The 142,070-nt window shown below is 46.3% G+C and overlaps 5 protein-coding genes across 7 annotated transcripts; 3 read left to right on the forward strand and 2 right to left on the reverse strand.

Moving 5' to 3' along the window:
- Nucleotides 1-15,526: 15,526 nt before the first annotated feature.
- PHF19 (PHD finger protein 19) lies at nt 15,527-32,617 on the forward strand. 2 transcript variants are annotated; one of them, XM_056138638.1, is made up of 15 exons: nt 15,527-15,769; nt 18,293-18,493; nt 18,921-19,002; nt 21,933-22,028; nt 22,348-22,448; nt 23,143-23,291; nt 24,708-24,803; nt 25,420-25,488; nt 25,634-25,754; nt 27,771-27,838; nt 28,801-28,965; nt 29,432-29,516; nt 30,054-30,139; nt 30,958-31,053; nt 32,224-32,614. In XM_056138638.1, exons 2-15 carry the CDS (start codon nt 18,308-18,310, stop codon nt 32,564-32,566), a joined length of 1,743 nt encoding a protein of 580 aa, XP_055994613.1. In that variant the 5' UTR covers nt 15,527-15,769; nt 18,293-18,307; the 3' UTR covers nt 32,567-32,614. The 2 variants fall into 2 exon arrangements, with proteins under 2 accessions (XP_055994613.1, XP_055994614.1); XM_056138639.1 differs by lacking the exons at nt 15,527-15,769; nt 21,933-22,028; nt 22,348-22,448 and having other exon boundaries at nt 18,459-18,493; nt 32,224-32,617.
- Nucleotides 32,618-41,159: 8,542 nt separating this feature from the next.
- Nucleotides 41,160-53,521, reverse strand: LOC130045844 (protein CutA homolog). The gene is made up of 6 exons (XM_056138727.1): nt 53,425-53,521; nt 48,373-48,521; nt 45,232-45,291; nt 43,337-43,382; nt 42,831-42,880; nt 41,160-41,273 (listed from the first exon to the last, which is right to left on the reverse strand). Exons 1-6 carry the CDS (start codon nt 53,491-53,493, stop codon nt 41,171-41,173), a joined length of 477 nt encoding a protein of 158 aa, XP_055994702.1. The 5' UTR covers nt 53,494-53,521; the 3' UTR covers nt 41,160-41,170.
- A 6,064-nt stretch (nt 53,522-59,585) lies between these two features.
- PSMD5 (proteasome 26S subunit, non-ATPase 5) lies at nt 59,586-82,177 on the forward strand. Its single transcript, XM_056138640.1, has 10 exons — nt 59,586-59,807; nt 65,049-65,193; nt 66,846-66,959; nt 67,886-68,014; nt 71,586-71,695; nt 73,658-73,800; nt 77,597-77,788; nt 79,103-79,212; nt 79,933-80,073; nt 81,682-82,177. The coding sequence occupies exons 1-10, from the start codon at nt 59,635-59,637 to the stop codon at nt 81,937-81,939; spliced, it is 1,515 nt and encodes a 504-aa protein (XP_055994615.1). The 5' UTR covers nt 59,586-59,634; the 3' UTR covers nt 81,940-82,177.
- Nucleotides 82,178-85,563: 3,386 nt separating this feature from the next.
- B3GALT9 (beta-1,3-galactosyltransferase 9) lies at nt 85,564-88,824 on the reverse strand. Its single transcript, XM_056138588.1, has 2 exons — nt 88,819-88,824; nt 85,564-86,864 (listed from the first exon to the last, which is right to left on the reverse strand). The coding sequence occupies exons 1-2, from the start codon at nt 88,822-88,824 to the stop codon at nt 85,761-85,763; spliced, it is 1,110 nt and encodes a 369-aa protein (XP_055994563.1). The 3' UTR covers nt 85,564-85,760.
- Nucleotides 88,825-91,713: 2,889 nt separating this feature from the next.
- Nucleotides 91,714-121,715, forward strand: FBXW2 (F-box and WD repeat domain containing 2). 2 transcript variants are annotated; one of them, XM_056138656.1, is made up of 8 exons: nt 91,714-91,839; nt 91,940-92,048; nt 97,445-97,954; nt 103,617-103,811; nt 106,127-106,260; nt 110,959-111,045; nt 114,875-115,044; nt 120,543-121,715. In XM_056138656.1, exons 3-8 carry the CDS (start codon nt 97,465-97,467, stop codon nt 120,829-120,831), a joined length of 1,365 nt encoding a protein of 454 aa, XP_055994631.1. In that variant the 5' UTR covers nt 91,714-91,839; nt 91,940-92,048; nt 97,445-97,464; the 3' UTR covers nt 120,832-121,715. The 2 variants fall into 2 exon arrangements, with proteins under 2 accessions (XP_055994631.1, XP_055994632.1); XM_056138657.1 differs by lacking the exon at nt 91,714-91,839 and having other exon boundaries at nt 91,846-92,048.
- The last annotated feature ends 20,355 nt before the right edge of the window (nt 121,716-142,070 follow it).

Here is a 142,070-nt window from a genome sequence, read left to right on the forward strand (position 1 = left end):
GAGGCATTGAGTGGCAATCATGTTCGGTCCATGGTCTACTTTCAACATGCATCTCCCATCCTGGGAGGATCCTCCCAACACCCTTTATTTGGTGCTCCCTTCTCTATCTGAGCTGCCCTTTCCCCTGGAATGCCCGGCTGGCCTCTAAACCATGGAGTAATCCTCCTGGTACTGATCTCGGCTATTCTTGGGTATTAATCTCATACTTTGTTACTTTATATCCCCCAGATGAAAGCAATCTTTCTATGTCTATCCCTCTCTTTCTGACTCATTTTGCTTAGCATGATACTTTCCATGTAGTACCATTTGTATGTAAATTTTATGACTTCATCTTTTCTAACAGCAGAGCGCATTTTCCACCACCAATGTCCACCCCAGTATCTCTCCCGCCACTCCCACCCCATCCCACCCCCTGCCTCGGTGGCAGGCACCTTTTTTCTTACTCTCTCTTGACTTTGGGCATCATGGTTTGCAATACAGATACGGAGAGGTCATCACGTTTGGTCCTTAGTCTACTTTCAGCACACATCTCCCATCCCGAACAATCCCTCCAACCATCATTGACTTAGTGGTCCCTTCTCCATTCCAAATGCCTTCTCCCCCAGCACATGAGGCAGCCTTCCAAACATGGAACCATCCTCCTGGCCCTGTCTCTACTGTCCAAGTCTCCTCCCACCAGTTAAATAAGAATCTCTAAAGATGAAAGAATAGGTGGCAGTGTTTTAAAGCTTGCACATGGGGCTAGGAGAGGACTCACAGGGCTGGAGAGCATTCCTGGCTTGATCACGGTCCTGGGCATGATTGACAGTGCACGTGGTCCCCGGAACATTGACGGGGTCTCCATAGTGACCACCACTGGTCACTATGTAAGCACCACTGGACCTGAGCAGCACTGCATTGCTCTAGTGCACTCAGCTGAAGCAGGCCAAGTATTACAGGGAGTGGGCCCTGAGCGTTGAGGGAAGGGAGGATGGGAGGGAGGGAGGGAGGGAGGGAGGGAGGGAGGGAGGAGGAGGGAGGAAAGAAGGAGCCAGGAAAACAGGTCCAAGGGCTACAGCACACGCTTCGCATGTGGGAACCCTGGTCATAACCTCAGCACCACATGGTCCCCCACCACTGAGTCAGGAGCAGCCTCTGAGAACCAATGGATGTAGCTCCCAACAAAAATAAGTAAGTGCTCATTATTTAAAAAAAAGAAATTCATCTCTGTGGGTGTTCCCAGTGGAGCTCCCCCGCGCCCCACCCCCCCAACGAGCGAGAAGCAAGGAGCGAGAAGAGCAAGGCATCAAGGGGAGCCCTTTCTCGGGTCTGGTGGTGAGTGCAGAGCAGCAGAAGGGAGCAAAACTCCTAGGAGAGAGGAAGAAAGGAGGCTAGTGCAGGAACCATAGGGTGAGAACTCTGAGGAGACCCTCCCTCCTGGGGATGCCTAGCCCCGCCCAGGGACACAGAATGCTCAGTCTGTCCATCCACAACCCGAAGACAGCAACAGCGGCTGGGTTTGAGGAATAAATACCAGCCCCGTGAAGAAGGGAAAGGAGTCCCAGCCGAGGCCAGGGCCCGGCCAAGACTCTGAGGCTGCAGAGCGGGGAGGGATGCTGAATGGAGGCTGGAGGAGGGAAGAAGAGGCCACAGAGGCAGGAAGGGGCCAAAACACAGCAGACCCCCCAGGGCCAGCCACACGGGACCTCAGACTCTGACGCTAGAGGGAACCACTGCGGGTTTCAGACTGAGGAATCCCTTGTGGGCAGGAGTTACCCAAGACGACTTCCTGGAGGAGGGCAGAAAGGATTAAGAGTCAAAAACAGGCAGGGAGAGGAAGGACTTTCCAATCTGAAACTCCTTCCCACGCCACCTACTCCCCAAACCCTTTGAATCATAGGCTGCCTGGGTTCAAGATGTGTCTGTTATTTGAAAGCTGCGGTTTCTCTTGAGCTGGTTTGGGGGAGTGGGGGGGCCCCTCCTCTGACAGAGAACCAGGAGGGAACGAAGAACATATCCTCTCGCCCCGAGGGCGAATCACCGAGGCCCAGGGGCCCCACAGGCTTTACAGCGGCTCTGATCTCTCTCCTCTGACACCTCCTCATCTTTCTTAGGTCCAAATTCTCAGGGCGTTTTTATGAGCTGCACCAAAGCCAGCTGGAAGCTCTTTTTCCATCAACTCTCCCTGAGACAAGTAGCCAGGTTTCACGTATTAAAATGAAAACGTCAGAAACGCTGTTGGGGAAAAAGAAAGAAAGAAATGAAAATATGCTGGCTCACTTGTTAGGCCTCAGATAACAAAATCCACGGCAGAGTCCCAGAGCCAGTGAGGGCCTCTTGTTTCTGCAAAGCAGGAGTGGGGGAGGGGGAGGAACGCTAGGGGAGGGGGAGCAGGTTAGCAGGGTGAAGTCATCCCTCGCTCTTGCTGGTTTACCTCTTCACTGAAGGAACACTGGGCATGGACTGGAGGCCAGGCCCCGAGGCCTCAGCATGAAGATACCCAGCTGGAAACTCATGACTGAGAACGGAACCTGGTGTCGTGTGGGCACCGACTTCAGAGCCTGGTTTATCTCCTCTCCCTTGCTCTTCGACAGGACTCGGTTTTTGTTGGACAGAAATTTCAAGAGGGTTTGTGACCTCTTATAATCTGTTCTATGCCCCAGTGGTACCCCGAAGCCTTCCTTTTGGGTACGGGGGATTCCCTCACTGGAGAGAGACGCATACCGCCATCACCAGTCACAAAGTCAGCCTGGGCTGTCTTCACTGGGGCACCTCAGACGGGAGTGGGTTGAGTTTCCCTCCCTTGCCCCAAGCAGAGCCCTGGCAGCCGAAACCCAACCACCGCCATGTGCAAGGCCACTCTCCACACACTCAGACAATCCTCACCCAAGAGGGGACAAGCCTCACCCAAGACGGGATGAACCTCACCAGAAAGCAGACCGGCAAGAAAACTCAAGTATGCAGGAACCTGTGACTGACATCTCCAAGCCTGCTTGGATCAGGACTGGTCCTCCTCCCCCCATGTCCCCAGTTTTCCAGAAGCTTGGCAGTCACACCCACAAACTGCCCCTGGCGCCATGTAATCTCATCAATGGCCAAGACCCAGAGACTATAAACTAAAGCTCCCAGAAGAGAATGACACAGAATTTTCTGGACATTATATTCTATCCATAACAAGCAATAGCAAAGAAATCGTCTAGCATTGCCTTTTCAGTAGGCTTGAGTGGTGGTGAGATTGGTATCGAAATATTGAATATAACTAAAGTAGAGAGAGAGTATGGGGGAAATTGTTGGAATGGGGGTGAGCAGGGGGAGGGGATGGAATACTGGGAATTTCGGTGGAGGCAAATGTGCACTGGTGAAGGGATGGGTGTTTGATGATTGTATGACCGAAGCTCAAACGTGAAATCTTTGTAACTGTATCTCATGGTGAATAAAAAAAGGGGGGAGATAGAAATAATAATAAAATATCACTGTCTCACTGTCCTCACATTGTTCATCGATTTTCTCAAGCGGGCCCAGTAACATCTCCATTGTGAGACTTTGTTGTTACTGTGTTTGGCATATTGAATACGTCACGGTAGCTTGCCGGGCTCTCCGAGAGGGGCGAAGGAATCGAACTCTGGTCGGCCATGTTGGCTGCGTGCAAGGCAAATGCCCTACCCCTGTGCTACCGCTCCAGCCCAATAATAAAATGATAAAATAAAATTAATATTCAGAAAAGAATTTTTTAAAAAGTAATGTGGAGTACATGCCCAATTCAATCAGCTTAATCAATGGCCGAATAAATAGCAGCACTCCTACATTATTAAAAAAAAAAAAAGCCAGTCTGGGGTAGCCACATCTCTGCCAGCCCCGACAGTGAACATGCCAGACCAACCCGGGGCCAGCCACTTATTCCTGGGGCTGATTCTGGAGAAGAGAGGGTTGTCCACAGGCCAAAGCACTCAGACCAAAGTTTCTCAACCTTTCTCTATCCTAAGATTCTTCTGACCTTGTTTCCTTATGGTTCCCCTGCCCCCATCCTACTCATTGACGCCCTCTATTGCCATGTTGTGGTCCCTCCCCCCAATTTTCACCTGTGGCCTTTTTGGAACATTCTGGAGGCCAACAGGGAACCTTATGGGCCCCGGTTGAGAGATGTTGGAATAGAAAATCCTAGATCAGACTGTACCTGCAGCTCTTCCCTTGCCTTGAGTTTCTTTAGCTCCCTGGACTCTGCCCTATGTCCAATTCGGTTGCCCAGGCTCTTGGCTAGCTTATAAGCCATCACATCTGCCTTGATCACAATGACCAAAGATGATTCTGGTTCCTGGGAATTAAAAATCATCACAGACACTGAGGGTCTCCACCCCAGTTTATGGAGAGAGCAGGAAGTGTGCCCCCCACCCCCATGGGACTCTGGGCACCAGCCACAGAGACTGACCAGTGATGCAGATGAAGCATCTCTGTTCCTTAGCAATTCCCAGGTTCTTCAGTATTTTCCAGACTAAAAATATTGAACGATAAAGATGCTCAGGCTAGAGTAGGAAAGTATAAAAGTTTATTGGAAAGTAGAAGAGAAAAGAAAAGAAGTTCCCCAAGTGGGTGTTAAGGGGCCACAAGCCCAAGCTCAGCCGCGACTGAGACACACAGAGACAGGACAGATAATTCAAGGTCTGATTCACACACCAAAACACACTCATGCAAGGGACTCAGTGCTGACAGCACTCATCAAAGGGATTGAGCACTGAGAGTTTGCAAGCTGGGACCCCAATCGCCTGCAGGGAGAGGTTTTTAAGCCCTATTCCCTCCTGCCTGCATGCCTGCGTGCCCCCTGCCAGGTGCATTCTCCCCGCCTTGAGCATGCAAGCGGAGGTACAGAAGCCAGCAGAGCCTCTGACACATCTTGTTACATTTACTTGAATCCTCCTTGTTATCTGGGGCCAGGTGTCTGGGCTGGGCATTAAGTAGCCCTTGGGGTCTGGCGTATTTTTTTTACTAGGCTGAGAAAACTCATGACCCTGAGGCACAAAATGGAGTCTGGATTTCTGTCTCACTAGCAAAGGAAAATTGAGGCTTCCTCTTTCACCAGGAACACACTTTTTTGCATACGTGTGTGTGTGTGTGTGTGTGTGTGTATGTGAGAGAGATAGATAGACAGACAGAGTGAGAGTGTGTGTGAGAGAGATATGTATATATATATATAGAGAGAGAGTAAGTCTGTGTGTGTGTGAGAGAGAGAGAGAGAGAGAGAGAGAGAGAGAAGAGAGAAAGAGAGCAGGGATCCTGCCACAGAGGCAGGGTGAGATGGGGGGATGGGGGGTGGGAGGAATACTGGGACCCGTGGTGGTGGAAAATGGGTACTGGTGGAGAGATGGGTGTTTGATCACTGTACAATTGAAACCCAAGCACAAAAATTTGTAAGTCTACAAACTGTACCTCATGGTGTTTCACTAACAAAAATTTTTTAAAAATGTAAATGATGGAGAATGGGCACTGGTGGAGGGATGGGTACTGGATCATTGTATAATTGAAACCCAAGCACAAAATTTTGTAAGTCTACAACTGTACCTCATGTGTTTCACTAATAAAAATTTCATTCATTCATTCATCATCCTGTTATTCGTCGATTGCCTCGAGCAGGCCCCAGTAACGTCTCTTTCATCCTAGCCCTGAGATTATATTCAAGGCTCTTTAGGAGAATGAGACCCATCATTGTTACTGGTATTTGGCATATTTGGTACGCCACGGGGAGTTTGCCTGCCCCTGCGCCTGGCTGTTCCTCACCGGAGTCCCTTGGAGGGGAGCGGGTTGAGCTTTCCTCCCCGCCCCGACCAGGGGTCCGGCAGCGGAAGACCTCCAGGACCAGCCACCACCATGCTGAGACCAATAAAAACTTAAAAAAAAAAAAGAGCAGGGATCAAAAACAGAGCCTCACGCATTCCAGGTGAGAGTTTTAGCACTGAAATACATCCTGAAAGGAAAAAAACCTTTTTTTGTTTGGTTGGTTTTGGTTTTAGAGAAGTCATGCCCCACAGTGCTTCGGGGTTTATCCCTGACTCTGCACTCAAGGATCACTCCTGACAGTGCTCAGGGAGAAGTTACAGGTGCAAGGGATCAAACCAGTCCAACAGAGTGTGAGGCAAGGGCTTTAAATGCTGTACTATCTCTCTAGCCACCAAAACCACTCGGGGAAGCTGTGAAAACGTTAGCACAGTTTCTCATGCTAAGGCCTGAGATAGGTTGCAGCAGACCCGGTGTCCTGACAGCTCCCAGCACCCTGAAAAGCCAGACAAACCCCCTGTTTTCATACCCCCTGCTGGGCTCCAGAGCTGTGAACTGTGCAAGCAGTCACCATGACCCACCTCAAGCGATTCGCTTCCCTTCCCTTCCCAGCTCTGCCAGTCTCTGAGTGTGAGAAGCCGTTGGGACTCAAACTCGTGTATGAACTCTTCCTGAAGGAGGAAGAGCTGGATCCTGGAGCTACAGCAGTAGGAGAGCATGGAAGGAGGGACTGAATCAATGTCCGCCGACGCTCAGCGGGGAGCCACAAGGGATGAGTCAGGTGCATTGCTCAAAAATCCTCCAGAGAACAAAGCCCACTTGGGTAGATCAGATGCAGCAGGCCTCTGAACAAGAGGGATTGAATTATGCTCAGACGAAGACGTTTTTCAATATGTCATCAGGGCACACACAGAAAGAGAAATGCCTTTTTCACGTCACCTTCCCATTGCTGAGGTTTCATGCCCATGGACATACAACAGTCCAAGTGCTTTGGTTTCTAATAGACAGTACTGAGGCAGGTGCTGAGACGAAGACCCCTCATCTTACAAACAGTTGACGCAAACTCACCCCATCGACAGAGTCTAAGGCGTCCCGGGGGCCACTCACAGTGGTTCTCAGTCTAGTCCAAAAAGTTCAATGGTGGGGCCTGAGAGATAGGACAGTGGGTAAAGTGCCTCGCATGCTGCTGACCCAAGTTCGATCCCCAGCACCCCATTTGGGCCTCACTAGACCGCCAGGAAAGATCCCTGAGCACAGAGCCAGGAGTAAGACCTGAGCACAGATGGGTGTGCGCTCCGCACGTCCCCCCCCCCAATCCAAAATAAATAAATCACTGGGTCTGAGAGTCCAACCACATTGACGCATAAACTAAACCATCACAGAAGGGTCATCCCCAAGGGGTGTCTATGCTTAGTGTCAGAGAGGGTGACTGCAGGCTGGGCAGAGGGCCCTGGGTCATCTCCCAGGGAAGAAGGGGGCAAGGGTGGAGTTCCTGGGGTACAAGCTTGCACATGGGGGGAGGAGAGGCGGTTTCAGGAAGGGCCTGGCAATGCGGGAGTTTCCCTTGCTCGGAAGCTAGTGCCCACCTCTCCCTTCTCCCAGTGATGACCTCCAGCAGCCTTAGAAATGCTTGGTGATGGCTTGAAGCCAATGCAAACTCTTCAGGGTCTCCTCCTGAAGGCTATTGGCTCTGGATTCCTTCTTACAGGGGCCGGGAAACAGTCACCCCATCCCCATTCCCACACCCCTGCCCATCCCCAGGCCAGTCACTTCCTCACAGGTGGGCTCTGGGAACCCCAGGGGACTGAGCCCCATCTGGAATGAATGAAGAACTTCTCATAGATCCCACCCAAGCGTCTCCCTGCCAGCTGGGCTCATTCTGTGCAGCCCTGCCCAGATGTCGCCTCAGCTTATGGACCCAGAATTGACATCTTGGAAGGAGCAGCTGAAGGGCATGAACATGCAGAGTCCCGAGCCAAGCTTTGGGATCTGCTACCCATTCGGCCCACCCACTCCCCAATCAGGCCCAAAGATAAAGGTGCAGAATAGACAGGAGAGAGAAAGCAGGCTTAAGAATTTCTTTTCATAAAATCGCGTGGCCGCCCACCTACGAGATAGTCAGACTTCTTCGTCAAGACCCTGAACAATCAGTTTGAGGCTCTTCGTGTTCCTAGAACAAGCAGATGCCATTGGGCTACACTAGCATGCGACAGGGGTGAATGGAGACATTACTGGCGCCCGCTCAAGCAAATCAACGAGTAACGGGATGTCAAGTGATCAAAATAATATAATATGAGACTTGACACCCGAGGACAGGAGACACAAGGGCCAGGAATATTGCCCCATTGGTGGAAGCCTGTCTCATGAGCTGGGGGAGAAGGCAGCTGGAATAGAGAAAGGATCACTAAGTCATTGACGGTTGGAGGAACCGCTCAAGATGGGAGATGTGTGCTGAAAGTAGATAAAGGACCAAACATGATATTGTATTGCAAACCATAATGCCCAAAAGTAGGGAAAGAGTATGGGGGAAATTATCTGCCACAGAGGCAGGGGGAGGGTTAGAAAGGGTGGGGAAGTACTGGGAACATTGGTGGTGGAGAATGTGTACTGGTGGAGGGATGAGTGTTCCATCATTGTATGACTGAAACTCAAACATGAAAGCTTTGTAACTGTGTCTCATGGTGTAGCACTGTAGCACTGTCCTCCCTAGGTTCATCGATTGTGAGACTTGTTACTGTGTTTGGCATATAGAATACATCACGGGTAGCTTGCCAGGCTCTGCCATGCGGGAGAGATACTCATGATTCAATGAAAAAAATAAAAGATCTTAAAAAAAAAAGAATTTCTTTTCAAGTGAGCAGCACTAGGAAGAAGATCCGCTTTTTTTATTATTAGAAAAACACTATGAGGTACAGTTGTAGACTTACAAACTTTCATGCTTGGGTTTCAGTTATACAATGATCGAGTACCCATCCCTTCACCAGTGCCCGTTCTCCACCACCAATGAACCCAGTAGCCCTCCCACCCCACCCCCACCCCATCCCCTCTCACCCCGCCCTGCCTCTGTGGCAGGGCATTCCCTTTTGCTCTCTCTTTCCTTTAGGGTGTCGTGGGTTTGCAATAGAGGTATTGAGTAGCCATCCTGTTCGGTCTATAGTCTTTCAGCACATCTCACATCCCGAGCGAATCCTCCAAACACCCTTTACTTGATGTTCCCTTCTCTATCTAAGCTGCCTTTTCCCCCAGCATCTGCTGCCGGCTAGGGGAGGATTCACTTTAAATAGCCCTGGAACTGGGTGGCAGGATGCCAATCCTCTCCCAGCCTCCAGAGGTCTAGAAGGTCACGTAGACACAGGGACTCCAGCTGCATTTCTCGAGCATGTGGCTTATCACCAGGCACACAACCAGGAGGGTTTGAAAATAAATCTTGACAGAAACCCTCAAAGAGGCCTGCGGAAGATCTGCCCAGAGCAACAGGACAAAGATCTCCGCGTGGAGGCAGCAATCTTGATCAGATTAATGAATCCCTGTGCTTTACCACTTTACCTTGAGCAGGTGTTTCCTGGGTGACACTGAGCACGCAGGGCCTTGCTTCCCAGATTCCATTTCTCTATCTGAATGACATTAGGATTGTGTTCATTCCGGGGGTCAAACTCAGGGCCGGCCAAGTGGGAGGCACTTGCTGTCCCACGGAATCTCCTTCTTAGCTCCAGTTTCTCAATCTGAAATCCAGGACTTGGAAGCTCACTCCAGTGCATAGTGACCCTCTTCTAGGGTCGGACCTTACACTCCCAATTTTACCTGTTTCCTCCTCTACAAAGTGGGGCACGGAATGAGCCACATACAAGGACTTCTTTCAAGTCCAAGGAGCTGTTCCTCTAGTTAGCACTGTCAGATGATATAGTGTATAAAGATCCCGGTGGGTCTGGAGCTGTCTTAGGATATGCTTTAGGCGGGTCTTGGATACAGAAGCAGCAGTATTGGGGGTGGTTGAAGGATACGGGACTTAAAGGGATGATATTGCACTTACAAAACCAAGGCTCCTGCCTAGTCTCTTGGGGTGCTCTCTTTGCATACTAGCCATGATCATGATTATCCCCCGATCACAGACCCAGGGAGATGGAGAGGGGGCTGGTATGGGCACCGGCTTTTGGATATTCCCAACCTAACTGGGTGGCGCCATCTGTTTGCCATTCCTAGCTGTCTATAACAGGGGATCATGTTTGAAAAATCCACTCTCTTCTTGGGGACACCTTTCTTTTCATTTCTCGCACAGTTATAGTTCATCTCTTCCATGACAAGCTTGGTCAGGGGCCTGTTTCTCAGGAATCAGCTCGCTCCCATATGCCCCGCTTGAGACTGGTTGCTCAGGGACTGTGGGTGAATGATTGATTCATTTATTGCTAGACCATAGAAGCCTCTAAGGCCTGCTAAGAAAGAGACTCATCAATGAAGTTACTACTATGGGGATATATATCTATATATATGTACACACATATAGAGATATATGTACATATAGATTTGTATAGATACATATCTAAAACAACATATGTAGCCTTAAGAAACCAAAAAATTATTTAATATAAAGAGTAGATCAGAGAAATGATTTATTCAGGCTAGCCATATGTGTGTATGTATATATATATATATATATATATATATATATCACGACTATCCTATTATTCATCAATTGCCTTGAGCAGGCCTCAGTAACGTCTCCTTGTCCTAGCCCTGAGATTTTTTAAAAAGTGCCATATTCAAGGCTCTTTCAGGGTTAGGAGAATGAGACCCATCATTGTTACTGGTATTTGGCATATTGGGTATGCCATGGGGAGTTTGCCAGACTGCCAGACTCTGCCTTGTGGGCAGGTTACATTCGGTAGCCTGCCAGTTTGTCCAAATACATATATATATAATATATATATATATATACACACACATGTAAGTGTATGTATGTATGTGTATATATATATATATATATATATATATATATAGTGTCAGGGCTCAAATCCATATCAGCTGCATACAAGGCAAACAAATTACCCACAGTATAGCCCTCAATTCCTATGGATACTTTTTTTTTTTTTTCATTTTTTTGGGTCACACCCGGTGATTCACAGGGATTACTCCTGGCTCTGCACTCGGGAATTATTTCTGGCGGTGCTCAGGTTACCATATGGGATGCTGGGGATTGAACCCCGGTTGGCCATACAAAGCCGTACAAGGCAAACACCCTACCCACTGTACTATAGCTCCAGTCCCTCCTATGAATATTTTAATGAAGAGATAACTTGTAAGACATTTTCAATAAAATCTTAAAATATCTACTCTAGGGTAAGGAAGATAAGGAGTTTGCCCTGCACCCAGCCGACTTGGGCTCATTCCCCGACATTGCATAAGGTCCTCTGAGCACAGCCAGGAGTGATCCCCGCATACAGAGCCAGGAGTAAGTCCTGAGCATTTCCAGCTGTGGCCTAAAAAACAACAACAACAAAAATTATTTGATATATAGTCTAGATCCAATAAATGGTTTATTCACGCTACCCAGAGAGAAAGGTGGGGGGCAGGTGGGGGGGGGCGAGGAAATACTTAAGATTTAGACTAAGACTGATAGTACAGTGGGTAAGGCTCTTGACGGCTCTTGCCTTGCACATAGCCAATCCTGCTTGATCCCTGGCATCACGTATGACGCCCCCAGTCCTGTCAGGAGTGACCCCTGAGTACTGAGTCAGGAGTAAGCCCTGAGCTCAGCCAGGTGGGCCGCCCTCTCCAAATAGTGAATTTTATTCACTAAGTGAATAAAATCAAGCAGTTCGGCAGTGGAAGAAATCTTAGGGACCCCTGCTGTTGATTTAGAGCTGTTGTCTGGGTTCCATGCCAGGACACCCATTGCTACTCCCTCACTTATGCCTTGTCTGGGTCACCTACCCACTCCCCCCCGCCCCCCAAATCCTATAGGCCAGGCCTAGAACTGGGAAATCCTCAGCTCAGAAGTGGTGTCTCCTGGCCACTGATTCTTTTTCCCAAAGGACAGCTGAATGTGGAAAGTGTGAATAAAGCACTTTGCTGTTGTTGCTCTTGGGATAAAACTGTGGGTCTTACTCCTGCAAAGTTTGTACTCTATCCCTGAGCTATATTACATCCCTGGCCAAGCACGGTTCATTGATCACTAACTCAGGTTTCAGAGATGGGACACATTCATGATTTCACAGCAAGTTGGGGATTGGAGCTGGGCCAAGGAGGGCCTATGCGGTTGGAGTAAAATCTCTCTTCCTTGCCCCTGCACTCCCAGGCTCACTGCTCCTTTTCCCACAAAAGCCACAGGTAGAGGTAGCTCTGGCTTGGCAATTTAACCAAGATGCCAAAGCACTTCAGCAGCCTGATCCTGTCATCTGTTTTTTGTTTAGCTTTCTGTATTTTAAGTTTTTACGTGGTGTTAACAACTATGATTTCTACTGTAATTTGAAAACCTTCAGCACCTTCCTGCTGGGGGTTTTCTAAACTGATACCCACTCACTGGCAATTAAATGCAGGCCCCAGGAGCCAGTCACCATGTTTCAAAGGCAAAAGAACCCTTAGCATAATTATTTCCAAAAACTGCATTACAGTAATAATTATTCTTAATTTGTGAACAGCCTTTTCTTTTTTACAAAGCTATATACTTTATATACAGAAGATTCTTTTTTCCCTCTTCTTCTTCATTTACTTATTTTTTGACTCTTTTGGGCCACACCTGGCAATTATCAGGGGTTATTCCTGGTCTGGCAATCAGGAATCACTTCTGGCAGTGCTTGGGGGACCAAAATGAATGTTTGTAAGAGCATTTCTATTTCTTTCTTTCTTTCTTTCTTTCTCTTTCTTTCTCTCTCGTTCCTTCTTTCTTTTTCTTTTGAGCCTTTTCTTTATAAAGCTATATACACATGCACTATCTTGTCTGGCACTAAAACAAATATTGCTGAAACAAAATTACAACCTTTCAAAATCAGTGCTGATGTTAAAAGAGGTGGATTTATAGATTCTTCAATAAACCTCCATTGTCCCTTGATTGAAAGAAAAAAGAGAAAAGGGAGGGCGCAGTGGTCAGGTAGACGTGGGGAAGCCTGCCACAAAGCAGAAATCACCGGGTCTCCCTCCACCTTGAACCTTGGGGATCAGGGCACTTTAAGGCACATTCCCCTCCCCCAGGCAGACCTGCGGCAGCAGCGGATACCTGCAGTTACAGCTGCTCTAAGTCTCAGGAACAAACTTGTTACTGGCAGCTGTGCACGCTAAGGCCGGATCTGCCTGCCAGGTAGTGTAATTAACCAGGTAGCGTAATTAACAAACTTTAGCTCCTCCTTAGTGCAACATCTGCGCTTCTGCAATTATTTCCGAAGTAGGAGGAGGAGAGATATATTCCATTAGGGAACCAAACGATCTATGCAGACAACTAAGAATCAGCCCTCCAGCTTTGTAGCTTTTTCAAATCTATTTTTCAGTGGGGGGAGCCCACAACTGGCGATGCTCAGGGTTTACTCCTGGCTCAGCATTCAGGAATTCCTCCTGGGGCTCTCGGGGGACCTTATGGGATGCCCGGGATTAAACGGGTGGCGTGTGCGAGGCAAACGAGGCAAACGCCCTACGGGCTATTCTATCCCTCGGGCCTCCTCTTTTTAAAAACTTGATACACTCTGGGAGTTCCCTTGTGAGAAATGAAACACTGTGATACACTTAAACCCCTCGGGTGCTTCTTTTACATTCAACTCCAGTCCCACTTACCAAAAAACACATACATAGGATGACTTTGAGTGCTGAAAAATAAATCTTTGAGGCCAGGGAGATAGCTTAAGGGGTCGAACATACGCTTTGTATGTAGAGCAGTCCCGGTCCCGGGAGAATTGCCAGGCTTGATCCTCAGGCACCCCTGGGCGTGACCCCTGCCTGTGGGTCACAAAATTTAAATAAATAAAAATAACTAAAACAAACCTTTGGGACTAGGGAAATTGCCCAGAGGGCTAAAGCTTTTATTTTGCGTTTTCAAGCTCTGGTTTCAATCCACGGGCCCTCCTCCCATTTTGAGACTGTCTAAATGACTCACTGGGCCTTTCATTTGCATCTACCCGGGACCAGGGAGGTTCAACTTCTTTTCCTATTTTTGGCTACTTATGGTTTCTCTTTTGTGAATTGTTTGTGGCTACCCTTAACCTGTTTGCGTTTCAAATTGGAATGCTCATCTTTCTCTAGGTCTCTCCTGGCTTGCAACCTCCCACGGTCTGCTCCCCAAGAAACCTCAATTCCCTGCTCTTCTCTGCTTCTGCGCTCCCTCCCCCCGCCCCCAGCGCTTCCCCCAAACCCCAGCTCTGACCTTGCCAGTGCCCCTGACTCGACTGCAGGCTGAAACTCAAATCCAGCGTCTTGAACTCTGCACCACCTCGCTTTCAAAGTTACCTCCTACAGTTTCCGGTACCTGGAACATGACCCCCAGCCTTGCCCGTGGTGACCCTAGCCCTTTCCAGTGGCAGTTAGAGCGTCCTCGGTTTGTAGTGTTGTAACAACTTTGCATTCATCTTTTTTTAGTTACAAATGCACCTGCTTCACGATGCTATTTTCACATCCCTCCGCCTGATATTAACCTGTGCTACAAGTGTCCCCTTTGACTAGTGCAGCAGGAGTCCAGGCTGCCCGGAACTTGAACTCCGGATTCCCACAGCAAAGCGCCCTGTTCGTGAGCTCTCCGTGCAGGGGTTAACATCTGCCTCTCTATCCCGCCCCAGCTACTCTAATCCCACCCTGGGCTCAATCTGAATGTCACTCCTGGGCAGAGTTCAACCAAGTACGCTTCTCCTCCCTATGCCTGAACCGTCCCAAGAATGCTATTTAGACCAGATTCAAGAGTTACTGGGATACAAACTTGGGGTCTCCAACCTATAACAACAGCTAACACCTAGACTGACCTAACGGTAGGTCCAGCCGGCTGGACAGACAGGGTGGGGATATGGGGACAGTGGTCCCCTGGCCACACTCACTCCTCCCAGCCTCCTGGGAATATCTGCAAAGGGGATAGGAGGGATAAGGGACCGGGGTTGTTGGCATATGTTCTCCAATCACCCCACTTGCTCCACTGGTAACAGTGACTCTCAACTCGGACGCGGCTGCTTTTTTTTCCCTGGACAGATGCCAGAGACCTGCAGCCGCGCCCACCGCCTGGCTAAGCTCTTCCCAGGACTCTCCGCAGATGGTCTTTCGCTGAGTGCCACTTACTACTAAATTTTAGGGGCGGGTGGCGTGTATTTGTGATCGAGTCTGTGTGCCGAGCTTCCGCGCACTCTGCGTGCCCCTCGCCGTCGCTGCGCGGGTTCTTGTGGCGCCACTCGGGGGGTCGTCGTCCGCGCGGACTGTGGGGTGCCCGCTCCCACTGGGGGGGGGTCTCTCCCGCGCAGCTGTCACTGGACCATCTGTTCTGGAGCATCCCATCTCCGCTTGCGGGGCAGACGGGGGATGGGGTGGAGTGGGGACAAGGGGGTCTCCGCGCCACCAGTGCGCTGTGCACACACTCCGGGTCGTGCCCGCGCCGGGCGCCCGCTGGGTTGGGTGCCGCAAGGCCCAGCGCACCCCATCCGGGGTGCTCCCGGGTCCGCGCGGGGCGGCGGGCGCTGCGCGGCGGCGGGGGCGGCGCGGCCGGCGGCGGCGGCGGCGGCGCGGGGGCGGGCGCGGCGCGGGGCTCCGCGGCCGCGGGCTCCAATGGCAAGGCCGGCGCGGCCCCGGCTTAATTACATAAGCGGGACGTCAATAATTCGCGGGAAAACGTGAAAAAGATGGCGCCCCGCGCCCCGGGGGCCCCTTCCTGAGCGCCCCGGCCCCTCCCTCCGCCTCCCCCCTCCTCCCCGCGGCGCCCCCGCCCCGCCCCGCCCGCGCCGAGACCCCGACCCCGGCCCCACGGGCGGACACTCGGCCGGGCAGCCGCGGGCCGAGCTCAGCCGCCTCCGCCGCCCCATGCGCCCGGTGGCCAGACTCCCGGGGGGACCGGCCGGCGCGCAGCCTCGCGGTAAGTGGCCGGGCCTCGGGGGGCCTCCCCCGCACCGAGCTCTCCGCACCCTGAGCACTCCCACCTTTTCTTTCCCGAAGTGCCCCCTCCCCGAATTTTGGCGGCGCCTGCGGGCGGGGAGGGGGCTGGAGCCCCGGGGAGTCGCGCGCCTGGGGGTCTGCAGGGAGAACGGGGTCCGCGGGGCTCTCGGAGCCCTGCCTGGGGCCCCGGGCCGGTGAGGGATGGGGGTGACAGGTCGTCGTTCTCCTTGCCGCAAGTCTCCACTTTCTCTCTTCGGGGGGCGCGTGGGGACCCCCGACGCGGCGTTGGGGATTGCGCTCACGTCCGAAGACGGGCTGCGGCCCGGAATGAGACAGAGGTGGGGTGGGGGGGGCGCGTTTGGCGTTGGAGTCCGCAGGGGATTGCTTCTGCCAGGATTTATTATTTTTTTTATTCCCCTCCTCTCCTTGAACACCCGTTTTTTAAAAAAAAAACCAACGGCCGCCGCGGGAGCGGAGAGGCCCCCGCGCATGAATCATCCTCGCTTCCTGCCCCCGCCCGGCCCCGCGCCTCTTCGAGTGCCGCGGATTTGAACTGGACGCCGACGGGAACCCGCAAACAGGCATTTCTTTGCAGATGGGTTTGAATCAGCCAATCACAGCCCGCGGGGGCCCGCTCCGGGATGATGGAGACGCGGGTGGGGAGGAGGGGGTGACCGCCCCCCGCAGGTCCCCGCCCGCCCGAGTGGGGTGTGCAGTGGGGGAGCGGGGAGAGCCGCGCGCTCCGGCGCTGCGGGGGAGGAAGTGTCAGTTTGTGAACCTGCTGCAGCAGGGGCCCCAGGGCTCGGCGGGCAGGGGCTTGGCAGCGCCGCCCCGGGAGGGGGCTGGGGGGGAGGCCAGGTGGCAGGGAGAAGAAGGCCTGACTTGGCACTGCCTACCGTGTCCCGTGTCTGTGCGCCCTGCCCGGGAGAAAGGAGAGGAAGGGGCGGGGAGCGCGGCCCTGCCAAGTCCCCAGCGCCGCTCCGCCTGCCCCTGGCCCCTGACATGCACACACACGTATTTCCTTTCCCTGCCCGCCGACACGCCGCTGTGAGATCCGTCCAACACCCGCTGCCCCAGCGCGCACGCACTCGCGCTCGCCCTGACCGCACATGCTCAGGAGCGCCAGGTGCCCGGCCGCTGGGCAGAGGAGCGGACCCGCGGCGGGGCAAGGGCAATAGAACCAGTTGTTGGAGAGTGGATGGAGGGACATGGAGCCAGGGGAGCCCCGTGAGGGGAGGGAGTCGCCCTCGGAGGCTGCCACATGCCAGGGAAAAGGAGTTTTCAGAAGGTGTCGATTGGCCCCATAGGAGAATCTGGAAGGAGGCTAGAAGGCAGGGAGTGGGCGCAGGTGAGACCGTTGCCCGCCCCCGGGTGCCTAGCATTGGTGAATACTCAGGAAACAGATGTTGAATGAAGGGCACAGACCTCACATTTGAACTCATCTGAACCCAGAAGGGTTTGTAGAACGTGAAGAAGAGTACTGGTAGCTGAAAGTCTGCTTAAGGCTGGCCAGCTGTGGCAAATTCCTGGTGGGAGAAGTGTGAGGTGGTGGTGGTGGTGGTGGGGATGTGTCCAAGGGAACCCCCAGTCGTGGCCTGGGAAGAGAGGAAGAGACCCTTGCACTTTATAGGCTAGCCACAGACCTAGGCTTGGGGATGACTTAGGTGCTAGAGAGAATTCGCATCTCTGTCAAAGCATGAGCAAGTTTAAATGTCCCAGAAATGGTTTCCATTAAATCGTCCCTTAATTGAGAACAGAAAGGGGGATTACAGAAGAAACAGATTGCCAAGTTTATACCAGTTCACAAGCTATTCGGGAGATTTCCTGTGTAGGTGAGTTTTCTCTGGGCTCACCTTAGGGCAGTGGGGACAGAGGGTGTTAAAAAACAAGGCAAAACCCACGTTTGGGGCTGGATTGATAGTAGAGTGGGTAGGGTGTTTGCCTTGAACACAGCTGACGTGGGTTCGATTCCCAGCACCCATATAGTCCCCGAGAACCACCAGGAGTAATTCCTGAGTGCGAGCCAGGAGTCACTCCTGTGCATCGCCTGGTGTGACCGAAAAAGGGAAAAAAAACCCACACATTTAGCAGCTTTGCTGGAGAATAGCTTAATTTACAGAATCGGGAACGGGGGGACTTATGTTTGCTTATGGAATAAAAGCCTTGGGCTTCTTAGTTCAGGCCGCCTGGGCTGGAGTGTGGTTGGTGGAGAAATTGACTCTGTAGAATGCTGTATGGTAGAAGGAGCCGGAGACTGGAGACCGGAGTCAGCTCACTTGATTAGCAACTTTGACCCACCCCCTGTGCACTTCCCCTGGCCTGGTTTCCCTTCTGTAAAATGGGAACAACAAAGCCAGCCTCCCTCCTCCTCCGAGTGGTTGTGTGGATTTAGAAACAGGACATGTGACACACTAGCGCTGGATGCAGAAAGGACACCTCTTTCCCTGGCTGGCCTTGGCCAGCGGGGTGCTCTGAGTAAAATCCTGCTCCTTTTCGTCTCCAGCATCTGTGGAAGCCAATGGAGAATCGAGCTCTGGACCCAGGGAGTCGGGATTCCTATGGTGCTGCCAACCATCTCCCAAACAAGGGCACCTTGGCCAAAGCCAAGAACAACTTCAAAGACCTAATGTCCAAGCTGACGGAGGGCCAGTATGTGCTGTGCCGGTGGACGGATGGCTTGTATTACCTTGGGAAGATTAAGAGGGTAAACCGTCCGCCCGCCCCCCCCATCCCCTTCTTGTACCCAGGTCCTGCCATTCTGCTTCCTCTCTGGCCAGTTGTGGAGGAAGGGGCATTTCTGGGGCAGTCCCTTGTCCTGAACGCTCAGACGCTGAACAAGGCAGAAGCTAGAGCCTCTCTGTCAGCTGCCTCAGGCCCAGTGTCCTCTAACCAGTTCTTCTTACAAAAAAAACGCTTTGCAAACCTACGAGACAGAACTAAATCAGGCTGGAGAAGCTCTACGTAGCTGCTGGCCACTTCTGTCCCCGGCATTCCCCAATGTCATATCCTAGCCCCTGAAGTCAGTCACTGGGTGCTTTGGGGTGGGGGTGGGGGAGAGAAATAGGTCCTCTCTGCAGCCTTCTCTCAAGCGGGTTCCTCCCCCCACCCCCCCGCTCCTCTCTGTACTTTAGGTCAGCAGTTCTAAGCAGAGCTGCCTTGTGACTTTTGAAGATAATTCCAAATATTGGGTCCTGTGGAAGGACATACAGCATGGTGAGTATCCCGAAGATTTCAGTCCCCAAACCCATAGCCCCCAACCTGCAGGGCCTCTCTCTTCTCTTAGCTCCATTTTTTACCCCTTTTTCTATTCTTATTCCTGGCTCCTAACCTTACCCAGAGAACCCCAAGCCTGCCAGAGCTGATGATCAGCTGCCCAGCTGAGCTCTGGAGTTACGGGAGGCAGTTTCTCCCGGTAGATTTTTGGGTTTGTTTTTTAGGGACCACATCTGACTGTGCATATAGTTTCATATGGGGTGCCAGAGATTGAACCTGGGTCTGCTGCGTGTAAGGCAAATGCCTGCCCTGCTGTACTATCTCTCCAGACCCAAATCGCTCCAGATTATGGAGAAATTTCTCCCCGTAGGAGATTGTTAAAAGTCCCGATGTGGAGAGAGCACAGAATCCACCACTTAATAAAAATTTCCAGATTATCCCTTCCCTTTCTTTCTTGCCTTCCTGTTTCCTTTCCTCTCTTCCCTCCCTGTTATTGAGCTAACCTTGGTTCAAAATGCTGCATATGATTCAATAATACAATTCACATGTATGTTACCAGGTCAGTTTCCACCCAAGTGCCCACGTCCCTCCAGTAGGATCAGTTTGCATCCCTTCCTCCCATCCCATCCATCATAATCTCCGTTATGTGGTCAGGATCCAAGGATTTGTTTTGGGTTTGTCAGTTCTCTTGTGTCTTTTTTTTTTTTTTGGCTTTTTGGGTCACACCTGGCGATGCACAGGGGTTACTCCTGGCTTTGCAGGAATTACTCAGGAATTACTCCTGGCAATGCTCAGAGGACCCTATGGGATGCTGGGGGATCAAACCTGGGTCAGCCTTGTGTATTGGCCGCAAGGCAAACGCACTACCCGCTGTACTATTGCTCCAACCCACTTTCTTTCTTTTTTATCCCACACCTGAGTGAGCACACCTAGTATCCCACTTTTTTTCTGCCTTTATTTGCTTACACTCCCCCTGCACCCCTTTTTATCCCTGGCTTTCCTCAAAAGCAACATCTTATAAGAACCAAGAGTTCAGAGGTCCCAGGCTGTGACAGCTCCTGCAGACAGATCGACTTGGCTTGGTTGGGGTCTAAATTGGTTGGGGATCCAAAGCCACCCCTCTCCTAGGTTTCTTCCCCTGTGACTGAGGTACTAAAGAGCCAGCTAGGGCCCAAGAGTCCCCTTAGCAGTTGAGCAGAGCCCCTCTGCATGTCAGCCATGAAGGGCCACTGTGCTCCCCTGGGAAGCACCCCACTCCCTGCCACATATCTGCCCTTCACCGGCTCCCCCCAGGAGTCTCTGCAAGTGGCAGCTGGAGTGGCTGTGTAGTCATTGACCAGTCTCGGAAGCCAGAGGGCACCTGCCAGGGGCCATACTCAGGAGTAAGAGTCAGGAGACTGTCTGTCTTGCAAGCTGCAAAAGTCTTCACGATCATGATCACGACCATGACCATCCTGTTATTTGTCGATTGCCTCTAGCAGGCCCCAGTAAAGTCTCCTTCGTCCTAGCCCTGAGGTTTTTTAAAAAGTGCCATATTCAAGGCTCTTTCAGAGTTAGGAGAATGAAACCCATCGTTACTGGTATTTGGCATATTGGGTACACCACGGGGAGTTTGCCAGACTCTGCTTTGTGGGCAGGTTACATTCGGTAGCCTACCAGTTTGTCCAAAGTAGGAATGAGATAATAAGATGTCACGCGGCTTCGCGCTTCCGAGAGCTGGGTTTTATAGTCTCTGGGTCTTGGCCATTGATGGCAAAAGTCTTGGGTTTGTTTTTTATTTTTTTTGGGGGGGGCACATCTGGCTCTGCACTCAGGGATCACTCTAGGCAGTGCTCAAGGGCCTATATGTGGTGCTAGAGATTGAACGTGGGTTGGCGGCATGCATGGCAAAATGCCCTGTTCCCTGTATCATGGCTCCACATACCGATCATGACTTGTATTTCAGACACTCTATGAGATCCTTGGATACACTGATGAGTAGACCTCAGTTTACTCAGGGAAAGAGAAGTACACATAATAAAATATTTATTTACACACACAAACCTTTGACACACATAGGCTTATATATTCTCCCAAGGAAAAAAATGCCAAGAAAAATTAAGAAAATGTGTAGATTAAAAGCAGTTAAAATCTAGTTGTTAGGACTTCTTGGAGGGGGAGTATTTGTACCTGACAGTACTCAGGGACTGAGGGCCTCCATGTATGTGTGTGGGGTCACTTCTGGCACTGCTTAGGGGGTTGTTAGGACATTATTTGAGACAGTTGAGAAGAAACTTTTTTTTTAGGTACAGTGAAGGTAACCCTAGTTCTGTTCCTGAAAGAGAGATCTTGAGTTTTTCAGAATAGCTTTTGAAATAGGAATGGAAAATGAGTGTCTGGGATGGGATTCAAAGTCACACAGGAGGGGGAAGTGAGTGGGAATCTAGTCTGAACAAGACTGCCTGTGAGTTCATAATTGTTGATGAGAACAGGAAAGTCCTAGAGTACATTCTGTATTCCATATTTAAAAAAAAATTTTTTTCTTTTTGGGTCACACCTGGCGATGCATGGGGGTTACTCCTGGTGGTGCTCAGGGGACCATATGGGATGCTGGGAATTGAACCCGGGTTGGCTGCATGCAAGGCAAAGAAATGCCCTACCCGCTGTGCTATCGCTCCAGCCCCTCCCATATTAAAATTTTAAGTTCATTTTTTTAAAACAAGCAGCCACAAACTTAGCTCCCACCTTGGCCTGCCTTGTGGTTGAGCAAGGGACCCCATCCGTCTCTTTGAGCTTCGTTCTGCCTGTCTTTAGAACAGAGCATTGACCATCAGTCGGCACCTCGGAGTGGTTGGAGTTCGCGACTCAAGGCCCAGAGCCAGGTGCCCGGCCTGGAAGGGGACTTGAGAACTCTGCCAGCTGGTCCTGACCCAACGGACACTCTCTTTCAGCTGGTGTTCCAGGCGAAGAGCCCAAGTGTAACATCTGTCTGGGGAAGACCTCAGGGCCCCTGAATGAGATCCTCATCTGTGGGAAGTGTGGCCTGGGTGAGCATGACAAGTCCCACCTGAGGGCCCCCGTGTCCCTGCTGCCCCCTTCCATGACATTGGAGCTCCCAGGAAGGTCATCTGGAGGGAAAGCTGGGACTCCTGGGAAGCCAGGCAAAGTATAGAGTCGGGAGCCCCCCTGGGTGGAGAGGATGGGTGGGACACGGGGCACCTAGGCCAGAAACAGACCTTGGTGTTTGCTGTCTCCTTGACTAGGGCCCAGGCTTGCTTGTCAAGCACAAGGCTCCTGGGATCCCAGCCCTTTCACCTGGGGTCTCTGCCTCCTGGTGGACACTCACCCCCTCCTCCTTCGCCACAGGTTACCACCAGCAGTGCCACATCCCCATAGCCAGCAGTTCTGACAGGCCCCTGCTCACGCCTTGGTTCTGCCGACGCTGCATCTTCGCGCTGGCTGTGCGGGTGAGCCCTCGGCCTTCCGGGCCCTGCGTCTCCCCCTCCAGAAACTCAGCAGGCTCGGGGCTGACCCCATCACAGGAGCCGCTGGTGCCACTGCCCCTTCCCAGCGGTGTGTGTCTTTGGGAAAGTTTCTTGGCCTCCTGGAATCTACACTCTCCATTGTGAAATGGATATGGGTTTGGTGTCAGGAGTCACTGTCACTGTCCTCCTCCCGTTGTTCATCGATTTTGCTTGAGTCGGCCTAGTAACATCTCCATTGTGGCACTTGTTACTGTGTTTGGCATATCGAATAAGTCACGGGTAGCTTGTCAGGCTTTGCTGTGCAGGCGAGATACTTTCGATAGCTCGCCAGCTCTCTGAGAAGAGCGAAGGAATCGAACCTGGGTTGGCCAGGTTGGCCACGTGCAAGGCAAATGCCCTACCTGCTGTGCTATAGAAAACTAATAAATAGCACTTCAAAGGCACAGAAGTGCTCACTCTGATTGCTTATTTACTGCATTGTGCCTTACCTTAGGAGTGGAGAGATCCCTCTGGGGTAGAGAAATGAACCTGGCCTTGAGAAACTCCCGGGGTGTCTCTGCACTGCTTTGAACAGTCTGGGGAGCCCTGCGGGCCTGTCCTTGATGCCCGTGCTAATAGCTGGGGCCCTGCCACTCCCCCTGCACCTCCCCGGTGATTGGGCCTCATCTCCCCGCAGAAAGGAGGCGCGCTGAAGAAGGGTGCCATCGCCAGAACGCTGCAGGCTGTGAAGATGGTGCTGTCCTACCAGCCCGAGGAGCTCGAGTGGGATTCGCCCCACCGCACCAACCAGCAGCAATGCTACTGCTACTGCGGCGGGCCCGGAGAGTAAGGCGGGGGGGCGGGGCCTGCTGGGGGCGGGGCCAGGAGAGGACAATTAGCGCATTGGGTTGGGCGGTGCTCTGCGGTCCTCTGGGGCGGGGCTTCGGGGAAGCGTGTCCGCTGCTGGTGCTATGTAAATAGGACTTGATCGCCCGCTGGGATGAAGCCCTCCAGCAGTGGGGGCTTTAGAATAGGAATTTTTGTTTGTAGGGTTTGGTTTGGTCAGAGCCGGCTGCGCTCAGAGCTCACTCCAGTCGCTCCAGGCAGGGCCACCTGGGAGGCAGTGGCCTGCTGTACCATCTCTCCAGGCAACCCTGGGATGTTTTATGGGGGTCCTACAACTCTGTGGTCCCTGAACCACAGTCATAGTTGCCCGGTGGATAGGGATTGTGAGCAGAGCCTGGATTTGCATGAAAGTTCCCACTGTGCCTGGTACCTAGAAGTGCTCTGATGTGAGCTGTTACTGATGTGCTCAGTAGTGCATGGGGGTTAGGAGGCAGGTTGTCCTTTTCTAGATGTGCATGCTCAGGCTGGAGTGGGGCTGTGGAGGTAATCCTTGGGCTGGCTGTGGGACAGGAGTCAGCTTGCTTCTCTCTGGGCTTGGCCCCTGTATGGCCCTGAGGGATGGAATCTGCCCTTGAGATAATGGCAAGGCCTCCAGAGGGAAAGCCCAGTCAGCAAGGTACCTTGACATTATGAATCTCAGCTCTGCGTTCGTTCTGTTGACAAGAGCTGGAGGTGTGGAAGCTGAACTTTCATCATGGCTCCGTGACTTGGGCAAGTCATATTACCTACTTCATCTCTTCAGTGGGGTTAATGCCTCCACCCCATAAAACAGTTTACTGCCCAAAAAGATGAAGGCTTTCTGGAGCTAGCCCACAAACCCACACTTGAATCTGTGCCTTCTCTGGGCACCAACCCTGATAATGCATCCAGAGTTAACAGATTTCCTTAACAGAGGCAAAGAGACACCTTTTTTTCTTCCTCGCGTTCAGTGAAAGGGTCTGAAATAGCTGCAGTAAACCCAGGAGTGTAGTGCTCCCCGCAGTTGGGTGGGTTTCCAGTCCCATGAATTCTCCCAGGGAAGTGGGCCCCAGCAGTGTCATTAGAGAAGTGGTCAGGCCAGAGCTGGGCACCTCAGGGTGGCATGGTAGAAGACTGTAGACTAATACCAACCAGCCAGGGCAGGATTTGAATCACCATCCACTACTGCTGCCTCCTGTGTGACCTGGAGCAAGCCTTTTAACCCTTTGATTAACCTGTAAAATGGGAAACCCAACCTGTCTTGAACCAGATGGGGAGATTCCCATGAGGCAGCCTAGTTCTCTAGTCCCCTGACCCCAGCGCTACCCCCAGGCCCCTGTGCTCTGTGATGGACAAGTCTGTTGGTTCCGGCTGACCCTGCTTCCTCTGGCTCTCCAGGTGGTACCTGCGGATGCTACAGTGTCACCACTGCAGACAGTGGTTCCATGAAGCCTGCACCCAGTGCCTCAATGAGCCCATGATGTTTGGAGATCGGTAGGTGCCCCTCTGGGCTGGCTCAGCCTTAGGGGTGGGTCAAGGGCACTGGGGCCTGTGTGGGAGGCATCTCCTTCTGATGGCCAGTCCTGGAGGGTCTCATGATGGGTACCTGTCAGTGGGGGTGAGGGAGTGGCTCAGGGTGGGGAAGCTGGGCACTTCCTTAGTTGCCACTGACTTGTGGGGAGGACCTTAGACAAAACGCTTTCCTTTCCTGAGCCCCCATCTGGGCAGGGAGAGCGGGGGGGGGGGGAGGGAGGAGGAGTGACAGGCTGGTCCTACCCCTTTCTGGGACTTCCGGGACTGTCATGGAGCCATTGGAAATGAATGACATGATCCAGCTTCTAATCAGTGGAGTGAATCTTGGTGGAAGGATTGTGTGAGGGTGACCATAGCAGTTGCCCCTAAACTCAGCCATAAGCCAAGCAGTGACAGTTAAGGCAGAGAGAGTGAGCCTAGGGGTTTGGGGAAGAAGGTCTAGTAGTTCTTGGTCCCTGGATCAGGAGCCCCCTAAGGAACCAGTACTGAATCTGGAAAGGAAGATGTGGAATGAGGGGTGGGGTGGGGTGCACACCGAGCCCCTCCCACCACAGGTGCCCTCTCTACCCTCCCCCAGGTTCTACCTGTTCTTCTGCTCCGTGTGTATCCAGGGCCCAGAGTACATCGAGAGGCTGCCGCTGCGCTGGTGAGAGCCTGGGCTTGGTTCCCCCTCTGGATCCCCCATAACTCCCCCTCCCGCGCTCTGGGAAGAGTTCCGTCTCTGGGCCCTGGGGGGCGGGCTGCCACCTCACCTGGGCCCCACCCCTTGCCCCCTTACCCCCCTTGCCCAGGGTGGATGTGGTTCACCTGGCCCTCTACAACCTGGGGGTGCAGAGCAAGAAGAAGTACTTTGACTTTGAGGAGATCCTGGCCTTTGTCAACCACCACTGGGAGCTCCTGCAGCTTGGCAAGGTATGCAGGGCCACGGGCACTGGAGGGCCGAGCCCTCGCACAGCAGGAATAAGGGCCAGAGAGGGGGGCAGCTGAGGGTCGCACCATGTAGGGCTGGGGTTCATCAGAGAATTCGTTCTCCATGGCACCAGGCTGTCCGTGAGTGCTGCTAGCAGGGAACGAAACGTCCGAGGCCTTTGAGCACCTGTGTCAGAGTCTGTCTTACGTGAGACTTCCTGTCCTGTCCGTGGACTCAGCTACAGGCTGGGATCTAGTCTGTGCAGATGTTTGACCTCACCCCAGCAGATTACCTGACTCCAGGGAAAGGGAGGTGGGGCCTGCCCTCTGCTGTTCAGACTCTGAATAGCAGAAGTGGGTTCTGGGGCCCGGGAGTCACGTGGGAACAGCCCCTCCACCTCAGAGATGGAGGATGATTTGCAGCTGGTGGGCTCACCCTGGGACCAGAATCTGGCCTGGAGCGAGGATCTCTGACTCCTTTCACGGTGGGCTGTATCCCTTTGTTCTTAATAATACCCCAAGAATCTTCTACCACATGCATAGTGATTTTCTCCACTGACTGCCCCCTGTCTTTCTTAGAGGAGAATAGGAACTTGAAAGAGAGGTAACCTTTGTGCTTTGCAAAAGTTTTCACATAATTTGATGACTTGTAAAAGACACATGCAAGCCTAGAACATATAATGCTAGCATTTTTTTTTTTGAGTTTTCTTACAGTTCTGGAGGCGCAAAGTACTAAGACCCAGTTTGGTTTTTTGTTTGTTTGTTTGTTTTATTTATTTTTTTGAGGGGGGGCACACCTGGCTCTGCACTCGGAAATCACTCCTGAGCCCAGAGTAATAGCACAGCAGGTAGAGTGTTTGCCCTGCACATGGTCAAGTCAGGTTTGATTCCCAGCCTCTCGTATGGTCCCCAGTAATCATTTCTGAATGCAGAACCAGGAGTCACCCCTGAGCATTGCCAAGGGTAATGCCATCCTCTCCCCTACCCCCAAAATAAACCATTCCTAGTGTACCCCAGGGACCATATGGGGTGCTAGGGATTGAATCTGGGATGTCTGTGAGTGCTGTAACTAATACTATAACACTGTCCTCCCGTTGTTCATCAGTTTGCTTGAGCGGGCACCAGTAATGTCTCCATTGTGAGACTTGTTAATGTTTTTGGCATATCAAATACGCCACAGGGAACTTGCCAGCCTCTGCCGTGCGGGCGGGATACTCTTGGTAGCTTGCCGGGCCCTCCAAGAGGAACAGAGGAATCAAACCCAGGTCGGCCACATGCAAGGCAAACACCCTACCCACTGTGCTATCACTCCACCCTTTTTCTGCCTTTCAAAATTAAATAGATCATATATATTACATATATTTTACATACATTTTAAAGTTTAAAGCACTAAGAAATCTTAGAGAGCCTTTGAAAATCGCCCCTTCTCCCGCATTACAGATGCGTTTCCTCCAGCCCTCCCTTGTTGATACTTTCCCCACGTGGCTAGATGAGACTGTAGCTATGACTTAAAATCATCCCTCCATACCTATTTTTTAAGGAGTTTCCAGTAAGTAACTTGGTCGTGGTGGGGGACAACAGGCTGGGCTAGGGGACCCCGGGTCTCACACACCCCTGGCCCGCCTCCCCTATCCAAGCACCTCCCCGCCCCTCCCCAACATTCGTCAGGGGCTGCTGTGCGCCCTGCCATCCTGTCCTTACTGGCTGTCCCTTTCTCACGTCTCCCCGTTCAGCCATCTCTAGGATCAGGGCTGTAGTGGACATTGTTTTACCACCCAGCTGTGTTGAAGCTTCCTGTTCTGTCCACAGGATGGGTGACTTGCTGGGTCAAAGGCCCAGGCTTCACCCAGCCCTGGGACAGTTACTCTCCCTCCCTACATGTGGGGAGATGCGCTCAGATGGGTGAAGTCTTGTCTCAAGTTGGGGAATGATTTGGCAGCATCAGGGTGGGAGGAGGGGAGCTGAAGCCCCCGGGCACCTGGTGCCCAGCTCTGATTGCTTCTGGTCTGCCCCCCCCAGCTCACCAGCACCCCTATGACGGACCGAGGACCGCATCTCCTCAACGCTCTGAACAGTTACAAGAGCCGGTGCGTGCGTGCGTGCGTTCGTGCATGGGGAACCGAGGGCCCCGACCCCCACACGTGTTGGCTGCGTCCTGTCCAGAGGCTCATGCTAAGGTCCCCTGTCCATCTTTTGGCTGATTCTACACCCAAGCCCATCTGTCGAGATCCTGAGCACCTGCCCCGCTCACAGCAGCCTTGACTTGCTCGGGTACCGGGCTCAGCTCTCCTGGGGGCTACACTGCATCCCTGATCTCTGAGGGCCCTGGTGCTCTAACCAGGCACTAAGAGAGCTTCCTGTGTCTTCCCACCCAAAATCTCTGAGTTTTCCTCAGTCCAGGGCACCAAGAAGGGCCCTCACCGGCCGCCCAGGGAATGATTTCAAGTCTCCCTCCCTGACTCTGCTCACATCTGCCCCCTTTGATTCCTTGTTTTGGGGGTCACCCTGCTGAGCCCTGGATATCCTGCTCCCCCCTTTCCATCAACCACTACCCTGTGCCAGTCTGGGAGGTCTCAGAGACTGTGGGGAGGGATCAGACTTGTCCCTGATTTCTTGAAACTGCTTCACATCACACACACAACATTCCACTCTCCGCAACCACCTTTGGGCTTGGGAGCCAGCCCCAGCGTACACAGTTGTCCAGCACAGGAAAAACTGTCCTACGCCAGGACTTTCCCCTGGGGAAGGGTTATGCCCCAGTCACATCTGCAGTAGAAGTACCTGGAGGTATTTTCCGCTTCGGAGGAGAGAGCAGAGCATAAAGTGTGTAGATGGGTCTTGTAGGTGTCCCCTGAGTGCTGGAGGCAACTTCCTACAGGAAGGTGGTTGGGACAGAGAAGGGAGAGGAACAGCAGGGAGTGGGAGCCCCTGGGGTGCTGGGCCATCCTGGGACCCCTGATCCTGTAGGCATGAAGGGCTCTGGGTCCAGCGCTGGTGTCAGGGCTCCACTCCCCTGCCCTCAAGCTTTTCCCTCCCGCCCGGTCCCCAGGTTCCTCTGCGGCAAAGAGATCAAGAAGAAGAAATGCATCTTCCGCCTGCGTATCCGTGTGCCCCCCAACCCTCCGGGGAAGCTGCTGCCTGACAAGGGCCTGCTGCCCCCTGACAGCCGTGCCGCCGCCTCGGAGCTGAGGAAGAGAGGAAAGAGCAAGCCTGGGTCAGTGCTCAGGGACTCGGCACCCGGCCCTAGCCTGGGGTTGAGCGAGCCAGGATGAGCCACACAGCTAGCTGCATCTGGGGCGCCCTGTGAGCCATTGGGGCTCAGGGGGACTGGAGCCCGCACCCCGGATTCCTCCCAGCACAGCCCCTTGCTGCCTTGTGGAGAAAAAAGTCGTATCAAGTGACCTGCTTTGGCTGAGTTAGGGCTCAGGCGAAGAAAGAAGTCACTGTGGAAGGCCCCCCCCCCCATCCCTAGCCATCCTGGCTGAGCTGAGCCCCCCCCCCCCAACCCACCCCAGGTGTCTCTAGTTGGATATTCCCAGGTGGACACTGTCTCTACCCACCATGCTTCCCTCCCTTTCCCCCCCGCCCCCCACCCCACTGCTGAAACTTCAGCCTACACCCCTTCCCCAGGCCTTCAGTCTCCGACTGGGCCCCCCTCTCTCCCTTTTCTGTCTCCACAGTTTGTTGCTTCAGGAATTCCCGCAGCAGAAAAGGCGAGTCTATAGAAGAAGATCAAAGTTCTTGCTGGAAGATGCTATTCCCAGTGTTAGTTTCTTGTTTTCTTTCTCTGTGCAATCACACCAGGGTCAGTCCCCCCCAGCCCAGGGTCGCCCCCACGGCCCTGAAAGGGGAAGTTAGGAAAAGCCAGACACTGCAAGGCCACTTCTTTATCACTCCAAGTTCTCCCAAGACCCCTCAAGAGGGAGGAGGGCCAGGTTAGGTGATAACCTCCCCAACCCCTCAACGGGTAGGGAAACTGGATCAGAGAGGGCAAGGTCACGCCTGAGACTGCAGGGTCCTGAGTGCACGCTCCTGACCCCACTCCATTCCCAGACCCTGGTCGCCACTGCCCAAGAGGTGCTCAGAGGCTTTTGTCCATGTTCTGCCGTGGAGGCAGTGGAGGATGGAAGTGGGAGGGTTCGACAGAGACTTTAAGGCAGGAACTCTGCTCATGGTCAGGACTGGGAGGGGACAGAGATGTGATGGGCCTGTCCCTGGAAAAGAAAAGCTAGAAAAGAGTGAGGGGGCTTGTGGCTTTGATGCTCCCTGAACCCCCATCTCTGCTCCTTCCTGTGTCCACAGAGTGACTTTACCTCAGCCTGGAGCACCAACCACCATCTGGCCAGCATTTTTGACTTCACGCTGGATGAAATCCAGAGTTTAAAGAGGTAGCTGTGTGGGACCGGAGCGATAGTACAGCGGGTAGGGCGTTTACCTTGCATGCGACTGACCCGGGTTCAATCCCCGGCATCCCATAGGGTCCCCCCCAAGCACCACCAGGAGAAATTCCTGAGTGCAGAGCCAGGAGTGATCCCTGAGCATCGCTGGGTGTAACCCAAAAAAGAAAATTTTAAAAAATGAAGAGGGAGCTGTGGGGTGCCAGGAGAGACCCTTAATGCTCGGAGGCCAGGGTGGAGCCCAGCAGGTGAGGCGATAGGTGGAGGGCATGGCTGATACCCACCTCAGGATCATCCCAATGTGGGGGACCCATCCTGGATTCCTCTGCCTATCTCTACCCCACGCCTGACACCAGTTGGTTGGCAGTGGTTATCCCTAAGCCCCATTCCTGCCAGCGTCCTGACTCATTCTCCCTGGAATTTCTGTAACTAAGAAAATAAGAGACCTTTCCTGCCTTTCTGGGGTATAGAGAGAGGAACAAGGGCTTCCAGTGGCATCTAGCATCAGCCCCCAGGCGGGTCTTTGGCTGATTATTTTTGGGCTGTGCTCGGGGGACCCTGTGGTGCCAGGATGCAATCCAAAGCTGCCCCCCACTAACCATGTGCTCGGCCTGAGGGGTGCTCTCTGGCCAGGGAGGTTCTGGCTCCTGGGACTTTGAAGGCTGGATGGGAAGAAAATGGGCAGGTGCAGGGACAGGAAGCCAAGCAGCGGGAAGGTCGGTCTCTGCTTGGATGAGGGATGTGCGTGAGGGACGAGATGCCATGGGGGTTCTAAGGGACAGCGGCAGGCTCACCCTGTCCTCCCTCAGTGCCAGCTCAGGCCAGACCTTCTTCTCCGACGTGGACTCCACGGATGCAGCCAGCACCTCCGGCTCCGCCTCCACCAGCCTCTCCTACGATTCCAGGTGAGATCTCCAGCATGATGGATGCTCTGAATCGGCCCCACGGCCCCACCCCCTTCCATGGCTGGGACCAGCAACTCATTCTGTGCCCCAGGTCTTGGGCTCATAGGCCTGGCATGCAGTTGTGATTTGGGGGACCTTGACCGTCTCGCCTTGAGTTGGTGGCTGGGCACAGGGATTCCTCTCACTCCTTTCGCCAGTTCCAGAGCCAACGTGCCTGAGCATGCTAGCTTTCCCATGTCTGTGCCCCTCAGACTGTGAGCCCCCCTTCCCTGGGTTCTGGGCTCTCTGAACCTGGTGCCTACCAGACCTCCAAGGAAAAGAAAGCAGTCATTTGGAAAGCCCATGGAAGGAGACTGCAGGGAGAGGGCCTCGCAATCCTGGGATCTGTCTCACTGCTGGTAGCTGGTCCTACAAAAGTGAAGTTGAAAGTCTTGGACTATTCCTCTCCAGACAACTGTTAGTGCTATCATGTTTCCATTTCCTTTTCATTTTTTGTGGGTTTTTTTCCTTTTTTTTTTCCTTGCTCCTTCATTTAAAAAATATTTATTATCCTTTTCATTTTTTTGGTTCTTGGTTCCTATTTCTAAACTTCTGTGAATGAATGGCTGCCTCTTCTGTGCTTCTAATTCTACCATTGCTGCTGCCATCTTTCGTCCGTTTGTGTGCATGTGTGCTGTCTGTCTGTGTAGGGGTACAAGACACTGTGTCAGATTTATAGCTGCACGTGAGTTCCGGTGATGACTGGGCATGACAACCAAGGTCTCCATTGCACCACCTGGAGGCAGAGAAGGGAGCCGCAGGGCAATGCAGAACCTGCTGAAATCTGGCTCTGTCCTTTCTCTCTCTCTCTCTCTCTCTCTCTCTCTTTTTTTTTTTTTTTTTTTTTTTTTTTGCTTTTTGGGTCACACCCGGCAATGCAGAGGGTTACACCTGCTCCTGGCTCTGCACTCAGGAATTACTCCTGGTGGTGCTCATATGGCCATATGGGATGCTGGGAATTGAACCCGGGTCGGCCGTGTGTAAGGCAAACGCCCTACCCGCTGTGCTATCGCTCCAGCCCCCCTCTGCCCTTTCTCGCTGGTGTACTGAGAGAACCTAGGCTGGGCCGGGACAGGCACGGGTTAGGATTATTCCAGCTGATTTCCCCCCGGCTCTTCCCTCCTGATGTAGACGAACCGTGGGCAGCCGAAAAAGGAAGCTGGCGGCCAAAGCGTACGTGCCACTGCGGGCAAAGCGGCGCGCGGCAGAGTTGGGTGGACGCTGCCCCTCGGACAGCAGCGCTGAAGGGGCTTCAGGCCCTGAGCGGCCAGATGAAGGCATCGACAGCCACACGTTCGAAAGCATCAGCGAGGATGACTCATCCCTGTCCCACCTCAAGTCGTCTATCACCAACTACTTCGGGGCAGCGGGGCGGTTGGCCTGTGGGGAGAAGTACCAGGTGCTGGCCCGGAGGGTCACCCCGGAGGGCAAGGTCCAGTACCTGGTGGAGTGGGAAGGAACCACCCCTTACTGACTAGCCCCCCCCCAAACCAAAGGAGGGGGAGGGGAGGGGAAGCAAGACTGAGCTACAGATGCCCAAAGGCCCGTCTTGCCTGCCCGCTTGCCCTCCAGGAAGCCAGTGCCTCGCCCTCCCCTCCATCCTTTGTGCCTCCAAGGTTCCAGCCCACACACAGGCTCTTCTTATGTCCCCCACCCAGCCTGTCCCCTTCCATCATTCTCTGCTCCCCTGACTTTCCTGAGACCTGAATCTTGTCTCTGCCCTTGTCCCTCGCCCGGTGCCTCTTTGCTTCTCCCTCTCTGCAGGACGGTTTCTACCCTTCTCTGTGCGTGGCTGGCCTCCCCCAGGGGTCACGTGCACCCGGCCCACGGGCAGCCAGTCATGCCGGGAGCCTTAACCAGTGCTGGTGGAGACAAGGATGCACCCATGAGAGCCCTTCGGGATCTGAGGAGTGAAGGGGCTTCTCTCCCTCCAGCTCAGGGTGAAGGCTTCGGGTACTGGCTTCCAGGGCTGCAGCTTTTCTTTCTAGCTACATGCCCTAGTGGACATGAAACTGAGCTGGCCTTGCAAAGGGGAGGGCAGGGAGAGGAGGTGAGAGGAAAGGAAGCTGTTGGACTAAGCCTGTTTCTTCTGTCTCCCGTCCCCAGACCCGACACAGTGACCCATGCACACTCGGTCACACATAAGCTTCTCTGCATGTGTCCTTCCCTCCAGTGTGCAGTGTGCATCTCCCCCACCTCCCATTCCCCCCTCACATGTGCCTCACATTCTCCCCACTGTGGCTCTTGCTCTTCCCTGGCCCTCCTCTTCCTCGTGCTGCAACTGTGAAAAAAATCCACCTCCCGTCCCCTTCTTGCAGTCCACAGACCAACCTGGACCCGCCAGAGAGGAGCGGTGGGCTCCAACCCTCTTTCTAATCCCCGACCCTGTCCTCAAGTTGACGATTTTTTCTTTTGCAATAGGGTGGCATCATTTTCTCATTCTGCCCCCTCAAAGGGAAGCCTTTATCCCTGGTAGTAGGGATAGAACTTCTTGAACTGACTGGTACTCAACGCATGTACCCATCTGAAAGGAAACCAAAAATGGGAGGGGGGGCGCACCCTCATTTTGCTGCTTCCAGAGAGGCAGGGATGTTAGAGACTGCCTCACTTGATTGGACAGGGGAAGAAGTGCCTTAGCTGCAGGCGGTGAGCCACTACAGCACCCAGGGACCAGTCTTGTCAACTGCTGCTCTGGCCTCTTGCTTTGCTGGTTGTGCAAGCTGCCAGCCACCAGCCGAGGTGCCAATGCAGAGGGGGTGACAACAGCAGGCCTGAGGAGCTGGGTTTTGTAGGACTAGGTTGGCTCCCCCCTCCACCTGAAAGCACACAGGGTCTCTGGGGTAATCCAGGCACCCCACTTGCCTCCGATCTCATTTCCCACAGTGCCTTTCCAATGGGACCTTCACCTGTTTGCAGCCCACCCATTGCCTCTGCTTCCTGGCAGGGACTGGCTGGGACTGGGCTCGGTTTACTCCTGTACCCTCTTCCCCCATTCTCAGCCCCTAGCTGCTGCCACTTCAGAGACCCCAACCGGGGTTAGTGGGAAAGGGAACTGAGAAGCTGGCCCCCAGCCCAGCAGAGGGGTCCCATCTGGCTTCCAGCCCGCGAGCATCACAGTGGCTGGGAGAGTTGGTCACAGCCGGGCTCTGTAGGGGCTCTGTACTTGGGAAGGAAGCCTAAGGCCTGGCAAGGTCAACCAGACTTTGCACCCTGGCATTTCATTCGTACCAGATCATAGCTGTATTACTGCCAACTGACCTTATAACCTTGTGCACCTTCAAAAAGATTTATGGTTTTGAATTGCTGCTTTTAATAACATTTGTTATATTAAAGTTATAATTAATATGTGTCCATTTTAGAAGTATGTGGGGAAAGCCACCAGTTTTATTTCCATAAGCTGCTTATTTCCATAGCAGCCATCAGCTGTTGGGTGACAAAAAGGGATTGGCTCTGGTTTCGCGTCATGGTCTTCTGGAGGCAGAGGGTGATTGGTTATTCTTCCACTGCCTGCAACCCCCTCAGCGGTATCCTCACTCTCATTATCAAAAGGATGGACAGTGCCTTTCTTCTACTGGGAGTATCTGACTAAGGAGGGCCAAGAATATTAGCTGAGGACCATAAAGAAGTCAAAGATGGGAGGTGAACTCAGACTCACTGCATTAAAAATCCCTAAGTTTAGGGGCCAGAGCAATAGTACAGCTGGTATAGGGCACTTGCCTTACACACAGCTGACTCAGGCTTGATCCCCAGTACCCCATATGGTCCCCTGAGCCTGCTAGAAGTGAGTCCTGAGTGCAGTCAGGTATGGACCCCAAGCAAAACGCATAAGTTTAGGGACTATAAATATGCAAGTTCACAATCCTAGATATCTAAACTGAGGTTCAGGCCTGACTGACTTGGGTAGTTCTGACCTGCCTCACTTGGGTGGAGGAACCCTTGCTTCAGTTTGTCAGAAAAGCCCTGGTGTTGGCGGGAAACCCTTAATGTGTCAGCGTGAAACATCGCTACAGGTGAGAGTTCTCCTAAGTTTTTAGGGCAGTTTGGAGGAGAACAAAAAGTGAACCGATAGGGGAAAGTTAACCGAGAGGTCAGGGACATGTGGGTAGGGCACTTGCTTTGCATGCAGCTGAGCCCAGCACCCCATGTGATACCTTAAATCCTGCCATGAGTGATCCCCGAGCACCACAGAGCGTGGCCCAAAGTCCAAAATAAAATAAGGTAGCAATAAGGAAGTGACCCACGGACTTAATCCTGTTATTCCGGGGGTGGGGGGGGGGGAGTATAGCCTGTAATTACCAAGTGTTTGGTGATAAACATCCTTGCTGACTGGGAATGGAGCTCCACGCTCTGCACTTTCAGGCCCTAGGTGTGGGGGAGGGGGGGGTCTCTCACACATACTTATATACTCCTCACTATCTTGGCTCTCACCTTACTTGGCCACTTCTGCCAGAAATTTTTTTTTTTAATTTTTATTAGTGAAACACCATGAGGTACAGTTGTAAGACTTACAAATTTTTGTGCTTGGGTTTCAGTTATACAATGATTGAGTACCCATCCCTCCACCGGTGCCCATTCCCCACTTCCAATGTTCCCAGGATCCCTCCCATCCCCCATACCCCCCATCCCACCCCACTCCTGTGGCAGGGCATTCCCTTTTGTTCTCTCTCTTCTTTTGGGTGCTGTGGTTTGCAAAAGAGGCATTGAGCAGCTATCATGTTCGGTCTCCAACACCCTTTACTTGGTGCTCCCCTCTCTATCTGAGCTGCCTTCTCCCTCAGCAGCTGGCCTCCAAGCCATGGAGTGAACCTCCTGGTACTTATCTCAGCTTTTCTTGGGTGTTAGTCTCCCAATTTGTTCCTTTATATTCCCCAGATGAATGCAATCTTTCTATGTCTGTCCCTCTCTTTCTGACTCATTTCGCTTAGCATGATACTTTCCATGTAGTACCACTTGTATGTAAATTTCATGACTTCATCTTTTCTAACAGCTGCATAGTACTCCATTGTGTAGATGTACCAAAGTTTCTTTAACCAGTCATCTGTTCTCGGGCACTCGGGTTTTTTCCAGATTTTGGCTATTGTAAAGAGTGCTGCAATGAACAAACAAGTGCAGATGTTACTCTGACTATACTTTTTTGCCTCGCCGGGATATATTCCCGGGAGTGGTGTTGCTGAGTCAAGTGGGAGCTCAATTTCTAATTTTTGGAGACTCATCCATACTGTTTTCCAAAAGGGCTGAACCAGTCGGCATTCCCACCAGTCAGCAGTCCCTTTATCGCCACATCCATGCCAACACCAGTTGCTTTTGTTCTTTTGGATGTGGGCCAGTCAGAACTTTTAAATATCATTGTTTGATTGTATTTGGAGAAAGGTGGGGAATTGGGGCCACACCTGGTGGTCCTCAGTGTGAGGGGTGGGTGTGGGCATATGCAGTGCTAGGTATCAAGCCAGGGTTGGCAAGGTGAAAAGCAAGTACTTTAACCCTGTACTCTCTCTGCCCCTTCCCACTGGAACGCGTAGACTTGATTATTGTCTGGGATGGCATCTATGGGATGAAAAGTGAGTGACCCCAGATATCAAAAGACCTGAGTTCCAGTCCCAATTCTACAATTAGCTATAATGGCCCTCCTCCATACAGGAGGGCCCAGTTCTTTGTCAACTAGGGAGATTTAAAAATTCATAATAAATATTTACCTTCAGAATTTTGGACCAAGAAACTTTCTATCTCAGAAATTTCTTGTGATAAATTATTTCTTGTCATAAAAACTTCAAATTTTCTTCAAACGCCTTCCTCATTATTAAAGATAGCTGGAAATGTCTAGACAAACAGAATATTAAAACTTCATGGCCTTGACAAAGAGCTGTAGCTTACCAGGAATATTTAAACATAGGAAAAGACCAGAGAACATTACTTGATAGGATTCAGATAGCCAATCAAGGCTAAAATTATACCACCATGTGTCAAAGTTGCCAATTAAAATTTTGCTTCCAAAACTTCTTTCAACAGACTTGCGGGATTTAACGTATCTAATTTTTATTTCTAAGAATGACTCGAGTTTGCCTCAGCCAGGCAATGCACTTACGGTCTGGCCACGGTTACAGGCAAGACAGAGCTGGTAACCACTTCTATCCTCCATGCTCCTGTCCCATGTCCCTTAATTCTGCGTATTGGTGTTTCTCGCTCATTTTCTATTTCATAAAAATGGAAAACCAGTGACTCCAAGTTACTGCTTTTAAGCTTTATCATTGACAAAGGCAGTGCTTTTTCTCATTTCCTCAGATTATTTTTCCAAGAATCCTAATTTTTTTTTAAAACAAGAGCGATCTATTTATTAAGAAGTCTTTGGGGAAGGAGTTTCCGCATCCTCGGGGGGGCGGGGTCTTCCTCTGAGCCCCTGCAGCATCATTCTGGGATGGACAATGTTCTGGGAGGACAGTGGGGCACAGGAGCCCAATCATGGATCCAAAATCCATGGCCTTAAGGTCAAAATCCTGACCTTAAAAATAATTTCCCTCATCTATAGAATGAAGATAGTTTTGCTAACCTACAGATGTGTGGGGAGAAGTAAATATTACACAGTACAAGGCATCTGAGCGCTGGACCTACTTTTAGGACAGAGATCGCCTCTTTGAAAGAGGCAATAACATTAAACTTGGATTCAGAGCCAACTCTGTCACCTACTGTCCTACGCTCTTTGATCTCAGGTTTCATCTGCAAAATGAGTACAGAACTAAGAAGAATAAATATTTAGACAGAATAAAGCTAGAATAGCACCTGGCAGGAAGAACAGGCATTTGGTCCCTCTTTCTTCCAATTTGTGACATTGAGGCAAAAAAGGTCACCAAGAAACAGTTTTCAGTGCAACAATCAGCACCAAAAATTACTCAGTGAAGGCTACAAATGGAAAGGGGAAAAAATCTGGATTTCATCCCCATTAAGAAAGTCATAGGAAAAGTTTAATGAGTCAGGATTTTATTTTAAAAGCAAAGGACAGGGGGCTGGAGCAATAGCACAGTGGGTAGGATGTTTGCCTTGCACTTGGCCAACCTGGGTTCAATTCCCAGCATCCCATATGGTCCCCTGAGCACTGCCAGGGGTAATTAAAAAAAAAAAGTAAAGGACAGGGAAACATTAATATCTACTTAGGAGAGGTAGAATTTTGGGTAGAACTTAAAAAAATTTCAAATGTCAACACATAAATGAATAAAAGAGCACAGGCTCATTAAAAGAAAGTTTAAGAAAAAGCTGGGGAGATGGTACAGGGATTAAGGCGCTTGCCTTGCACTCTAGATCTAGCCCTGGTACTGCATATGCCCTGGATGCTGCCAAGAGTGTCCGGAGCACTGCTGGGTGTGGCCTCCAAATCCCCTTACCCCCCAAAGCAAACTTAAGGTAAAACTATTGGGTTTTGCCAACTCCATAACTTAGGAAGTACCTTGAGAACTGTAGACTCTATAGAGAGCTTCAGTTATTCAAATCCTTGAAACATCAATTGGGAAATACATGGGGAAACCCTAGAAGAAATGAAACAGGTGCAGAGGAGGCCTGGCCTTGAGAACTTACCATCTACAATGGAGGCTGGCGTGAGGCACAAGGGTAGTGGACACCAGCAAGGGGGAGTCCTTCCAAGGGAGACAGCCAGCCTGGCAAAGAACAGCTGGGTTTCACAAGCATTCATGCACTGGAGGACGTCAGGCAGAGAGCCGGCATAAACGAAGGATTAACGTCACACAGCTTCCTGGAACCAGTCACTCGGGAGGGCAGGCAGAAGGTAATGTTGGAAAAGCATGAGACAAGGCAGGGCTGGGAATGAGGCAAGGCATGTGCGAGGCCCTGGGTTCACCTGAGCACTGCTCATGTGTGTGCCCTGGCAGCCCCCGAGCACTGCAGAGTGTGGCCCCTACAATAATGACACAGTTAAAGCTTTACAAAGGGTCTTGAGAGCCAAACCAAGAAATAGAATTCTATCCTAAAAAGTGACAGGGACAGTCCATTTGGCGTCTCCAGTACATGTCAGAAACCCGTATTTCAAAAGAAAGATCACTATTTCTGTTCTTTTTGTTCTCCGCTGGCTGTCAAACACAGATCCCATGAACCATGGAAAGGTCTTTGCCAGGTCTTCAAAGAAGGGTCCTTGAAGATCCTCCCTGGGTTATAGTTAGTAATTTTTTTTTGCATTTTTATTTACTTTATTTATTTATTTATTTATTTATTTTTTATTAGTGAAACACCATGAGGTACAGTTGCAGACTTACAAATTTTTGTGCTTGGGTTTCAGTTATACAAAGCTCAAGTACCCGTCCCTCCACCAGTGCCCACTTATTTTATTTCTTAAAGGTTTTATTATTGAATCACTGTGATATAGACCCTTACAAAGCTGTTCATAACTAGGTTTCAGTCAGTGTCCCAACCCTTGGCAGCCTGCCTCTATGGCTCTCTCTCTCTCTCTCTCTCTCTCTCTCTCTCTCTCTCTTTCTCTCTCTCTCTCTGTGTCTCTCATACTGAAAGTTTATCCAGTAGTTTATATCTAGTATTGACTAATGTCTGAGAACCATGGCAGGTATCAGAAGTAGAGGCTTGACATGACCCCTCCCAGACACCCCTTCCACCGGAAATAAAGACCCAGGCTACCCATCCACAGGACCCCTCCATACTCAACCCTCTTCTCCCTGGTGTGGAGCTCCTTATGACACTCATGGGCCAAGGAGCTGGGGGCACTAGATCAAGTTTCTGTTCCCATTCCACACACCCCGCCTTCCCAGCACTGTTCCACTTGAGTGCCATGGAGGAAAAACGAAGAGCAGGCATGACTGTACTCTTTATAGCATAACCCATCAACCCATTCCCGGACCGCAGAGCAGTTTGAGGTCTATAAAGACCAAGACTACAATCTATAAAAAAGAGACTGGCTTTGATTACTGGTTTATAAATTTTTAAGAAATAATACTTCTTAAAAGTCCTTTAAGGACATGAAGAATGCAATGAAGGCACAGCAGACTAGTTGCAGTGTGGTAGGCGGTGGGGGGGTGGCATATTTTTACCACCATCATGCAAGCAGCCCCAGGGCATCTTTTGTCAGCCTGGAGTTTGGTGGGACAGAGAACATGTGTTCTAGAAATGTTCTAGAAACAGTGAACCTGCAAATCCCTAGGGTTCTGCCTTCTTCAAGGCTCAGGTTCAATGCCCAGTGGAAAGGTTATTGTGTGTGTTCAAAGTCTACATTTCCACCAAGCAAAGTACCAGAACATCTTGATGTCTGTCATATTTGGACGAGAGAAGAGTCAAGACTTAGCCCCAACCCATGAGGCTATATTTAAGCCTTAACATTCCCCTCATCCTTCTCACACTCAGGTGAGTCTATTCCCTGTCTCAACCTCCTTAGGACTCAGGAATTACAAACACTGCTCCTTAGCTAGGTGAAATCGTGCTTGTCACCGAAATTATACCATCAGTTAATCCATTTGGGTAAAGTACTTGCCAGTTCCCCAAAAAGGCAGCATTCACCCTACACATTCATGGGTTAGCAGACCCGATCCTCCTCATGACAAGCAGGAAAAAAAATTACACAGTTGGGGCCAGAGCAATAGTACAGCAGGTAAGGCATTTGCCTTGCATGTGGCCGACCCAGATTTGATTCTCAGCATTCCACATGCTCCCCAGAGCACCGCCAGAAGTAATTCATGAGTGCAGAGCTAGGAGTTACCCCTGAGCATTGCTGGGTGTGACCCAAAAAAAAAAGTTACATTGTTGGTACCAGAGGTAGATGCAGTAACTTCAGCAGAAGATGACAATCCCCATCCTCACTGCCACCTTCCCTTGATCGCTACCTATGTCCATCTTTGCCCTCCCATCCCCAGGCCACCTTTAATCATGAAGCAGAGTCCCATTGGGATCCCAACTGGCCCAAATGGCTCAGTCTCCTCTTTAGGCACCAGGAAGCTTGGCTCTTCATCCCTCGCAAGTTATTTAGGTCCTCTGTACTGACAAAACCCCGCAGTTCTGAGCCATAAGGAAGCACAAAGAGCCTCTCCTTCCCTGGAATGCAGCTGATTAAGGCTGGGGGCAGCCTGCGGGCACGTCAGTCCTTTGCCAAGCCTTCCTCCAGCCACTTTAAATAGCGCTCATCTCCTTGGTCCATGGTAAGACTGAAGACTTCTGGGATTTCAAAAGGATGCACCAACCTTTGGAAAGAACGCAGGATCTTAGGAGTGACTATGATTTGAATCAGTCCAGGCAGTTAAAACTCAACTGGCCAGTCTCAGTTGAGGCCTTCTGCAATCTGCTGTAGCCATCTGCCCAGCCTCCTGGCACACCATCCCCATCAGCCAACAATTGGGGAGTTGGGCCAGATGGCTGAAGGGTCTCACAAACTTGGGGTTTAAGTCTACCTCTTAATATTCTACAACCCTGACCAACTCACTAAATTTCTCCAAAGGCCTACAAAAGAAGAGATAAAAGCCCTCCTACCTGATAAAGTTGTGGATAATTAAAGGAGGCACGGTATATAAAACGGAGTGCATTGACAAATGTTCCTTTCTCTAGAACTATGCTATTTCCATCACTGTGTGTTTCCCCAGACAGCTTCCTTCCTCCGCAGTAACTCTCAGTTCTCACTACCTAGAAAGATCTACCTGCTCCTGGTGTTGAAAATCCAAAGCCAATATGAACCTCGAGGCCCAGCTCAATCACTGAACTTGTCCAAAGGGCTTTCCTTCCGCGCACTTAGGAATCTCTTCCTTTTCTTCTCTATTCCTTTCACCTGGAGCTCAGCATACAACAGAAGTTATCATCACTTTCTATGCTGAGGAAAGAAATACGAAGCCTTGGGCTCACTTTGCTTTTGTGCTATTGCTCTAGCCCCAAGACAAGCATCTTAACCCCTGTACTATCTCTCGACCCAGAAAACACCATTTTAACTTACAAATCTAAGTAACCACAATTTGTCATTTTTACAAATTATGGTCATGAAAGTTTATTATTAGGGGTATGTGGTTCCTCAAATACAAATAGTGTGTCCCTCACTCAAGATAATTCACGTGATTTGTTACCAATTTAAAACTTATGTTTTTGAGCAAAACATTAAAACTTGACTTTATCACAGCACAAGCTTAAAAGTGTTCCAAAACTTAGAGATAATTTTGAAGATATCTAGTACTTTTATTGAGCCATATTTTGCAAAAACATAAATAACAAAAACCAAAACCAAAAAACCACCATTATCCTCACAATATTTTTTGTAATTTTTGGAAGTTATTATTTATCCTAATACATAATGGCTTTTATTGTTATTTTAAATAAACTGGAATATTAAAAAATTTTAACATACTAAATAGAATGCAATACAATATACTAATGTAACATACAAAAGTTTAATACAGCAAAAAAACCCACAAAGCTCTCTGGGTCCTTAATAATCTTTAAATGTGTTTGTGTGTCTGAGGTACTGGGTTCAGTTCCTAAGCCTACATGCACCACCTACCCCAAAGCACCCCCCTCATCTTCCCTAACCCTGAAGCATCGCAGAATGAAATGCCTATCTCTGGAGCATCACTGGGTGTGGCCCCTGCATACCAGGGCATCAACAAAAGTGTAAAGGGAGCCTGAGTCCAAAATTTTGAGGACTGGCTTAAATGAACTTGCCTCTCGTTCTACAGATAGAGATGAAGGGACAAGGACAGACCCAGGTCTCTTGGTTTCCAAGCTCTCTTAGCTCCCCTCGGGATGGATGCCAGCATTACCTGATGTAGTCGGACAGCGTGTGAACCTTGGAAGTCTTTGTCTTTATTAACTGGAAAAAGAAAATCACTGCTTTAGGAACTCAGCCCCACTTCTACAGATGCTTACTCATCTGGACACTAAGCTGGCATTCCTTCCACATCATCAGCCATGATAAAAACTCATAAATGAACGAAGCACACCTATGTGGGGCAAGAACCTTAATCAGTTGATATTTGTTCATTTTTGGTTTTGTTTTTGTTTATTTGGGGGGGGTGGAGGGCCACACTCAGCAGAGCTCAGGGGCTACTCTTGGCTCTGCACTAAGGGATCACTCCTAATGAAGCTCGAGGAACCATATGTGGTGCTGGGGATCGAAACTGGGTTGGCTGCATGCAAGGCAAGCACCCTACCTACTGTACTATCTCTCCAGTATAATGTTTGCTCATTTTCATTTGGGACTGGAAAAAAAGACTGCTTGGTCTCACTCTCTCCCTATCAAGACCCCCTCCCCCATGCCCTCACTTACCAGCAGATTCTCAGTGGATTCTTCTATCTCTCCATTCCAAAAGTACCTGGTGAAGAGAAAATCAAATTACAATCCCTTCACAAGACAAACCCAGTAAAATGCCAAACCTGGCTCAACTTGGTGACTGTCCTGAGGTAGGAACTAAAACCTTTCTAAGTCAGAGTCCAGAGATGGCCAAGGCCTCACAAGCCATCCATCCAACAACTCTACTGCATGCTAACATTTCTGGAGGTCAGAGGCTCACCATCTCCCAACAGCCACAGGAAGACTCAGCCCCAGGGCAGCCCTGGGGAAATGCCTCGGTCTCCTCTCTTCTGAACTGGGCATCGCCGATTCTTTCATTGCTCGCTGTAAACTTATGGTTTTCAGGCCTTTCCCCATCCTTTCAACTGGTCCTACAGAAACACATGCATTTTTAAAGCACAAGAAGGGCCAAAGAGAGTACATGAAATACTCATGAAATACTTGCCTTGCGTGCAACCCAGGGAACTATAAACCTTGCTCCGATTCTTGGCACCACACGATGCTTTGAGTCCTGCCAGGGGTCAGTCCTCAGCACAGTCAGAAATAGCCCCTGAGCACCACTGGGTGTGTACCCAACAAGTCTACCCTCGCCCCCACTCCCCTCCCCATGACAGGAAAATAAGGACAGGAAGCCTCAGAGAAGAAATGGTTGGCATTAGAAGACATGAAACAGGTACAAAAGATACAAACAAAGCCAGCAGGTAGAGCTCAAAGGGCTAAAGTGCAAGCTTTGTATGTGGAACCATAAATTCAAATCTCTGGTGCCATCTGGTCCTCAAAGTAGTGCTGGAAATGGACCCTGAGCTCGATTATGTATGGATTTCTCCCTCCCCCACAAAAAAAAAAATAGGGGAAAAAAAATCACACAAGTGATTGCTCCTTCACTCTCAAGTAATAAAAGGTGCCGGAGAGATAGCACAGTGGCTAGGGCACTTGCCTAGCAGATCCAGTCCCCAGCATCCCATACGGTCCTTTGAGCACTGCTAGGAGTGATTACTGAGTGCAGAGCCAGGAATGACACCTGAGCATTGCTGGGTGTGGCCCCAAAACCAAAATAAGCAAATAGCACAGCGGTAGGGCGTTCGCCTTACAAGTGGCCAACATGGCCGACCCAAGTTCGATTCCTCCGCCCCTCTCGGAGAGCCCGGCAAGCTACCGAGAGTATCTCGCCCGCACGGCAGAGCCCGGCAAGCTCCCCGTGATGTATTCGATATGCCAAACACAGTAACAACAAAGTCTCCAATGGAGACGTTACTGGGCCCGCTCGAGCAAAGCAAATAATTAAAAAAGAATAAAACAACAAAAATGCAAATCCAGTGATAATACTCAGCAAAGAACATGAATATGAGAACAGTATCATGGGAATGGAAAGAAATTTGGCTTGAGAATATTTATCTACAGTGATCCAGGACTATGGTTAAAAAAAAAATCTATTGTAAGGAAAGATGGACACATAAGTTGAAATTCTATTTTAGTGTCCAAGCACTGGTTCCCAGACTGGCTTCATGGGAGTCACCTATGAAAACTGAAAAATTCAGAGACCCATGAAACTGAACCCGCCCAGGGACTGAAGAGATTGAGAATGGAGCTCAGGCATCCAATGCACTGTTAGACTGGGGAGCCACAGCTACAGACCATGTGAAGTCATTGAGGGAATGACAGCATGGGTGGAGGGGAGGAAGCGTTCATCTACAGCACTTGGATGTTTTGAACTCTAGAGTCGAACTTATTGACTTTCTTTAAATATAAGTCAACAATGAACAGTTGATTCAGTAAAGGCCATTGAGATGTTCACAATTGCACATGAGCTCACCGTTCTTTCTTAGTGCTAGACCGGCCCCAGTACTCTTACTTTAGCATGTAAAACTCACAGTGAGGCTGTCTTGGGCAGGATGTTCACAGAGGTAGCCAGCTTCTTATCCAGGACAGCCCTAAGGTGGAGAGAGAGTAATAATCACGGAGGCCAGTATTTTGGCTCTAAAGAGAAGGGACAGAGAGCAGGGGCTCCTCAGGAGTTACCAGAAAATATCTGAGTTCAAGTAGATAACCATTAGAGTACTCATCCCCTACTTAACCCAATATATCCCAAAACATTCATCCAGTGAGAAGGTTAAGACAGAACTTTTTCTGGGCAAAAATGAAGACCTGAATCCCTCTCCCAGTCTTACAGAATGGTAGAGTAACTGTATGTGAGTTTTTTTCATTGCTGAGTAATTGTTTAAGCATCTCTCTAGGAGAGGCATAGCACTACCCTCTCTCAGCCTGACTGGTCTTCTATACAAAAGAGGGCTTGTTGAATCAGTGATTTTCAACCCCTTTTACCTTTTATTACACCACTTTTTCCTGCTTTTTGTTGTTATTGTTCTTTTGGGGGTGGAGGGCACACCCGGTGGTGCTCAGGGCTTACTCATAGCTCTGCACTCAGGGATCATTCCTGGCAGTACTATGGGATGCCAGGAATTGAACCCAGGTTGGCCATGTGTATGGTTTGTTACACATTGTATTATAACTCTAGCCTCCAACTTTCTCCTGCTTTTATGATTCAACTATATATATCTGATTATCAGTACTTCTGATCTCCAGATAGCTACCCACAGAACTGATAGTTCTGACCACAGAACTGATCTAATGCAAGTAAAAAAAATAATAAATATATAAACAGCAACATACCCTGTGTTTGTCTTTGGCAAATATAGAATCATTCACCCTTTATTTCCATAAAGATTTCTAATCAGGCCCTAGAGCAAAATGATTAGATTTGCAGGGCTAGGAACTTTTATGACATACCACTGGCTGGATTTCCTACACTGTCACTGATTTCTTATGCAGTACACTGATGAACACAAATTACCTTTTACCTTTTAGTATAAGTGTCACAGAAACAAAAGTACCAAGCCATAGATGCAAAAAATGTATTCCAAAGCATCAAACTGGAAGCCCTCAGCATCATGCAGACAAACCTTTTCCAGGTCTCAGACAGTCAAAGCAGCCACGCTCTATTCTTTGAAGTGCTTGAACCTGCCAAATGAAGTCCTGCTCCTGGACCCTCCCGACCTCAACTGCTGCCAAGAGGACTGACCTACTTTCCCTCCCCTTAAGTCCCAAGCTGAACAGAGCCCTATTTAAGGCTCCACATTAATGTGGCATTACCACCACCCTCATTCCTTTGGAAAATTCCAGGAGCAAAACAAATCCCTGATTGTAAGAAGGAGCACATGGCACAAATTTGTTTAAACAACTGCTACTAATTTTGCTCATTTAATCACCCACTGAGAAATCACATTTTCTGATTCTGAAGGTGAATACAAACATATGGAATGAATTAGACTCTAGGAAAAACATGATCCCAAGGGCGAGGAATATGGTGTGAGTGGTAGAGCACATGCCTTCGAAATGCTCAGCCCTAGGTTCATCCCCCAGCTCCACATGGCCCACCCATCACCACCCACAATAGAAAATGATAGAAATTCCATGGCCTCGGGAGGACTGGTCAGTGGTTGGAAGCTTGCCACAAGTGTTGGGGGGCAATGGGCAATGAGGATAGAAAAGTGACCAGTATGACAAATAACAGTTATAAATGATCACTCTGGACAAGGCCTGGGTGCTTAAAGTAGGTAAAGGAATATATATGATAACCTTTCAGTATCTGTATTGCATACCATAATGCCCAAAAGGGGCAAGGGAGAGGGAGAGAGGGGAGAGAAAGGGGGAGAGAAAAAAGAGGGAGAGAGGGAGGGGGGCAAGAGAGAGAGATTTGTTTTTCTGGCCACATATCTGGTGGTGCTCAGAGGCCAGACCTGGCAGACCATGCTTAAGGCTGAAGCAATAGTGCAGGGGGTAATGTGCCTTGCCTTCGTTAGATCCTTTGCACTGCAGTTGGTCCCCTGAGAAATATCAGGATGATCCCTGGGCACAGAGCTAGAAGTAAGCCCTGAGCACAGCTGGCTGTGACCTAAAAGTTCAAACACTTCTCCCCTCGCCCCCAAAACAAAAGATACAACCTAGATGGAGGAAGGAAAGAGGGGTCAAATACAGATTACCCTGAAACCAATCATTTGGTGGCCTTGAGCTCGCAGAGGCCAGTTTCAACAAATGTCGGGGGCTGGAGTGATAGCACAACAGGTAGGGCATTTGCCTTGCATGTGGCCAACCCAGGTTCCCAGCATCCCACATGGTCCCCTGAGCACCGCCAGGAGTAATTCCTGAGTGCAGAGCCAGGTGTAACCCATGTGCATCGCCGGGTATGACCCCCCCCAAAAAAAATACTATCAACTAGGATTTCAAAAGTACTGAATTGTAGGGCAAAGGGAGGAAGGAGCTAAGTCCAATTACCCTTTAGTCCCAATAACCTTTTTCAGTGTGGCTTCTATAAAGTGCAGAGGGAAGGGGAAATCCAGGCACATGTATTGAGGACTTATGGTCTGTAACTCATCTACATATGAGTTTCTAAGGTAAATTCATCCTCACAATACTGTAAGGTAGGTAGTATTATCCACTTTCATAGTTCAGAAAACTAATGCTTAAAGAAGAAAAGCAATGTTCCCTGGGTCACACAGTAATTAAATAGCACAGCCAAGATTCTTCCTGGTCTGATCCAAGGCCAAAGTTCTTTCTATCATACTATAGCTTTCCAAAATTTGCCAAACAATGGCTTTAACTTCCTCACTTGTCATAGTGAGTACCTCTAGAACTGAACAAAGGAAGTGGTAGCTGAGTGAGGAATTAGGAGACTTAAATTCTCAACCTACAAGGTTCACCGTAGCACCTTCATGTGCTAAGTCACCTATTTCTCTGTCTCATTTCCTTCCATGCCCCTGATGCATCTTCAACACTTGCAGACCCAGCAGCAGGACCTGTTGGGACTGTCCCATCAACCCCAGCACAGTTGTGTAGTTTATTTCTTAGTGGATCTGGTTGTCAGAAGCAAGAGAGGACCTGCAAGTGGTACCCCCAACCCCCCTGCCATTACCCTTTGAGCCTCCTGGAGGAGCATCTGGGCTCCTTCACCATACCTTGCCATATCTCTAGCAATTTGCTCATTGGGACAGTTGACGAAGACGATGGAGTAAGTGCTGGATATATGGGTGCCAGTGAAAGCTGAATGGAGCTTCAGGCTAAGGGTCCTGAGTATGGGGTATGTCAGGAAAAAAGCTGCCATGATCTAAAAAGTAGAAAAAGAAAAACACAGGTCAGCAGAGATATTTCCAATTCACTTGGCAGACTGGGACAAGACTGGGCATAGTTTTTCCATCCCCAATACCCAACCACAAAACAATTCCTGGGTGTTCTCTCTCTCTCTCTCTCTCTCTCTCTCTCTCTCTCTCTCTCTCTCTCCTCTCTCCCTCTCTCTCTCTTTCTCCTCTCCCTCTCTCTCTCTCTTTCTCCTCTCTCCCTCTCTCTCTCTCCTCTCTCTCCCCCCCCCCGCCCTCTCTCTTAAAGGAAATAAAGAAATGGAAAAAAAAAGAAAAGAATTCCTGGGATCTGTCTGTATTGTGTTTAAATAAAATCTTCATACCTTGCTATTTTCCTCTGCATTTTGCAGATGATTTTTGTTTTAAAGGAGACTAAGAAATAAATTAAGAAACTTATTCAAAATTACATTAGGTTTTAGTCGGAAAAGCCAGGATTAGGTCTGGAGTCTGAATAGCAGAAATTCATTCTTTGTTGTTGGGCCACAGGAGTGGTGCTGGGGGCTATTTCTAGTGCAGTTTCTGGTGCTCAGGGGACCATGTGGTGTTTGGGATAAAATCCTGGGTTCCTACATGCAAAATATGCACTATAGATTTTTGAGCCTTCCCCCAGTCTTTGAAATCCAATATTCCTGTATAAAACCTGCTATACAAGGGCCAGGGATGCAGTTTAGTGTGAGACACTTGCCTTGCATATGTGAAGCACCACAAAACAAAACAAAACAAAAATCCAAAACAAACTGTTATGGGAGGTAGAGCTAATCACTATCCATTGAGCTGTTGAGATCCTGTGGAGATTATTATGGGTGATACACGAATATTTATTAAAGGGTAAGGGAGTATTTTCATGTTCATTCATTTGTATATATGCCATATACAATGGGTACAAGTTTAGGGACAAGTCTCCAAATTCTAAAGCTATTCAACCTGTGCTACTGAAACTAAGAGCTGATGGGGCCATGAGAAGGGCTCAACCAGGGAACAAGAAGGTATAACCTAAACTGGATCTCAACTAATAAGTAGGATACAAGAGTAAAGGCAGGTACTCTAAACAAAGGGTAACCCATACAGATTATGAGGCTGTAAGGACAGACGTGACATTCAGTCTACATAATGATCTTTATGTGCATGGCAACAAGAAAAAAGGAAAAGGAGATGAACTGGGTAGAATCATTAACAAGGGGTGCAGGGACCTGAGTAATGTCTTTATGTCTCCAGCTTCAATTTGACTTGGAGGCCTGTCTGATTTGAGATTCTCTTCCCTCCCACTACCTTCAGCAGTACTTCCGACTCAATATGCTAATCCTCTGAAGTAGACCAGTGCCCATGAAAGAAAAGGAAAGGAAAAAAAGACATATATATCTATATATACACATAGACACATATTTATATACATATATATAAATAACCAGGCTTTCCAATGTGCGTGCATGTGGTTTTGTCACAATTCACTTCTGAAAAAATAAAATCACTATAGAAATTAGGGTTTAAGTCGTGGTGCCAGTCCAACCCCATCAAAAAATGGGGCAACGAAATGAACAGAAAATTTCTCAAAGAAGAAATCCGAATGGCAAAAAAGCACATGAGAAAATGCTCTATATCATTAATCATCAGAGAGATGCAGATCAAAACCACAATGAGATACCATCTCACACCTCAGAGACTGGCCCACATCCAAAAGAACAAACGCAACCGATGCTGGCGCGGATGTGGCGAGAAAGGGACACTCCTTCACTGTTGGTGGGAATGTCGACTGGTTCAGCCCTTCTGGACAACAGTATGGACGATTCTCAAAAAATTAGAAATTGAACTCCCATTTGACCCAGCAATACCACTCCTGGGAATATATCCCAGAGAGGCAAAAATGTATAGTCGAAGTGACATCTGCACTTGTTTGTCACTGCAGCACTCTTTACAATAGCCAGAAACTGGAAGAAACCTGAGTGCCCAAGAACAGATGACTGGTTAAAGAAACTTTGGTACATCTACACAGTAGAGTACTATGTAGCTGTTAGAAAAGATGAAGTCATGAAATTTACATACAAGTGGTACAACATGGAAAGTATCATGCTAAGTGAAATGAGTCAGAAAGAGAGGGATAGACATAGAAAGATTGCATTCATCTGGGGGATATAAAGTAACAAAATATGAGATTAATACCCAAGAATAGCTGAGATCAGCACCAGGAGGATTACTCCATAGCTTAGAGGCCAGCCGGGCATTCTAGGGGAAAGGGCAGCTCAGATAGAGAAGGGAGCACCAAATAAAGGGTGTTTGGAGGATCCTCCCAGGAGGGGAGATGCATGTTGAAAGTAGACTATGGACTGAACATGTTTGCCACTCAATGCCTCTTTTGCAACAACACCCAAAAGGAGAGAGAGAACAGAAGGGAATGCCCTGCTTCAGAGGCAGGGTGGGATGGGGGGGATGGGGGTGAGAGGGATACTGGGATCCATGGTGGTGGGAAATGGGCACTGGTGGAGGGATGGGTATTTGATCATTGTATAATCGAAACCCAAGCACAAAAAATTGTAAATCTACAACTGTACCTCATGGTGTTTCACTAATAAAAATTTAAAAAAACCTGCCCTGAAGAGCTGAGGCCAATGAAGAGGCAAACTCAATCCCCTGTGTCTCCCCACATGCTGGGGTGCAATTAAATGTGCAACCTCTGCTCACCACAAGTCCCAAAACTAAAGAAAGCACCCACTGGCAAGTGTGGACAATCTCCTGTCATTAAAACAAGCAAGGGAAAGAAAGAAGAGGGGCACAAAGATACATACTTTTTAAAAAAAAAAAAAAAGAAGAGAGATAGTACAGTGAGTAGGGTGTTTGCCTTTGCATGTGGTCAACCTAGGTTCGATCCTCAGCACCCCATATGGTCCCCGAGTCCTTCAGGAGTGATCCCTGAGTACAGAACCAGGAGTAAGTCCTGAGCACCGCCAGATGTGGCCAAAAGAAAAAAAAAAAGGAAAAAGCAAAAGAAAACAAAATCTTTGAAGTAAGCAGGACTTTTGGGTCATGGGCCATCAGTGGTGCTTTAAGCAGGGAACTGAATACACTTGGACTAAACAAAGGAGCAGGGACCTTTCCTGCAACCAATTAAGCTATTCCTAGGCAAGCTCTGGGACATTTCAGCCAGCGGCTACTACTGGAACACAGAGTTAATGAGATTAAACGTAAATCCACCTAAAGCATACTGAAACTCTTAAATGAACTCACTTCCCTCCACCGTTGCCCCGTCCCATTTGCCTCCCTACCACCTGTCTGCTTCAATGGAATATATTTATTCATAGGTAACACTTTACCATCTTTTGTGTTCCCAAATTTAAGTCGTCTATTTGATTCTTTAATAAACTCAACAAAATCCAAGTTTGTTTTCAGTTAACAGTCGTGGCTAGAGACCAGGATTACTGCTAAACAAGCTTCTGTTATAATCCCTGAACACTTTTAAATATAGGCAGTTGCTTCTATATGGACATGAGTTGCCTCAATGGACATGAGTTCTTTGGTCTCACTCATTTCTCTAATTCCCAGCACTTTCCATTCCCCTGGACTTGATGCTGTTAGTTTTTCAGACCATAATCTGTGGCACTCAGGGGCAACTCCTGGCATAGTGCTCAGAGATCAAACCTGGGTCTCCAGCATGCAAAGCATGTGCTCAGTCCATTGAGCTATCTCTTCGGCCCTTCTGGCTTGAGAAGAGTTTATGTCAACAAAGTACCAGCAGCAGAAAGGGCTGATATGGAGGCAAAGGTGAATTGTACTAAACGAGGAAGTATTCTTTTATGAATGCATAATCAACAGGAAATGTACATGATCCCTATATCAAACATCATAAAGGGAAGTGTGTACAATAATTTTAAAAACTCTTTACCACATTTTTGTTATATTTCTTTTACTATATATATATATGCCTTTTCTAATTTTATATTCTTCTAAAATATTTTGGGGACTGGGGGGATATTTCAGAGAGCTGGAGCACATGTTTTGCATGCAGGAGCCCTAGTTTGATCTCTGGCACTGCATGGATCTGTGAGGATCATACAGCTCCCGCCACAAATATGTTTTTAATCCTTTCATCTTGTTCAGAACTTACTCTGCTTTTATCTATTTTTTTAACCTTGGAATATTTGCACAGCCTTTGTGGGTTTTGGTTGACTTTACAGTGTGTTAAGGCAGAAAGGGACTCAAAAAAATCACCCAGTTTTTCTTAATTTGTCATCTGGTTTTAAGGAATCTGAACTCTCTGAAATTTTGAGTCTGTCCACACATTTTTCCTTGATGGGTGGAAAACCAGAACTTTCAAAAAAGTTTATAATCCCCAAAAGATTAAAAGTCACTAATTTGTGCCAATTACCACCCAAGGGGGAAAGTAAGGACTAGAGAAGGAAATAAATGCCCAGCAGGTGATCAGTGAGCCCCTGGGTTTCTGAACACACTCCCACCTTTCCCTTTCCACCTACTACAAGTGGAAGCACCCCGTGTAGTCACTTCCAACCTTCGCATTTCAGAAATCAGAACAAAAAAATCTCAGAGAACACAGAAAAAAAGGAGATGATATCTGCAATAGGAAGAGGGGAAAGTATTCATTACGCGGTTCTTTTTAGATGAGAACTCCCCAGCTGATACGGCTCCCCACTTCTGGCAAGGAAACAAAGGCTGTTAACCCCTTCTCATATGACCAGGATAGATTTCAAATCTTGAGAATCACCGCACACAATAACCACAGGGACTTAAGGGATCATCCTCTACCTGCCTGCCCCGGCTCAAATTCTCAGAGCCAGTAAAGAGAAAGGTCCCTTCTGCCTTCAGCCCCCAGGTTGGAGGTTTTAGGGTCAAGGCGGTCGCAGGTATAGAGAATGGGGCACTCACCAAAAGGCACGTAAGGACACCCGGCCTCGGGTAGCCTGGCAGAGAGCACCGTGAGCTCCTCCTGTCCATAGCGTTGCCGGCAACTGAGCAGGGCAAACTCAGCAGCAGCCCAGGAAGACTTGCCGGATAGTGGGCGGGCACTAAGGGACTAAACTGTTCTCTCCCACAACCACCTGCTGCCGACCGCACAGTCCAGCCCGGTTGGCGAATTATAATGTAGGGGGCGGGGAAAGAGGCGGGAATTTTCACTGAGCACACCCCCCTCCCTGTGTAACATTCCCCCCCCCTCCCCCGGCACCACGTGCATCTTTAAAGTAATACTCTTTCTCTAGGACGATCCTATCAACTAGTGAAGCACTAGATTCTGGGCTGCCTCCCCTTCCTGTGCCAATCAACATCCCTTTCTCCCAGTCTCCTTTCTAACCTTCTTGGCTCAGAATGCTTCTTCCTGACTGCTCTTCCAGCCAACTAACTCATCCCTTTTTCAGGCCAACTGCTCTATTTAGTTCTCTGTTCCCCTAAAGTACCCTACACTCTTCTGTTGAACACCAATTGTTCCAATTGGTTAAGAAAATCAAATCATTTGCTTGCAGCAAATAAGAAAAGCAGCAGTGACTTGCACTTTGGGAAAGTCACCAAGGTTTCCAGCTTTGAAATTGGAAATATCCTGATTTTTATTTTTGTTTTTGGGCCACACCCAGCGATGTTCAGGAGCTACTCTTGGCTCCGCACTGCGGAATCACTCCTGGTAGTCTCTGGGAACTATATGGAATCCTTGGGATCAAACTTCATGGACCACATGCAAGGCAAGCACCTCACCTGCCATACTACTGCTCCGGACCCACAAAATATCCTGATTCTTAAATAACATTCCTGGGACAGGGTAAGAGATTGAATGCACTAAGATGCTAAACAAACTTTTTAAAAAATAGTAATTGTTCTATATTTTGATTGTGGTGTTGGTTATACAAGTGTTTAAAAAAATATTTAAAAGGCTATAAATTAGCAGATAGTACCTTAAAAGGGGAAGGGGAACACTGGATAACAATCAAAATGATTTTAAAGGATTTGGATCAAACAAAACACATGTTTGCTTGCTCTGGCCTTCAGGTTGCAAGTTAATGGCCTCTAAGTTCAATTACCCGTTTACCTGTTTGTCTTACTACCTGGGATAATAAATTCTTAAAAACCTGATGTAGTTCCTTGCAAAGTGTCTTGCAAAGTGTTCGTAAGTCAGTTACAGCCCCTTATAGCACTAGACACAAGCAAATTATTCTGAGCTTTAGGGAGATTTTGATCAAGGACATGCTAATAGCTCCTTCATAGGTATAAAAAGCATTAACAGATTAATATGAGTGCTTTATGAAATAGAGAACAATGTCAGCATTTCAACACCAAAAACAGAGATTATCCAGAGAATATCCATTTGTGACTGAAAAGCTATTAATTTAAAAAAAAGACAACAGGGCTAAAGAAAATGGTGCTGAGTGATCCCAGGGAAACCTTTACATTCAAAGTCCACTAAAACAGTTATTTTACATACCTTACCTTAGATCCTGAGGTTTCCTCAAGTTTAGCATAGGCCACCAGTTTAAGCTCAGAAAATGCTGAATGAGTACATATCAGTCCGTGGGAATGATTATAAGGATAATCTAGGGAGGAGATGTTGGGCAACATAAAGATGGCAAGAGATAAACTGTGATTTGCAAGAAAATATGTCTAAAATCTCATTTAACTCAGAAACCTCTCCCCTCTCCAGATCTATTTCCATGGTTATATCCAAATGCCCAATTCTGCATTTATAACTGGTGGAAGCATCAGCTATAAAATCTCTGTAACCTTGCTTGAGAGTCTAGAGTCTTTTAGAAGCTAGCTTCGCCATTTTCAGTATCTTCTCTTCACAGTCAGACTCAGACTTTATTGACTTCTTCTTCACCCACATTTGTTACCTTCTGTTTAGGGCCACACCTGGCAGTGCTCAGCATTGAACCCTAATGCCATGGGGGACTTGAACTCGGGTTAGTCACACTGTAAGACAATCTCTTTACCTCCTGTTTTATCTCTCCAGTCACTTCTTTATTTTCTTTGCTTTACTTACTTTGAAGTGCATCTTTTGCACCTCTATAAATTACACAACTATTTAATTATTGTTTGGAGGTCATATTTGGTGGTGCTCAGGACTTACTTCTGGTTGGCCCAAGGGACCGACCAAATGGGGTGCCAGGATCTGACTTAGTCAGCTGCATTCCAGGCAAGCACACTATCCACTGTTCTATCTCTCCAACTTTGGCAACCACTTATTATAATCTTTTTTCAAAGGCCAAATCCTTTGATCCAGAAAAGGATCTCTATCAGATCACCAATGAAGTCAGAGGTCTAACTTAACAAAGCATTCAATTTCCTTAAATTAATTTTTTTTGCCTTTTTTTGGGTCTAACCCAGCAGTGCTCAGGAGTTACTCGTGGCTCACGCACTCAGGAATTACTCCTGGCAGTGCTTGGGGGACCATATGGGATGCCGGGGATCGAACCTGGGTTGGCTGTGTGCAAGGCAAACGCTCTACCTGCTGTACTATCACTCCGGTCCCTTAAATTCATTTTTAACTCTAATTCTGACTACTTTTAGTCTTCACCTATACACTTGTTATTCCCAAACATGAAAACTGGAGTGGCTCAGTGATTTCATTTTTAAGAATGTAAATGAATGGATCTTCCCAGGTAGCCTAGTCCCGGCTGAGAACTCTGAGGCCTTCTCAGAATAGGGGCAGGAAACATCGCCTTCCTGTTTAAAGGCAGAGCAACCCACAGTCATACCCAATACTCTCCAAAGCAGAAATGGCCCACCTTCACATCTAATCTAAAAAAAAAAAAAAAAAAAAAGACAAGCAGCTAAATCTTCCTAGGTGGGACCAGTCTACAGGCTGAAAACTCTGGGGTATTCTTAGAATGGGGGAGGGACAAAATCCCTAAACTGCAACCCCTCACCCACCACCCCCAAAATCCAGCAGCCCCAACTAAATCCAACAGCTTGTCTCAGAGAACTGGTCCAGTGTCTTATCTCAAAGAAACACAATACCACCAAACCTTCCCAGATAGACTGGTCTGGCTGAGAACTCTGGGGCCTACTCAGAATGGGGGAAGGAAGACCCCCCTTTCTGCCTGAAGGCACAGCAGCCCACATCCATAGGAGATACCCATGGACATAGAATTGCCCAGCTCCACAAACTGCCAAGCCACCAAATTGTTCCAGAGCTACAGTTTCTAAAAATTTCATAATATTGTCAACCCAATAGGATCAGAGAAAATCCAACTAGAAAGTTGCACAGAAGACCACCAAGCTCAATGAGCCTAAACAATAACACAGAAGACTCAACTAGCACTAAACAGCACAGATTCTCAATGACTTTCGTAACATCATTTTGGGATTTGACAATTATCATGAATTAACTCTTATTGATCTATGTTTTGATAATTCCATTTCCCTTTGTGTTATAACGAACAACATGAAGTAAATTTATTTGAGCCTGCCAGCTGGGTGGAAAGTCGAAAACTGGGAACATTAGTGGAGAAAATGGCACACCAGTGGTGGAATTGGTATTGGAACATTTAATGCCTGAAAAAACTATATTATAAATAACTTGGTAAATCGCAGTGTTCTATTTTTTTCTTTAAGACTGTAAAACCCCTCTGGTTTTTCAATTTCATGTTATCTTTAGGGTAACATAGATAATTGTTCACATTATCATCCCAAACTCTTCACCAGGTTTTCCAGCTGGATTTATATCATCTGTCATCTCTTTTATCATAACAAAAGAATTATAGATGCTTTAATGTTCTTTTGAAGAAAGGTTAGGCTTTTTTCAATAGTATGCTTTTCAACATACGCGTGGTATAATACTTCCTGGATATTACTTCCTGGATGCTTGTTATATCCTGGTCCATGGGCTAAAGCCAGTAAACTTCCCGAGGAAGAATTGCAATACCCAAGTTAGATTGAGCAAAAAATTATGAGTATGGGAAATAAGTCTGTCCAAAATCAGCAACACTCTAAAGTCAACGTTTTCCCCGTTAAATAAATCCTGGCTTAACGAATAAATCATGAAACCAATGCAAAGAGAGACATTCTTAAAGATAAGCTCTATCTTATTTCAAAAATACAAGTGGCATTAGGGTCTTTACTAAAAACAGTTTAATGGCTTTTATCATTTTGCCACTGGTGACACTGACACACGCAAAATGAGGGCAATACTGTCTTTATAGACCCTCTTTACAATTTTTGTCTTTTCACCCCCAAGTACTTCGCAAAAGTTTACTTTCAAAGTAGGATCATTTCCAAAATTTGTTAAGATACAGTCTCTTGCTCTGATCAGTTTCTGGAGTGACTTGAGGCATCTGGTTGCAACTTGGTATTTAACGGTTTTTATTCACCGCAATGGTGGTAGTGATTCCTAACGCTCTCAAAGCATCCTACCTTGCTTGTAACTTAGTGGGGTTGTCCCTGGGAGGGCGGCTGGATTTGGGTTTACACTCATTGCTTGTAAACACTTTTGGTCTGACTTGTAAGAGGCCTACCGCCTCAGAGAAGAGAGCTCCCTCGTTTCATCGTGGACCCCAAGTCCACCTCATCTCTGCCCCTTAGAGAGGAGGTGCCTGAGGAGGCTGTTTGCACCTCAGGGAGAGCAGACCTCGGGCCAGGTGGGGATTGGCGGGCCGTTTCTTGCCAGTCCCCCGTGGTCTTCTCAGTTTTTTTAGCTTGCGCATGGCTGAGTACTGGACAGTCCCAGTTTTGATTTCATCCTCCGGAGACAGGACCATCACTTCCACTTTTTTTTAAAAAAAGATAGCACAGGGCTGGAGCGATAGCACAGCGGGTAGGGCGTTTGCCTTACAAGCGGCCAACATGGCCGACCCGAGTTCGATTCCTCCGCCCCTCTCGGAGAGCCCGGCAAGCTACCGAGAGTATTCGATATGCCAGACACAGTAACAACAAAGTCTCCAATGGAGACGTTACTGGGCCCGCTGGAGCAAATCGACGATCAACGGGAGGGCCTTTATTGAATCACTGAGATAGTTACAAGCTTTCATATTTGGGTTAGGTTACAATCACACAATGATCAAACACCCATCCCTTCACCAGTGCACATTCCCCACCACCAATATCCCCGGTATACCCTGTCCCTTTCCCACCCTCCCCCCTGCCTCCAAGGCAGACAATATTTCCCATACTCTGGAGCCATAGCACAGCGGTAGGGCGGTTGCCTTGCGCACAACCGGCCAGGCTGATCTGGGTTCAATTCCTCCGCCCCTCTCAGAGAGCCCTGCAAGCTACCGAGAGTATCTCCCCCACACACAGCAAAGCCTGGCAAGCTACCATTGACGGATTCCATATGCCAAACACAGTAACAACAAGTCTCAGGGCTGGAGAGATAGCACAGCGGGTAGGGCATTTGCCTTGCACGCGGATGACCCAGGTTCGATTCCCAGCATCCCATATGGTCCCCTGAGCACCGCCAGGAGTAATTCCTGAGTGCAGAGCCAAGAGTAACCCCTGTGCATCGCCAGGTGTGACCCAAAAAGCAAAAAGCAAAAAAAAACCAATTTTCACTATGGAGACGTGACTGGGCCCACTTGAGCAAATCGAATAACGGAAGGACCATGACCGTGACTCTCTCTCTACTCTGGGGCATTATGGTTTGCAATGCAGATCCTGAGAGGTTATCCTGTGTGGTCCATTTTCTACTTTCAGCACACATCTCCCATGGCGACCTGTTCCTCCAGCCATCATTTTCTTAGTCACTTCCACTTTAAAACTGCCCCGCCCGGAAAGCAGGGCATCCAGCGCCTCCAGTGGCTCAGGCAGGTCTCCGCGCCGTCCCGCCACTCCTCTCGCGGGACACTGGCACCCACAGCTCGTCTGTGAGGGCGAATCCCGCTACGGAAGAAGCGCAGGACGACCCGCGCGACGACAGCCAAAGCGCAGCCACCCAGGGAGCCGCGACCCGCCAGTCTCGCGAGGCTTGAGCACGCCCGCCCGCTCGCGCGCACGCGCAAGCCCGCCTGGCTGGGGGAGGGGAGGGGGGGCGGTGCCGGAGGCGGGCCGCAGTCTCGCCGGAAAAAAAAAAAAACCGGCTCCCAGCAGGTCTCGCGAGGCTTGGGGGCGCGCGCCCCGGCCCGCGCCTCTCTCGGGCAGCCCGTGGCGGGAGGGCGCACGATGGCGGCGCAGGTGCTGGCCCTGCTGAGGGAGGTGTCGCGGCTGGAGGCGCCGCTGGAGGAGCTGCGCGCGCTCCACTCGGTGCTGCAGGCCGTGCCGCTCGGCGAGCTCCGCGAGCGGGCGGCCGACATGCGCCTGGGCCCGCTCTTCTCGCTGCTCAACGAGAACCACCGGTGAGTGGCCCCTGAACGGGGTGAACGGGGAGGCGGGGAAGGGCCGGACAGACACCCGACAGACGGACAGATACCCGACAGACGGGACAGAACACCCCCCAGCCGGACAGACCCCCCCCCAGCCTGACAGACACCCGACAGACGGACACCCCCCCCAGCCGGACAAACACCTCCCCAGCCTGACAGACACCCGACAGACGGACACCCCCCCCCCCGAGCCGGACAGGCACCCCCCCAGCCTGACAGACACCCGACAGACGGACACCCCCCCCCAAGCCGGACAGGCACCCCCCCAGCCTGACAGACACCCGACAGACGGACACCCCCCCCCGAGCCAGACAGACACCCCCCCAACCTGACAGACACCCCCCAGCCGGACAGACACCCGCCAGACGGACACCCCCCCAGCCGGACATACAACCCCCAGCCGGACAGACCCCCCCCAGCGGGACAGACACCCCCCTAGCCGGACAGACACCCCCCCAGCCTGACAGACACCCCCCAGCCGGACAGACACCCGCCAGACGGACAGACACCCCCAGGCCAGACAGACAGACACACCGGCCAGACGGACAGACAGCCTCCAGCCGCATAGACAGACACCCGCCAGACAGACACCCCCAGCCTGACAGACAGCCGCCAACGGGACAGACACCCCCAAGCATGGGATTCGAAGCACCCTGGGCTGAGACCCGAGACCGGGGTTCAAGCCCAGCCCCGTGGGCTGTGTCCCTGCTACCGCCCCCCCCCCCCCCACCTCGCCGCCCTCACCCCTAGGGTCAGAAGCGGGCAGCGGGGTCGCTCCCCTGCCGGTGGACAGATCTGTCCCGAGCGCCTTCTAGCCCGGCTACTACTCGTTTTAAAACTAACCCCGTGGGGCCTGGCGATTCCTGCTCCAAAGAGTTGATCCTGCTGGTTTGTACTCAAGAAACGCCCGACGATGACAAGGCATTTACTTACAAGGAAACTAGAAAGAACCAAACTATCCACCCAAGAAGAAAAAAAAAAAACAAACTACAGTGTCCTACCATGCAGCTTGCTTAACAAATGGAGGTAGAGTTCTGTGTGGAGGTGGAACGCCCTCAAGTATTTATTGAGAAAAGGGAAAGGTCGTCGGAGTTGAGGAGCCTATTAGGTGTAACTTTTAAAAGGATTTCAGCGCACCTCAGGGCTAGCGTGACACGGATTAGTGCAACCAGGCTGGAGGAGATAGTACAGTGGGCAGGGCTCTTGCCTGGCACATAGCTGGTGCCGGTTCCATCTCCAGCACCACTTAGGACCTCCGAGCCCCACCAGGAGTGATTCCTGAGCACATGGGCTGGGCACCCTCCAAAAAAAAGCTGTATTAACTTTTGCAGTAAATTATTCATGTGGATGTTAGAATGGAAGTAAGTGTGTGTGTTGTGTGTCTAGAATTGAATCCAGGGGACAACATGTGTGAGATGTGTCAGTGTGTGTGTGTGTGTCCAGAATTGAGCCCAGGGGACAACATGTGTGAGATGTACCAGAACTGAACCCAGGGTTTCACACATGTAAGATGCCTGCCTGCCCTTCATCTACATTCCCATCGCAACCCTACAACTTTTTGTTTTTTATGCACATCTTTAGGATTTCTTAAAAAAATTTTTTTTTCCTTGTTTTGGGGCCACAGTTGGCAGTGCTCAGTAACTCCTACTCAGGAGTTACTCCAGGTGGGGTGTCTGGAATCGAACCCCTGTTTACTGTTTGCAAGGCCTTAGCCACTGGACTATCTCTCCGGTCCCATATCCATAGGGTTTGAATAGGAAAAACTTCCATTTTGTTTATTTGGAGCGATAGCACAGTGGTAGGGCGTTTGCCTTGCACACAGCCAAGATGGCCAACCCGAGTTCGATTCCTCCGCCCCTCTCGGAGAGCCCTGCAAGCTACCGAGAGTATCTCGCCCGCACGGCAGAGCCTGGCAAGCTCACGTGACGTATTCGATATGCCAGACACAGTAACAACAAAGTCTCCAATGGAGACGTTACTGGGCCCGCTCGAGCAAATTGATGATCAATGGGAGGGCCTTTACTTACTTTACTTTGTTTATTTGGTAATTTTGAAGAGTTTAAAAGGGTTTGTGATGCAGAAATTTAAAAATGACCTTTCTACTTGAAATAGTCATGAATGTGGGTCAATATTGAGTGATCTCTAAGGGCCTTCTTGACTCTGACCCTTTTAAGATTTCTCCCTTTTGAGGGCCAGAAGGTAGCTGACCCAGGTTTGATCCCCGACACCTGTTTGGTCCCCTGTGCCTGCCAGGAGTGATCTCTGAGTACAAAGGCAGAAATAAGCTTTGAACACTACAGGGAGTAACCACAAAAAAATTATTTTTCTCTTTCATATTTGCTTTCCCTGCATTACTTAACATTACTTAGGTGTACCTGTGAAGTATATAAATTTGTCTCTTTATTTTCAGGTCCTCATTTTCTTTCTTGAATAAATCCATTGCATTATTCTGTCTTCTCATTATTAAAAAAAGGGGCTTGGGGGAGGCAGCACTATCTCTCATCCAAGGAGGTTTCTTTCAGCCACTTGATAATTCCACCGCACTTAAGCCAGGCTACTACCCAGCTGTTTTCTATCACTAGAAATGTTTTCTTTTTTCTTTTTTTTTTTTGGGGGGGGGGGGCTGCCCAGCTCTACTCAGGATTTACTCCTAGCTTTGGTGGCCTGGCAGGGGTGGGGGTGTGGGTGGGTGTTTGGAGTTTTGGTGTTTGCTGGGGATGAACCCTGGCTGAACAAGGCAACTGCCCTACCCCTGTACTATCTCTCCAGCCCTAAGTTTGCCTTTTTTCTTTTTCTTTTAAAGGGTTTTATATAGCCAAATACAAAAAATTTTTTTGTTGGCTCATTTCATATAATTATTTTAAGATTTATCTATGTGGTATGATTGGATACTTCATTTCTTGTTATTGCTAAGTCATTGTCTGTTGTATGGACATACCACTGTTTATCAACTCACGCATTGATGAGCATTTGTTTTTGTGGACTTTTGGGGGGAGGGGGAGCACATCTGGCAGTACCCAGGGCTTACTCCTGGCTCTACAGTCAGGGATCAAACCTCAGTTGGCCACACACAAGGCAAGCTCCCTTATTGCTATACTATCTCTCCAGCACTGGTTTGTACAATTATAGTCTTAAACAAAATCTTTTGGAGCCGAAGGATAGTATTCTGAGTAAAGTGGTTGCCTTGCTTGTGGCTGACCTGGATTCAATCCCTGGCATCCCATATGGTCCCCCAAGCCCAGTGATCCCTGAGTCATAGCATGGAGTAAGCCCTGAACACTGCCGGGTGTGGTCCCCCAAGCCCAGAAGCATGATCCTTGAGTCATAGCCAAGAGTAAGCCTGGAGCACTGCCGGGTGTATTCCCAAAACAAAACAAAAAATCAAAAATCTTAAAATAATTTCTCTAGTCTCCCTTTCTTCCCCAGACCCTGACAGGCAGAAATTTGCTTTCTGTCTCAATGAATTTGTCAGCTTTGAACATTTCATATGAGGTGAATCATTGTCATAAAAAGGAATGCTTATGTATCTCCTTCCTTTTATTTGGCTTTTTTTTCCCCCCTGTATTGGGCATTGAACTCATTCTCACTAATGCAGAACAGGTGTTCTGTTACTGCGCTGTATCCTTGTCCCTTAATTTACAGGATATTTTGTGTCTTTATTTTTGTTTTATGGCCCACACTCTTTGTTTTGGTGAAATTCACGATCACGATCATCCTGTTGTTCATGGATTGCCTCGTGCAGGCACCAGTAATGTCTCCTTCGTCCTAGACCTGAGATTTTAAAAAGTGCCATATTCAAGGCTCTTTCAGGATTAGAAGAATGAGGCCCATCATTGTTACTGGTATTTGGCATATTGGGTACGCCACAGGGAGTTTGCCAGACTCTGCTGTGTGGGCAGGTTACATTCGGTAGCCTGCCAGGTTGTCCAAAGTAATAATGAGATAGTAAGATGTCACGCGGCCGCAAATGCGACCGCGCACTTCTAGGAGCTGCATTTTAATCCTGAAATATCTTCTGTATCTACAGCTGTAACTGAAGGATTAATTTACCTTTTGAATCTTTTCTCTCTTCATCCTCTCTGCTACTCCCCTTTCTCATTCTTTTACCTTTCACCGTCATTTCGCTTATTTGTGGGGAAGGGGGCAGACACATTGTAGAATGGGCCACACCCAGAGGTGCTTAGAGCTATACCTAGTTTTGTGCTTAGGAGTCACCCCTGAGTGCTCAGGGGACCATCTGTGGTGCTGGGAATTTGATCCAGCATTGGTGGGATGTAAGGCAAGCACCTTAACCCTGTACTATCTCTCTAGTCTTCATTTGCCTTTTAATTTGAAATTCTTTCTCCAATACTAATACAGTGATTTTTATATTACTTCTCTGCTTTAAATCTCTTCATTGGTTTACTCTTATGAGAAAAATCTAAATTCCATAGTATGATATACTGTACACATCGGGGCCTGGGTTCTGTTCAACTTTTTCATTTCTTGCCATTCATCACCCATTTTTGTCTTCTCTCCATTTATACAAGTTACTTTTGGTTCTTTAAATGAGCTGCTGTATCATTTGAATGTACCTTTTCATTTGATAACTCTCTCTCTTCCTAAAAAATTTTCTTTTAGATAATTTTCACTTTTTCACAAAATTTAGCTTAGGAGTCAAATAAAGAGCAGGCTGTATGGGTTGGAGTGTATTTTTGTATTCAGGAGGTCCAGGTTTGATTCCTGATACTTCATGGTTCCCCCAGCACTTCCAGGAGCAGCCCCTCAAACATTGAGTTGGAAATAGTCTTTGAGCACCACCAGGTATGGTGCAAAAGCTTTAAATCATTTGGCTCAGGTTATTACCTCTGATTGCTTTTCCCTGTACTTTATTCTTTTCTAAGCTCCAACAGGTCCAAGCTTAACTATAATGTTTTTCTATCTTTATTGTAGTTAATTTTCTTGTTTCCTATTTGTTCCATAGATCAGAGCTTCTTGAGGTTAGTCAATATATATCTCCTGAGGCTGGAGAGATAGTACAATAGGTAGTGTGCACTTGCTTTGCAAATGGCCAACCTGGGTGTGATTCCTGACATCCCATATGATCTCCTGAGCCAACCAGGAGTGATTCCTGAGTGCAAAGCTAGAAGTAACCCCTAAGAATCTCCAGAAGTGGCAAATCCCTCCTCCACCGAAAGGGCAGGACACAAACTAATGAGGTCTGTTCTCTTTTAGGGAACAAATCACGTTGTGTGTGTCCATTCTGGAGAGATTGCTCCAAGCTGTGGAACCAGTTGATGTGGCCCGGGACCTCAGGGTTGATCTGCAAAAGGGACTGGCTCATCCCAATGATTCTGTAAAAATCCTCACTCTGTCACAGGTATGAATTTTTACCATAGTAAAGGAACATCATTTAGTGATAATGCATTCTGGTCCTGACTTTATGTGGGTACCAAAAATGAGAGATGAAGCAACATGATTTTTTATATCCCTATGAAGTATCTAGTCTATTTCTATTGTACATAGCTAACTATAATCAGGAGAGTACAAGTAAAGCAACAAAAGCCACTAAGTGCCATCTGAATCATTCATCCAGCCATATTGCTGAGTTCCTTTTAATAGAACCATATGCCAACTGAACTGCTAAGGAAAATAAACCCATTTCTTTCCATGAAGTGGCCTCTTATTCTTGAGAAAAAGGTTGCCATGTTAGATCATATTATATGAATGAAGTGCTATTGTAAAGTGTCTGAATCAACAAATTAATGTAGTATCTCATATTGGCCTGCTAGCAAAAACCAAAATAAATTCTATTATTTGGGTGAAGAGCTGCTGCTTGCTGAATTTCTTGTTGAAATGTTAAGACCTGAGCAGATATTACCCAAAAGGTATTTACTGTTTTTCCTTTTCTCCTCTAATGTCTTTACCAAAAAGAGGGAAAGTATCAGTTTATTTGAGCCATTTATGTGCCAGGCACTATAGTATGTACTTTACCTGTTAAATCTCACATAAGTTTCTTAACAGGATTATATCACCTTATAAATAAGGAATTATGTTCACAGAAATTATATAATTTTCCCACAGTCAGTCCTCCCGGTGTTCATCGATTTGCTCAAGCGGGCCCAGTAACATCTCCATCGTGAGACTTGTTGTTACTGTGTTTGGCATATCAAATATATGATATATCGAATACGTCATGGGTAGGTTGCCAGGCTTTGCCGTGCGGGCGAGATACTCTCAGTAGCTTGCCTGGCTCTCGGAGAGGGGCGGAGGAATTGAACCCGGCTCCCCCGGGCTGGCTGCGCGCAAGGCAAACACCCTACCGCTGTGCTATCGCTCCAACCCCTCCTACAGTCAGTATAGGTGAAAATGATAGAAATAGAGTTTGTTTTCACTGAGTTTCATTCTTTCTCAACTCTTCATCTATTGTTTATTTTTTCAAAGATATGACAGTATCACATATAATTTAGCTATAATGAATGTGTCTTGGGGCCGGGGTGATGGTACAGTGGGTTGGCCATTTATCTTGCATACAGACAACCTGGGTTTGATCCCTGGCACCCCATATGGTCCCCTGAGCACTGCCAGGAGTGATCCCTGAGCTGGGTATGACCCTAAAACTAAAAAAGAAAAATAAAATGTGCTAGTTAGATTTTTATTTTTTCTTTCCCATTTGTTGTTCCAGTGTCTAGGAGTCAAAAACTTGTTATAGTGCTAGGGTTTACATACTTAGTTGTGTGTGACATTTTGCTCACATGTGATTCTGGTGCGCTGGGAGACTGCAACTTGTGGCACCAGGGATCACAGCAGCAGTACCAAAAGTTGCACTCAACAATGTGGATTGGTGCCAGTGATCAAATTTGCAACTCCACACATGCAAGGCGAGTAATCTATCACTGAGTCTCATTCCCAGGGCTTGACATTTATAATGATGCCTTATTACTGTAATCAGCTCCTAAAATAACTGGCCATCATGTGGTCAAATCTTATTCTACCTTGGAAGAATGTTTCTGATTTTTTTTTTTCTTTCAGGTTGGAAGAATTGTTGAAAATTCTGATGCTGTTACTGAGATTCTAAATAATGCTGAATTACTAAAACAAATTGTTTATTGTATTGGTGGAGAAAATCTCTCTGTAGCTAAAGCGGTAAGTTAGAACCCAGTGTTCACTCAGGGACAAAGAAAGACTTTCTGTTTTTGACGAGGTAAAGTAAGTAAAGTAAAGTAAAGGCCCTCCCGTTGATCATCGATTTGCTCGAGCGGGCCCAGTAACGTCTCCATTGGAGACTTTGTTGTTACTGTGTCTGGCATATTGAATACTCTCGGTAGCTTGCCGGGCTCTCCAAGAGGGGCGGAGGAATCGAACTCGGGTCGGCCATGTTGGCTGCGTGCAAGGCAAACGCCCTCCCCACTGTGCTATCGCTCCAGCCCATTTTGACGAGGTAAAGGTTTACAATTATTTGTGTTGCTGAGTGTATAGCCTCTTATACATGATAGCACTGTAGCACTGTCCTCCCATTGTTCATCAGTTTGCTAAAGCAAGCACTAATAAAGTCTCTATTGTGAGACTTGTTACTGTTTTTGGCATATGGAATACACCACAGGGAGCTTGCCAGGCTCTGCTGTGCGGGCGGGGTACTCTCGGTAGCTTGCAGGGCTCTCCTAGAGGGACAGAGGAATTGAACCCAGGTCGGCTGTGTGCAAGGCAAACACTCTACCCGCTGTGCTCCTGCCCATACATGATATCAGATAAATAAATGGTTGTTAAATAATAAATCCCTTCTGTTTTTTAGATCACAATCCATTGGGTTGTTTGATAAGACACAAAGCATAATTTTTTTGTGGGTGGGTGGCCACAATCAGCATTGCTCAGGAATTACTCCTGGCTCTTAAGAATTATCCTGGTAGTGCTCAGGGACCCATATAGAATACTGGGGTTTTAAACCCAGGTCACTTCTAATTCTAAATGACAGTTAAAATGTAGTGAATTCTCATAGGGCCATATGTATTCTACACAACAGATAATATAGTCTGTATTTTTATAACTTACGAGGTGTTTTCTTTCCTTCTAAGGCCATTAAATCCTTATCAAGAATATCACTAACCCAAGCTGGACTGGAGGCTTTATTTGAAAGTAATCTGCTAGATGATTTGAAAAACGTAATGAAAACAAATGACATTGTCCGATACAGAGTGTATGAGGTAAGTGAAATCGCACTTTTTGCTGTACAATTCAGAACACAGTGTATCAAAGATTCAAAAAAGATGTTTCATTTAGCACGTATTTATTAAGAATATGGTCGGTACTAGGCCCTACTAGTTGTTTTGACTATAGGAATAAAGTGTCAGCCTAATGTATGAGATATTCATACGTGTAACTACTAGTTGTTTTGACTATAGGAGTAAACTGTCAGCCTAATGTATGAGATATTCATATGTATAATATGTATAGTGCACCATATAAATTATTCTAAGAAAGGAGAAAATGTTGAATTAGACCTACAAAAAATTCATAGTACTAGCAGTAGCAGCAGAAGTAGCAAATGAGAAGAAATAGTTGTCATTTCTGCCAGTTTTGTACTGAGTACTTGCTGGATCTTCATATGCATTGTGTTCACTTCTCACTATATGTTGTTGTTAGTCTCACTTTTGATTGATACCCTCCCACACAGTTAATACGTTGTATATTCAAAGTAGAACACTCTGTAGTTTAATTCCCTCTTCAGATATCATATCATGATACATAGTATCATTGTTTTCCTTCTGCCTCTAGCTGTTCTCAATATCCTGGCTGTGTTGGGCTTTTCTTTCTTTTTTTAAAAAAAAATTAATTTTTTTATAAAGTTGTTCATAATATTTGATTACATTTAATATTTGAACACCAATCCCACAACCATATTTCAGATGTTTCCATCCTGAGGCCTAAACCCTGCCCTCAAAGCAGAACTGAAATAATTTATATGGCGATTCCTCCACCTCTCCCGGAGAGTCCGACAAGCTACCGAGAGTATCTCACCCGCGCGGCAAAGCCTGGCAAGCTCCCCATGATGTATTTGATATACCAAACACAATAACAAATGTCACAATGGAGACATTACTGAGCCCACTTGAGCAAATCAATGAACAACGGGAGGACAGTGACAGTGACAGTATGGCTTGTTATGAATAATCCACAAATGATCCAAAAAAGGTTTCTTAGAGGAAAGTGTGTGAAGATTGTTGTATTTCACCCAGGAGCCATTAAGCCCTTCTATAAGAGATTAGTACCATGTTGTTAAAGGTTGATCTTGTATACATGTATTTCCCCCTAAGATTGATTGCCTTCTAATTTAAACCCCATCAAATGTAGGGTTGCCCTGAATGAAACAGCTTGGCGTAGAGTCTGGAGGCATGTCTATAGCATAACTGTGTTGAACTTTCCATTTTTGGATTTCACACAATACTGTATCATTCTTTCCCAGCCACTTCTATTCATCTTGTGGTTTCACTTCCCACCTAGGTGGTAATTATACTCCATAGACCTACAACCCACATCTCTCTTGGGTGCTCAGACCTTCATGTCTGTTTATTCATTCTCTCTTAGGCATATTATAGTCTCCTCACTCATGCCTAAACTAAACTAATCATAATCCACTCACCCATGCAGGTCCCAGTAGGAAAGCACCAAACGTTCAGGCCCACACTGCCCTCTGAACAGCCACAGAAATAGCCCTGGGCACTTGCCTCCAGAACTAGGAACAATTGGTGGGGCGCCTTATAAGCAACAACAGGAAAAAAGGAAAAAGAGCAAACTGGTGTTCACTTACATATTTGATTATTAGAGCGTATTCACTGTGAAGACCTTGTTCTCCTGCCATGTATCTATTCATTCAATTATTATGTCCTGTCAGTTTTACTGAAATTGCGTTCTTCCTTTATCTGGTCACTGCCAGCTTAGTCTAAGCTGCCAGTGTGTCAGTCTCCTGTGACCTACTGCTTTTGCATCCAAACTCATCTCTTCTTATTCATTTTTGTTAGCACTAATCTTTTATCATCATGTGCAACAAGAATGATCCTTGAGAAATCCCAGTATAAGTCTGTCTTTGCTCTGCTTAAAGTTCTTCAGTGCCCTCCAGTATTTCTCAGCCCTAAGAACATACTTGATTGACGTAGGGAATGAATTAATGATAGAATTTTGGTGGTTTTTTTTTTCACTTCGTGATTTTTTTTTTTGTTTTAAATGAATCGCGGTGAGATAGTTACAAACTTTCATGCTTATGTTTCAGTCGTACAGTGAGAGTGATAGAATTTTTCAAATAATCAATGATGTTTATAATTATTGTTGCCGATACATGCTTTTATATCCTGGTCTTTGCTTTTAAAAAAAACTGCAGCAGCATCCAGATAGAAAGAAAAGTTCCTGTGTCAAAGAGTTTCCTGCTTGTGAAAACATAATGGACTTAACAAATTTAATTTTGTTGAGCTGGAAAGAAAACTCAGTAGACTAGAACATGTTCAATCTCTAGCACTGTACATGATTCCCTGAGCAACACCAGGTGTGACTCCTAAAAAAACAAACCAGGAGTAGCTTCTAAGCACTGTGAGGCAGGGTCCCAAAACAAAAAACAAACAGATAGCAAACAACAAAGGAAGATGTGCAGGTCTGGCCTGGATATGGAAATAAGAGCTATTAGAAATTGAGACTCATTACATTCCCTCCTTCTTGACTATTCTAAGATCTTCCTCCTTCCTTTGTGGATTGTTTCTTCTATCTTCTGGCTCAATTCTTGTCATGGCCTATAGGAAATGTTTAAAAAGAATCCTGTGCACTTAGCATAATTTTGTTTGTTTGTTTCTTTCTTTTTTTGTCTTTTTGGGTCAAACCATGGGATGCTCAGGGGTTATTCCTGGCTCTGCACTCATGTAGTCAGGAATTACTCCACTTGGTGCTCAGGGGCCCATATGGGATTCTGGGGATTGAACCCTGGTCATCAGTTTACAAGGCAAACGCTCTGCCTGCTATACTATCACTCTGGCCCCTTGGCATAATTTTCTGTTGACTCATTGAATGAGAGGAAACCATTTATAAGTCACCCCGTCCCAATCAATCTTAATCTCTAGTTCAATCAGTGGCAAAGCAAGTATAACAGCCTGATGTGTTTTTACTAAGCAGACTTTTTTTTTTTCTCTTTTGCTTTTTGGGTCACACCCGGTGATACTCAGGGGTTACTCCTGGGTCTGCACTCAGGAATTACTCCTGGTGGTGCTCGGGGGACCATTGGGGATGCTGGGAATCGAACCCCAGTTAGCCGTGTGCAAGGCAAACGCCCTACCTGCTGTGTTATCACTCCAGCCCTAAGCAGACATTTTTCATTAAAGTACTTTCTAATAAAAAGACAAGTTGTGCAGACGTGTTCTACATATACCATTTGTCGTGTCCTTTCATACCTTCCTAGCATTCATTCTGTAGGTATTTATTTTGTATCATTTGCCTACACTGTTGGAGGGGTTGAGGATACAGCAATAAAAAAAGAACAAAATTTTTAGTTACATAAAGTACCTAGACTTATGCTTACCTTAAAATGAGAGCTAAGGGGCTGGAGCAATAGCACAGCGGGTTGGGTGTTTGCCTTGCATGCGGTCGACCAGGGTTCGATTCCCAGCATCCCATATGGTCCCCTGAACATTGCCAGGAGTAGCCCCTGTGCATCGCCGGGTGTGACCCAAAAACCAAAAAAAAAAAAAAAAGAGAGCTAAGCTTTTACTTTTCTGATTTTTTTCCCTATTCTTTCAGTTAATTGTGGAGATTTCTTCTGCGTCACCAGAATCTTTAAACTACTGTACCACCAGTGGATTGATAACTCAGCTTCTCAGAGAGCTTACTGGTGAGGATGTGCTGGTAAGGTACGTAGGCTACAAGAGTTCTCAAAGTGAAATCTATTGTGAATGACCATGAACGAACCTTCAGTTTTATTGTGATCTTTCCAAAATAGACCTGGCCCTACCTTGTTATGTTATAACTCACCTGAACTTTACAAAGCCTCGTGTTAACTGTGTTCCCATTTTTTAGTAGGCATGTATGCACTTAAGAAATGCTAGTACTGGGGCTGGAGAGATAGTACAGTGAGTGCTGCACTTGGCCTTGCAGAAGCTGACTCAGATTCGGTCCCTGGGACTCCTTGTGGTCCCCCTAGTCCTGCCAGGAGTTATCCTTGAGCACATAGCCAGGAGTAAGCCTTGAGCACTTCTGGGTGTGGCCCAGAAACCAAAAAGATTTTTCAGTCCCAAGGTGGCTACCATTTTGTTTTTACTGTATGTGTGTTATGCACATTTAACCCATATATATGTTATCATAGCTTTTTTTGGTGTTATTTACTTAGGCAATAGCATTATGATATGTAGGATAGTAAAAACATTGGCTATTGAAACTGAACAAGACTAGGTTTGCATGCATCTCTCCTATTCACTAGCCATTTTTGACCTTATATGTATTCTGCACCTAAGTTTCTTCATCTCCCAAATGCAACAAAAACAACTTTTTTTTCCTTTTTGGGTCATACCCAGAAATGTTCAAGGATTAGTCCTGGCTCTGCACTCAAGAATTATTTCTGGCAGTACACAGGGACCATATGGGATGCCAGGGATTGAGCCTAGGTTGGCAGTGTGCAAGGCAAACACCCTACCCGCTGTATTATTGCTCTGGCCCCAATAGCTTTTAAAGATACCATGAGTTAAATAACTTGGCTAATACAATGGCTTATATAATTCCTCAAAAAAATGTAATTTCAATCTTCTTGTTCTGTACTCCCTAATTTCTTAAGCTTTAATTTCCGCCTTGATATTCCACAGTTGATTAATAGATTCTTGCTGTTGATCATTTGTTATGCTTCAAGTGTTTTGCTGTTAACAATATGGTTAAATTTCTATATACCAGTTTTGTTTTTTTCTTAAGTGACTTTCTGATTTCCGCTATTAAAAAATTTTTTTTTGATCTTTGGGCCAACCTAGCAGTGTTCAAGGGCTACTCCCACTTTCTCCCACTTTGGTGCTTGGGAGTTACACCTGACCAAGTTTGGCTGCTTGCATGGCAGGTGCTCTACCAACTCAGAACATTAATTTTGTTAACTTTTTTTTGGGGGGGGGGGGAGGTGTGTGTTTCCAGAAGTTAGACATGCAAGTATGCAAGGCATCCCCTTTGCTTCTGAGTCACATTCTTTAGCCCATTTTTTTTTAAACTTGTATCAATTTTTGAAATAAAATAAGCCTACAGATATTAATAATAGGTTCAAACATCTTAAGGTCAACTATAAAAAGTATTTATCTCAGTTGATTGGCAAATTTTGATTATAGTTTTATTGTTAGATACCAAAGAATTATTAGCATTAGTTTTTTAATATTAATGTTTTTAATGTGTGGTAGTTGTAGCATAATTGTGACAGGAAATGTTTGTGTGACTTGCTCATGTTTGAAAGGGTAAATGATACAGTCATTGGAATTTACCTTAAAGTAATTTATTAAAAATGGGGAGAAAGGAGATAATATAAGGCAAAATCATAATCAGGATTAAGGTTTATGGGAACTTTGCTATTCTCATTTGCATGTATGTGCCATTTCAAAGCTTAAGACAATCACTTAGGAAAGCATCTGTATCTTAATGGAAACAATAGGCAAGATTTAAATTTAAAGGTTTCCTTGTGATAGTGCATGACCATGGACCAGTCACTGCAGTTTTCTCATCCTGTATGCTTATCTAATTGATAAAGCCAGGATTATTGACCTTGCGTAGTTGATGGGAAGAAATAAAATAATGCATATGATAGTATTTTGTAAAATATTTTCATCTAATAGAAATCTTTGGTATTTCAGAGCCACATGTATAGAAATGGTGACATCACTGGCTTATACTCTCCATGGACGACAATACCTTGCTCAAGAGGGAGTAATTGATCAGATTTCCAATATAATTGTTGGGGCAGATGCAGACCCTTTCTCTAGCTTCTATTTGCCAGGTAAGAAATATTCATGCCACTATATATGATGAAACTTGTTTTATTTCTGTGATAGGTCATGGGTTGTTTCCTTTTTACCTGTTTTTCTTTGAAGTTTTGTTTATTTTATGTTTGTGTTTATTTATTTATTTATGTAGGAATGCTGCTATTCATTCAGCCACTGATTAGCTGATTGAATTGGGCATGAACTCCACCTTACTGTATTTTTTTCATTTTTTATAATTTTATATATTGAATCACCGTGAGAGCAGTTACAAAGCTTTCGGGTTTAAGTTTCGGTCATACAATGAAACACCTGTACCTTCACCAGTGCCCATTCTCCACCACCAAAAACCCCAGTATACCCCATCCCACACACTCCCCCACCTGTGGGGCAGATGATTTCCACATTACTCTCTATTTTGATTACATTCAATATTTTGACACCAGACCCACCATTATTATTTGGGATTTTACCCCAGCACTTAGATCTGCTGATAAGACAACAGTAGACAATTTGTTTTCTATAGCTGGTTATGAATAACATATGATATCATGTGGCTGCAGTAGTGGCCACACGATTTTGAAATTCTGAAATTTTAACACTTAAATCTGGAGGGATTTCTGTCAAAACGTGCTGGGTTCCGAGATTTGTTCCTGAGTCTCTGGGATCATGGCCGTTAAGCAGCTTGATCAGGAGCCAGAAAGGCCGTTTATGGGCGGCGACTCAGGGTCTTTTTGGGATGGGGAGGAAAGGGCCGGCTCCACCCCCGTCCCATGAGGCCCCACGTGTCTCATCACTTAGGGCCCAAACCTGACTGTCCAATGGCCTCTGGAGGATGGCGGTCACTGAGCCTCCTAGGGGGAGCAGGCGGAGGGACAGCGTCCTTTTCCCCCTGGAATGGCCTGGCGACAGTAACCTACTGTGGGGTCTGGACGCATTTCTGCCAAAAGCTGCTGGGTTTGAAGATTTGTTTCTGAGTCTCTGGGATCATGGCCATTAAGCAGCTTGATCGGGAGCCAGAGAGGCCGTTCATGGGCGGCAACTAGGGGTCTCGTTGGGACGGGGAGGAAAGGGCCGACTCCACCCCCATCCTGTGAGGCCCTGCTTGTCTTATCATTGCAGGCCCAAACCTGACTGTCCAGTAGTCTCTGGAGGATGGTGGCCACCAGACCTCCAGGAGGAATAGGCCAAGGCATGAAACCTATTCCCACCTGGGCTGACCCAGTGCCAGTAACCTACTACAGGGACTGGATGCATTTCTGCCAAAAGCTGCTGGGTTCCGTGATTTTTTTCTGAGTCTCTCGGATCATGACCATTAAAAGCCTTGATCAGGAGCCAGAGAGGCTGTTTGTTGGTGGCGACTTGGGGTCTCGTTGGGGTGGGAGAGAAAGGGCCAGCTCCACCCCCACCCCCATCCCATGAGGCCCTGTGTGTCTTGTCACTGTGGGCCCAAACCTGACTGTCCAGTGGCCTCTGGAGGATGGCAGCCACTGAGCCGCCAAGGGGGAGCAGTTGGAGGGACAGCACCCTTTCCCCCCTGGGGTGGCCTGGCGACAGTAACCTACTGCGCGGTCTGCATGCATTTCTGCCAAAAGCCGCTGGGTTTGAAGATTTGTTTCTGAGTCTCTGGGATCATGGCCGTTAAATAGCTTGATCAGGAGCCAAAGGCCATTCGTGGGCAGCAACTCGAGATCTCCTTGGGACGGGGAGGAAAGGGCCGGCTCCACCCCCATCCCGTGAGGCCCCACGTGTCTCGTCACTGTGGGCCCAAACCTGACTATCCAGTGGCCTCTGGAGGATGACGGCCACTGGGCCGCCAGGGGGAACAGGCCAAGGCACGAAACCTATTCCCACTTGTTGTGGCCCAGCACCAGTAAGCTACTGCAGGGACTGGACACATTTCTGCCAAAAGCCACTGGGTTTTGAGATTTGTTTCTGAGTCTCTGGGATCATGGCCATTAAGCAGTTCAATCAGGAACCAGAGAGGCCATGCCTCCAATCATATAGCTGAGCCGGAGGTGGTTTGTGGGTGTGTCTCTCACATGCCTAACTTTTGGCCATTTACTTTCTTGGTAAACTTTGCCCCAAGTTTTTGTGGTCTGACCAAAGGCACAGCAGCAATTTTGGGGTATCTGGATGTCTGAAGGTGCCATCAGGCTGCTGATGCACCCGCCTCACAGGTACAGATTGATCTGCTGGCGGCACCATACCCCCTTATTTGTGTTTATTTTGGATTATGCTCGGTGGTCACTGTCACTGTCCTCCCATTGTTCATTGATTTGCTCGAGCATGCCCAGTAACATCTCCATTGTGACACTTGTTACTTTGTTTGGCATATCGAATACATCACGGGTAGCTTGCCAGGCTTTGCCGTGCGGGCGATATACTCTCCGTAGTTTGCTGAGTTCTCCAAGAGGGGCGGAGGAATACTCCCAATACTCAGGGCCACTCCCAGTAATGTAGGGGAACCAATCATGCAGGAGGTATATTCGGGGGTCTCACATGCAAAACTTGTGCTCTAGCATTGAGCCATCTGTCTATCCCTGTAGGTGATTCCCTGTAGAGTAATGGCTCTTGTAAGCTAGGGATGTGACTCAGTGGAACAGCAGGTACCCCTGGGAGCCATGTGCTATTAATTCTCAGAAACAGTATTCCTAGTTAAGAGCATAAGGACAGTTTCCTTTGAACCTCAGTCAAAAGAAATGTAAGTAAAAATAAGAGGAATTACGTATACAGTATAGTTCAGAGATTTGTCAGATTTTGTGAGTTGGAAGCTTTCATATAGGTTTTACTTCGACCTTTTTGTTTTAGGACTTGGTTGATTAGTTCTTCTTGACTCCTTCCAGAAATTGGACTTACTCCTTCCTCAGGTAGCCTACTTAATTTTACTCTTAAAAAAAACTTTTGGAACTAGAGAGATTGTACAGGATATAAGATGCTTGCCTTACAATGTAGCTGACCCTGGTTTGATCCCATGTCTACATATGGTGCCTCAAGCACTGCTAGAAGTTACTCCTGGGCACAAAACCAGGAATAACCCTTGAGCATTTCTAGGTGTGACCCAGTATCTTTAACTCCCCTCCGCCCTCCAGTTTTGTGTTTTGGTTTGGGTTGGGTTGGGTTGGGTTGGGGTTTTATTTATTTATTTATTTATTTATTGGTTGTAGCTTAGTGGTGCAGTGCCGCAGATTTGATTCCTGGTACTGGGAAAACAAAGAAACAAAAGTCCTCCTAATAATAATTTTAAACTTGTCTTCCTATAATTTGTATCCATTGGTCCTTATTCTTTGTTCTCACTCTTGCATAGTATAGCAATGTTTGTATCTGCTGTATTGACATGGGGTTTCTTGATTGCTTCACATCATTGAATCCTTCACAATCTCTTTACCACTTCCTGATGTCCAGGCAGCACAGTACTCAATCTTTTTCTTCTCTCTGGCCTATAATTGATCAGTGATTAGTGGTGCTCTGAAAATATAGGACCCACAATTTTTTTTAATGTGACTTTTTAAAAAAACTTTTATTAGTGAGACACCATGAGGTACAGTTGTAGACTTACAAATTTTGTGCTTGGGTTTCAATTATACAATGATCAAATACCCATCCCTCCACCAGTGCCCATTTCCCACCACCATGAATTCCAGTATCCCTCCCACCCCCCCATCCCCCTATCCCACCCTGCCTCTGTGACAGGGCATTCCCCTCTGTTCTCTCTCTCCTTTTGGGTGTTGTAGAACCCACAATTTTTGCTTCCTTTGTTGCTTACTAAAGTTTTGGGGTTTGTTTTGTTTTGTTTTTAATAAATGTCTTTAGGATTTGTCAAGTTTTTTGGAAACCTAGCTATCATGGATAGTCCTCAACAGATCTGTGAGCGTTACCCTGTTTTTGTGGAAAAAGTCTTTGAAATGACAGAGAGTCAGGACCCCACCATGATTGGAGTAGCAGTGGACACAGTTGGAATCCTGGGATCTAATGTTGAAGGAAAGCAAGTTTTACATAAAACAGGTTGGTATGATTGTTTGACTTTCTTTAGAAATACTTCAACTATAACAAGGACCAAATGTATTAATTTGCTGTTATATTAACCGTATTGTAGAACTATTAAATTGATAATTTGTTATAATGATGTTGAGCACATCCATAAAAGATTCCTAATTGTACTTTACTGTATTATTTTTTTTAAACTTTACCTATTGTTTCTCCTGTATATTGTCATGAGTATTATTTGTGGCACAAAGACCACAGGCTAGAGTTAGAAATCCTGGATTCGTTTCTCAGTTCTAACAATTAAACTCCATTTACTCACTTTTCCTCTCTAGGGTTTATTTTTCTCTTTTATGAAAACAGCAGACTAACTGCTGTAATGAATCTTTAATAGAAGGATATGTTACATGTTTAAATGTTAAGGAAAATAATTCATTATAAGATTTTATGTAAAGAATGATACTTCTGTGATATGTTCATGCTCTGACTTCTGTTCGTGATGGGGCACTTCCTTAGGACTCACTCACCCAGCTGGGTGGGAGGCAATGCTCAGTGTCCTCTAGGGCCATATCCAGTGATGCTTGGGAGTCGCTAAGGGCTATTCCTGGTGACGCTTGAGTTGGGAGATCTTGTGTTGTTGTTGCTTAAAGCAGGGTAGAGCACATGCAAGGCACTGCACTATGGAGAATTTGGAACCCTTATACATATCTACTAGGATTATAAAATGGTATAGTCACTATTGAAAAGAGTTTGGTGACTCCTCAAAAGCTTAAACATAGAATTACTGTATGATGCAGCAATTGCTCTTCTGTATATACCCCAAAGAACTAAAATAGGGACTCAGATATTTGTACACCTGTGTTCATAACAGCAATATTCATAATAGCCCCAAAGGGTGAAAATCACTTACATATTCATTGATGGATGGAAATACTGTGTATCAATGTACAGTTGAATTGAGCCTTAAAAAGGAAGACAGTTGTCATTTATGCTACAATATGGAGAAACTTTGAGCATGTGCTGTATGAAATAAGCCATTCACAAAAGGACAACTATTGTATGATTCCACATATATAAGGTACCAAGTCAAATGCATAAAGACAAAAGAAGAATAGTGGTTGTTAGGGGAAGGGGCTCGAGTATAATGGAAGATTAGTGTGTTGGACTTAAGTAGTTTTTGATGATAAAAAAGTTCCAGAACTAGATAGTGATGATGGTTGCATAACAGAGTGAATATATTAATGCCATTGAGCTGTATGCTTAAAATGGTTGATTTTATGTTTTATATGTATGTTTCCCCCATAATTAAGAAAAAAAAATCATTGTCCTTCAAAGGAACTCGCTTTGAACGCTTGCTCATGAAAATAGGATATCAAGCAAAGAATGCATCGACAGAGCTCAAAATTAGGTGTTTGGATGCAATTTCATCTCTTCTTTATTTGCCAGTAAGTAATTGGGAAATTAATGTAGTTCAGTGGGGTATATCAGAAGAATAAAATTGCCAGAATAACACCAACTTACTATAAATGGTGACCAAATCAATGCCATTGTTCTTTGTAAAAGAAGATAATTCTCATTGTAGGGTTAGTGGGTGGGTGGGGGGTCACATCCAGCAGTATTGGCTTTGTGCTCAGTGCTCAGGAGTGACCCCTAACAGTGCTAGGAGGACTATATGTGGTCCTAGAGATTTGTGTTGGGATTTTCACAGCAAGGAAAGTGCCTTACCTCCTGTGTTCTCTCTCCCCTTATAGCCCCTAGTAACATGTTGTTTTTTATTTTGGCTGTGTTCAGGACTTATTCTTGGTTCTGTGCTCCAGGATAATGCCAGGTGGTGCTCAGGAGACCATATGGAGTGCCGGAGATTGAATCTGGGTTAACTGTGTGAAAGGCAAATGCCCTACCCACTTGTACTATTGCTCTGGCTCCTCTAGTAACATTTTTAAAGCTAACATGGAATCATAGAATATTGAAATTAAAAAGAAGAGAGAACCTCAGAGATAGTTTCATCCATTCCATCAAAAAACAAAACTTGGCAAGTCTGTAGCAGGTTTGGGAAGAGTGATCCAGACTTAGCACAGGTTACTCAAAATGAATAAAAGGGTGCCATCAGAACCCAGGTTTCTTGACTTTCAAATGTCTTGAGGTTTTCCTTTTCTCTCCTATAGCCTGAACAGGAGACTGAAGACCTCCTGAGGATGACAGAATCCTGGTTTTCTTCTTTATCTCGGGACTCATTGGAGCTCTTCCGGGGCATCAGTAATCAGCCTTTCCCTGAACTACGCTGTGCAGCCTTAAAAGTGTTCACGGTAAGGTGTGTGTGTGTCTGGGGCGGGGGGAGGGAGGTGCAGGGGCTGGGGTTTGGGGTTGAAAGTGGGAACGTTGTATGCCTGAAACCTTATTAGGAACAACTTGATAAATCACTGTGTCTACATAAAAACTAGATTCAAAAAATATGTTTTTTTTTTTTCATGTGTTCCCAGTGAGTATGCTCTTTCAGGAACTTGGCCACTTGAATGCACAAGCATTTACAGAGAGCCAGTCCCTATGCCATGCCCTGGGATCTACAAGTACACTATCTAGTATAGTTTTTGTTCTCTGGTACCTTGAGGGAGATTAATGTGTAATGACAGGCAAGATGTATAAACAGCCTGTTTCTATAAAGAATTGTTCATGTTATAGCAGAGGCTGAAACAGATTCTATGGCATTAGAGGTTATTTCTGAATTCCTTCTCTACCATAACACTCTAGCCTAACCACTTGCTTCTTATCTCTGGAACTTTCTGGTACCTACTCTTTACTCATTTTCTTTGTTAACCTCTTACTCATTTTTCAAGGACTACGTCAGGTATCTTTCCAACAGTCTTTGACCAAACCTACTGGTTGAATGAAAAAATGTCAGATTTCATAATTCACATTTATTCATTTAATAAATATTGTTGAACTTGTTTTGTGCTCTATACTACTATACTAGCGATATGACAGTAAATAAAATGTGCAAAGAACTTCCTTTCATGTAGTTTACTAGCTGATAGGGTACCCAGGCAGTAAAGATAGTTGTGAAATAATAACATAATTACAGTTGTGGTAAGGATTATTTTTGTGTTCTAATTTATGTTGAAAATGTGTATTTATTGAGCTGTCATATTGGTTAATTGGTTTCCCAAAATTAGGAACAATATTAGATGTATCTTTACTGATTGGAATGGGTTTTTGAGGGCAGGGAACATACTTTGTGGTGTTCAGGGCTTACTCCTACCTCTGTGCTCTGGGGTCACTCCTGGCAGTGCCTGGAGGACTGTATGTGGTGCTGAGGATCAAGCCAGGATTGGCTCAGTGCATGACAAGTACTTTAACCCCCTGCCTTGGGATAGTTATTTTATTTCAGCCAGCCTGTCATCCTTACCCACTGTTAATTTGATATATTTTGACCTTAAATCTTAAGAGTTCTTATTCAAATGTAGATTCTGACCATTTTTAATTTTTCATTGCTATATACCATAATTTACTTATCTCTGCTCCTATTGGATATTGATATCATCATTCACAGTGATAAACATTATTGTATACAAAGCTTTTTACATTTTAGATTCTCTTTCTTTTTGTTTGTTTTTTGGACTACACAGCTGCTCAGGGCTTATTCCTGGCCCTGCACTCAGGGATCACATCTGGTGGGGGACGGGTGTCATATGTGGTGCTCGATATCCAATTTGGGAAGGCCTATGTAAGGCAAGTGCCCTAGCCATTGTATTATCACTCTGGCCCCATATTTTAGAATTTGTTAAATTAGATTCCCAAAAAGGGGATAAACTTTTATAAAACAAAAGGTTTTATGTTGCTAACGTTTAAAAAATTGTGTCATCCCATTAACATTATTTCTTAGGACTCAGTTATGTTCTTTTTCTCTTTTTTTTCAGGCCATAGCGAACCAACCCTGGGCTCAAAAACTTATGATTAACAGTCCAGGTTTTGTTGAATATGTGATGGACCGATCTGTGGAGCGCGACAAAGCTTCAAAGGATGCAAAATATGAACTGGTGAAAGCACTTGCCACTTCCAAGACCATTGCAGAAATCTTTGGGAATCCAAACTACTTGAGGCTCCGAACTTACCTGAGTGAAGGTCCATACTATGTGAAACCTGTCTCCGTGACGGCCGTGGAAGGAGCTGAATGATTTCTTTTGCAGCCTTGACCATTTTTAACTAATACTTCCAAGGCACTTTACTCCATGTGTTTCACAAAACAGACTTCCTTCCCTGAAAACTGTCTAATTTAATTACCAGCTTTTTTTTTCCTACAGTGAAATACAATGTAGAACCTGGAAAGCAAACAAAATTTGGTTATGATTGACCTAGATGTTTTCCAGATTCCTTTGACTGCCTTAATCTTCGTAGAAAGAAAACTTTACTCTCCTGTCAAAAAATTTCTATGGACTTATTTTAGTCTTATTTAAATGTTAATTTCAAATAAAATGGAACCAAATTGAGTCTGAATTTTCATCACCTATTTTCTTTTCTGTTCTTTCTGTTTAGTCTGTGGGGCATTGAACCCCAAGTCTCACACACGTAAGGTAAGTATTCTACTGGTGAGCTACATCCCTAGCCCTTTTTTTCTTATTGTTCCTATTCTTCCTAATTTCACTTTCAGTGTCTTGGATGTAAATTTTCTCTGAAAAACAAGTGACATGGAATTTTAAGTTTATGCTCATTGAGAATAAATACTTTTAATAAGGTTTTCTCATTTTTTTTTTCGATTCTTTTCCTTAGAGAAATAGTAAATCTTTTAAAAAATAGTTTTTAGTTTTTTCTTATGCTGCTGCTTTTTGTCAGTGAATTTTACTCTAGTTTGGGTCAAAATGAGCAATAACTTGCTAAACCAGAAAGGCCAATTGGTTTATGTATTGGCAGTCACTGTTGTTGAGTTTTGCTTTTGATTTTTCAGATCAGTATTAAGTGGATGAAATGAGGACACTGATTCCTAATAACTTTTGGGGGTATGGGGTGGGCTATACCCGTGGTGCTCAGGGCCTACTGGCTCTATGCTCAGGGATCACCCCTGGCAGGACTTGGGGAACCATATGTGGTGTCAGGTTGGCCACATGTAAGCACCCTGGCGCCTTACTCCTAGTAACTCGAATCAGAATAGAGAGGGTACTATGAGTAAACCAGAATACCATCTCATTTTTCCAACAAAGCATCTTGCTTTTCATTGACCAAAGAAGAAATCCCGCTGTTTCCCAGCATCCTGTTTTCTTTTGTTTTTGTTTTGCTTTTTGGGTCACACCCGGCAATGCACAGGGGTTACTCCTGGCTCTGCACTCAGGAATTACTCCTGGCGGTGCTCAGGGGACCATATGGGATGCTGGGAATTGAACCTGAGTCAGCCTCGTGCAAGGCAAATGCCCTACCCTCTGTGCTATCGCTCCAGCCCCGCATCCTGTTTTCTAAATGGCAAGGTCATTACCTGTCCAGAGGTTTCTTCCCAGGCATGCAGACTTCAGAATCTAGGGACAGATGTCTTAAACCATGGTGACACTGATCACCTTTCTTGCTCTGTAGCAAAATGAGTCTTCACTGACTAGAATTCTTATGTCCATCATCTCTCTCGGCATTTCTGGCCACTAACCATTCTTGCGTTCCTGTGTCTCCTTTTTACATGCATGTTTTGAAATTGGCCATTTCCCTATTACTGATACTGCTAATTAAGCTATGACCAGGTCTGGGAACATTCTGGTTTTTGTTTGTTTTGACTTTTGAGTCATACCCAACAGTACCTGGGGGTCACTCTGGAGGACCATGCAGTGCCAGGTCAAGCCCATGACTCCAACATACAAAGCATTAGCCCTGATTCCCTTAGCCATGTCCTTTGCCCACTTACATTTTCTTAAGGTTATTTTTGTTTAATATTCTCATGAAGTTTATTTTATTAATATCAGTGTTCAAAGAGTTGTCTTCTTTCCTGTGTATGACCTACATATGCATTCTGTATTTTTGTGCCGGAAACTTTATTTTTAAGTAAAATGTACAAGTTATTTTGTATTTAATAAATTCTGTGGTTGGCTTTTGTTTTGTCCTAAATGTTAAGTTCATCTCACTTAATTTTATACTTCTCTTTCACAGATGCAGAAACCAAGGCATATAGCAAGTGACTAAAAGTAGAGGAAATTAGGCCAAAGGAAATTAGTGTATAAGACAAGAGAAAAAAGAAAATTGGGGCTGGAGAGATAGTTCAGGTATTAAGATGTTTACCTTGCTCGTAGCTTATCCAGATTTGATCCCTGGCACCAGATAATGGCCTGAATCCTGTCAGGAGTGAACTGAGCACCACCAGTAGTAAACCCTGAGCACAACTGGATGTGGCTCAAAACAAGAAGAGGATTACTGTATAGTAAAGTACAATAATAGAGGGAAAGATAAAACACCTAATTTATTTGTTTTTGGTTTGGGTTTGTTTGCTCTGTGATCTCAATTGCTCCTGGTGGGCTTGGAGGACCGTATGAAATGCCAAACCTGGGTTGGCTATATGCAAGGCAAGCACCTTCCCTTCTATATTATCTCCCTGGCTCCCCCACCTATTTTAGTCTCAGGGAAAGAATCCCCTGAATTCTCACGACCCTGTATAATCTAGTGAAGAGAATTAAGAGAAGTAGCAAAGGTACTGATACCAAATCAAAAGCATTCGAAGTGGTACAGTGTTTTAAAGGGAAAAATTGCATGATTCTCTAGTATTACTAATAAAATTACTCAACATCTACTTTATGAGAGGCACTTTTCTGCATTTTTATCAAAACACAAACACATAAAACCATGCAAAATATTTTGTAGAAAAAGACACAATTTTAGACTCACAGTTCAGTATCTTGTTCAGACCACAGCCCAGAGCCAGAGTATACACCTGTTTCTGAGGGTTAGGCACATGTGTTTCCCTTCTATTACTTAGTATATTTTAAGGATAAGAGCAGTTACTGTATCAGACTGTTCTAAATGCTTTCCATGTATGGGGCTGGAGCAATCATGGATAGGGCCTTTGCCTTGCATGCGGCTAACCCGGGTTCAATTCCCATACCCCTGAGCACCACCAGGAGTGATTCCTGAGTGCAGAGCCAGGAGTAACCCCTGAGCATCACTGGGTATGACCCAAAAAGAAAAATGTCCTGTTCATCGATTTGCTCAAGCAGGCACCATTAACGTCTCCATTGTGAGACTTGTTACCGTTTTTGGCATATTGAGTATGCCATGGGGAGTTTAAAGTTTTAAATGTAGTCCCAACAGATTACCAAAATATGTTTTGCATGCAGATAAAATGGATGTTTTGTTAAATTCCTTTACTGCAGTGTTTTTAATTCTGAGCATTTTGAAAAATCAGTCCCCACTGTCATAACTGAGTCATGGCAACCTGATAAAAAGATTTTTTTAAAAAAAAATGACCAGTTATAAGGAGAAACAACACTTGGCTATAAATGTTCTTTTTTTCTGAATGAAAGATTTTATTTTGAAAAGAACCAGGCCACACAAATTTAAATTTCTTCATTGTGTTCTCAATCTGCTGTATTACATCAGATCACTAAATATTTTGCATCTTGCTAAATATGAGTAAAGATTTAGGCACACACACACACACAAGAGAGATAGTTCAAAACACATGCTTTGCATGCAGGAGACTTGGTTTAATTCCCAGAAACACATGGTCCCTCTTCCCCCAAACACACAGGCAGTAGTGAGCCCTGATCACTGCCTAGTGAGGCCCATAAAAAAAAAAAAACTAAAAACCCACACATGAAGTAAGTATACTTTCTATCACAAGGTAGGTGGTAACTGAAAAGAACTACACAAGGAAAAAAAAAAGTCAGAAAATTAGCTCAAAGGGCTGAGCACATTCTTTGCATAGGGGAAGTCCAGGTTTGATCCACGTGGTACCCTGAACACTACCAAGAGCAGCCCCTCCTCCTCCAAACACTACTGGGTATGGCCCAAAAACCAAAAGAAAGAAAAAATCCTAGTCACCAAAATACATGGGATTATCTTTTATAGGACCCATATGAAAACGTTTAAAGTTATCAAGGTATGTCAGAAGTTTGCAGGAAATGAGCCCATAGTAAGTCTCAAACAGTGTACATTCCTTTCCACTGTTAATTTCCTTCCATGCCAGGGACATTTCAGCATCTGTAGTTTCTGAGGACGTGAAAATAAATTTATAGCAACATCTATTGTAAGTGATGTGCTTTCTCCCAGAAAACCTTGAACTATGGATGGGTACAAGGCCAATGGACTTGGCACAAATCCCTACAAACACATCAGCAGGCACCATAACGGGTACTTCTTTGAAAACTATATACATCATGCGAGCCACATCTTGGGACATAATAAAGGCTTCACCACTGCAGTAATCTGGGTAGTACTTTCCTGGATACTTGCTAAGGGGAACAAATGCATGGCTCTTAGGGTCTCTGTTGGGTGTCTCTTGACGGATAACTCTTCCCACATAGATATCTTCCAGGTGTTCTTTTAGATTGAGAAGATAGTCTACCAAGCTTGGAAGATTGACAAACATCTCTTCATCAATCTTGAGTATAAACAGGGCATTAGGGCAGAAAGTCACAGCCCACTGTGTCATCGCGATGATCTTCAGGGTTTGATTTTCAGCACTGTCCAGGAAGAGGCCTTCAATTATATCCTTGTTTTTATGAGACTCTTTGTCTATTTCTGGCTGGGCAGTTACCAAAACAGGCATTCCCAGGGCAAACAGTGAAAGAACTCGGTGCTCTTGTACACTGGTCAGGTTACCCCAGGTTTTCCTGATGAGGTCACGCCTTGTTCCATTCCCTGGGTGACTGAAGATAAGAGAAAGCAAAAATACGTTTTTCCCTTTACAGATCTCTGGCTGGTTCAGGATATAATATTTGGAAAGATTGCTTCTTAGCGGTTCCATGTTCAACTTTCTGGCTTTATCTTTAATTTCAAGAGCTTTCATGTCGACATAGGGCAAAGTATGTAGAAAGTATTCTTCCACAAAATCAGCCCCAAAAAACAAGGCATGAAATAAGATAGCATTAAATAGAATGAAGCACCACTGGTGAGTTCGAAGTCTGCAAAATGTCACCTAAATATGAAAAGAGCACATGTTCATTTCAAGTGTCATCAACATTCCTGGTTTTGTCCTGTTTTTGTGCTTATCTGTTCACAGCCCTTAGCATTTAGTTATTTCTGGTTTGGGTGCTACACACAGTGATGCTCAGGTGCTACTCCTGGTTCAGTGGTTAGGGGTCACTGCTAGCTGTTCTTCAGAGATCATGTATCAGGGATGGATGGATGGATGGATGGATGGATGGATGGATGGATGGATGGATGGATGGAAACTTGGCCTATGGTGCTCAGGGCTTACTCCTGGCTCTGAGCTCAGGGATCATTCCTGGCAGGGCAGGCCTCAGCTCCTGGGGATCAAACCTGGGTTTTCCATGTGCAGGGGAAGTGCCTTCCCCATTATACTATTGTTCTGGCTCTGGAGCCTGGCCTCATGCATGCAATGCATATGCTCTAGCTGTTTGAGCTATTCCCCATCCCAAGTGTTTATTTTTGTTAGCTGTCTGTCCTACACAGTGGCCTTCTGGACAGCAGGCATCCTGTTTCTCTTGAGCACTTCTGGTTCCATCATTTGGCACAAAGTAAACACTGAATAAAGTGTTAGCTGGTTATTTTCTTGTTTGTTCGGAGGAAAGCTTACTAACATATATAAGGAAAGCTTACTTACTATATAAAGCTTACTTACTATATATATATATTAGACAAGGGAAACGAAGAGGGACACATGGGTATTTTGCAACAAGTGACACCTTTGTGTTAAAGCCTATGGCAAAATATATGGTGTTCTTTTTGGATCTGATCACTTGGATCAGTTTCTTCTCTTGTTACAAAGGTGAAGGGCTGATTTTCCATGAAGCAGTAGCTTTTGTTGGCCGCTGCTCAATGGCTACTATCAAACAATGCATCCTTCTTGTATGACTTTACAGCTTAATACAGAATTTGGATATTGTCAGTCTGGTCCCCTAATCCACCTGACACATTTGTTGAGATGAGCAGATTCACTCTCTGTGTCGCACCCTTTGGGAGATTTAGAATGGACCTATGCCAGGTTTCCTCCACCTCACCAGAGAAGATGGCACCAGTCCATCTGGAAAGACATATGCACTATTGGAAAAAGGCAGAGGAAGGGAACATTAAAGGAATTAATTCTCTATTCATTGGAGTGTCCGTCAACAAAGCCTTCCAGCAAAGAAATACCTCTTACTAAACTTTTCCCACGTGCTATGAGCTTTATATACTTTATATACTTTCCTTTAGCACTTGGTAATGTCTCTGTGATAGGTTAACATAACTTTTTAGGTAAATTTTCTTCCTCCCTTCCTTCAGTTTAATATTGGCCTACAACGCTGCTTTAGAAATAGTTTTTTCCTCTTCAAAAGTATGTTCCCATGCCATATCCACCACCAAAGACCCAATGTCCCTCCATTGTAGTTTACTGGATTCATGTCTATCTTTGCCCTTCCCCTTAGGATACATTGTCTTTGGAATTAAGGTGGACACTAGTTTATAAATTGTCCAAGATCACTCAGTAAGGGGATAAAGTAGGGCCATGATTTGAACAAAAACCTGTCAGATTCCAAAAAGCTCACACTTTTGGGAGAAGGTTTTGGGGGATTTGACCATACCAAGAAGTGTTCAGGGCTTATTCCTGGCTCTCTGTTCAGGGATCATTCCTGGTGGTACCATGGGATGCCAGGGAATGAACCCAGGTTGGCAGTATGCAAGACAAGCACCCTACCTGTTATCCTATCACTCTAGCCCTCCAAAGTTCATTCTTAATTACAATAGAATTATGATTCCCATCTCTTACTTTCCCATAGCTATTCAATAGGAAGAAAAAGACAAAAACAAATTACTGCCATTGTATTCTGAACTCTTTCCCATTTTATCAGTGATTTTCATAGAAGAAACTTCAGCTTCCTCAAGTCTATTTCAGTAGATAGCAAATGATTCAAAAATGATAAGAAACTTACCTGCATGCCGTCTGTGAAAAACTTCAGGACTTCGGAAATTATTGAACCCAGGTGCCAATTACTGCCCAAATGTATTTCAGGATCACTTCAGTCTAATAGCAGTGGAAGTGGTTGAGACTTTATGGATAAGGTTTCTTGTCAACCAACCTGAGCTTTTGTCCCATAATACCTGCAGTCTCCATGGGAGAATAAGTGCTGATCATGTTACAGCTGGAGTGAATCTACAACTGAGAAAATAAAAAGCAAGCCTCTTCAAAAATCCTTCCAATCTGTGTACCTCTTGGGACTGACCCTTTGTCTTTACGCTAAGTTCCTGGGTAAGTATATGTGGGTGTTGAAAGAAAGGTTAATGCTCTCCACAGAAGTATTATTACACTATAAGAGTCACACAAGTATGTTTTGAAGTGCATCACACATAAGAAATGTTGTAGACATCAAGAAATACTTAGAGGTCCATTGTTTTCTCCCCCCCAAAAACATCATATAGTGTGATTTGAGACATGTCTCTGTGGGATGATTTTGAATTCCTAGTATAAGCCATTTAGTAAGACCTTAACTAAACCAGTTGTATCCCATTCAAACCACCTTTTCCGGGCAACTTTATCCAAAAATGGAAAACAACATGTGTTTTATTTTGGCCTGAATGAAAGAAACTAAGCATTTGATATTTGCTATTTTTTCTAGCATACAGGGGAATTATCCCTCAAATCACTTGCAGTATAAGTTTAAGAGAACAATAGTATAATGCTCGTGTCATAAGGTAGTGTACTGAATTTCTGTTCTCATGCCAGGCTTTTTACTTTCATTTTTGGGCCTGGTTGTACTTAAGGATCACACCTGGCAGTGCTCAGGGTTCTGAGATGCCAAGGATTGAATTTGGCTATGGCACACACAAGGCAAGTATCTTACCTGCTATACTACCTTCCTGATCCATCATGATAGCCTTTAGTTTACCTTTTTCTTTTCACATGTTGACCATATTTCCTTCTCAGTAGTTTTATTTTTATTGTTTGAATTATTTGGGTAGGAGGCCAGAGCGATAATACATGATAACACAGAAGGTAGGGCATTTGCCTTGCATGCGGGTGTCCTGAGTTCGATCTCCAGTATCCCATATGGTCCTCTGAGTACCACCAGTAGTAATTCCTGAGTGACGACCCAGGAATAACCCCTGAGCATTGTCAGGTGTAACCCAAAAAGCCCCAAAAATTATTTGGCTTGAAATAACTCATTACATTGAAAGTTGGCTATATTTTCTCAACCAGTCATTTGATCTTGGGGATCTTTACAAAAATAGGAAAATAAAACCCAAGCATTTTCAAATGTAGGGAATTTTTGCATGTATTAAATTGACTAATTATGTAGTTTTGTAAAGGATTTCATTAAACAGAAGACTTATTTTGAAATTCTCTTTTTATATTTTTTGAGTCATAAGTTTTGCTCCTGAATCAACTCTGGGATAAATTTAGGCAATTTGGATTCCTCACCTATGAGGTGTTCAAGCAATATAGTCTCTGGGGTAACTCAATTGGAAATTCTCTATTTGATTCATCTATCAAATTCCTACCATAGGCGTTGAGATTGTTTTCTGAAAAAGGAGATGCTTGGTTTCTTTATATGTTGGTATGGCCGTTCCTTCCATTGAAGTTGTCCTGTCTGATGCCTTATCACTTTTGAAAGTACAAACTCAGTCTACAGAGGCTCCCTGTTTCCCACTAATACTTTTTTTTTTTTTGCCTTAAGACCTAACTTTCAGGACAGTATATTTAGTTTACCATTTGTCTCAGACTTCCATTTCCATGTTTCAAGAACAGTTGTTACCTTGGCTGTGACCTACTGGATATTTGAGTGTCTATAGTCCGTTTTATATGCTATGTCTTTATCTCTGGGTCAGCTTGCCTGATATAGTAGCCATCTGGATAGCAAAATGAAATAAAACTAATATATGTTCTTGGATGCTTTAGTCACCTTTTGCTCAATGACCACAAAAATGTTAGTGGCGGCATAGAGACAGCATGGAAAACATAATTACTGAACGTTTTCTAGAATAGTTTTGGTACAAGGTGTGTGTGAGTGTGTGTGTGTGTGTGTGTGTGTGTGTGTGTGTGTGTGTGTGATTAATGAGGCCTTAGGCAAGGAAGAGGGGGTCTGGGTTTTAACCTCATGACAGTCAGCTAGTATGATACTTAGACTTCATGGTAAAAAATGCTTTTGACCTGAATTTTCCTATCCCTAAAAATAAGCGCTAATAATAGTTACTACATTTATTAGGTGAACTGAATTTGATGCCACCTACAAAGCACCGTTAGCTCTTTATGAATCTTTTAGATTCATAAATTTCCTTTCCCTCAGTCCTAAGGATGATCAGATGAGAAAATAACTGCCTCGCAGGTAGGAAAATAAGGTCAGTGATATTAAGTATCCAGGCCATGAGGGCTGACATTCAAAACTACATCATCTCACTCACTTGTTTCACGCTCCACCCCTCTTCTTACCTTTACTGCTTTATTGGCATTTGCTAAAGTTTGCACTAAGCCTTGCTCTGTTATTCTGTCTTCCCTACGCCCCAAGAGATGAGCGATATTTTTCTGAGCGTTTTGTTCACGCTATTCCCCGCCCCGCACTCCCCCGAACGATATCGAAGACATAATAGGTGCAGTTTCTCCTGCTCCTCCTCCTACTTAAAGTAAGGATCACAAAAAGTGCCGCCAAGTCGGCGCAAGATCAGAGGCGAGACCAAACGTGCGTGGCCACGGCGCCTGCACCGCACGCGGGCCACCTGCGCCCCAGCGCCCCGAGCCCCAAGCGAGCGGAACGTCGCGCGCATGCTCCGCCCGCCTCCCGGGGCTCCGCCTCCCCCGCCTCCACCCCGCCCCTCCCGCCCCAGGCCGGGCGGGGGCCGGAAGCGCAGCCGCGTCCGCCGGGCGCCGCGGGCGGAGGGACGCGCGGAGATGACGCAAGCAGCACCGGAAGCCGCTCCCCTGTGAGGCTGCGAACCGGGAGCGGCGGCCGCTGGTCCAGGTCTGTGTGCGAGGCGGGGCCGGGGCTCCGGGCGGCGACTGCCCCGGGCGCCCCGGCTGACCCGCCGCCCCTCGGGCTGTTTGTCTTTGTGTCTCTGCAGGCGCCATGGCTGCGGAGCGGACCCGGCCGCTGCGAGGCTCCGGCGGCCCGAGCGCGCCCAGTCGCTGTGAGCCCGGCGCGAGGTCCCGGGCCCCGGGGCGCTCGCTCAGGTCAGTGCCGCGCGGGACACGGCGGGCCCGGAGGGGCTTCCCGGGGGGGGGGGCGGCGAGCGGGGGCGTGGAGTCGGATCTTGTAGAGGGGTGTGTGTGTGTGTGTGTGTGTGTTGGGGCGGGGGGCGTCTGTCTCCCGCGCCGCCGCGTCGAATGAGTTAACAATGCTGTCCCGGGCTGGCCCCGACCGACCTAGGGCGCCGAGAGCCGGTGCGGGGTGACGGCGCCGAGCGCGCTGTCGCGAGTGCCAGGGCCGGCCCCGGCTTTGTGGGTGTGCCGCCGCGGGAACAGGTGTGTGTGTGTGTGCGTGTGTGTGTGTGCGTGCGCGCGTGTATGTGCGTGGTGTGTGCGTGCGTGTGTGTGTGGCGGGGAGGCGCGTCTGGCGCACGCGTGTGCCGAGCCCCCGCGTGTGTGTGCGTGTATGTGCGTGTGGCGGGGAGGTGCCTCAGACGCACGCGTGTGCCGAAGCCTTCTCGTGTGTATGCGTGCTTGTGTGTGTGCGTGTGTCTGTGTATGCGTGTGTCTGTGTGTGGCGGGGTGGCGCCTCAGACGCACGCGTGTGCCGAGCCCCCTCGTGTGTGTGTGTGCGTGTGTGTGTGTGTGACGGGGAGGAACCTCAGATGCACGCGTGTGCCTCCTGCCGAGCCTCCTCGTGTGTGTGTATGTGTGCATGTGTGTGTGACGGGGAGAAAACTAAAATGCACGCGTGTGCTTCCTGCAGAGCCCCCTCGTGTGTCTGTGTTCTGTGTCTGTGTGTGTGTGTGGCGGGGGAGGCACCTCAGATGCACGCATGTGTCTCCTGCCGAGCCCCCTCGTGTGTGTGTGTGTGGGGCTGCGTGTGGGGGGGGGCGGGGAGGCGCCTCAGACGCACGCGTGTGCCGAGTCCCCTCGTGTGTATGCGTGCCTGTGTGTGTGTGTGTGTGTGTGTGTGTGTGTGAGACGGGGAGGTGCCTCAGATGCACGCTTGTGCCTCCTGCGGAGCCCCCCCCCTCTCCGGGCAGCGCCCCGCTTCATCCTCCCCCCAGGTGGCAGTCCCGGGGCTTGAAGGATGAAGCGCGGCTGCCCAGGGCCGCCCTGCCACCCCGCGGAGCTGCTGCCCGAACTGGGCGCTGCCGGGATTTTGTCTTCTTTCAAAGCCGTGCTGGCCTGTCGGAAAACGCCAGGAAAACGCCAGGCGGCTTTTAAGTCTGAAACGTCTGCGCGTGGTTTTACATTTGAAAAAGAGGCTCTTCCCTGCCACTGTTCTCCGCGGGCAGCCAGCGCCTTGAATATTCCAAAGCTGTCTGACGCTTAAACAAGAGAGAGTGAGAGAGAGAGAGAGTGAGAGTGAGTTTGTGTGTGTATGTGTATGCGCGTGTGCACGATGTTTTAAAAAATCTATTGTCAAGGCCTTTGTATTCCTTAACCACTGCTGGACTTGATAAAAGAGGCGGGTGATGAAACCCCTCCCTTCCTCGGTAACAAATGCCAGCTTGCACTCTCAGGCTAGGCCACGGAGGAGAGGAAAAGGTGATTGGTGTTTTATTCACAGTGCCCTATCCCTCTTAAGGACCTAGCTGGATGTAGGTTTTGTTTTGTTTGGGAAGGATGAAGGACAGAGCAAGGTTTGAGCCGTCTGTTTCCTGTGGATCTTTTCAATCCACCTCTGAGGCAGTAATTGATCAACTCGGTGCTATCTGGTCCTTTGCAAGCCAAGATTTTCCCTGCAGTAGATGGATATGCTTCAGTGACACTGCTAGGCAGGATGATCCTGGGACTTAGTAACTCAGGGCCAGGTGTAATAGGTCACCCATTTCCGTTTGTTAGGGGCACTTACATTATCTTCAGTGAGGTGGTGAAAATCAAATGGGATAATACGTGCAACATGTGAGTCTTCAGAACTCACACTAATTTGAGAGTTGTCCAACATAGAGAGTTAATGGCAGAACCAGATACCATACCCAGATTTCTCGTGTCCTAAATTAGGAGTCTTTTCATCTCCCCTACCTGTTTCTTCAGAACTTTTTGATTGTTAATATTGAGGGCAGGAGGGCAAGTATAAAGTTCTGTCTGAAGTTAGACAACCAAGACAGCTTGGACTATACAGAGAAAAACGCAACAAGTGGAAAATTGCAGCCTCCTGTCAGTAATGGTCCTTAACTGTAAAATTAAACTCCAGTCATTTGAACTCTTGAGTTTTTTCTCCCAGATAAGCCAATAGAATCTTTATAGAAAGATCAGCGTTAGAAAGAGAGGTTAGTGATCTCTCTTTTTCAGCCTTTTAGTACCACCAACTGCTCTCCTGTTAGATACTCATAGCAGTGCCAGTTGAGTTACCTCGAGTTACCCTAGATTGGGCTGTATGCTCAGCATGTTACTGTTCTATTTGTGATTTTCACCGCCCTCCAAGTGATGACCTTCCCTTTTTCAGATGAGGAGACTGAAGCCTACATGTTAGTTGAGCAAGCCTGTGATCCCATAGGAAGTGGCTGAATTAGTTGGAGATCTGAACTATTTGCATTTACCTCACTCTGCCTTTGTATCCACTGTCCTTGACTGTTTCCAGTAATGGGAAGCTTACTACTCTGGAAGTAGCTAGCTGTTCCATTATTGGAAAGCGCTGACAGTTTCAAAGCGCCTCCTCATGTTGAATTGAAATCCCACTTCCTGAAGTTTTTCCCGAGGGACCTTGTGCTGCCAGTACATGATATTCCTAGAGACTGGAAGAGTTCAGTTTAGACCTGTGACCTTAATTAAGAAAATTTCCTCTAAAGTCTGTTAATTTTAGCAAAGGGAAAACTTTTTTGTTGGTTTGTAGCGCTGGGGCTTGAATTTCGGACCTTGAATATGATAGGCATATGCTCTATCACTGGGCCAGATCATGCCCCCCAAAGTTTTTTTTTTTTTTTAAGCATGCAACAGCATTACTGGATGCCTCTTTTATTTTGAAAGTATGTTTCTTTTCATGACTTTAACTTTCTGTGAAAAAATGGAAAACAGATCTTCCCCAGAGGATTTAGCAGTTTATAGGGTAATATAATGTAACTTTTTTTTAAAAAAAACTAATTCAGAATGGATATTTTGTTGTTTTAAGGTGCTTATCCAATAAGCTTGTAGTTTGTTCATAATCCTTAGTAGTGTCATAGGATACATTAAGATTGCCTGGTGTAGGATTTCGCTTTTCTCTTTTGTGAATGATGGAAACGTGACATTGTATTCAGAGTGTATCAGATTTGTTGTCATTTATTTAGCTGTAGGGATAGTGATGAATGTCCACAGAAAAGGGTTGCTTTCTTCTTGCTTTGAATGTATGTTTTTAATTTTAAAGTGAAAATTGTTGTAATAGAAGGTGGTTAGGAGTTAGAAAACAGAAGAGGTTTGTTTTTAGTGATAAAACCTTTGGTGGACAGAACACTTTTGGTAACCATGAAGATCTTTTAAGTAAACAAAATTTTGGACTGAAGAGATGGCTCAGGGCTGAAGCACTTGCTTTGCGTTCAGGTTTGATCCCAGCAACCCTGAACTCTGCCAGGTGTGGCCCCAAACAAAAATCAATAAATTCTACCTGGTCTAAGTCCTAAGACTTCAGAATTATTATTTTAAAGGCCGTTGTTCAAAAATCACAACTTGGGGTCCAGTTTAAAAGGCTGGAGCACATGCTTTGTAGTCAGGATCCCTGAGTTTGGTAGATCCCTTGACACTGCATGGTACCCTAAGCATCTCTGGGAACACTATACTTGGAGTAGCCTCAGGCCCCACAAGATGTGGCACCCTCCTTTCCCCATCACTCCCCTCTTCCCCCTCTCTCCCCAAATGACTATTAGATGGTGAGATGAGAAATGGTAACCTTCTCACCACATTTGATATTGATAAATGATAATTTTCATTGAAACTAACTAAGTGGGAGATGAGACCTGTCTTTTTTAAAAACATAGGTCTGATCAGGGTGACATATATAGAAAGAAATCTATATTCCTCTTCTATGTTATTTTAAGAAAAACAATATCATCTGGAGGTAAACTGACCATATTGGAAGATTTATTATTATTTTTTTAATCATGAAATGTTAAAACCTATGAAAATTAAGAGAATAACAAACTTGCCTGTATCTCCTGCAGTGACTTGTCACCAGATGACCAACCTTGGGAGAGTTGGTCTTTTTAGCTTTGCTTTATTTCTTTTTTTTTTTTTTTCATTAGTTTAGTCCCCATTGTCTGATATCATTTCCCACCCTGACACTCTTTGTAATGCTGGGTACTTGGGAAAAACTATCTGTATGTTCCATTTAGCTCTGGAGTAATTTGCCATTCTCTTGAAGGGTGATGGGAGGGAGGTAAAGGTGATATTGTCAGTTAGGCATGGTTTTCCTGACCTTGTCACCTGGTTGTGATCCTGCTGATTGCAGCCAGCTTCTGCAAGAGGTACTGACCTGAGGGCCCTTGGGTCTATCCCGCTGCTGTTTTAAACGCTCTGTTGACATAGGCAAATATCTTGACTTTTTTGACCTCTAGCTTTTTTTGCAAAGTGTAGATGAGGATGTCTGTTTCTTGATGTTTCATAAGCATCAGGATTATTAATTATTCTTACTTGTGCAGGCTCCCAGAATCATTATGGCTCCATTGGGGCATTTGGTTGAGCTCTTATGGGGCTTATTAAACAGACTAACACCAGATAAGGCCTTTGATAATTCATGTACCAACAGGCAGTGCCATAGAGGAAGTGGAAGAACCAGAATACCTGAGCCACATAATTATTACATATACTTATTTTTTTCCTCAGACTATTTTGCCTGTACATCTGTTGCAATAGTCACAAGTCAGTCAGTTCCGTGAACTTGGTAATAGGTCACGTTGTGCCAAGTATGATAAGTAAATGTCTCGGGTTATTGCTTGTGTACTTGCTTTCTTTTTGTTACATCCTGTTGGGGTGTGTGTGTGCGTGTGCGTGCGTGTGTATGTGTGTATGTATGTATGTATGTATATATGTATGTGAGTTTAGTGCCCAAATAGAATGTATTAAAACAGTGGAGTTAATGATGGTTTTGATGAGGGGCATACTAATTAAAATACAAAGTTTAATGATGAATAAATACTTCGTCAATCTTTTACTGTGAAGATAGTGCAGCATGTGCTACAATAAAAGAAAGAGCAGGTGCACATATGCACATAAGTTCCAATGAAGTAGTTTCCGAACTAGTGATATGTTGAAGTATGTTTTCTCAGATGTACTTTCTTCTTTGTGCCTGGAAAACTTTTAGATAAATAGTGTTTTTTACTGTGAAGTTAAAGTGTAGTACGTTTAAGCATAAATTGTAATGTTAAGTTTGTTGCTCTAAATTTTAATGCTTCATTTATTAGCAGTCTTGTTTGAATGGTCTTTACTGAACAGAACTAATACAATATTTTGATGTGTCACAGGTAAATTTTTCCATAACCTTATGGAGAGAAAGGACTTTGAGACATGGCTTGATAACATTTCTGTTACATTTCTTTCTCTGACGGACTTGCAGAAAAATGAAACTCTGGATCACCTGATTAGTCTGAGTGGGGCAGTCCAGCTCAGGCATCTCTCCAATAACCTGGAGACCCTCCTCAAGCGGGACTTCCTCAAACTCCTCCCCCTGGAGCTCAGTTTTTATTTGTTAAAATGGCTCGATCCTCAGACTTTACTCACATGCTGCCTCGTCTCTAAGCAGTGGAATAAGGTGATAAGTGCCTGTACAGAGGTGTGGCAGACTGCATGTAAAAATTTGGGCTGGCAGATAGATGATTCTGTTCAGGACGCTTTGCACTGGAAGAAGGTTTATTTGAAGGCTATTTTGAGAATGAAGCAACTGGAAGATCATGAAGCCTTCGAGACCTCATCGCTAATTGGACACAGTGCCAGGGTGTATGCACTTTACTACAAAGATGGACTTCTCTGTACAGGTGAGAGACCATGGAACTGTTTTTATTTTTGCATTTCATAGAGTATGAACAAACTCGTCCTTTTGGAGAATGGCTTGGTTGGAGAATAGCAGGTGTTAATTAATGAGATAACCTATAGTGGCATAACCTGTAATTATATGAGATAAATGGTAATGACATTTCCTCCTCCCCCCGCCCCCCACCCCGCCGAATCCTTTTTTTCTCTAGAGAAGACAATAATTCTATTTTATTTGTCTGGAGCCTCCAAACAAGGGCCCAAGAGACCTTGGACTCCTCTTGGTGATTCTCAGTCAACTAGGCCAACTCTTTAACGTTAGGGCCAAGGATATGGCACTGTTCAGTTTCTTGATGCTGGGTATTACCTAGGCCACCCTGGTAGCATCTGAAGGCCTTCAGAGCCATACTTGGCAGTGCTTAGGAAGCATCCAGGGCTTCACCCTGCAGTGCTTGGGGTAAGGACTCTTGTGCCGGGAATCAAACCATGTCAGCTTCATGCATGGGATATCCCTTGACTGCCTGTACTGTCCATCTCTGGGAAGATAATCATTTTAATACAATTTTCCTAGAAGAAAGCTCCACATTTTTCCACATTTTTAAAGCATGATGTTTATCAGAACTATCTTTTCCTATGCTCTTCTTGTTGGTTAATTTTTTTCTACAAGTAGTGAATTTATTTACTTAGTTTTTAAAAAAATTTTATTTTTATTTTTCAATAGTGAATTTAGTTAAAAAAAAATACTGTGGCAGAGGTTTGCAGTTATTAGACTACTGTCTACTTTCCAGAAAAAAGATGCTGAGCATTCCTGGTAACTCCACTTTCTTTAAGCAAACAGAAAGCACCCTTCAGGAGCCTTTTTTGTTTGTTTTTGGACTGCCACATCATGCGGGCTCAGAGGTGCTAGGGATTGAATCCAGTTCAGCTGCATGCAAGTCAGGCACCCTACTCACTGTTATTGCTCCAGCCCCAAGGAAGCACTCCTCAGTTGCACGCCAAGTCTACCACTGCAGCTGAGGGTCATTTCAGAGCTCTCCCTGGGCTGCAAGATTGCTCACTTTGGGAAGCATTGTTGTAGAGGATTCATGCATGTTGAGTGTGTGCACTGGAGGGAGATGTCTTCTCACACTCATCTCCTCAGGCCCCAGATGCCCCTGGTTCCCTGGGATCTAGTGCAGCTAGATCTCAGGCAGATCTATTGGCAGCTTGGTCTCCCAGACGCCTTAGCACCAGGTGGGGCAGGAGTGCTGGGTGATGAAGACCAGCTGAAACACAGGGGAAGGCTCTAGCCTCAGCCCTAGAGTGCTGATTGCTCGGGCCAATGAATCAGTTGTACTGGAGTCCACCTCAGCTCAAGTTGATGCCCAGAGCCTTCTGCTTCCACACATACTACACAATGGCTAGTCCAGCTCTTCTACAAGTCTTTCCTCACTCTGGATCTTCAGTCTCAAGATCTTCAGCGAGGAGGTAGCCATAATTATTCGTTAGTTCCTTTCTTCAGAAGGGGAGTTTCCAATGGCTGAAGCTGAGGTTCCCCCCCCCCCCCCCCCCCCCCCCGATATAACTCTGTTGAAACTGTCTCCTGAGTCAGTACCATACATAACAAGAAACCCTTTCCTGCAATGTCATGAGAGGCATAAAAAAGGGGTACTTTGAAGGAAAAAGCCAAAACTTACAATGAGCAGAGAGCTTAGGGTTTTTGGTTTAGTTTTGGGGGGCTACACACAGCAGTGCTCAGAACTTAACTCCTCTGTGCTCAGGGATCACTTCTGGCATTACTTCAGGGAACATATCTAGGATCAGTTGCTTGCAAGATAAAAACCCCTGTACTGACTCCAGCTCCAGATTGGAAACTGAATATCTAAACTAAAGTACCCTAAACTAAGGGTAATGTTGCAATTGGAAATCAGTTTAGGTTCAGAGTATCTATTTCTCATAATAGAAAAATAAAAGTTGTCACAAATAAATACAAACTCATGTGTTACTTAAAATTTTTTTTGGTGTGACCAGGATGTGGTGCAGTGGTAAAGTGCATGCCTTGCCTGAATGAGACTTGGCCTTCCAGGTCAAAATACCTCCCCCCATCCCCACACTCTGCTGCCTCCCATACTCAATTTGTGTCTAGACCTAGCAAGTAGATTATTTTAGAAGAGTTAAACTGTCAATAAAAGTTGGGAACAAAAAACTTTCTCTAAAATTTTGTAAATTTTAAAAAGAAACTAGAAGTTGAGCTTGGGCATGGTGCCCCAGGGAGCTAGAGGGTTGGAGCATATGCTTTGTAGGAGCCCTTAGTTTGAATCCCGGCACTACAGGGTACCCCTAAGCACCTTCAGGAATGGAACAGTTCAAGGTGACTTCTGGTCGCCACTAAGATATTAACCTAAACTATGTAGTCGTCATTTTTTGTTTGTTTTTGTTTTGAGACCACTCCCAGCCATGCTTAGGGGTTACTCCTGGTTCTGCACTCAGGGATCACTTTTGCTCAGAGAACCATATGGGGTGCCAGGGATCGAACCAGATTGGCCTCATTCAAGGCAAGCACCCTACCCACTGTACTGTCTCTCTGGCTCTTGTGGTTGTCATTTTTAATAGTATATGCTGTACCTTTGTGTGTATACATCATGTTTATCTGTTCTTGAAGTTTTATCAGGATTTGGGGGTGGGGGTGGGCAAAGGGGGGCTCCTGGAGATACTCATGGCTTACTCCTGGCTCTGTGCTCAGGGATAACTCCTGCTGGTGCTTAGGGACCATATGTGGAGCCGAGGATTGAACCTGGGTTGGCTGCATACAAGGCAGGAACCCTACCTGCTGTAAAATTTCTTCGGACCAGTTTTATAAAAGGCATTTTGTGTCTGAAGTTATGTCATTCTTACATTATTTTCCTGAAGTTATTTTATTCTGGTGTTATTTTCTGTGTCCTATAATCCTATGACTGAAATGTCATCTGTTCTCAGTACTTGGTCGTACTTTCTCCAAGGTGCTTTTTCCTTTCCTTGTTCTTTGCACCTCATACTCAAGAAGATAAAGCTAACATCTTAAAGATTAAGATGCAGTGTTGTCTTCCAGGGTGGTGATCATTTCCACTTACATAAATACTGGCAGTTGACTCATTTTAAGAACCACTTCAGGGGCTGGAGAGATAACACAGCAGGTAGGGTGTTTGCCTTGCACACTGCTGACCCGGGTTCAATTCCCAGCATCCCATATGGTCCCCTGAGAATCACCAGGAGTAACTCCTGAGTGAAGAGCCAGGGGTAACCCCTGTGCATCGCCAGGCGTGACCCAAAAAGCAAAACAAGAAACACTTCAGTGTTTTAAAAACATCTTGGCAGGGGTGTGGGTGGGAGGCTGGAGAGATAGTGCAACAGGTAGGGCCCTTGACTTGCATGTGGCTGACTCTGGTTTGATCCCCGGCGTCCCTTATTACTGCTGGGTGTAATTCCTGAGCATTGCTAGGTGTGACCCCAAACCCCAAATAAATAAAACATCTCTCATCCTACATTTAAAATGAAATAATAATACCTCAGTTTCTTGGAATGTAAGAGAATTGGACATTTCATTGAATTCTCTATCTCCCTGGAAAGTTAATACCTACAATAGCCGTGCATGTTTTTTTGTCCTCCCCCCCCCTTTTGAAGTGCTAGGGATCAAATCTGGGTTCTCACACATACAAGCCAAGTGCTCTCTGAGCTTTGTCCTGATATCCTGCTCTGCATTTTTTAGGTTATTCTCAAAGTGGGATTATATGCTATGTTATTTTTATTCCAGTTAATCTCATCAGATTTTCAGCTGAAAGTTATGGAAGTTGACAGACATGAAAGTTATGTCTGTTTATTGAAAATGATCTAAAGAATTAGTTTAATTTTTCTAATAGCATTCTGGGACCATTACTGTTGAGAAGTATTTATTAGAAAATTAAAGACATGTTTATGCCATCTTGTTAATCAGCGAGCAGAGTCAGTCAGAAACAACCTGTGATTAAATTGTGGCATTCTAGATTTGATAGTAAAAAAAATTACAAGTAATTATCATATTAGCTTCTTGAGGAAACAGGTAATAAATGCCAAAAAGAATTGATGGGTAATGGGTTGGAATGATAGTACAGAGAGTAGGGTTCTTATCTTGCATAAGGCAATCCAGGTTGGTCCCTACTACCCTGTGCAGTCTTCTGAACCCTGCCAAGTGATCCTTGGGCACAGAGGCAGGAGTAAGCTCTGTGGCCCTCTGGTGTGGCCCAAACCAAAACAGAACAAGAAGAATGGGTGGGTAATGATAGAAATGAACATGGTATAGATTGAAGGAGATAGCCTTCTGTTGATTTCTGAAATGGTAAGAAGGAAACTTGTGCTTTATCTTGTTCGGTACATTTTTATTGATTAAATACCTACTGCATGAAAGGCAATATGAGGACATCTATAGATGAATTAAAGCTAGTCTGTCCTCAGAGAACATACTGGGATCAGCTAGGAAACTTGATCAAATAATGATGGTCATCTTGTAGACTATCGCTGACTGGACAATACTTGCCCGTTCTCACCGTCAGGAATCTGCTCTCTTGGATTCAGGTTCAGAGTTGTCAGATCTGGCTAAGAGAAACCCAAACTCGAGAATTTTGTGAAATGTCTTGACGCTTTGGTTTTATTTTGGGGCCCACATCTTGAAGAGTTTTGGGACTATTCCTAGCTTATTGCTTGGAGGTTGTTTGTGACTGACTCTGCTCGTGGGACCCTATGGTCCAGAGGATTGAACCCAGGCCTCCTGCATGCAAAGCATACAAAGCTCCTTCTCTCGTTCTGTCCTCATGCCCCTCCTCCCCTCCAAGTACTGAACAGAAATATGTCCAGGTTTAGAGATTTCTGATTAAAGTAGACCAATGTTCCTTATTTGTTAGTCCAAGGTCATCTTATAGCATATTTTATAGTATTTCTTGAGGTAAACTCATAGAAATGGCTTATCTGCACATTCACATTTAAAAGTCAAAATAAAGCCTATTCACTGAGAATGAAGGGAAGAGTGCTCTAGTTTACCTATTATATATGCTAGATACAGTAATTAGATGTTCATACCAATTCATCATGAGCGTGTCAAATCTAAAGCAGAATGCTATGACACAAATGCCATCTGTAGGGCCTTTGCTATGTATGTGGCTGATTTGGGTTTGATCTGTGGCATCTCTTATTATTGTATTCATTGGTTGTTTAAGTTGGGTGTTTAAGGGGAGATTCCCACAAGTATTTGAACATACAGGGTCAGAGCTTTGGAGAGTATCAGTGCCTAGATTGAACCTTTGAGGAGTCAACTTGGAGAAGGAGGTGAGGAGAGGTAAAGAAACAGAATGGTACAGGCCTCCGAGGAGAGCGAAAATTGCCTGTCTTACTGAGACATGTCTTTAAAATGAATGTTTATTAGGTTAGTAGACAGAATTAGATGACTCACAGAAGCCTGGAGAGCCAAGATCTTATTCTACACTTAAATATTTTCAGCTTCATAATGTACAGCTTAACCTAATGAGATAGTTGATTCCTTTTGCTTTATAGTTCAGTTTTCTGCTCACTTTGTTAAATGCCTCTCCCTCTGGTTTTCTGTCAAAGTTTTATTTTCATTCTGTTATGAATTGGTAAGGCTATAATGTTTGTTTTCTTATTAACCTTTCTTTTCTCTTGAAGGGTCAGATGACTTGTCTGCAAAATTGTGGGATGTGAGCACAGGGCAGTGTGTTTATGGCATCCAGACCCACACTTGTGCAGCGGTGAAGTTTGATGAGCAGAAGCTTGTGACAGGCTCCTTTGACAACACTGTGGCCTGCTGGGAGTGGAGTTCCGGAGCCAGGACCCAGCACTTCCGGGGGCACACGGGGGCGGGTGGGTTGCTCTTTTTCAAGGGTTTCTACAGTTACTTGAACCTCTTTCCTTAATGCCAGGAGCCAAAATATGATTCCTTTTTTGTTCCGTTTGTTAATCTCTCAGTGCTCCTAACCCCTGTTTCTGTCACTGTACCTTTTCTTATTTTGGAATTTCCCCTCTGACTGACCTATTTGAAAACTCTTCTATGTTTCCTTGTATCCTTCGGCTGGAGGGAGGTAGTTCTCTCTCTCTCTGTTTTATTTGTATCCTATCGGGCAGTTTGTTTCCTTAGCTTTTATCACATTCCATGTCTCCCAAAGTCCTATGCTATAAATTCAGTCCACTTTATTTTCAGAATTAGGGCTGAAAATATTTTTGGAGTGACAGTGGTTCCTAGATTATGTGATATCTATACAGATTGCATCAGTTTGAAGCTTGGTTGAATATTGATTAAAATGAGCCACTACCTAGAGATGCAAAAGAAGCAGGTAACTGAATATTTCCTCATAGTTTTATAGCAGCATTTGTGTACCAGAAACAGTCATTTGATTATAAATTTGAGACTTGAGCTCATTTCAAGCCTCTTTTGAAGCAGGAAATTTTCTCTCTCTCTTGCCTCTGAGAGTTTCAGTCTGTGCTCTAAGGCATCATGTTTTATGGGCAGTCTTTGTAGACTCCCTATATAGGTTGAGTATCTCTGCTGTAGGTTTTCCAGTAACATATATTCTCATAACCCTCACCACATATAAATAAGTACGATAATTCATCGCCCTACCATGTGAAAACTCCAAAAGGAGAGATCTTGCCTGTCTTATTTGCCCTTCAGTTTCGAGTGTCTTGCTCAGTAATAACTCTTTGAAGTAAACCTAGTTGTTTTGTTGCCACTGTTGGTTTTTCCATGTCTTTCACCATTCTGTAAAAATTTTCTTGAGTTTGCTGTTATCACATGTAGAAGTTAATATTTGAAGATAAATGACTTACAATGGAATTCATGTGTTAAACTGATTAGTATTCCATGACATTTGAGATACACATGACGTCAGGTGATTTTATACCTGATGAAGTTTGAGGGCCCTGCATTAGAACGGTTTCTCCTATTCCCTTGATATTACTGTGGCTTTTCCTCACTTCATACCTTGGCTCTTAGTTCCCTCTGCCTGCAATATTCTTTCTTTACTTGATAAGCTGTAAGTGTCCTTCATTCGTCTTTTTTTCTGATGTCCTTCCTGAAACTCTTGGGCAGAGTTAATTGTTTTTACAGGTATTTGTCTAACAAGAAGTAATTAAAAGGAAAAAATTTTTTTTCTTGCTGTTTGGGTCACACCCAGCGATGCAGAGGGCTTACTCCTGGCTCTGAACTCAGGAGTTACTCCTGGAGGTGCTCAGGGGACCATATGGGATGTTGGGAATCGAACCCGGGTCAGCAGTGTGCAAGGCAAACACCCTATTGCTATTGCTCCAACCCCCAAAACATTTTTTTTTACTTCCGCCTCTTCCCCTCACTTAGAGAAAAGACCGGTGAGTTCATCCCTGATTTCCCAGTGTTCTTTAAAAGTATGACATATTTTTAAAACAAATATTTTAGGGGCCAGAATGATAATACAGTGGGCAGGGCACTTGCCTTGCACAAAGCCTCATAGCCTATCTGGTTTTGATCCTGGCACCCCATATGGTGCCTCAGTCCTGCTAGGAGTGATGCTTGTGTACAAATGCAGGAACAAGTCCTGAGCACCACTGGGTGTGGCCTAAAAACTAAACTAAAAAAAAAATTGATTACTTGATAAACTGGCACCATTTTGAGTGCTGCTGGCATGGTTGTGAAGAAATCTAGACACTGGATGGAATGACTGGGATTCCTTGTTTTTGTTTCTCCTTACATTGGCCTTTTCTGACCCCAGGCAATGATTAGCAGCTTAGACTCTTGATTTTTATTTTTGGTCCAGCTTAGACTCTTGATTTTTATTTTTGGTCTCACTTCAGTAAACAGTGTCATCTAGTTAGCGTTTTGGTTTTCCTTTATAAGCTTGGAAAGATTTGTGAAGCATCAGGCAGACAACTGCCATTATCTCCAGCACTGGTTTTATCTTTGACTTTGAAGCTAGCACAGATAGGCGCTTGTATTCCTCCAGAGGCTTTCCAACCTTCGAATAATAAGCTGCAATAATAACAGTTCTATTGAAATGAATGTTTATAATAAAATTGCTAGCTGCTTATGGTAACTGTGGTTGCCAACAATGTAATTTGGCATACGTTTAGTGAATAAATGTTTTTGATCTCTTTAAGATCCTTTGTCAGAGACATATTTTTAACTTTGTATATGTTATATGCACCAGTGTTTAGCGTTGACTACAATGATGAACTGGATATCTTGGTCAGTGGCTCTGCAGACTTCACTGTGAAAGTGTGGGCTTTATCTGCTGGGACTTGCCTGAACACACTCACCGGGCACACGGAATGGGTGACCAAGGTAGGTAAATGTCTAGAGGAAATCTTGGTGACATCTGCCTTTGGGGAGGGGGTGGCAGTCTGGGAGAGCTGGAGGTGGATGGAAGGTGGTAGATGGTTTGTAAGTGGGAGAAATATATGCTTTCACAAAGTGTGCTGGTATACAGCAATGACTAGCTTGGCAGTGATATTTGGAATCACCATAGTTAAACAATGAGTGGCTAATGGACATGGAAAGATGCTCACAATGTGTTTGTTGTGTAATGGAGGCAAAAATAGGTTACCCATATGCCAATCATTTAGAGGATATCAATTTCTATGAGTGTCAGGCACTAAAGCAGAGGTTCCCAGACTTACATGACCTGCCATCCCCTTTCAGGAAAAAAAAAATCACTCAGTCCCACGATGGTAAAAATTACTCAGTACTACTCAGCCTACCTTTCTTAGTGGAGAGGATTTGGGGGCTGTACCTGGGGGTACTTTGGCTATTCCACGTAGCTCTGTGCTCAGGGGTTGTTTCCCGGAAGTGCTTAGAGGATTGTTCATGGTTTTGAGGATTGAACCAGGATTGAACTATTTTTCTAGCCTTGGAGTCTGTCACTGTCACCGTCCTCCCATTGTTCATCGATTTGCTTGAGCGGGCCCAGTAATATTGTGAGACTTGATGCTGTGTTTGGCATATCTGTCATGGGTAGCTTGCCAGGTTTTGCTGGGCAGGTGAGACACTCAGTAGCTTGCCGGGCTCTCTGAGAGGGGTGGGGGAATTGTACTCCAGTCGGCAATGCCCTATCCGCTGTGCTATCACTCCAGCCCAGCCTTGGAGTCTACCTTTAAATGATTAAACAGAAAGTGCCCTTAAGTTGCACCCGAGGCTCCTACTGCTCCCTGTGTCTTTCCAGTGCTCCCCAGGCAGTGTGTTGCCTTTTTGATTGATGTAAGGCTCAAATCCAGTATTAATAATGGAAAGGCCTTGCAGAAGTATTTTTATTTTCCTTTTTCTTTGATCACAATTCAGGCAGTGCTAAGGCCTTACTCCTGGCTCTGTGCTCAGGTATCATCCCTGGCAGGGCTCAGGAGGCCATATATAGGGTGCTGGGGATTGAACCCGATTGGCCATGTGTAAGGTAGGCACCTTCCCTGCTATCTATCTCTCCTGCCACCTCGTTTTGCTTCTTAAATTGGGGCACCCCCAGTGCTGTTTGAGGCCAATGCTAGAAATTGAACTCGTGCATGGTTTCACAGATGCTAGGCAGACACTATATATCATTTAGGGGACATCCCTAGACCTCAAAAACACTTTTCAAGACCTAACCACAATATTCTATCAGTGGCTGAGGAGGGTAATAAGAGGGACCATAACAGAACCAAGCCTTTACCCTTATGAATATTAGTCTAGTAGGAGATCACGATCACGATCCTCCCGTTGTTCATCGATTTGCTTGAGCGGGCTCAGTAATGTCTTCATCATGAGACTTGTTGTTACTGTGTTTGGCATATCGAATACGTCACGGGTAGCTTGCCAGGCTCTGCCGTGTGGGCGAGATACTCTCGGTAGCTTGCCGGGCTCTCCGAGGGGGGCAAAAGAATTGAACTCGGGTCGGCCATGTTGGCCGCTTGTAAGGCAAATGCCCTACCACTGTGCTATCGCTCCAGCCCTAGTAAGAGAAATAGTTACTAAATAGCAATTTCAGAAGTAATTACAAATTGTGGCAAGTGCTAGGGAGGATGACTACATTGTTCTTTGAGAAAGTCTTCAGAAGATACTGATATTTTTTCAGGGGAAGATTTTGAGAAAGGACAACATGTGAGAATAAATTGGAAGTATCTGTTTGAAAAGTAGAGGTTTTGAGGATCTGATGTATATAAAGGCTGTGGGAGAAAAAGGAATCTAGAACAGTTGATGACCTAGAAGAAGACCAGTGAGAAATAGCTATTCTGTGCTCTTCTCAGTCATATAGAGTGTAGATAAGGGGTATCGGAAGTGGAAAGGAAGCAGAGGGAAAATTTGTGTGTGTTTAACAATTGATGAATTTATTCCTTTGTGTTGGTTTTGGGGCCATATCCAATATATGCTTAGGGCTTACTCCTGGCTTAGTGCTCAGGGATCATTCCTGGCGGTGCTGGGGGCCTTATGTGGTGCTGAAGATCGAACTGAGGTGGACAAGTTCAGTGCCTTAACTCCTGTACTATTTCTCTGGCCCAGAGTTTACTGTGTTGTTTTTTTTTTTTCTTCTTTTTTGGCTTAAGGAGGGAGATGGTACCCAATGATGCTCAGGGCTCACTCTTGGCTCTGTGCTTAGACACCACTCCTATGGGCTTGGGGGACGATATTGGGTGTTTGGGTTGTACCCGGTTGGCTGCTTGCAAAGCAGTCACCCTCACCGCTGCACTGTCACTCCCTCCCCAACTGACAGTGATGTTAACGGACAAGTTCTAAGTGAGGATCTGGTGTGATGTGTATTTAGAAAGTAACTTCTGAGTTATCCTCTAAGAAAAATGGCAGACAGCTTGCACTGGAACGCATGCAGACAGGGAAGGCAGTCAGCAATGTGGCAGTAGTTAGGAAAGGTGTTTTTGGCTTGCACTGAGAGAACGATAGAGAAACTGAAGGGCACACATGAAGGACATGTCTTTAAGGCAAAACCAATTGCAGTTAGTGATCTTGGGACACAGAAAGAGTTAGAAATGGCTGATGGGTTTTAGATTGTGTGGGTGATTGTGTTTTCCTAAATAGGCAGGTAGAACAGTTTGTGAGGGCTGCTGAGATAGAGGGCTGAAGGAGCTTGTCTTACATGCAGCTCCTTGAGTCACCACCCTGGTTTGATCCCCAGCACCCCACAGAGGCCCCTTCGCACTGCCAGGTTTGTGCCCTGTTCCCTAAATAATGATAAAAGCAGTTGTGAGAGAACAATAATACTGCTGAATTGTATACTTGAATTTATTTAGATAGCACATATTTTGTTTGATTTTGGGTTACACTTGGCAGTGCTCTGGCCATACCCTTGGCTTTGTACTCAGGGATCGCTCCTGGCAGGTTTGGGGGCGGGGGGGAGGGTTGGTCTCTAGGGATCGAACATGGTTGACCACATACCAGGCAAGCACCCTACCTGCTGTACAATCTCCAAGATAGTACATCTTATATTCTGTGTATTTTGCCACAATAAAAGGTGTTTTGTTTTGTTTTGAAAATTCCTTATTGGATGCCCTGAGTATTTAAGTGGAAAAGTTATGTAAAATGAGTTCGTGTTAAAAACATGGCCTTGGGGGCAGTACACTGTCAGATCATGGACACATTACTCAGCCATCAGGGCCTGAGATTCATCCGCTAAATGTTCCTGTGAAAATGAAATGATACGATAAGACAGTGTCCTGAAATATACCAGACACTTAGTGGTGAGTCTGTCAGGTTTGGTTGAATCTGTAGTCCTGGCTTGGCAAAGAATGAACCTGACCTCCCCATTAAGTTTATATGGATTTACTGTAAAAACAACTAAAGCCTAAGTGTTTATAGGTTATCCCAAGTGCTAATAGAATGATAGTTTGTTACATTACTGTTTGCATTGCTCTATTTCATTCTTTCTGCAGTGATATAAGCTAATAGGTGCCTCTATAGCACTGTAGCACTATCCTCCCGTTGTTCATCGTTTGCTCGAGCCGTCCCAGTAACATCTCCATTATGAGACTTATTGTTACTGTGTTTGGCATATTGAATATGTCACGGGTAGCTTGCCAGGCTTTGCCGTGCGGGCGAGATACTCTTGGTAGCTTGCTGGGCTCTCCAAGAGGGGCGGAGGAATCGAATCCGGGTCAGCGGTGCCAGCCGCGTGCATGGTAAAAGCCCTACTGCTGTGCTGTTATTGCTCCAGCCCACATAGGTATCTCATTCCCTGTAATCGGGATAAGGAAACAGAAGCAAAGATAGTTTTCCCAGGGTTGCAGAATCAAAATATAGTAGATTTTGGTTCCAGAATTTTTCCTATATGACATATGCACATGCTTTTGAAAAATCAGAATGTCTGCAGCTTTGGATTCATTTCTGCCTAACATTTAAAATTACTCAGTTGCACATATTACTAAGTCTTTGGACCTTTTTTCTTTGTTTTTCATATCTTTCTATGCTCGAGCAAATATCTTTCTATGCTCGAGCAAATATCTTTCTATAAAGTCATAATTTTAAAAATAAAAAATTTAGTGTTAACTTCCCGCTGAAACTAGGATTAAATGTCAACATCTGACAGTTGTAGATCCTACTGATTAAATATTTAGAGAATCTAGATTTAGAAAAACTCGTAAGAGAGGTTAACTTTGTCATAGCCTAGAAAGTCTAGTGGGCCGTATAATTTTTAAACCTTTATTTTAAAAAGGGAAAAAGGCAGGTCAGAGAGATGGTACAAGTTTAGGCACAGGCCTGGCTTGCAGCTGACCCTTGCCTGGTCCTCAGCACCTCTGTGACTGCCTGCTTCCTGAACATTGCCAGGTGTGGCTGCAGAGGCTCCTGGGCTTTGGGGTTATTCCAGGAATGCAGAGACTGACCAGCAATTTCATCCTTGTTGAACCTCTGACCTGCTCCTGAGCTCTGCTTAAGCCCTCTATGCCTCCCCCTCCACCCCCCAGTTCTTAGTTTAAAAATAACTTATAAGAAAAGGAGAAAAGGACAATATAGGAACAACATTAAAAAGGCTGTTCTGTAATGTGGATGTTTATATTTTTATGTTTCTAGGTGGTTTTGCAGAAGTGCAAGGTTAAGTCTCTCCTGCACAGCCCTGGTGACTATATCCTCCTAAGTGCAGACAAATATGAGATCAAGGTAAGGTCTTACCTCAAAGAAAAGCCGACAAATACTAGAAAATCAAAATGGTTTGACAAAGGGAAATAGGAGTGTCTCAGTCTAAACTGTCTTAGCCCAGTGCAGAAAATTTATAACAACCATTCTGGAACTTTATAACTGAAATTTTAAAAATTCAGCTTATTTTTATTTAGTGAACACAGTATTTAATATTTGACAGTTTACTTTAAAATACCAATAGATACAGAATATTTCTTTATGCAAGTTGTGGGGATGCTGAATAAGAAACCCAGTAACTAACACTTCAGAAATACTAACAAACACTACAGAAATCACTGTGTGTAAGTGTATATATCTATTTATCTGTATATATACACACATATGTGTATTACTCATTAACTATTTACTGTAAATAGAAATCTTTTCTCTTTTTGGTTTTGTTTTGTTTTTTTGGCCACACCTGGCAGTGCTCAGGGTTTACACATGGCTTTGTACTCAGGAATCACTCTTGGAGGTGCTAGGGGGCCCATATGGGATGCCGGAGATCTAACTTGGCTCAGCTGAGTGCAAGGCAAGCGCCTTACTCATTGTACTGCCTCTCCAGCCCCAAATAGAAATGTTTTTTAAGAAAAAAGACAGTAAGAAATTATGACATGTGACCAACCTTAGCAACGCACACCTAATGGACATCAGACAAGTCTTCACGGTGCCTAGTGCCTCTGCTGACAGTGGGAGCTCTGTCTGTCCATTAGGATAGCTGCTGACAGTCCTGCTGACCCAGGCAGGGACTGCCCACGAAACTGCGCACATTTCCTGGGTGAAGGAACTGCAGTCTTTCTCCATTTTCGAAGAAAGCTTACCTTTGCCTAGAGTTAAATTGCTAATCAAGCACTGAGCTTAGTTAACATGCGGGCAGAGGATCACCAGGAACGTGAGATTTAGGGAGCAGAACAAGTGTCCCCCACTGTCCTTAATCCAGAGGATTCTGTACTAGGCCTGCCGGAGGGTAGTTGGGGGGCGATATTTACATATTTACATAGTGGTAACTCTGCCTGTTGTGGTAGTACTGTCAGCAGGACAAAATCTGGAATATCTTCAAGTTGAGCACCATGGCTGTCTGCATTGTCCCTCTCTGGGTGACAGCAGATGAGACTCTCGCAGGCAACCAGAGAAACAGGTCTTTTCCCAGCGCCATTCTGAGGCCAGACTCTGAACACAGCCCTATATCCCCATTGGCCTTCCTGGGTCAGAGAGAGAGAGAGAGAGGGAGGGAGGGAGGGAGGGAGGGAGGGAGGGAAGGGAGGGGGGAGAGACTTTCCCAGTGTTTGGTTTGGTGGTTCAGGCATTGGGTTTCCATAGAAGACTGGAGAGCAGTGTGACATACAGAGTGGACACCTCAAGAATGCCAACCTGCCTTACTCAGACACCAAAGATTCAAATTCGAGGTATCAGTGTAGTAGCAAAGCCTCAAATTTTAGATTGAACCAGAAGTTACTTTGATGTGTCTGCAAGTGGGTGAGACTGTTTTGTGGTCTAATGTGACTGGAGGCCCGGGTTGGTCTGCAGCGTTGGTTTCAGCGTCAAGCCCATTCATAGCAGGAGTCAATGCCTGTGGCTTTTATCACCTGCCTGCGTGCCTTCTGACCGCGCTTTCCTTTTGTAGATTCAACTTTGCGCAGGGAATATGGAGGCTAAAGACCAGCAAAGATGCAGATTCAGAAGGCAGGGCAGGAAGGATCTGAGCCCACACACCACCAGAACAGTTCACATGGGCAGGGGTCCTGTGCACCGGTAGTGGGGGCCTGGTGGTAGAAAGAAAGTGCCCAGTGAAAAAAGGAGCACCTTCCTGCGAGCCCAGAGGCATCTCATCTGAATCCCCCTGCCTGGCCCCTGCACTCTCCATCTGGCCTAGAGTAGCTGGGCTCAGTCTTCCTTTGGCAAAAGCATGAGAACACCCCACCCCCCTTGCCCTCCCCAAACTGCCCCTTTTAGACAAAAAAAAAAAATATTTTAATGTGAACTTTCACTAAATTTACAGAATTCTGTTGCTTACGTTCTCCCCTAGGCCCCGTTCCCTCTCTTCTGTCAAAGTTTTGATGACCAGGGATTGAGCACAGGCTTGGTTGTGCTGCCATATGAAGTTGCATTGTTATGTTGGGGGGGCGGGGGGGGGGCGACACTGCACATCAAGTTTCAGTGCTCACACACTCGGCCAGGGTGTTGAGCAGAGTCTCATCCTGGAGCTGTGGTGCTGATGGTGCCCAGTTCTCTTCAGTGTGCCCAGAAATCACGTAGTATGCCAGGGATCTTGGACAACAGTGCTTCCAGGGCCAGGGCCATCTGTGGTGCATGTGGTGGCACCAAGAATCAGACTCACAGGCTCATGCAGTCACTTTCGCCACTGAGCCCTCCCCTAGCACCTCTTACCCACATGCTTGTATCCACCCCTTTCTCTCCCTTGCTTCCCCTCCTCCCCTTCCCCCCCTTCTCTCTTCTCTTCTCTCTCTCTCTCTCTCTCTCTCTCTCTCCTTTTTCTTTCCTTCTCCTCTCCTCCCACATTTGAGGTGTGCATTCTACCACTTAGCCACATTCTCAGCTTTTTTTTATAGGGTTTTTTTTTTTTTTGGAGTCACACCTGGTAATGCACGGGGTTACTCCTGGCTCATGCACTCAGGAATTATTCCTGGTGGTGCTTGGGAGACCATATGGGATGCTAGTAATTGAACCCGGGTCGGCCGCGTGCAAGGCAAATGCCCTACCTGCTAAGCTATCACTCCAGCTCCCACTTTCTCACCTTGAACCATTTCCTGTGTTGACATTGTTGTCATCAATAACCTAGCTTTTACTCACTTATTTATTTTTAATTTGTATAAAATTGTTCACAATTTATTGCATTCTAAATTCTAATACCAATCCCACCACTATCACACCTTCCCAACACCATTATTCCATATTTTCCCACCACCACCCAAGCCTGCCCCAAAGGCTTTTACAATTATTTTGTATTGCTTGTTATGAATAAAATGCTAAAAATTATCAAAAAGATTACTAACGTTTTGTTACAGGTTGAGCCTTGTGTTCTTTTATATATATACATATACATATGTATATATATATATTTTTTTTTTTTTAACCAAGATTGGTTGCCTTTTACTTCACACACCATCAAATATGGTGTGCTACTCTTGGTACATCAGTGTCTTAGAGAATTTGTCGCCACACAGTCCAGAAATTCTCAAATTTTAAATAGAGTGGAGTTAAATTTTCAACTGGATGGTGACTTTGTGGTCTGGAGGCATCTCTGCAGCTTGTGGCTCTGTTTCGAGATTTGTGAGTTTCTGGGTCATGACTGTTAATGAGCTTATATGGTGTCAGAAGCAGTTTCTGCCAGACTCTCAGAAGAACAGGGAGATGTGGGGAAGTTACCCATTCCCAACTTCGTGAGAGCTTGAGATATCGGTCACAAATCCCACATACCTGTTTTTTTCAGCAGATTCATTCTCATGCGTGAGTGTCCTCCTGAGTGTGTGAAGATTGGCCATCAGCATGGCGGTGATTGGGTTCTGGAGGTTTTCAGCTGCTGGGGCTCTGTTGAGGCAGTGGTGGGCACAGCTGCCCTCTTCTGGGGCTCCTTGGATGAGATGGTAACTGAGGTTTTTAGAGGGTCAGTAGTTTACTCAAGATTTCATGACAGAAAGAATCAGAACTTGCACCAGTGCTTCTGTAAAGGGTCTTTCCATTTGCCATCAGTTTGTATGGGACTTCAGCAAAAGTAAACCAGGTCGTGTAAGAACAAGCTTTTCTATAGTGATGTGATCTGTCAGCTTTCCTAATTTTTTGTTCACGCTAGATTTGGCCAATTGGGAGAGAAATCAACTGTAAGTGCTTGAAGACACTGTCCGTCTCTGAGGATCGGAGTATCTGCCTGCAACCAAGACTTCATTTTGACGGCAAATACATCGTCTGTAGTTCAGCACTGGGTCTCTACCAATGGGACTTTGCCAGTTATGATATTCTCAGGTACTTTTTCCTTGAGCAGTTGACCTTTTAAGTCTGTTGTTGTTTAATAGACAAGACTAAGTATGTGGATAAACCAGCAGGTAATTTGCTTTCAGAAATGCTTATGACATCACTTATAAACAGAATTATATATGCTGCAGATATCACAGGAAAACCATTTCAGAGGTAGTAAATGTAGAAGTTAATAATGGTAGATCTGGGTTCTTATCCCTTACTGAGTCACCTTTCCTTTTAGGATTTAACTAGATTTTCTGGACAGTTAGGGCCTTAGATGGAAAGACTGTTCACATATCCTTGGTGTTCTATGTGTATTTTTTTGTCAGCTGGAATTCTTTGTTGATGAATTGAGTGGCTTTCTGTTGACAGTAGAAAGATTGGTACTTTGAGAAAAATTAATGTGTAGGCTTCCTCTCAGAATTAATTGAAAAGAGAAAGTCCAGGGGCAAATAATTTTATGATTCATTGTGCACATGCCATAGATGTCTTGGTGGCTAAGAGTGTCTGTTAGCATGTCCAAGGCTGGTGGAGCCACTGTCATATGATTAAGAGAACATACTGTGGTGGGAACCCTTGGTTTCAGTCCCTGTGCTCTCATTTATGAGTTGCAAAATTTTGTGAGTCTCTTCTTTTCGGGGGTTTTGGGTCACACCTCGCAGTCCTTAGAGGACTTACTCCCAGCTCTATGCTCAGAGATCACAGCTGTCAGTGTTCAGGGAACCATATGGTTTAGTTCCAGGGATTGAACCTGGGTTGGTTGCATGTACAAGTGCCCTACTCCCTGTGCTGTCTTTCCATCCTGTATAATTTTCCTTTTGGGTGGAGGTGGGAGTATGGCAGGCACATCCAGCAAAGTTAGGGGTTAATTGCCAGTCCTGCACTGGGGAATTACTCCTGGGAGTTACTCTTGGGGGACCATATGAGATCTTGGGGATCAAATCCAGGTCAGCCACGTGCAAGGCAAGTTACCTGCTGTACTAGCTCTTCAGCCCCAGGCAGCCCATACAATTTTACGAGTTTCTTCTCTATGCTTTAATTTTTCTCCCTTGTAAAGTTAAATATTAAATGTTATGCCTTACACCTAGCACAGGTCCTGGCAGATGTTTCTTCCTAATAGCTCTGAGATGGCCCTCCTTGGGAAAACCTGTTTGGATTTAATAATTTTCTTAGTTTTTTTTCCCCCCCTTAGGTTTTTTCTAACCTTTTTTAAAGGAACACCTGTTAACGTGAACAGAATCAGTGTCCCATGGCATGGTTTTGGAAATGCTGTCTTGCATAGTACAGAGAATTGAACGTTCTTATCACTGTTTTTATGCATGACTGTATGAGGGCAACTTGTGTGGGATCTGATCTGGATCATTGGGCTTTGATGGTCCTGTTTCTTACAAATGTATTGTAAATTGTAAATTTACAATGCATTTTTGTGTTCCTTCTGAGCTGTCAGAATCATTTCTTGAAATGATGGATGATTATACTTTAAGTGAAAGTATCAGAACACACCTAGAAAACTCTAGTCTAAGCTCTTCTGTCAGTCTCTTTGGTGCCAGTGATTGAACCCAGGCCTCATGCATGCAAATCATGTACTTTATTTCACTGAGCCACATCCCTGGCCCTAAATGCTTCATTTTACATAGCTGCTGAAATGAAGTCATGAAAGGGGAAAGGGTCTTGTTCAGCTTCCCAGAACCCACACTAGTTGCATTCATAAATGCATGCATCAATCCATCCGTCCTTTATCCATGACTGGATCATTCAGCAGGCATAAGCTCAAGGTACCAGCAAGCTGTAGAGAAGGAACTGTTGAAAGAACTTGATAGGTAAAAATTTAGATAATCAACATGGGAAAATCATGTCTTTTTTGGTTTAGTATTGTTTTGAGTTAAGATGAGGGGTGTAAAGACAAGGTGGAATAGAGGTATCAGTATTTCTAGTGCTTTCAGTCTCCATAGGTTTAGCTTGATTTCCCTCCCTCCCTCCCTCCCTCCCTGCCTCCCTCCCTCCCTCCCTCCCTCACCTCCCACATCCAGCTGTGCTCAGGAATCATTCCTGCCAAGCTTGGGGGACCATATGGGGTGCTGGGGATTCAGCCTGAATCATCCATGGCAAGGCTTGTGCCTTACTCATTGAACTTTTTCTCCAGCCCTTCTTTCTGGCATTCTTACTCAGAATGACAGACAGGGTCCCAGCATCCCAGATGAAAACTCTGTTTACAGTGTTTGGTATTTGGATGCGTTAATAAACCTGCAAGAGTATTTGTTGGTAGGAAGAACCATTTTCCTATTTTTCTCTGGCAAAGGACTATTTTATCTTCTGCATTTTTTCCCTCCCAAAGACAAATAAACCGATCTTTTTTGAAGATTTCCTGTATCCTCAGTTACTAGGACCAGGTAGGGGATCTTAAGCTTTGAAGTCATTGAAAAGAAGCCAAGCGCAAATGGCAACATGTTGTTGCTCTGTAGGTCTAAGATGTGATACAATCAAGTCAGCGAGGTTAACTGGGAACAGCAGGCAGTGTGACCTAGGGTGGATGCCCAGATTGCAGAGCAGGCACTCTGTTTACAGCTGTAGGGAGCAAGGTAAAAAAAAGGGCCAGAGGCCTGTCAGGACCTGTATTCTGTTCCATAGTACATTGTGTTTTAGTGTTTGGTGTCCTCATCAAGTTTAACCCTTATCTCCAAGCCACACAACTTTCTGTTTCTGATTCTTTTTTTCTTTGCATGAACGATACGGGACTTACTAGACTTTTTGCTGTTTTTTCTTGGTTTCCTTTGAATCTCTTGTCCGAAGTTTTATTTGCCTGTGTTCATGGCACTGGTGCTTTATATTTTGTCGGGTATTTATCAAGCACCTACTTGTTGTTAGACATTGTGATAACCAGCAGAAATATTTAACAAATTCGTCACACATGTACTGCCCTCACCCATGTGCTGCTGGCAGCTACGTTTTGCCCAAGCACATGCCACCACATCTTGCCTCTTGAGATGTGGACTTTCCTACTTTAGCTCTGTGATGTGTACCGATTCTCTCCACTTTGGAGAAGCTTGTGTTCTCTTGAGCACGTTTTTTTTACCTTGCCTCTCTTTTCACTTCCCTTTATTTCCTAATAAACTTGTTGTACTTCTTTCTCTGTCTCTCTCTGTGTTTCTCTCTCTCTCTCTCTTACACACACACACATACACACACACGCGCGCGCGCGCACGCACACATGCACGCATGCACACAAATACGTGGAAACCAGTAACCACCATTTAGGGGACTTCCTCAGCAGTGCCAGAGGCCTGGAGGCTGTTTCCATCACTCGAGCCTAGCAGTGCTTGTAGCTCTGCCCTCCCAGCCCCAGACATTGTTAATGACTGTGAAAAGAGCAGCATAGTATGGGGTAGAAAGCCTGTCTGGTTTGGTTCAGGGAAAGGGCTTTGAGGAAAAGCTTTGGACTGAGCTGCTCTGAGTAGCTTGTGGTCAGTAAGTGCTGGGTGATTTGGGCAGTGAAGGTCTTCATAGATTCAAAGGCTGTTCTCTTCCTAGGCCCTGAGACTGACAAGAGCTGGTGCATAGCTGAGATAAGAGTGCACTGGAGAGCCAACAAAGGGTTAAAATATTTAAGTGACTGGATAGCAAGATCAAATTTTGTTTGTTTCTGGCCCCCACCACTGGCAGTGCTCAGGACATCCTTCTTGCTCTGCATTCAGGAATCACTCCTAGCAGGACTTGGGGGATCATATCGGGGCACTGAGGATTGATCCCGGGGCAGCCGCGTGCAAGGCAGATACCATGCTATCGCTCAAGCCCTGATAAGATCAGATTTGAATGTAGAGCTAATGGAAGGGGGCCAGGAGTAGATGCGGGGATATTACTGAAAAATCGTTCGCAGTAGTGCAGACAGGAGATGTCTTTAATTAGAGTCATGTCAGTTCAGATAGGGAATAAATCAGAGAAACAGGTAGAAGGTCAAGTCAGTAGATCTTGAAGTTTGGATTTTTAGTTTGCGGGAGGAGAAGGATTGGCTGGTTGCCATGTTTCCTAGCTTGAGCGATTGGTTGAACGAGTAAGCAAACGGATTCGGTTTAGTAAGTTTGCTTTTGGCCAGGTTGAGTGTGAGGACCAGGTGGCTCTCAGTCGTCCCCTCCCTGACCTGGACTGGCAATTGCTTCTCTGCAGCTCTTTCCCTTTGACTCTCCTCCAGAGCTCTAGAGTTCTCTTCTGGAGACTTCATGATGCCGGCCTTTCCCTCATCTTCACTATTGAAAAGATGGTCAAGTACCAGTTCTGAACAGGTTCTCCTGTCCCTGCTGGTTGTTTTTCTTTCCCTCACAGCTCATATTCTTTGTACTGTTTCTTGTTTGTCCTGGTTTCCAGATTGTGCCCAGTTCTCTGGACCTCTTGGACACATTGATAGTACATCAGTTGGTAGTTTTAGCCTTACTAAAGCATAAACTAGACTCAACTCTCCCAGGAGCCAACCAGCAGATTTTGTATATCCTTGGTTTTATAACTCTTTTTCCAGTGACTCCAACGAAGATATTAGCTTTTTTCCGCCAGCCTTTTGCCTTCCTTCCTAAGTATGTAGACAACAGAAATGAAGGATATTTTTGTTTTCTTTGTGCTTTTAGCTAGGGCCCCCACGTTTTTTGTGTTTGTTGATGTTTTGGTAACAGCCAGCCTGAGAAACTTAAGCCTGTCCTCCCAACCTCCCCAGGATTCACTAGCAGCTTCATGTGACTCTTTCATTAATGTTTTGGAATTATTGGGGAAACTTGTAATATTTTCAGCCTCTGCCATTTGTTTAGAGAGGGGCCAGTGTGTTTGCCACCAGAATGAAAGAGTTGCACTTGACACTGTGACTTCCATCTTTTAGCCTGCATAGGTTCCCCAGGCCAGTCCTGAGGAACTGATCAGTGCACCTTTCCACCTGGTGCTTAAACGTAGAGCCTTGCCTACGTCTGGCTCTAACTGGCTACTATCAATCCCGACCCAGAGTGTTCACTCTTGCTCTGGTTGGATTTTAGCTTTCAGCTCATAGAAAAGAGGATGTCAGTGAGATAATCAGTAAGAGCCTTTCCAGCCATTTAGACTTTTATCAGTGTTCATCTAACTTCACCTTTGCCCTTAAATGCCTGTGATGTTACATCATTGTGAAGTATTGCTTACCCTTTAAATAGACTCATTGTCTTTGTATTTTGCCTCCTTGACATTAAATTTCTCCAGAGAAAATCACAGTAGCATAAACAAATCTCTCTCTCTTCCCCCCTCTTTCTCCCTCCCTCTTCCCCTCTCCCCCTTTCCCCTTTCCCTCCCTCCTTCTTGGTTTCTTGGGCCATAACCAGTGATGCTCAGGGCTTTCTCCTGCTCTATGCATAGGGATCGCTCCTGGTGGGGCTCAGGAGACCTTATGTGTTGCCAGGTTGACTGTGTGCAAGGCAAGTGCCTTCCTCGCTGTACTACTGCTCCGGCCTCACAGAAGCAAATGTCTGATTCATGTTTCCTAACGCTCATCCTTGTAGGGTCATCAAGACTCCTGAGATAGCAAACTTGGCCTTGCTTGGCTTTGGAGATGTCTTTGCCCTGCTGTTTGACAACCGCTACCTGTACATCATGGACTTGCGGACAGAGAGCCTGATTAGTCGCTGGCCTCTGCCAGAGTACAGGAAATCAAAGAGAGGCTCCAGCTTCCTGGCAGGCGAAGCATCCTGGCTGAACGGACTGGATGGGCACAATGACACGGGATTGGTCTTTGCCACCAGCATGCCTGACCACAGTATTCACCTGGTGTTGTGGAAGGAACACGGCTGACACCACAAGCTACCACCACCGACTGACTTTGGGTGCCGGGGCTGCGGGTTTTGAGTGCAACTTCTGTGGCAGCCAACTGCATGAACCAAAGTTCTCACCTAATGGTATCATCACGCAGTGCACAATCATTTATCTATGTTTGCCAGGGGTGGCTGGGGCGGGGGCGGGCTTCTTTTATTGACATACAACGCAGCATGCTGGTGGGGTTCACCATTGACTTCATTTGTACTTAGTTATGTTGGTCAGTATAAGAGGACGCATTTCGGGTTCATCTTTCTTGAATATTGGTTTTAAGTAAACAGAGTTAAATGGTTCATTAATCTGCTAATTGGTTGCCTATAAAAACACATGCAGTCTATCATTAAAGCTTTTACCATTGCCCTTTTATTTCTGTTGAAGTTGAAGCCAAGGTGCTATGATGTTACAGCAGCTTCTCTCGTGTGGGGCTTTATGTAACAGCCAGTGTTCCAAAGACCACCAAGTCCTGCGACATTCAGCTCCCCGCCAAATACCGTTCTAAAGAAAGCCTGTCTTCCTGTGCAAATCCAGCTCTGTGTGATGACTGTTCAGAAGGCATTCTCGGCCCTCATTCTTGGCAGAATCAAGATTGGTCGTGTCTGAGACAGGAGGGACTTCTGTACTTTGGTTTTTTTTCTCTTCCCACATGTAGTAGTCTGGTCCGTGGTCCCCCGCAGCCTCAGTGACTGCACAAAAGCTTCAGGGTGGAGAGGAAGGAGCACTGAGGCAGAAGATTGAAGACTGGAAGCTCTGTGGCCTCACATCTTGCTTCTTGGGGCCCCGTGTCCCCTGTGTGACCAGGTGTTGGGCTCAGTTACTTTTTCTGGTCCTGTGATTGTTGGACTATATAGAAATTGGTATTTCAATTTTGTCTGATTCCTGGCTCATTATTTCTTTGGGGTTAGAGATGATATTTAAAGGAAAGAATGAGTTTATAAAGAAATAAAATACTAGATGGATAAAAGGAATGTTAAATAGAGAACAGGTTATAGATCCCTTTTATGAAATGCAAGTAATTGGTGGGAGAAATGCTGTTGAGTGTTTTGGTTCTTGAGCGTCTTGTTCTTAAACATGGGGTTGTATGACAATGTGGAAGCCAAAAAAATTTTGGCAACAGTAAAAGGTTTCTGAATAACTGATGATCAAAAATTAATTCAAAATCAACCGTGTAATGAATACAAGGTATTTCTGGCTGTATTTACTCCTGTTGCATTTCTTGGGTGACAAGAGGTCACAAGTGGAAAAAATTTAAGAAAGCCTGTTTTTTTTTTTTTTGTAGAAACAGTGTGAACTATTAGCAAGAAAGAGTTTTCTTCATCTTTGCCTCTGACTTGCAGCCTGGGGCAGGTTAGCTTCGTGTCCTAGGGCCTTTGTTTTCTCCATCTTAGGATGAAGGAATAGCTTAAGACTGGCTTCACAAATTCAAAGACTTCAGGGAACAAAGCAAGTAATATAAATGATTGAAGTTATTGAGCAGAGTTGGGCTGAGCTACGGAAAGCTTATCTGATGGATGAGTTAACTCTGACCTAAGTATTAGGCAGAAATGAGTGTGGTCCTGGCAGTTCTCCTGTCCTTGTGTGTGGGAGAAGCAGGGGAGGTGTGTTTGGGTCATGCAGCTGTGAGGAGCTACTTTCAGCTCTGCTTGGGGGACCTCTGGTGCCTGGGGTTATACCAGGATCTACTCTATCAAAGCAAGCATCTTAAACCCTTGATTTTTCAGGATGAAGTAGAAATCTACATTTTTGTTTATTTGTTTGTTTTGGGGCCTCACCTGGCACTGCTCAGGGGTTTCTCCTGGCTCTGCAATCAGGAATTATTCCTGGTGGTGCTTGGGGGACCATACAAGATGCCAAGGACTGAACCTGGGTGAACCGTGTGCGAGGCAGACAACCTACCTGTTGCATTGCTCCAGTCCTGAGAAACTTGTATTTTTATTTGAAACCTAATTTTTAAAATGTTGGCAACCAAGGGAAGACAATTTAAAATCCAGTGGGCTAATAAGCAAAATCTGTCTTAAGGCTGCCAGTTCGTCTCCTCCCTTTCTCTCCTCCACCCTTTCATTCCTGCAAAGTTAGGTCATTCTGTGATTCAGCAGTGGAAATATGTTAACAGAATTGTCACAAGCATTATTAGAAAGTAGAGGAATCAGGCAGGAGGGAAAAGTTATGCCCTCCGTTCTTTCCTTCCCTTGGTGTTACAAGGGAGCAAGGGGGTGCCTGTTTTATTTACAGACCAAGGGAAAAGTAGCTTGAAGATGAATGTAGTAATTGAAACCTCAGTTCCAGTTTTGCCTGGGAATAGGAGTTGTTCATTCTTGCTGACTCTTAACATGCAGTAGGAAAAAGTTGCTGGTAGAGCTCGAAAAGATGCAGATTCCTGAGGGAACCCAGCTCTTCCCTGTTTCCCTTTAGCGGAGAGACTGACAGCTTTTGAATGCCACAACATTTGTATTTTAGAGAATTCATAGTTTCAAGGACATGGTTTTAATATCTAGGGTGACACACCAAAGCACTGGTCACTTGACATCCTGTTACTCATTGATTTGCTCGAGCGGGCGCCAGTAACATCTCCGTTCATCCCTGTCTTGTGCCACTGAAGCCCAATGGCATCTGCTTGCTCCAGGAACACGAAGAGCCTCAAACCGTTCATTCAGGGTCTTGACGAAGAAGACTGACCATCTCGTAGATGGGCGGCCACGCGTTCTTTTGACATCCCGTGGAATCCAGTCGGTAATGGCTCTAGTCCAGCGGTCGTCTTCAAGTCACATTATGTGTCCGGCCCATCTGATTTTTGATGCCTTTGGCGAACGAGACAGCGTCCCTGATTCTCAAGCGTCGAAGGAGGTTGGAACTCCAGATTCCTTCTCTCACTTGAGTGAAGCGTGATACTCTGAGCATAGCTCTTTCGATTCCTCTTTGGGTGACCCGAATAGCGTTCTCATCCTATTTTCATAGGGCCCAGGTCTCTGAGGCATATGTTGAGGCAGGAAGAATGGTGGAGTCGAAGAGAGGTGCCCAAGGCCGAAGCTTCTTCGTCCTCTTAGCTATTTCTTCGACGCTCTTGAAGGCATTCCATGCCGCTCTCTTCCTCCTGCGCAACTCAGGTGCCAGATCATTCGTCATGTTGAGTTCTCGACCTCGGTACACATAACTGTTGCATGCGGAGATGTTCATTCCATTGAGAGCAAATGGAACGTCAGGAACGAGTCCGTTTCTCATGAACATTGTCTGTGAGATTCAGCTACAATCTGACCTTTCACACTCACGGTCAAAGTTGGCCAGCATTTGTGCTGCGTGGCTAATGTTTGGTGTTATTAGAACGCCTGTGTCGGGGTTAGAGGTTACATTTAAAGTGGAACTTTGCCAAGTTACTTTTCAGCTGTCTTCTGCTTCCTTAGATCAGATGAAGGGACTCTCTTTGCCTCTTTAGTAAATGTCCTCATTTCTGGAATATTCTTAAATCAGGAGCAGGGAGGCTTCATCCTATTCCAAGAGTGTTGGGTTTCTTGGGTTGCTTAGGGCCACACCCAGCAGTGCTCAGGGCTTATCCCTGCTTCTCTGCTCAGGGACCATTCCTGGTGCTGGTCAGGGGAACAAATACGGTGCTTGGGATCGAACCCAGGTCAACTGAACAAGGTGAGTGTCTCCTGCTCTACCATCTCTCTACCCCATGGAGCGCTCTCGACACGATACTTACGTGAAGGGCTTCTCTCAATTCATGAAGGTGCAGCTGTGTGGGCTCCAGGGCAGGGGTCCAGGAGAGCCCCCACAGGAGACTCAGACAATGTTCCCAATCCATAGGAAAATCATCTCCAGCTTTGTTAGCTGAAGCAGGGAAGTGTTGCCAAAACATCCTCACCTGACCTAGACCCATTAGAGAAGTAGGAAAAAAGACTTCCTCGAGGGGGCCAGAGAGATAGTACAGAGAGTAGGGCGTTTGCATTGCACGTGGCTGAGCTGGATTTGATCCGCAGCATCCCATATGGTTCCCCAGCACCGCCAGGAGTAATTCCTGAGTGCAGAGCCAGGAGTAACCCCTGAGTATCACTGGGTGTGGCCCAAGAAACTAAAAACTAGGGAAAAAAATACAGACTTCCTCTAGGGGAGGGCTAGGTTTGAAGACCCTCCACGGGAGGGTACATGTTGGCTTAACTTTCATGGGTAGACGGTGTCCCCTTTTTCAGTTTGAACCAGTGTTGCTCAGCCAGGAGCGAGTCCCCAGGGCATTCCAAGAGAGCCACAGTGAAAAGTACATAAATGAGTGGCCATGAGAATAGTGGGCCAAATAGATCAGGGTGGTGGGTAGGGATGGAGGGTGGGCACAGGAGCCCACAAAGGTCAGAAGCAGGCCACAGTTGGAAAAACAGAACCATTGGTTTAAACTACTCTGCAGGGCCCTTGAAAATGCTTGCTAAAGTTGGACGAGGATTATGTCATTCTAGTATTTGCTCACAAAGAGCTACTGCCCTGCTTTTGTTGAGCATAGTAGGGAGAAAAATACTTTCTGCCACAGTAGACTTGGAGACATAAAGAAACTTTTAGATACGGTGTTTTAAAGAGAAGAACCGTGAAATGTGGCTTTGCTCTTTGCTTCCAGAGGCAGCCTGTGCCAGGGAGCTGTGCTGTGCCTCGGCTTCTCGGGGCTCTTGCCACTGTCTCTCCCTTTCCTCCTCCTCTGGTGTTGAATAACCCGCCTTTCTCTGTAGGAAAGGCAGAATCAGGAACCTGCTCTGGGATACCATCTGGGACAGGCTCACTTCCCGATGCCCCTTCCCTGTTAGGGGCACAGTTATCAGGGTAAGGCAAAGCCTGTTGAGGCGGTCCCTTCAACAGTTTCCTACATGCTTCTGCTGCTCCTTGCTGAGATGCCTAAAGCCTAGATGCACTGAGGATTCTATAGATAGAAGACAGGGTTTCTGATGGAAGAAGATTAGCATTCTTTTTTTCCTTTTTTTTTTTTTGCTTTTGGGTCACACCCAGAGATGCTTGGGGGTTACTCCTGGCTCTGCACGCAGGAATTATTATTTCTGGCGGTGCTTGGGGGAACCATATGGCATGCCGGGAATCGAACCCAGGTTAGCCGGGTGCAAGGCAAACGCTCTACCCTCTGTACAATCACTCTGGCCCTGAAGGTTAGCATTCTTTTTTTTTTTAAATTTTTATTAGTGAAACACCATGAGGTACAGTTGCAGACTTACAAATTTTTGTGCTTGATCAAGTGCCCATCCCTCCACCAGTGCCCATTCTCCACCACCAGTGATCCCAGTAGTCCTCCCACCTCCCCGCCCTGCCCCCCATCCCACTCTGCCTCTGTTGGAGGGCATTCCCTTTTGTTCTCTTTCTCCTTTTGGGTGCTGTGGTTTGCAAAAGAGGCATTGAGTGTCAGTCATGTTCGGTCTATAGTCAACTTTCTTGATAGTGTCCCTGAGAGAGGTCCCCTGTGCCTGCTCCAGGGAATTGAATTTTTTCCAGAACAAAATCTCAAGGGAGGGCTGGAGAGATTGTACGGAGGGCAGGGCGCTTGCCTTGCATGTGTCCAATCTGGATTCAATCCCTGGCACCTGATAGGGTTCCCCAAGCACTGTCAGGAGTGCGCTCTGAGCATAGAGCCAGGGACCCTGGGCACCATCAGCTGCGACCCTGAAACAAAATCTCAAGGGCTGGGCAGATGGCTCAAAGGGCTGGAGTCTGCGGTTTGATCTCTGACATCACATGGTCCTCCCAAGCACTTCCAGACCTGTAAGCTGGGAGTAGCCCTAGAGCCATGCAGGTGTGACCCCAAAACGGAAGCCCCAAACCCCAAATTCTCCAGTGAATATCTGGAGTGTTTGTACCCCTCCTGTGATTCCAATCAGATTGAATGATGGAACTCAGTGCAAATAGATGCTGCTCTCAAGTTGTTTCAAAGAATTTCCACTCTTCAAAGAACAGTTTGGTTGCTTCAAATTACTGTTACATTCCTGGCTAATGTCAGCCCATTGAATTGTTACGGTTTAAGGAATTCTAGCAACTCCTGCTCTTCCTGAATGTGCTCAAATAAAAATGGGTTTGGGGGTGTCAGGGGGACAGCTCAAGTTGCAGAGCGCATGCCTAGCATGTGGCAGACCCTGAATGTGATCCTCAGCACCAATCGCCTGGCCCTGCCAAATATGGCCTTACCCCAACGCACCGGACCACCGCCAGATGTAGCCGCTACTTCAAAATTTGTGTATATTTAAACCTGGTAGATGGTTAACTGATATAACTAAAATTTGGGATCTGGGGGATGAGGTGTGGGGTGGGTGGAGAAACGGTGGCTTATGCAGCTATTGGTGCGGCTGTAGAATGTTCTACAGATGAGACGTTTGTCAGATGAGAAGTTATTTTCATCATCCTAGGAGCAGTCGTTCCCCAGGAACTAACTGGAAGTTATCTCTCTTAAAGTAGCTTCCCTCAATTAGGTAACATAGGCTTAGCCAAGGCCAGGTGGCCGTCCTTAGAATAAAGCTGCGTTTCATTCCAAATCCATTCTGCAGTGAAGACCATTTTTCCCTTTCCAGCCTCCCTCCGCCCACCCACACTGACACCTAACTCAGTTGGGGCTTTGCAGTGGAAATGTGTTTTAGATGGAATTTTTTTAGGGAAACCTCTTACGATGTGATCTAAAGTAAAGTAGCTCTTCTCGTTCACTGTGACTGCATGGTCTGGAGGGTCAGCCCCACGTAGAACATTTCTGAATGAGATTCAAGAGGAAAACCAACTTCAAAGTGAAGGGCAGGGCTGGAGCAATAGCACAGCGGGTAGGGCGTTTACCTTGCACAAGGCCGACCCCAGTTGGATTTCCAGTATCCCATATGGTCCCCCAAGCACTGCCAGGAATAATTCCTGAATGCAGAGCCAGGAGTAATCTCTGTGCATTGCTGGGTGTGACCCCCTCCCTCCCCCCAAAAAAGTGAAGGGCAAGGAAGGAATTTTGGTGGCCTGCATGAGGAGGTGCCTGTGGGGCGGGGCAGGGCCATTATGAAGTGCCTCATCTTGGGATCACCTTCCTCTCTTCTCCACTTCTCACATCCCCTTGCAATCTGGTCATTCTTCACACGTGGTCTCATGCTCTTTTTTTTTTTCTTTCTCTTTTTTGGACACACTCGGAGGTGTACAGGAGTTCTTCCTGGCTCATGCACTCAGGAATTACTCCTGGTGGTGCTCGGGGGACCATATGGGATGCTGGGATTCAAACCCGGGTCGGCTGCGTGCAAGGCAAATGCCCTACTCTCTATGCTATCGCTCCAGCCCCTGGTCTTGTACACTTGAACCCAACACCATAAGGACAGATAGTTACTCTTGTCATGTAGAGATGGCAACTGTTTAGAAGAGTTAGGGTGTTGCTGAGATGCTGGGCTTCTGATTCCTAGTGGCTACAGACTTGCTTTTTTTAAAAAAAAAATCTTTCTTTCATCCCTTCCCATTCTCTCTTCATTGCTGCCTTTCCCTTTGACACTTGACCCCTCCATCTTACATGCCCTTTCAGAGGTATCTTCCCTCGAATCACTCTGGGCACGTGCTCCTCTGTTTAAACCTCCTCAGTGACTCCATAAAGGGCATCACAATGGTTCCTTCCTGTCCCTTAGTTGTCGCTGTTAGCTGTAGGACTCGCATACTTTGGTTGTGGCGTTCCCCAGTGATCACACACTTCGCCACTCTCCTCTTACCTGGTTGTCCTGCTCTGGCCACGGTCCAGTTGGTGGTGGTGCTGGGATTCCTCATGGCTGGGTTGCCAGCACTGTGGGCTGTTCTTGGGATCGAATCATCAGCTCCGTGCATGTACAGAAGCCCCTCGCTCACTGAGGGACTCCGCCTATAATAACTGAGTCCCAGTTCATGCTTTCAGCCAGTTCTTTGGGGAGGGGATTAGTATTGGGGCCATGCCTGGTGGTGCTTGAGAGCTACTCTTAGAAATGCCGAGGGACTCTGAGGTGCCAGGGATTGGACGACGGGGGTCAGCTGCCAGGCGACTCCCTTAATCCCTGTACTGTTTCTCTGGCCCTAACATTTTTTTGTGTGTTTAATTTTTTTTCTCTTTTGCAGTTCCCTCACATGTACACTGAACCGTGTCCCCAGATGTGGAACAGTTGTAGCTCATTGCTAAGCCTTTGGTTTTGGGTCTTCTCTCATCCTCGAGTTCCTCTCCCTAAGTCCTGGGACTACTGGCCTTCAGGAATTGTAAATTGTAAATTCCTTTGTGGGCTCTCTTGCAGTGCTCAAAAAGTCACTCCAGTACTCGGGCAGTTCAAGGAGAGGGCCTGAGGATGTAGAATTTCTTGGACCCTGAAGTGCTAGGGACCACGAGGGCCACTTGGTAGTGACTCCAGTGCCACGCCTAGTGGTGTTCACATGATACAAGGGCTTGAACTTAGGTCCTCACACGCCCCTGACTACTGAGCTGTTTCCCAAGCTTGACTCTTTTTATGTGAGGGAGTTGTGCAGTTCACTTAGCAGTTTATCACGTAGTACCTCATGCAGCTGACTTTCACCTTTGACCCGCGCATTTTCAAAACTCTGGTGAATACCTTGTCTCCCCAACAGCTCTGTAAAATTGTAGATAAAGACTTCCTGATGCTTCATATATTATTTATTTAGTTTTGGTGTTTGGGGTAATACCTGTCTGTGCTCAGGGCTTATCCCTGGCAATGCTAAGGGCACCATATGTAATGCTGGGGATTGAACCTGGGTAAACTATATACAAAGTAGTGCTTTATTCTCTGTACTATCTTATCTGTCCCCTTAATAGGTTAAGGTAAAGGTAAAGGCCCTCCCGTTGATCATTGATTTGCTCGAGCGGGCCCAGTAACGTCTCCATTGGAGACTTTTGTTGTTACTGTGTTTGGCATATCGAATACGTCACGGGGTGCTTGCCAGGCTCTGCCGTGCAGGCGAGATACTCTCGGTAGCTTGTCGGGCTCTCTGAGAGTGGCGGAGGAATCGAACTTGGGTCGGCCATGTTGGCTGCGTGCAAGGCAAACGCCCTACTGCTGTGCTATCACTCCAGCCCTTAATAAGTTCTTGGTAAGATCTTAGATATTTCATGGCCTGCCTGCCTGCCTGCCTGCCTGCCTTCCTTCCTTCCTTCCTTCCTTCCTTCCTTCCTTCCTTCCTTCCTTCCTCCCCCCTTCCTCCCCCTTCCTGCCTCTCCCCTCTTTTCCTCTCCCCTCCCCTCTACACTCAGCAGCCATGCTCAGGGCTCATTCTTGGCTCTGTACTCAGGGATCACCCCTGGCAGGGCTCAGGAACCATAGGAGGTTTCAGGGATTGAACTTGGGTCGGCCACATGTAAGGCAAGCACTCTACTCACTGTACTATTGTTTTGACTCTAATTTCAAGGATGTTCTTAGTGACTCCATGATCTGGAAGAAAAATAACTTTTCAGAATATCAGAGAATTGAAGCCAAGTGGAAAATCAATGACACAGATTGACAAAATCTTTCCTCTCAGGTTGCCCTTCTGCGAGCTCCTGTGAACATCCAGCGGATAGTGAGCACATTCGGACAGTGTTTGATGATCGCTGTGATTAGACATGGGTCATCTTTGCCAGTGTCCTTTGTAACCGCATGCTCTGTTCTCTCCCTGGAAGAGATGATCTAATGATAATCTGGAGAACAGTCCCTGGAGCTCCTTTATCATGGCAATTTAATTTACTCTTCTTATTCTTATGCAGATATGTCTTTACTTGTGTGATTGCAAATCATTGTTTTCTGTTGTGCTGTCAGAAAAATGGTTTAATTTTTCAAAATCACCATAATACTTCATAATCTTTGATTACTATAATTTTCTGACTCATTTCTGATAGGATAATTGGGTGGTTCCCTATATTTCTTTTTAGGTAATGCTTCAGAGGACACCTTTCAGTTTATTTTTCTAGAGCAAGTTCCTTATAGATAGCTCTTAATAAATAATAGTTTTTAAAACTACAGACACAGAAGAGTCATAAATATGTAGATTATTGAATAACATGAGCAGTCAGCTAACTTGGGTAAAGGCCAACTCGAGAAAGAACTTTTTGGGGTCAGACAGCACAGGATCAAGGTATTTGCTTTGCAGGCATTCAACCCCTGTTCATTCGCCACAGTACCACCTGGTTTCCTGAGCACTGCCGGGAGCATTCCCTAAGCACTGTGCCAGGAGTAGCCCCAGAACTCTGCCAGGTAGGGCCAAAAACCTAATAAGATGAAGTATTAAAAAAAAAAGCCAGAGTGAGAGTATCGGGGTTAAGCTTGCCTTGCATGCGGCCAACTCTGGTTTGATCTTGACATTACATAATGGTTCCCGGCACACCATTGGGCATAGTTCAAACTGGGACTGGAGAAAGTACAAGAGTTAAAGCATTTGCCTTCCTTGGGACTATGGCAGCTGAAACCCTGGTTTGATTCTCCAGGGCACCACGTATGGTCACTTCTGAGCCCAGCGTCAGCAATAACCCCTGAGCACTGCTGGGTTTGACTCCCTCTCCTCTCCAAAATTCTGGCTCCGCAGAACCTCCTCTGTGACTAGGAAGAAACCCTTTGTGACTTTTGCTTCATATTGATTATGTGATTTTCTAGATGGGTTAAAGATTTACAGCTCCCCTTTGTTGTGTTGGATATATTTGTTTCAACATTATTGGATTTGAGTGATTACTTTCAGTGTTGGCCAATTTAGTATGTTTAAAGGTAACACAAGATTATTTTTGTTGACATTTCTCCAACACACGAAGACATACTTTTGTGTGCACTTATTTGTATTTTTTAAAAAATTCAGCCTGCCCATTTTACCTATTTTTATTACATGTTCAGATACTTAGGAAATAGTACGTTAGATGAATTATGGTTTTAAACAAGGTTTTACTAATCTACATTTAGATTTAGAAGTAAATTCTAATTTAGAATTTTGGGCTGGAGCGATAGCACAGTGGTAGGGCGTTTGCCTTGCACGCAGCCAACATGGCCGACCCGAGTTCGATTCCTCCGCCCCTCTCGGAGAGCCCGGCAAGTTACCGAGAGTATCTCGCCCGCAGGGCCAGAGCCTGGCAAGCACCCTGTGACGTATTCGATATGCCAAACACAGAAACAACAAAGTCTCCAATGGAGACGTTACTGGGCCCGCTCGAGCAAATCGATGAACAACGGGAGGGCTTTCACCTTTACCTTTACCTTTAGAATTTTAATTTTTGGTAAATGTTTTTTTGGCCACACCTAGTGGTGCTCAGAGTTTACACCTGGCTCTGTGCTCAGGGGACAATGTGCCGTGTTGGGGATTGAACTCAAGCCAGTCATATGCAAAGCAAGCACCTTACCCGCTGTATTATTGCGCTGGCCTCTAATTTAAAATTTACTTAGAAATTTAGAAATAAATTCACCAATGTAGAATTTACTTAGAAATTTAGAAGTAAGTTCACCAATTTAGAATAAATTCATCAATTTAGAAATAAATTCATCCCAGAGCATGAACTGAATAAAAATAATTATCAAGCAAATCTATCCACAATCACTATAGACATCCTAGTAAATGATGTGAGATGTCACGAATTGTATGTTTTCTGTTCAAGTAGGTGTAATCAGACCTCCTTAAGAATGAGAGCTTGCCAGCAGCACTGCATATAGTAGAACTGGATTTAAAAAATTACTATTTTGGTTTTGGAGCCACATCGAGTGATGTTGAGGGTCTGACTCCTGACTTTGTGCTCAGGAGTGGCCTCTGGTTGTGCTCAGGGGTCGTAGGTGGTGCTGGGGCTCTAACTAGGGTTGGCCACATGCAAGGCAAGTGCTTTCCTCCCTCTGGCCCCGAGCTGCATTTTATTTTATTTTTTTGCTTTTTGGATCACACCTGGCCATGCACAGAGGTTACTCCTGGCTCTGCACTCAGAAATTACCCCTGGCAGTGCTCGGGGGACCATATGGGATGCTGGGAATCAAACCCGGGTCGGCCGCGTGCAAGGCAAACGCCCCACCCACTGTGCTATCTCTCCAGCCCCTGAGCTGCATTTTAAATGTAAACTCCTAATGTAGTACAGGTGATTGAGACTCTCTAAAGCAAAGCAGGGACAGGGATGCATTAAACATTTTTTCCTCCCAAGATGAACTGCAATATGTGTTGAAATTTAAAATAAGGAATGAAATCAGACTGTCACTTGTGCCGATTCCAAGAACATAGCCAACCAGTGCTTTATTTTTACCCATTAATGCAGAGTCGCAGAGGGCGGTACCTCGTGTGCTTTTTTTCTATGTCAGCCCACTGTGAGTTCAGGGAGGAAATTTTCCATCTGTGAGCGTTTTTACAGAAGAGCAAACATTCCTGAATTGTTGGTTCCGCAGATTTAGCCATGTAAGGCCACTCTTGAGCCAGCTGACTGTTCAAGCCTTAAGGACACAAAGCTTGAACTCTGGAGAGAGGGTCAGAAAACAAATTAAAAATCACTTATGGAGCCTGTGTGTCCGGAAGAGGAAATGGGGGTGTAGTAAACCAAGCGTTGTTTCCTTCATTTCTCTTTTTCTGCCCCTCAAGACTCCCGTCTCTAGAGGAGAAACTTCTTTGCCCATCTCACCTCGAACTGGTACAGAGGAACAGAAGGAGGGCGTGAATGGTTGGTCTACATGAGGGATTCTTGTTCTGTTATTTATTTTGGGGCCACATCCAGTGTTGCCAGAAACACCCAGAGTCATTTGGTGGTTGATTTTGAATTCATTTTTGGTCAGTTGCAGGTTCAGAAACCTTTTACTGTTGCCAATTTTTTCTCAACCCCCACAATTATGTGACCCCACATGGGATGGAAACATTGACTTCCTATAATCTGATGTTCTAAGAGTTATTTTCTCCCCTGCCAGACTCCCCCCCACCCTGCGCCCAACACACACACACACACACACACACACACACACACACACACACACACACACACACATACACACACACTCACACACCAGAGTCTCTTGGGAATTTGTTAGAAAACTAAAACTATGGACTCCACTTAAAACCTAAGGAATCAGGAAGGTTCTCCAGGTGGAGCTTCTCAGGTAAGAGGCCCTTGAAGCCCGAGACCCATCATCATTCTTGCGTCTCTTCTGCCACCCAGTGGAACTTTAGGGACTAGCAGCCAGTAATAAGTCCCCTGGATTCTGTTGCTGTTGAAATATACTTATTATACTAAGGACTTTCTTGCCCTTGGGTTTGTGGCCTCTCTGAATATGTTCTAGAACTTGTGTTGCATTATTCTCTATTTACAATTATTATAGAGCAAGTCGTGTCAAAATATATGCAGGCAGTCTATGTAAACACGTCCTTATTGTGTCTTTAATTGGACCCGAAATTGCTCTTATCATGCTCTAGAATAACAGACAGCTATGAAGTAACGTTCTGAAGGATAACACATGGGGTACTGCAAAAACATAAGTGGAGAATGAGTAAAACTGGCATGCAGCATCATCCTAATTAAATAGTTTATGCATAGAAACAAAATAAAACACACCAGGAGGCAATCTGTGTTTCTCCTGGGGGATGAGATTAGGAGTAAATATTTTCTATATGTTTTAAAAATATTTTATGAGTTTTCTACAAGAAAGATAAATTATTTTAAAGGACAGTTGAAAAGAGTCTCAATTTCATATGGTTGCGAGCATTGTTTGACTCCGTTTCCTTCTTTTCTGCAAGTAGAGGTAAGTGGGTCTCACTTTGATACCAGGCATTGTACTAGGGCCTGCAGATTCAGAGACAAATTGTGCTTGGCCCCTACTTCTGGCAACTCCCAGTTTTCTGGGTAATACGCACCACCAATCCCAGGAAGTTCAGTGAATGCAGGAAGCAAGGAGAGATCTATATGGGAGTGAGAACCTCGGTTTCACTGAGGAACCAATCCAGCTCTCCAGAACCCTGGGATCCTACAAGCAGACATTCTGGGAAACAACAGCCCCTGTTGTAGATGGTCAGCAGGACTGTAGCTCCGGGGGTCTGGAGGGCCAGTCTAGGATGTACAGGCTGTTGGCAGTATTTGAAGACGAAGTCATTAAGAAGCTGAAACTGAACACTAGAGGAGCGGGTTCTTGGTGGCGCTAGCATGGCTTTTTATTTATTTATTTATTTAAAAAAATTTTTTTTATTAGTGAAGCACCATGAGGTACAGTTGTAGATTTACAAATCTTTGTGCTTGGGTTTCGGTCATACAATGCTCAAATACCCATCCCTCCACCAGTGCCTATTTTCCACCACCATGGATAATATCCCCCCCATCCCCCCTCCCACCCTGACTCTGTGGCAGGGCATTCCCTTTTGTTCTCTCTCTCCTTTTGGGTGTTGTGGTCTGCAAAAGAGGCATTGAGTGGCAAACATGTTCAGTCCATAGTCTACTTTCAACATCCATCTCCCCTCCTGGGAGGATCCTCCAAACACCCTTTATTTGGTGCTCCCTTCTCTATCTGAGCTGCCCTTTCCCCTAGAATACCCGGCTGGCCTCTAAGCTATGGAGTAATCCTCTTGGTGTTGATCTCAGCTATTCTTGGGTATTAATCTCATATTTTGTTACTTTATATCCCCCAGATGAATGCAATCTTTCTATGTCTATCCCTCTCTTTCTGACTCATTTTGCTTAGCATGATACTTTCCATGTTGTACCACTTGTTTGTAAATTTAATGACTTCATCTTTTCTAAGAGCTACATAGTACTCCATTGTGTAGATGTACCAAAGTTTCTTTAACCAGTCATTTGTTCTTGGGCACTCAGGTTTCTTCCAATTTCTGGCTATTGTAAAGAGTGCTGCAGTGATGTTCAAGTCTACAAGTGCAGATGTCAGTTTGACTACACATTTTTGCCTCTCTGGGATATATTCCCAGGAGTGGTATTGCTGGGTCAAATGGGAGCTCAATTTCTAATTTTTGAGAATCGTCCATATTGTTTTCCAAAAGGGTTGGACCTGTCGGCGTTCCCACCAGCAGTGAAGTAGGGTCCCTTTCTTGCCACATCTGCGCCAGCATCGGTTGCGTTTGTTCTTTTGAATGTGGGCCAGTCTCTGAGGTGTGAGATGGTATCTCATTGTGGTTTTGATCAGCATCTCCCTGATGATTAATGATGTAGAGCATTTTCTCATGTGCTTTTTTGCCATTCGGATTTCTTCTTTGAGAAAGTTTCTGTTCATTTCATTGCCCCATTTTTTGATGGGGTTGGATGTTTTCTTCTTGTGGAGTTCAACCAGTACTTTGTATATCCTTGATATCAACCCCTTGTCAGACCCAAGTCCCCGCTCTGCAAGGAGCAGCTGAAACCTGCTCCAGGCCCACCCCCAAGGATGAGGGTGAGGTCCAGGTGGTTTAAGGACATCACAATTGCCCACAAATTGGGCTGGCAGTACAGGTGGTCAGAGAAGTCCATCTCTATCTGGTGGGTGCGGCAGAAGAAGGTTAACTACCCATGTAGGCATCTGCCCCAGTGAGGTGGTCAGCACCAGGCTAAAACTGGACAAATAACAAGAAAACATTGTTTTGGTCTTGAGGCCACTACTGGCAGTGCTCAGGGCTTACTCCTGGCTTTGCATGCAGGGACCACTCCTGGCAGTGCTCAGGGGACCATGTGGGGTGCTGGGGATTGAACCCAGGTTGGCCTCGTACAAGGCAAATGCCCCATCTGCTGTACTGTCTCACCGGCCCCAGGATAAAGTTCTAGAATGCAAAGGCAAATCTAGACAAGTTGGAAAAAAAACACATGGAAGAATTTCCTGAGAAAATGCAGGAGTGAGCATGTTCAGCCATCACTTCGCTCCGTTTTGAGCCAGTTTGAACCTTTTCAAGGTGGCTCTCAAACACTTTTTTTTTTCCCTTTTTGGGTCACACCCGGCAATGCACAGAGGTTACTCGTGGCTTTGCACTCAGGAATTGCTCCTGGCGGTGCTCAGGGGACCATATGGGATGCTGGGAATCGAACCTAGGTCAGCCGTATGAAAGGCAAATGCCCTACCCGCTGTACTATATCTCCAGCCCTTCAAACTCTTTTCAGCTTTGGTATTGACTGTGTTCCTGTCAATGGACTTTATCTCTTTGCCTGAATTTTATGAATAAAAATGGGAACATTTCTTTAAAAGAATCCCAGATAAACTTTTACAAAAGGAGACAAGGGAACCCCCTTGAGTTCCCAAGTACAAGTGGTCGGGGGCAGTCCATAGAATAGAGGACCCGTTGGTTTTCATGATTACTATACAATTTATTACATTTTGGGTAATGTATTTAGAATGACGTTGACATATGGTCCTGGTGTTTAATTCAATAACTGTTTAATTCAATAAATAGATGGCGAGCGTTAAGTTTCATTGGCCACAAAAGAGACACAAAGGCACACGTTTCTCAAGCTGTCTTGCCAGAGCATGCAGACCTGACCATGAACCGTTCTCTGAGTCTAGCTTCCAGCTGCAGGAAGTCCATAGCAAGAAGATCATGTGGAGCTGTCATGAGCATTCTATGTTGCAATGAGGGTGTGCCGTCAGCAAGAGCCAGACTTCGGGGGGCTTCAGACGACGTGAGTCTCCAGCAGAGCCATTCCATATGGAAATGGAGGGAGGGAAACAGAATCTATAGACTGAAATTAAAAGGCTTAGGGGTTGGAGTGATAGTACAGTAGGTAGGAAACTTGCCTTGTATGCTGCTGCCCTGGGTTTGATCCCTGGCATCCCATATGGTCCCTCAAGCACCAACATCAGGAGTAATTCCTGAGTGCAGAGCTAGGAGGAAGCCCTGAGAATTGTCAGGTAGCACTGTAGCACTGTCCTTTCATTGTTCACTGATTTGTTCAAGTGGGCCCAGTAACATCTCCATTGTGAGACTTATTGTTACTGTGTTTGGTATATCGAATACATCATGGGTAGCTTGCCAGGCTTTGCCATGCAGGCAAAATACTCTCAGTAGCTTGCTAGGCTCTCCGAGAGGGACAGAGGAATGGAATCCGGGTCGACTGGGTCGGTCACGTGCAAGGCAAATGTCCTATCCGCTGTGCTATCGCTCCAGCCCCATTGTCAGGTATGACCCAAAAATCAAGTAATAAGTACAAGTCTTAAAAGATGTGATTAAAAGGTAGATAAGGCTAAACTCAGGATAGTGAAGCACTAATGGGTAATCTAGAAAAAGGCGAAAAGGAAAGTTGTGATTGTTGGGATGTCATGTGTGTTACCTGTGACACGAGGGGGGGGGGGGTCCACACCTGGAAACAGCTTTTGGGGTGGCCAGCAAAGTTCTGTTTCTTGGTATGGGAGGTGGTCACCTTTTCTTCATGAAAGGCACTGATTGATTCATACAGTTGCTATGCATGGCATTTCTGATTTGTGTTTTAATTTATACAATTATAGATTTTTTTTTGGGGGGGTGTCTCACCAGAAAATGCTCAGGGCTTATTCCGACTTCTGTGCTCAGGAATCAGTTCTGGCAGGGCTCAGGGGACCACCCTACAGGATGCCTGGAATCGACCACAGGTCAGCTGTGAGTATGGCGAGTGCCCTACTATGCTTTTGCTTATGGAGTATTTTTGAAAGAAGTATGATGGTAACCAGAGGGAGGGGGAGAAAATGGAGGGAGAGACCCCTTTAATCATGGGAATGGCCCTCGAACCTTGGTGACAGCTACATAGAGATGTGTGTAGTTGTACTCCCAGAATGCATAGCCAGTTATTAACCAAGGGCGAATCAGATTTTATTTTTATTTATTTATTTTTGCTTTTTGGGTCATACCTGGCAATGCACAGGGGTTACTCCTGGCTCTGCACTCAGGAATTACCCCTGGAAGTGCTCAAGGGACCATATGGGATACTGGGAATCGAACCCGGGTTGGCCGCATGCAAGGCAAACGCCATACCTGCTGTGCTATTGCTCAGTCCCCGAATCAGATTTTAATAGAAAAAAAAAAACCAACCTGAAGATGTGGGATAGTGTGTCGTATCTTGCCATTTAGTCTCTGGACCCTAGAGGTGCAGAGTCCAGAGGCTCCCCAAACCATCGAAAAGAAATTTTTGGGAAGTGGGCAGCGGGCGCTATACCACAGCCAGCAGTCACTCCTGGCAGTGTTGGAGGGTAATTTGGTGGCAGGGATTAAACCCTATCATCTTGCATGCAGAGCCAGTGCCCCAGCCCTGAGCTTTCTCTCTGGCCTGAGAACTTAATTTTTAGCAATATCCCGAATAACTCAGAGGCACTTGAAAGTCAGAGGTGCTGTGATACAGAAAACCTGGCCTTGCCACAACTGCTGGGCTTCTGACAGCTAGACGAGCCTACTTGCTGCTGCTATTGTGTGTGTGTGTGTGTGTGTGTGTGTGTGTGTGTGTGTGTGTGTGGTGGGGGGAGGTTGTTCCTAAAGCTGTGCTTAGAGGACCTGGGGGACTTGGAGAGCTACCGAGCCAGCCAGGCCATTGGTTCAGTGCTGAGGACATGGTACTGCTCAGGCCCTGCAGTGCTGGGGACCACCGGGGACACTCTGGTAATGCTTGGAATCCTCCAAGGCTGTGTGCAGTGATGCTTCAGGGGCTCCATGGTGCCAGGGATTCAATCCAGGGTGGGTGTCTGCAAGGCCTGTGTCCTGTCCTATCTCCTGGCATCTAGGCACTGACTCTCAAACTGTGTGTCACCACCCTATTTGAGCTCAGGCAACTGAACATGGGGGTCTGTGGAAAATGTGGCAACAATGGAACATTTCTGAATACACAACCACCACAAATGATTCAAAATCAACTGCATCGCACTATTCACAATAGCCAGAATCTGGAAACAACCTGAGTACCCTGAGTAACCTGAGATGAATGGATAAAGAAACTCTGGTACATCCACACAGTGGAGTACTACACAGCTGTTAGGAATAATGAGATGAAATTTGCCTATAAATGAATGGACTTGGGAAGTATCATGCTGATTGAAATGAGTCAGAAGGAGAGGGACAGATATAGAATGACTGAATTTATTTGTGGGATATAAAAAAGTAACAGTCTGAAACTAATATCCAAGGCCAGGGAAAATGGGCCAGGAGGACTGGTCAATGGTTGGAAATTACCACAAGGGTGTGGGGGGTGGGGGGTAGTTAAGTTAGAGGAGGATCCATGATAACCTTTCAGCATCTGTATTGCAAACCATAATGCCTAAATGAGAGAGAAAGAGACAGAGACAGAGAGGTGCCTACCATAGAGGCAGGTGGGGATGCGGGGGTGGCTTGAAGGGGTGGAAGGGAAATGGGGCACTGAAACTGGGAAATCACACTGGTGGAGGGATGGGAGTTGGAACATTATAAGACTGAAACCCAATCATGAACAGCTTTGTAATGCTCTATCTCATGGTGAGATGCAATTAAAAAAATATATATCAACTGCATCAGGAGCGCAAGGTGCTCCTAGCAGCACTTGACTGGGTTGCCTTTCTCAAGCCAAAACATGGCCAGGAGAGGGGGAAAAAAAAAGAGCATTAGAAGTTTGGGACTAGATGAGTTCATTGGACCTGACAGAGCCGCATGGAAATTGTTTCCATCTGCTGCCCGTCGCGGGCTGTGAGCCCCTTCAGGCCAGGGCCTGCCCTTCTGCCTCATGTCTCCGTTCCAAGCGCCTGCTTGGCCCAGCGCCCTCCTCACGGGCTTTCCCACTGTAGACAGTGGCAGGATCTGACCCAGCTAGTTTAGATCTTGCCTTCAGGTGAGGAAGGCCAGAACTGCCGGAAATGCACAAGGCGTCTCTTCCCCACTGCCCACTGCCCCCAGGAAGCAATACTGTCTCCCTGGAGAAGTAGCATAAAGCCCTTAACAGGGAAAACCCATTCTGGTAAAGGATGTAGCTCCAGGGATGGCCATGGCGGTGGCTTTCAGTTCACTGCACTCCAGGTTTTCATGCTCAGAGTCTTTCCACCATAGAAACGGCCACAGAAGGAAGCAAAGGGGGAGCGTCCTGGGTGGAAGCCACAATGGCTCACGGATCTGTTTACAGCCACTGTCTTAAAGCAGCCAAGAATCGGGATGAAAGGGATTGGAGAAGTTCTTTATTAATAAGGACCCCATTCTAGACAAGTATTTCATGCGCTTAGTCTTAAATATAAGACTTCCATTTTCAATAAAATGATTTGACAAACAAAAGGAAGGGAAATAGGAAGCACTAATTTTCTTTCTTTTCTTTTTTTTTTCTTTTTCTTTTTGGGTCACACCCAGTGATGCTCAGGTGTTAATTCCTGGCTCTACACTCAGGAATTATTCCTGGCGGTGCTTGGGGGACCATATGGGATTGAACCCAAGTCGGCTGCATGCAAGGCAAACGCCCAACTCGCTGTGCTATTGCCCCTGCCCCAGCACTAGTTTTCTTTCCTAGGAGATAGGTCCAGTGAAGCTCTGGGGTACTGGGGCCCCTTCGTGTGAGGCTCTGTGTTTGCAAGGCACATGTGGGCCATGCTGTTTGCTGCATCAGCCCAGTGCCACGGCAGTGTGGGGGTGGGGCAGGGGACCAACCCCCTGCACTGGGGCCCCAACTGGCAGTATTCCAGGGAGCATGTGGTGCCTGGGATTGAACTCAGCGTGTGCTCTTCCACCTGAGCTATCTCCCTGGCCCAGGGAACACTTTTAATTAAATGTCTTCAGAAAAGAGTGTCCTTAGACTATCCACAGGTAATTATGTATGTTCCTGGGATCACTTCTTTCCCGTCTCTTCCCAAGCTAACGGATGTTTCTGCCAGGGAATGGCTCACGTTGCTTTCTCTGCTCTTCTAGGGAGTTTTCCACTCAGCAGTGATGAGAGTGGAAAGTTTCTCTGGGGGTTGGCTTAGTTTGGTTAGAGGACACAGAATCACTCAGCTTTTGAAGCATGTGGACCTGGCTTTGGGCCTCTCGTCAAAACTCACTGAAAGTTCTCTCTCCTTTTATTTGATAATAGTAATTTATTTTTGGGTCTCCAAAGCACAACTTGGGGGGCTGGAGTGATAGCACAGCGGGTAGGACATTTGTCTTGCATGCAGCCAACCCGGGTTCGATCCCTAGCATTCCATATGGTCCCCGAGCACTGCCAGGAGTGATTCCTGAGTGTAGAGTCAGGAGTAACCCCTGAGCATCACCAGGTGTGACCCAAAAAAGAAAAAAAAAACAGAGCACAACTTGGGATACTTGGCCAATTGGGCTGGATGGTTCAGTACTGGGTCCTGAACTGCATGAGCCCTGAGGAGCTGGGGATCCTCTGCCATGCTGGAAGTGCTGAGGGCCACCAGGGTCACATCCAGCCATGCTCGGGAGCCTCA

Source organism: Sorex fumeus, unplaced genomic scaffold (genome assembly GCF_029834395.1).
Source record: "Sorex fumeus unplaced genomic scaffold, SorFum_2.1 ptg000129l, whole genome shotgun sequence".
NCBI classification, from domain to species: Eukaryota; Metazoa; Chordata; class Mammalia; order Eulipotyphla; family Soricidae; genus Sorex; species Sorex fumeus.

Bases quoted from the DNA above. Each gene is read 5' to 3' on its own strand.
- PHF19 (XM_056138638.1), top strand. From the start codon at position 18,308: ATGGAGAATCGAGCTCTGGACCCAGGGAGTCGGGATTCCTATGGTGCT. The intron at 25,755-27,770 runs GTATGCAGGGCC...TGCCCCCCCCAG, and splicing joins AGCTCCTGCAGCTTGGCAAG to CTCACCAGCACCCCTATGAC. The intron at 27,839-28,800 runs GTGCGTGCGTGC...CCCGGTCCCCAG, and splicing joins CTGAACAGTTACAAGAGCCG to GTTCCTCTGCGGCAAAGAGA.
- LOC130045844 (XM_056138727.1), bottom strand. From the start codon at position 53,493: ATGGACAGGAGGAGCTCACGGTGCTCTCTGCCAGGCTACCCGAGGCCG. The intron at 48,522-53,424 runs GTGAGTGCCCCA...TCTACTTTTTAG, and splicing joins GTGTCCTTACGTGCCTTTTG to ATCATGGCAGCTTTTTTCCT. The intron at 42,881-43,336 runs GTAAGTGAGGGC...TTCTTTTTCCAG, and splicing joins AATCCACTGAGAATCTGCTG to TTAATAAAGACAAAGACTTC.
- PSMD5 (XM_056138640.1), top strand. From the start codon at position 59,635: ATGGCGGCGCAGGTGCTGGCCCTGCTGAGGGAGGTGTCGCGGCTGGAG. The intron at 66,960-67,885 runs GTAAGTTAGAAC...TTTCCTTCTAAG, and splicing joins ATCTCTCTGTAGCTAAAGCG to GCCATTAAATCCTTATCAAG. The intron at 68,015-71,585 runs GTAAGTGAAATC...CTATTCTTTCAG, and splicing joins TCCGATACAGAGTGTATGAG to TTAATTGTGGAGATTTCTTC.
- FBXW2 (XM_056138656.1), top strand. From the start codon at position 97,465: ATGGAGAGAAAGGACTTTGAGACATGGCTTGATAACATTTCTGTTACA. The intron at 111,046-114,874 runs GTAAGGTCTTAC...TGTTCACGCTAG, and splicing joins CAGACAAATATGAGATCAAG to ATTTGGCCAATTGGGAGAGA. The intron at 115,045-120,542 runs GTACTTTTTCCT...TCATCCTTGTAG, and splicing joins GCCAGTTATGATATTCTCAG to GGTCATCAAGACTCCTGAGA.